Source organism: Coptis chinensis, chromosome 2, assembly GCF_015680905.1.
Source record: "Coptis chinensis isolate HL-2020 chromosome 2, ASM1568090v1, whole genome shotgun sequence".
NCBI classification, from domain to species: domain Eukaryota; kingdom Viridiplantae; phylum Streptophyta; class Magnoliopsida; order Ranunculales; family Ranunculaceae; genus Coptis; species Coptis chinensis.
In genome coordinates, this window is record NC_141457.1 from 113,262,075 (window position 1) to 113,388,962 (window position 126,888).

The 126,888-nt window shown below is 36.3% G+C and overlaps 15 protein-coding genes, 2 long non-coding RNA genes and 2 pseudogenes across 24 annotated transcripts; 14 read left to right on the forward strand and 5 right to left on the reverse strand.

Moving 5' to 3' along the window:
• The first annotated feature begins 8,233 nt into the window (after positions 1-8,233).
• LOC147520877 (endo-1,4-beta-xylanase 5-like) lies at positions 8,234-13,611 on the forward strand. Its single transcript, XM_086594343.1, has 7 exons — positions 8,234-8,288; positions 11,117-11,163; positions 11,254-11,476; positions 11,589-11,752; positions 12,023-12,121; positions 12,236-13,021; positions 13,137-13,611. Exons 1-7 carry the CDS (start codon positions 8,234-8,236, stop codon positions 13,488-13,490), a joined length of 1,728 nt encoding a protein of 575 aa, XP_086450469.1. The 3' UTR covers positions 13,491-13,611.
• Positions 13,612-14,086: 475 nt separating this feature from the next.
• Positions 14,087-14,609, forward strand: LOC147520878 (endo-1,4-beta-xylanase 4-like). The gene is made up of 2 exons (XM_086594344.1): positions 14,087-14,332; positions 14,445-14,609. Exons 1-2 carry the CDS (start codon positions 14,087-14,089, stop codon positions 14,607-14,609), a joined length of 411 nt encoding a protein of 136 aa, XP_086450470.1.
• A 9,893-nt stretch (positions 14,610-24,502) lies between these two features.
• LOC147520879 (polyubiquitin) lies at positions 24,503-28,174 on the forward strand. Its single transcript, XM_086592394.1, has 2 exons — positions 24,503-24,634; positions 25,400-28,174. The coding sequence occupies exons 1-2, from the start codon at positions 24,512-24,514 to the stop codon at positions 26,894-26,896; spliced, it is 1,620 nt and encodes a 539-aa protein (XP_086448520.1). The 5' UTR covers positions 24,503-24,511; the 3' UTR covers positions 26,897-28,174.
• LOC147520880 (polyubiquitin-like) lies at positions 26,996-28,174 on the forward strand. The gene has a single exon (XM_086592389.1). The coding sequence runs from the start codon at positions 26,996-26,998 to the stop codon at positions 27,911-27,913; it is 918 nt and encodes a 305-aa protein (XP_086448515.1). The 3' UTR covers positions 27,914-28,174.
• An 832-nt stretch (positions 28,175-29,006) lies between these two features.
• Positions 29,007-36,126, forward strand: LOC147520881 (polyubiquitin-like). 2 transcript variants are annotated; one of them, XM_086592387.1, is made up of 7 exons: positions 29,007-29,051; positions 29,159-29,248; positions 29,338-29,413; positions 29,510-29,871; positions 30,270-30,526; positions 30,617-30,905; positions 33,826-36,126. In XM_086592387.1, the coding sequence occupies exons 4-7, from the start codon at positions 29,521-29,523 to the stop codon at positions 35,881-35,883; spliced, it is 2,955 nt and encodes a 984-aa protein (XP_086448513.1). In that variant the 5' UTR covers positions 29,007-29,051; positions 29,159-29,248; positions 29,338-29,413; positions 29,510-29,520; the 3' UTR covers positions 35,884-36,126. The 2 variants fall into 2 exon arrangements, with proteins under 2 accessions (XP_086448513.1, XP_086448514.1); XM_086592388.1 differs by lacking the exons at positions 29,007-29,051; positions 29,159-29,248; positions 29,338-29,413; ... (1 more) ...; positions 30,270-30,526; positions 30,617-30,905 and adding an exon at positions 33,027-33,177.
• Positions 36,127-37,237: 1,111 nt separating this feature from the next.
• Positions 37,238-38,992, forward strand: LOC147520882 (endo-1,4-beta-xylanase 5-like). The gene is made up of 6 exons (XM_086594346.1): positions 37,238-37,321; positions 37,953-38,087; positions 38,170-38,232; positions 38,322-38,425; positions 38,507-38,727; positions 38,843-38,992. The coding sequence occupies exons 2-6, from the start codon at positions 37,963-37,965 to the stop codon at positions 38,990-38,992; spliced, it is 663 nt and encodes a 220-aa protein (XP_086450472.1). The 5' UTR covers positions 37,238-37,321; positions 37,953-37,962.
• Positions 38,993-39,657: 665 nt separating this feature from the next.
• Positions 39,658-41,516, forward strand: LOC147520883 (uncharacterized). The gene is made up of 2 exons (XR_015214468.1): positions 39,658-40,019; positions 40,132-41,516. It is a non-coding gene; the product is annotated as an uncharacterized LOC147520883 (long non-coding RNA).
• Positions 41,517-42,316: 800 nt separating this feature from the next.
• Positions 42,317-45,777, forward strand: LOC147520884 (polyubiquitin-like). The gene is made up of 2 exons (XM_086592390.1): positions 42,317-42,493; positions 43,549-45,777. The coding sequence occupies exon 2, from the start codon at positions 43,549-43,551 to the stop codon at positions 45,604-45,606; it is 2,058 nt and encodes a 685-aa protein (XP_086448516.1). The 5' UTR covers positions 42,317-42,493; the 3' UTR covers positions 45,607-45,777.
• A 2,990-nt stretch (positions 45,778-48,767) lies between these two features.
• Positions 48,768-54,694, forward strand: PUB49 (plant U-box 49). 3 transcript variants are annotated; one of them, XR_015212895.1, is made up of 12 exons: positions 48,771-48,994; positions 49,077-49,139; positions 49,229-49,332; positions 50,218-50,309; positions 50,417-50,506; positions 50,597-50,672; positions 50,769-51,130; positions 51,531-51,787; positions 51,879-52,167; positions 53,243-53,353; positions 53,454-53,709; positions 54,340-54,694. XR_015212895.1 is itself a non-coding variant. In XM_086592392.1 (11 exons), exons 1-11 carry the CDS (start codon positions 48,870-48,872, stop codon positions 53,655-53,657), a joined length of 1,773 nt encoding a protein of 590 aa, XP_086448518.1. In that variant the 5' UTR covers positions 48,771-48,869; the 3' UTR covers positions 53,658-54,258. The 3 variants fall into 3 exon arrangements, 2 of the variants coding, with proteins under 2 accessions (XP_086448519.1, XP_086448518.1); XM_086592392.1 differs by lacking the exon at positions 54,340-54,694 and having other exon boundaries at positions 53,454-54,258; XM_086592393.1 differs by lacking the exons at positions 53,243-53,353; positions 53,454-53,709; positions 54,340-54,694 and adding an exon at positions 52,865-53,009 and having other exon boundaries at positions 48,768-48,994.
• A 2,014-nt stretch (positions 54,695-56,708) lies between these two features.
• Positions 56,709-58,943, forward strand: SHR (GRAS family transcription factor). Its single transcript, XM_086592395.1, has one exon. It carries the CDS (start codon positions 57,067-57,069, stop codon positions 58,588-58,590), a length of 1,524 nt encoding a protein of 507 aa, XP_086448521.1. The 5' UTR covers positions 56,709-57,066; the 3' UTR covers positions 58,591-58,943.
• Positions 58,944-66,212: 7,269 nt separating this feature from the next.
• On the reverse strand, positions 66,213-70,864 carry LOC147520887 (uncharacterized; annotated as a pseudogene). Its single transcript, XR_015212896.1, has 3 exons — positions 70,495-70,864; positions 69,363-69,864; positions 66,213-67,272 (listed from the first exon to the last, which is right to left on the reverse strand). The product of XR_015212896.1 is annotated as an uncharacterized LOC147520887 (transcript).
• Positions 70,865-73,404: 2,540 nt separating this feature from the next.
• On the reverse strand, positions 73,405-78,013 carry LOC147520888 (uncharacterized). Of its 2 annotated transcripts, none has more exons than XM_086592396.1 (9): positions 77,301-78,013; positions 77,013-77,215; positions 75,348-75,623; positions 75,153-75,211; positions 74,945-74,981; positions 74,751-74,822; positions 74,319-74,469; positions 74,047-74,217; positions 73,405-73,931 (listed from the first exon to the last, which is right to left on the reverse strand). In XM_086592396.1, exons 1-9 carry the CDS (start codon positions 77,493-77,495, stop codon positions 73,575-73,577), a joined length of 1,521 nt encoding a protein of 506 aa, XP_086448522.1. In that variant the 5' UTR covers positions 77,496-78,013; the 3' UTR covers positions 73,405-73,574. The 2 variants fall into 2 exon arrangements, with proteins under 2 accessions (XP_086448522.1, XP_086448523.1); XM_086592397.1 differs by having other exon boundaries at positions 77,845-78,012.
• Positions 78,014-78,737: 724 nt separating this feature from the next.
• LOC147520889 (uncharacterized) lies at positions 78,738-84,923 on the forward strand. The gene is made up of 3 exons (XR_015212897.1): positions 78,738-78,947; positions 79,044-79,092; positions 84,900-84,923. It is a non-coding gene; the product is annotated as an uncharacterized LOC147520889 (long non-coding RNA).
• On the reverse strand, positions 79,902-80,521 carry LOC147520890 (dehydration-responsive element-binding protein 1A pseudogene; annotated as a pseudogene).
• A 12,161-nt stretch (positions 84,924-97,084) lies between the features above and the next one.
• LOC147520891 (ADP-ribosylation factor-like protein 8a) lies at positions 97,085-100,250 on the forward strand. Its single transcript, XM_086592402.1, has 6 exons — positions 97,085-97,311; positions 97,738-97,819; positions 97,915-97,947; positions 98,114-98,235; positions 99,505-99,666; positions 99,846-100,250. Exons 1-6 carry the CDS (start codon positions 97,274-97,276, stop codon positions 99,961-99,963), a joined length of 555 nt encoding a protein of 184 aa, XP_086448528.1. The 5' UTR covers positions 97,085-97,273; the 3' UTR covers positions 99,964-100,250.
• Positions 100,251-100,514: 264 nt separating this feature from the next.
• LOC147520892 (serine carboxypeptidase-like 7) lies at positions 100,515-104,369 on the reverse strand. Its single transcript, XM_086592399.1, has 14 exons — positions 103,986-104,369; positions 103,705-103,850; positions 103,341-103,417; positions 103,096-103,218; positions 102,615-102,717; positions 102,463-102,500; positions 102,161-102,262; positions 101,970-102,056; positions 101,683-101,865; positions 101,505-101,576; positions 101,304-101,425; positions 101,044-101,157; positions 100,913-100,958; positions 100,515-100,831 (listed from the first exon to the last, which is right to left on the reverse strand). The coding sequence occupies exons 1-14, from the start codon at positions 104,126-104,128 to the stop codon at positions 100,748-100,750; spliced, it is 1,440 nt and encodes a 479-aa protein (XP_086448525.1). The 5' UTR covers positions 104,129-104,369; the 3' UTR covers positions 100,515-100,747.
• A 1,042-nt stretch (positions 104,370-105,411) lies between these two features.
• LOC147520893 (large ribosomal subunit protein uL30y-like) lies at positions 105,412-107,276 on the reverse strand. Of its 2 annotated transcripts, none has more exons than XM_086592400.1 (7): positions 107,100-107,276; positions 106,789-106,976; positions 106,592-106,689; positions 106,273-106,330; positions 106,112-106,191; positions 105,883-105,985; positions 105,412-105,810 (listed from the first exon to the last, which is right to left on the reverse strand). In XM_086592400.1, exons 2-7 carry the CDS (start codon positions 106,972-106,974, stop codon positions 105,595-105,597), a joined length of 741 nt encoding a protein of 246 aa, XP_086448526.1. In that variant the 5' UTR covers positions 106,975-106,976; positions 107,100-107,276; the 3' UTR covers positions 105,412-105,594. The 2 variants fall into 2 exon arrangements, with proteins under 2 accessions (XP_086448526.1, XP_086448527.1); XM_086592401.1 differs by having other exon boundaries at positions 107,073-107,178.
• A 1,338-nt stretch (positions 107,277-108,614) lies between these two features.
• NPGR1 (no pollen germination related 1) lies at positions 108,615-112,391 on the forward strand. The gene is made up of 5 exons (XM_086592403.1): positions 108,615-109,379; positions 109,465-109,723; positions 110,289-111,496; positions 111,703-111,850; positions 111,948-112,391. The coding sequence occupies exons 1-5, from the start codon at positions 109,188-109,190 to the stop codon at positions 112,256-112,258; spliced, it is 2,118 nt and encodes a 705-aa protein (XP_086448529.1). The 5' UTR covers positions 108,615-109,187; the 3' UTR covers positions 112,259-112,391.
• Positions 112,392-113,375: 984 nt separating this feature from the next.
• On the forward strand, positions 113,376-115,890 carry LOC147520895 (small ribosomal subunit protein eS1y-like). Of its 2 annotated transcripts, XM_086594991.1 has the most exons (7): positions 113,376-113,517; positions 113,607-113,654; positions 113,741-113,846; positions 113,986-114,122; positions 114,201-114,387; positions 115,120-115,320; positions 115,463-115,890. In XM_086594991.1, exons 1-7 carry the CDS (start codon positions 113,507-113,509, stop codon positions 115,559-115,561), a joined length of 789 nt encoding a protein of 262 aa, XP_086451117.1. In that variant the 5' UTR covers positions 113,376-113,506; the 3' UTR covers positions 115,562-115,890. The 2 variants fall into 2 exon arrangements, with proteins under 2 accessions (XP_086451117.1, XP_086451116.1); XM_086594990.1 differs by having other exon boundaries at positions 113,986-114,387.
• The last annotated feature ends 10,998 nt before the right edge of the window (positions 115,891-126,888 follow it).

Consider the following 126,888-nt stretch of genomic DNA (forward strand, 5'->3'; position numbering starts at 1 on the left):
ATTATTTGCATTTTCATTTGTTAATTTTTGTAATGAAGAAGACTTTTGTTTAAGTTAAAATTTTTATTGGTTTTTTTATTATCCGCATATTTAAACTGTTTATGGGTTTTTGGGAGTTGAGAGTGCGTCACACCTTAGAGATCGAAGAGTCGGGAACAAATAATGTTTTTCCGAATTCTGTCGAAATTCGGGGTGTGACAACAACGGTTAGTAACGTATGCTACAACTATCACATTCAAGACCGAATCTTCAATTGCGCATCTCATTAAAACCTTCATTACTCGCCATCATGGCTCATTGAATGACTTCAAGTCCAAAACTTGACCTAACGCGGGAGAATAAGCGAGGGCAACTTGCCTATATAAAGAGAAAAGGAACTACGTCTGACTTGATTCAAATTGTACCCAAGCTCTTGATACGTAGGCAATTTGTATCTATCGCGAACTCAATCAAAATCATATCAAAACATCAATCTCCCTCGTTTAGTTATATCATAAAACTTATCCATCGAGCATTTACAGCTAGCAAACGATAAATTACTGAATGATAATGAGATATATTGATAGCCGTAGACAAAAACCTAGGTTTCAAATGTACTCTATTTCCTAAGACTGAAGAAATTACAATACTTTCCTGAAATTTTCAGCGCAATTGAAAAAAATCTAAGTCATCGTAGTATTTTGAAGATGCTTAATATGAAAGGATTTTTTATATATTTACTGACCATTAGTATAAAATTTCAAACGCAAATAAAGGTTTGATAGAGAAAATTAGAAGATCGTGTTATAAGAAAAATACAGGCATTGGCTTTAGTAATTAACTAGATTTTGGACCCGAGCATACGCTCGGGATCTATTAAATATTTTGTGTGCTGAAAATGCTTTACAAAATGTCTCTCACAAATTTTCAAATCAGAATATATTTTTATTGAAAATAAATCGAAATACGTTAATGACCAACGATTATGGTGCATAAGTACTTAGAAACTAAGGGATCAAATTGAGATAGCCTCTTCACTTTGTGGTTTAGGATATTAATCCGTAATTTTCAAATATAATTATCTTAAACTCGATATACCTTGTATAATAGTTTTCTTAGATTTATGGTGATTTAGCGGCAAATTTTCGAATCAAAATATATTTTTATTGAAAATAAACCGAAATACGTTAATGAGCAACGATTATGGTGCATAAGTACTTAGAAACTAAAGGATAAAATTGGGATAGCCTATTCACTTTGTGATTTAGGATATTAATCCATAATTTTCAAATAAAATTATCTTAAACTCGATCTAGCTTATATAATAGTCTTCTTAGATTTATGGTGATTTAGCAGCAAATTTTCGAATCAGAATATATTTTTATTGAAAATAAACCAAAATACGTTAATGAGCAGCGATTATTGTGTATAAGTACTTGGAAACTAAGGGATCAAATTGAGATAGCCTCTTCACTTTGTGGTTTAGAATATTAATCCATAAATTTCAAATGAAATTATCTTAAACTCGATCTAGCTTGTATAATAGTTTTATTAGTTTTATGGTGATTTAGCGGTAAATCATCACCGTTCGACTTACATACTAATGTGTACAAATCACTTAAACAGATTGATTGTTTACATATCCTCAAAGAATACACTACTCGCACTTGAAAAGATTTATCACATGAACGTGTCCTAAGAACGGGTGTCATTATATTAAATTATTCTAAAAAATATTAGCAACTATGCATATCTATAAGATATGAAAATTATAATAATTACTCATTTAAATTTCTTGCACCACTCTCTATAAAAATGAAGCACCAAACCTTGATAAAAGTCATTGACTTCTTTTTATTGTTAGGTTTAATAATAGAAATTTTATTGAAGTTTTGTGAGAATGCCCAATGTGGCGAAGATAATATTGAAGCTACTTGAATAGCAAGACATTTCCAATCATAATAAAATAATTATAATAAACACTATTTAAAATACAAAACTATTTGTCGAGACATTTATTCCCCTTACATATAATACAAATATGTTTTAGGATTATTAGTTCAATGCATTTGCATCAAGTTTATGATTTTCCATTAATTATTCTTTGAGATTAGTTTAATGTAGTACGTTGCATCCAGTTTCAATTTCTCATTAATTATTCTTTGAGGTTAGTTCAATGCAGTTGCATTAAGTTTCTGATTTCCAGTTAATTATTATTTGAGGTTAGTTTAGTGCAATTGCATCCACTTTATGATTTCCCGTTAGTTATTCATTAATGTTAATTCAATAGTACAGTTGCATCCAGTTTTCGATGTTTCGTTAATTCATCTTTGAGATTAGTTCATTGTATTTGCATCCAGGTTCCAATCTCTCATTAATTACTCTTTGAGGTTAGTTCAATACGCTGCATCCAGTTTTTGATTTCCCGTTAATTGTTTTTCTAGGTTAGTTCGATAGTTTACTATTTCTATACATTTTGCATACATGTAAGAGTCTGTTTTTATAAACTCACTTTCATTTTGGGTTCCTAATTACTCGTAATTACTCATGTGAGAAGGCTAAAAAAGTGGACATTTATGCTTTGAGGTTAGTGCGATGCAGTTAAATCTGACTTCCGATTTCTAGTTAACTATTTTTTGAGGTTATTTCAATGTATTTGCATCCAATTTCTTATTTCTCGTTAGTTAATCTCTGATTTTAGTTTAATGTAGTTGCATCCAGTTTTTGGTTTTCCGTTAATTATTATTTGAGGTTAGTTCAATGCAGTTGCATCCAATTTCCGATTTTATGTTAATTGTTCTTTGAGGTTAGTTCAATGCATTTGTATCAAGTTTCTGATTTCCAGTTAATTATTTTTTGAGGTTAGTTCAATGCAATTATATCAAATTTATAATTTCCTGTTAATTATTCATTTAGGTTACTTCAATGTAGTTTCATCTATTTTTCAATGTTTCGTTAATTAGTCTTTGAGATTAGTTCATTGCATTTGAAACCAGTTTCCGATTTCTCGTTAATAACACTTTAATGTTAGTTCAATACATCTGTATCTAGTTTATGATTATTTATGTTTTGAGGTTAGTTCGATACAATTATATCCGGTTTCTGATTTTCCATTAACTATTCTTTGAGGTTATTTCAATGTATTTGCATTTAGCTTCCGATTTCCCACCAATTATTATATGAGGTTAGTTCAATGTAGTTGCATTCGGTTTTTGATTTTCTGTTAATTATTTTTTGAGTTAAGTTCAATGCATTTGCATCCAGTTTTCGATTTCCCATTAATTATTATTTGAGGTTTGTTTGATGTATTTGCATACCGTTTTCGATTTTCCCTTAAATATTTTTCAAAGACTTACATCCAATTTCTAATTTCCTGTTAGTTATTCTATGTCGTTAGTTTAATGCAATTTTCATAAAGTTTCCGATTTCACGTTAATTACTCTTTGAACTAAGTTATGTATTTGAGTCCAGTTTCCAATTTCCTTATAATTATCCAATGTGGTGTGTAATACCAACTTCTATTGATCCATCTGTAATATCCTTGCGAACATGACATAAAAAGTAAATTATGCTTAATTTACTATGTGGGATCATCGAAGATTATCCAGTTCCCGATTTTCCGTTAATTATTCTTTAAATTATGCATGACTCACTATGTGGAGTCTTCAAAGATTATCTACGAACATGTGTTGTTATATTAATTATTCTGAAAAATATTAGTAAATATGCAGAACTATTATATATTAATATTATATTGATCACTCAACCAAATTTCTTATAACGTGAAAACCTCACTCTCTATAAAAAAAAAACTCGCCTTTGATAAAACCTTTCAACTTCATTTTGTTGTTTAATAATAGAAATTTGATTGAAGTTTTGTGATATTGCCTAATAAGGCGAAGTTCATATATATTGAAACTACTTGAATAGCAAGGAGTTCTCAATCATACGGAAAGAGATAAAATAAACACCATTTTAAATGTAAAACTATACTTATCAAGACATTCCCATAACATATAACCCAACTATGTTTTGAGGTTAGCTCAATGCATTTGCATCCAGTTTCTTATTTTCCGTTATTTATATTTTGAGGTTAGTTCAATGCAGTTGCATCCAATTTCCAATTCCCGTTATTTATTTTTTTAGATCAATTCAATGCAGTTGCATGTAGTTTCTGATTTCTTGTTAATTATTCTTTTCGGTTAGTTCAATACATTTGCATCCAATTTTCAATTTCATGTTAACTGTTCTTTGAGGTCAGTTCAATGCATTTGCATCCAGTTTCTGATTTCATGTTAACTGTTCTTTGAGGTCAGTTCAATGCATTTGCATCCAGTTTCTGATTTCTCGTTTATTATTTGATAAAGTTGCATTTGCATCTAGTTTTCGAATTCCCGTTAATTATTGTTTGAGCTTAGTTCAATGAGTTTGCATCCAGTTTACGATTTCCCGTTAATTATTTCTTGAGGTTTTGCATCCAGTTTATTTTTTGAGATTAGTTCAGTGCAGTTACATCCGGTTTCTGATTTTCTGTTAATTATTTTTTAAGATTAGTTCCACGCATTTGCATTATGTTTCCAATTTATAATTAATTTTCTTTGAGGTTAGTTCAATGCAGTTGCATCCAGTTTCCGATTTCCCGTTAATTTAATTTTTGAGGGTTAGCTCAATGCATTTGCATCCAGTTTTTTATTTTCCGACAATTATTTTTGTATGTTAGTTTGATATATTTGCATCCAAGTTTTTTACATTAATTATTATTTGAGGTTAGTTTAATTCAATTGTATTCATATTCCGATTTTCTATTAATTACTTTTTAAGATTAATTTAATGCTTGCATTTGCATCTAGTTTTCGATTTTTCGTTAAATATTATTTGAGGTTAGTTCAATGAATTTGCAACCAGTTTCTGATTTCCCGTTAATTATTTCTTGAGGTTTTGCATCTAGTGTATTTTTTTAGATTAGTTCAATGCAATTGCATCCGGTTTTCGATTTCCTGTTAATTATGTTTTAAGATTAGTTCCACTCATTTGCATTATGTTTCCAATTTATAATTAATTTTTCTTTGAGATTAGTTCAATGCAGTTGCATCCAGTTTCCGATTTCCCATTAATTTAATCTTTGAGGGTTAGCTCAATGCATTTGCATCCAGTTTCCGATTTTCCGACAATTTTTTTTTTATGTTAGTTTGATGTATTTGCATCCAAGTTTTGATTTTCCATTAATTATTCTTTGAGATTAGTTTAATGCAGTTGTATCCATATTCTGATTTTCTATTAATTAATAAGCAATACTTTATCCTATACACTAAAATTGTATGATTTGTAATAGGGAATTAGTTTATACAAATCACTTATTTTTTAGCAATTCTTTTTATTTGACTAAATATATCATAATTGGAACACTAAAAGTGTTTGATTTGTAATAGAAAATTACCTTTTACAAATCACCTATTTTTTAGTATTTTTTTTTATTTGATCAAATATAAGAATTGGAAATATATTCAACCTCTCAAAATATAAGAATTAGAAATACACTCAAACTCTCAAAAGAAATTCCATGTACCGATGTACGTGGGATTGTAGGCTATTAGAAAAGACTATATTTCATATTAGAGTGTCACATAGGATAGAGAAAAGGCTAACTCTCATATTAGAGTGTCACATAGGATAGAGAAAATCTTCCTTTAAAGGTCTCTGCTTTAGTATATAGATATTAGATTACTGTGTCATAAAATTGAGGGGGCCGAAATGCGTCGTTCTCGCCTCTTTCAGTTTTTGTGTTGGGAAAGTCAAACTTATGGGAAAAAAGATTGCCAACTGGTTATTTACACCGCTAATGAAAACACATCATTCGTCAATCACCCTGTTAATCTTTGCTCATCTTTTATTCATAGTGGCTAGTACATTACCTCAAGAATCGACATGATACGTACAATCAATGTATGAATGCATCAGTTGATATTCTTGTCACATCAGGGTATCAGGCTATGACCATCATCATCATCATCATCCCCCACCCCCACTAAAAAAAGAAATATATTATTGAAAAATAAATACTAAGAGCATTTCTCGGTAGTGTTAGTATCACTTCCAAATTTAAAAGCAAAATTCAAAAAAATTGGATGCAAATTTTGACAAACTCTAAGTGGTCACAAATATCGGACGCAAATCTGTACGTAGGGTCTACCACGTGTGTCATTGGTAATGTCGCACGCCGTTGGTACTGTCGTTCCAAATTAAAAAAAATTAAGAAAAAAAAACTCACCCGACATTCCCACTGTTGTCCCAAATTGAAAAAGTAAAATAAAAATAACCCACGTGACATTGACAATGGCGCGGTGTGCTAGTCAAAGTAAAAAAAAAAAAAAAAATGTGACATTAGGAGTGGCGCATGACATTACCACTGTCGCGCCGCATCCACATTCGAAATCCCAAATTTTGCTTCCAAAGATGCGGTTAGATAGGTGATGCGACCAAATTTACTTTCACCTAGAATTGGATTTCTGCAAAATTTCGATTTTGGAAGCAAATTTAGAGAAATTGGGAGGTGATACTACCACCTAGAGATGCTCTAAGAAAAGAAATATATGTCCAACACTCTAACCTATCAACATTTTATGCGTTATGGCCCGTATAGTAGCTTTAATTTGTTAGCAACTAGAAATTGCCCGTGACTTTGTCACGAAGCTTTTAAAAATAATTGTTCTCCTAATTGCACTTAATTGTTACGATATATGAAATTATAGACGAGGAACATTTTTTTTTTGGATAAGTATACATCTTTATTTTATTTTACCCAAATATTGAAGCTCAACTAACCACGATCAATAGAATTAGGCAAAGAGTTAATTTCCAACTTATGTTCTTTTAAGTATTAAAAATTGAATAATGCTCCTTGTCACCCTAACGTTATTATACTTACATGTTCTTATATTATCCTAACATTAACGTTCACATGACTCGATGTTTATGCTCCTTGTCACCCTATATGCCTAGTATACGTGCATATATATTCAGTTGTTATTTGTGACTATGCTTCATGTCATTTGAATCCATTTCATACCCTGCTCGGTTGAGAACTTGAGATACATTTGACTACCGTAATATCAAATATGTTTGTAGTTCAACCTTAAAATTAAAATTTTCACTTGGTAGTAATAGAAATAAAATAATATATATATATATATTAATGGAAAAATAAGGTAGATAAAGTTTCTTTTTGGTATTGAATGATTTTAATTAATATATAATTATAGTGTATGGTATTAAATGGCATGAATTGGCTCAAGTTATTGCTATGTACGGTTGCATAAACAAAAGGCAAGGTTTTAACACGTTATTTGAGGAGTTTTGTTTTTTTTGTATAAAAAAGAGGCAAGGTTTTAACATATTTGAGGAGTTTTTTTTTATTATTATTATTTCAGGTTTTCAGTCCTAATTAAATGTACTCCTATTTTGTAGGACATCAATTCCTAATTAAACAAATTCTTATTAAATTCTTTTTTAAGTGTTTAATTCCTTATTAAATTTCTTTAAAGCAATACAAATCTTGAGGCAACATAAGAAATCTCAGCCATCACATTGCTTTTGCAAGATTTAATCCAGACCACCACTTAGCACCAGTTGTGTTATGTTATATTGATTCACTTATCAAATTTTATAAAAGTTTCACTCAAATATTTGAATTTTCAAAATTCTAAAAAATTGAGCTCTAATTTTTCATGTGTATACGATTTACAAATGTGGATAACGAATAATTCAAGTACAAATACACAAATCCGGTATGTAAAGCAACAAATGTGGCATTACAAATTAACATAATAATAAATGAGGAAATAGATATATATGCGTATAATAGTCAATGAACGCTACTAAATTAGACTGTATATTGATTTGTAGCAAAACAATTAGAGAGTGTGTTGACTACATAATAAAGGGGTTGGTAAAAACTTCTGTTTACTCTTAATCAGATTGGGAAAATTCATTGTGTCAATTTAAGTCTAGGAATTAATTACTTGCAAGTTTATTATTAATCAGCTGTACGAAAAAAGGTAAAAAAATCTTTGATAATAAAGAGTACGTGAATCTGTTATGTCAAAGACTCAAAGTGTCTGAATTGAAGTTAATACACAGTCACTTCTTTCATATATATACAGTGGACTATTTCAAGATACAAACTTGCTCAAGCAACAAATTTGTTTTCACAGCTCGTCCACTAGCTAATTCTTTTTGTCTCTTCTTACTCTTGAGGATGAAAGTTGGTCATGCAACTTACATGCTTTTACTTCTTGGTCTTCTATTTGCAGGTATGTATATGTGCCAGTGTGCCACAATAGTATACTGATGAACTAATTAAGAGTCTAAGATTCTAAGACCTAACGCATAGGTTTCTATATGTTGCATTGTTAGCCCAAAGGATTTTTAATTTTTTAGCCTCTTTGAAAGAGTTCTATCACCTCTGAATCGCGCAAGTATCACCTCCATGATGGAAGACTCTTTTTTAGTTTGGTCTACCGGCCTAATAAGCAGTGACGTCGCAGTTTATATGTGTACCTGGCCGGTGGTCTGAAAACATCACCATTCCTCCATGGAGTTATAGGCTTATAGCAGCCTGTCTCTTAGAAACTATGCTCCAAGTCCATTATATTTTTGCAGCCCCATTGGGTTTTATAATATTTATAGGGATGTCTATCTTGTCTAAAACCAGTCCAAAACTGAAAAAAACCCGCACCAAAATTTGCTTGAATCCAAATCCAGACCGAAATACATAGGGTAGGATTTGGTCACACTTTCTAAACCCGAGTCCGACCCAATAATTTAGCCCTAAACCCGTTAAAAGGGCTAAAAAATCTAAAACCGAACCTAGACCGAAATCGAACCCCAAATCCAGTTTTAATTACATACTATTAATCTCATATAAAAAATGAGTTAGATAAATATTTGGATTATGATCTCATTCATGTTTATAATTATGAGTTATTTAATATATTGGATTATGGAAAAATTTATGTCGAAATTTCCAATTTTTTAAGTAATTGCATGTGATCATGTGTCTATAATTCTTTTTGAGTCCATCTATTTTTAAATCATATGAAAAAATTATGTCCTAGTATAGGTGATAATTAATTCCAAATTCATTAGAAATTTTATTTTGTTTGAAGGATTGGTGGATAGCCGAAGAATGAATAAAATGTGGATATATATTTCAAATAAAATTTATTATTGTCTTCTTTCTTTATTTATACCGGATTTTATCTTACCCGAAATCCGAACTCGAACCCGATGGGTACCCGAAATATAGGGTTAGAATAGAGTTTGGTCACACTTCTCAACAAAATACCCGACTTTAAACCCGACTAGTTGAAAACCGGTCTGGATTTGAGTAACCCAATATCCGTTCAAAACCCGAAAAATCGGGTTCAAGCGGTCGAATAACCGTTTGGACATATTTACTGGGCAACACTACTGAGTTTTGGACCCTCAACCACAAACATGCATGGAAAAGAGGTGCACACAGCACACCGTACCCTTGAAATGTCTCATCTTCACCAAAAGAGAAAATTGAATTATAATCGTAAAAGTGTGTTGCCCTAATACATTTGAGTTTGCTTCATCACATGGAATCCAGTCGGAAACACGTTACTCATCGGGGGCGGTTCTAGGTTAGAAAATAAGTGGTGGCCGCTTAGGGCCCATTGTCCAAAGGGCCCAATATATCCTAACCCACCTAATTCTAAGTCTATTATTGTTTTATTGTGAAAAAAAAACTCACTATTTGTTTTTCATTTATTTTAATCAATTAGATAAACGATTTTAAGAAAAATTGGAAATTAGAAAAATTGCATTAAACCTCTTCGTTTCCTAAGAGTTTTGCCTTCTTTAAATAAATGATTGATATAACTAATTAAAAATTTGTCACCCTATGACAATTTATCAAATTGAAGCCCGTTCAATATTATTTCTATAATTTTTTGCCTTATTTGGTTTTTTTTATATTGTTTAATTTGAAAATATAATTCTCTCTCTCTCTTGTGTAATTCTTTATTAAATAAATATATTGAAATTTCAAATTTGTGACATTGTTGTTTGGCCATGATCTTCTATAATGTTATAGGTGTAGGACATTTTTTATTAGTCCACTATTCCTCATGTATTTATGGTGTTTTGTCTTAGATCTCTCTATGTCAGGATCTCCCTAACAACACTCCTATGTTTCTACTTGATTTTTATATTTTGAAAATTTTTTATCAATAAAATTCAATTAAAAAAAAAAAGTCCATAAAGAGACTATTCAAGAAAGAATAAAGAAAATGTTAAGATCAATTGTGACAATAATTGTTATCTTTTAAATTTCTTTGTTATAAAAAAAAAAAAAATGTTTGAGGGGAGATTATTCAAAAAGAAAAATAAAAATGTCAATAATTTTATTTCTAAATTTTTGTTATAAAAAAAAATTTGTGGGGAACTATTCAAGAAGGAAAAAAAAAATGTTAGGATCAATTTTTTACAATAATTGTTATCTTCTAAATTTTTGTTATAACAAAAAATGTTTGTGGGGGGAGACTATTCAAGAAAGAATAAAAAGAAAATGTTAGGATCAATTTTGACAATAATTGTTATCTTTTAAATTTTTTGTTATAAAAAAAAAATGTTTGTGGGGAGACTATTCAAGAAAGAAAAAAAAATGTTATGATCAATTTTTACAATAATTGTTATCTTCTAAATTTTTTGTTATAAAAAAAATGTTTGTGGGGGAGACTATTCAAGAAAAAAAAAATGTTATGATCAATTTGTACAATAATTGTTATCTTTTAAATTTTTGTTAAATAAACCAAGATTTTTCATATGAAATAACGTAAACAAATTTCGATCTATAAGATGTAACAATTTTATTGGAACTTTGCTTAGGCCCCCGATTGCCTTGAGCCGCCCTACTCGTCTGTGAGCATTTTCATTTCAGGAAACAAGTGTAAATCCGATCCTCAGTTCCTCCTATTATGAAATTGGGCTTTGGGTTCGGACCTGGTCCGTTAATAACCATCCAACGTTTCTATTTGTAAGAAAGTATGGGCCAAACCATGGGCCCAGTTATGGATCAAACAGTCCTATTTCAACGTATATCCTTTTGTTACAGGTAATACAGTTGAGGCTTTATCATATGATTATTCAGCAACCATAGAGGCAAGCTTTCTTCAACCTCGTTTCTTGTTACTATTATACTCACAATGCCGAAAACAAAATCGTCTAAATTTGATTTGTCATTTTCTACAGTGCTTAGCAGAACCTTTAAAACCTCAATATGAAGGAGGTATCATAAATAATCCAGAATTCAATAATGGCTTGGTGGGCTGGTCTATATTTGGCCATGGGAAGATTGAAAAGAGGAACTCAAAAGAAGGCAACACTTTTGCCGTCGCTCATACTAGATACAATCCTTACGACAGTTTCTCGCAGAAGCTTTACATGCAGAAGGAAAAGATTTATACTTTATCTGGTAATTAGTATACGAATAAAATGAGGCAAGGCCTCATAGGACTTTTTTTTTTTTTTTTTTTTTTTTTTGAGGGCAGAGTTTTATGACCTGATAAAAACTATTCTTGTTTCAGCTTGGATTCAAGTAAGCGAGGGAAAAGAGCTAGTAAGTGTTAAAGTTAAAACAAGAAAGGGCTATAGAACTGCAGGTACAGTTTTCGCCGAGTCAGGCTGCTGGTCTATGCTTAAAGGGGGCCTTACGGTTGATTCCTCAGGTCCTGCTGAAATTTACTTTGAGGTACATCATAACTTTTATCCTGCAATTACATTAACATTTGTATTTTGAACTTCAACAAGTGCTTCCATGACTGTTGAGATAAACAAATTTGATTGTATGTCGTTAATGGATTAATTGGATTCATTTTCCTCATACTTTATTTTCACATAACCTCGTCTGTTTGTAAAATGGTTTCTCATTATTCAATAGCAAGTACTTATATAATTTTGCAAACCCTCTGAAGAAGCTTAGTTGTGATACTATTTTTGACACCTTGGTCTATTTATTTAGAGCAACAACACTCGTGTGGAGATATGGGCAGATAATGTCTCGTTACAGCCGTTCACCAAGGAGCAATGGAGATCACACCAAGATCAAAGTATCGAGAAGGTAAAACACATAGAAGCATACAAATATACAACAGAGTACTATGAATGCAACTATGAATACCCAATTAGTCTATATGACAACCTTATTGGTTTACTACGATAACATATCTTGCAGGCGCGTAAGGGAAAGGTTAAAATCCAAGTTGTCGACTCTCAAGGTAAAATTCTTGCTGGAGCAAAGGTCTCAATCAGACAAAACTCAGCAAGTTTCCCCTTTGGATCAGCCATAAATAAGGAAATCTTGACCAACCAAGCATATCAGAACTGGTTTACCTCCAGATTCACCGTGACCGTCTTTGTAAATGAGATGAAATGGTACAGTACTGAAAATACCCGTGGCAAGGATGACTATTCTGTTTCTGATGCAATGGTTAAGTTTGCCAAACAACATGACATTGCCGTTCGAGGCCATAACATCTTCTGGGATGATGAACGGTATCAGCCCTGGTGGGTCAAATCTCTTACAACAGATCAACTTAGACGAGCAGCTGAACACAGGGCCAACTCCGTCGTTATCAAGTACGCTGGGCAACTTATCCATTGGGACGTCGTTAACGAGAATCTACACTGGTCATTCTTGGAAGATAAACTCGGGAAGAATTTTTCAGCGGCTGTTTTTAAAAACACACACCGACTTGATCGGAAGGCAACCTTGTTCTTGAATGAATATAATACCATAGAGGAAAGTGGAGATGCAAAGGCAGCTCCGTCTGTGTATCTTCAGAAGTTGAGAGAAATTCAGTCTTACCAAGGAAATCCTGCACAAGTTATAGGGATTGGGCTTGAGGGTCATTTCAGAATTGCCAACATTCCCTACATGAGAGCTGGCATTGATACTCTTGCTGCAACTGGGATGCCTATATGGCTTACAGAAGTGTCCGTTGACCAAAGCCCAAACCAGGTACTATACTTTCTCTATCTATTTGACCAAAATCTAGTAGCTAGTGTATAATTGTATACTCTCTAGTATCTACATAATTTCTTTAATAACTTGGTCATTGTTTTGGCGTGAACAGGTGCAGTACTTAGAGGAGATCTTAAGAGAGGCACACTCTCATCCTGCAGTTCAGGGTATTGTTTTATGGACAGCATGGCATCCAGGTAAATGTTACAAGCTGTGTTTGACTGATAACAATTTCAGAAACCTCCCCGCAGGCGATGTCGTTGACAAGCTAATCCAAGAATGGAAAACGCATGGGGTGGGCATAACAGATAGCAATGGCATCTTTGAGACATCGCTCTTCCATGGGGATTACAACGTGACAATAAGTCATCCAATGACAAATTCATCCTCGGCTCAAAGCTTTAAAGTTGCAGCGGCAGAATCTTCACAGGAAACAACACTTCATGTCCAAATAAGTAACATATAAGTTGAATTATGCTTCAATCTTGTTTCATTAGCATTACATACTGAATGTACTAGTTTGAGATAAAGCAATGTATTGAAGATGCACCTCTTAAATATAACATTCAGGTTTTTGTATGGTTGTATATATCTGTTATACACACTTATACCTTCCCCAAGTCTCACAGGCATAAGTCAATTGTTCCACCTTGCATGGTCTAAAGATGCCGAATCAAGCAATCTGGCAATGACAATACGCAATTTTGCAGAAATTGGTGGGCCGTCTCTTCCACAAAGTAAGGATTGAACGATGGAATAACCCTCAGGTTGGCAATAACAATGACTACCATCAATTCCTGTACTGTTGCTCCTATTGAATATAGGCGAAACCATTATTTGTGGCCTTGTGGGTAAAAGACCTTGCATCCAAGAAACTAGAAGAAGCTGCAGCGCGAAGAATCAAATCAGTGGTTCTAAGATATAAAGGGGAAGTTATTGCGTGGGGTGTTGATAATGAGAATTTGCATTTCTCCTTCTTCGAGGAGAGAATTGGGCAAAATGCATCAGCGGTTTTCTTTTATAAAGCTCACGAATTAGATCCAGAAGCGATCACATTCATGAATGGCTACAAATACGATTGAATTTAGCTATGACATTTTAGCTAGCCCAGATAAATACATAGAGAAGATTAGGCAGATTCAAGCCTTCAAGGGGAATAAAGACATAACGGAAGGAATTGGACTGCAGTCGCACTTCAGTTCAGGTCCACCAAATCTTCCTTACATGAAAGCTTCATTGGATAAACTAGCTTCAACAGGCTTGCCTATATGGCTTGCAGAAGTCGATGTCGCCAAACACCCAAATCAGGTACTACACATTTTAGTATTAACTGTAGTTAATCTCCATAAAACGAACTATATATGTTTCATGGTTAAGGGATTTGATTGCTTGACCCGATTCTGTCCATTCACTGAAACAGCCGGTGGAATTTCACAGAATGTGTCTAACAGATTACGATTACAAAAACACACCGGTGGGAGATGTTGTCGATAAACTGATTGACGAGTGGAAAACTAGGATGGTTGTAGCTACAACAGACGCAGAAGGATATTTTGAAACTTCACTATACCTTGGGAGATTATGATGTAACTGACACAAATCCACTCACAAATTCTTCAGCAGCACTAGGCCTCAAAGTTTCGAAAGAGGGCGCGCTAGGAACAATCAATCTTTTAATTTCTGCATAATGTATCTGATAATGCAGTTTGATGATTACTAAACTTTTTCGCTTGGTGATATGAGACAAGAGTGTGATGATGTCATAACATCTTTTTAAGAGGAATTATAATGACATTAGCCTTGTAAGAATGGCATACGTACTCTTTTGCAAAACTCCATATAGGTTCTGAAGGATTATAGCTGCGTCTTGTTTATCGTGTGAAGAAAGGAGATCCAATCCTCTGCCTCCAGAGGTTACGGTTGCGTGTTTATGACCGACTATATATATGGCTCTGAACACTGATGAAAGGTGTTTGTGTGTTTGTTTTTGAAAAAGAACAATCCGATATACACCAATTACAAAACTGGCACTGAAAAGAGTCATCGCAGTTAGCTAGGTAACTCATTCCTACCAGATTCCAAACAATGCCTTAGAAAGAAGAACACTGCTAAGAAGAAACATAGCAATCGACAAAGATGTATTGAATAAAATTATATATACATCACTTCAGTTATAGTGAACGTCTGCACTGTCGTGAAAAAAGATGCAAGACTCATAATCACAGACCTAGTATTAGATACAACAGTATGTAAAACTCTTGAAAATCTCCTCTCTTGCAATGCCCATAGGGTCGAAGCACATAGCACCAATATGTCGAAAATCTTTCGCAAGATACCCATCTATGTAACACACAAGAATATCGTTCTCTTTGCAACTGAGGTCTTTATTTATACCTATAATACACTTCTCTTCTTCTTCTTCAAAACAAAGCTCTATGGTGATGTAAACCAAACTCAAACTGAATAAACAAGAAACTTAAAATATGTACAATGGAAAGTCTATGTCAACAGTTGATAAAAAAGTGATGTTTCTCAAATTAAATACAATAATTGAAGAATGCTGCTTCCATGATGCTTCCTTTTGTCCGGGAAGCATTTGCATCATTCATCCCAAATTTAATCACGGTAATAACTTTTTCCGAATGTGTGGTTGGTACATCATTTTCAAATGGTCAAGAAATGGTATGGATGTTACATGATATTTATAGCTGCTACAGGTGATGACACCAATGTGATATTATTCAAAGGACTAAGTAGTACCTAGTACTGTTGTAGAATATTTGCCTACATGATGATTTCATTGAAATGGGCGAGTAAGATTTATAAAGAGGACCGTTGCTCTCAATTATTGATCCCACGTGCGTAGGTATGCTCGTTGGCTCATAGTATGGGTGACTTCCGATCCGATAAAAGGCTTTCAGAAAAATTTCTAATTTTTTTCGGATGACAATATCCTTTCCAAATCCGATCAAATTATTTTTCGGATAACAATTTTTTTTCACAAAATATAGAAGTAAATCGAAAATTTGAATTATATAATCGGATTCTCTTAGAATAACCATTTTTTATCCGATTAATACATTCATTTAGTATCATTTTGAAATGTATTAATTTTAAAAAACAACTTAGACCTTTTAACTCGTTCATTTAGCAAACTTTTTCTTCATGATCCGTAAATAGGAATATGGGATAAATTGAGACATGTATGTACTAGAATGAAAATATTGATTTCTTGAAGTTGTGAGAGAGACAATGTTCTATTTCTCTAGAATTTTTATTTGGTTTGTAAACTATATGTAGTTTTAAAAATTCGAAAATTAATTGGAAATCGGATCGGATCGGATTTTGAAAACATATTCAATTCCAATCCAACTATTTTTCGGAAAAATTAGATATCAGAATTTCGGATATCAAAACACAAATATCATTGCCAAATTCGGAAAAAAATTAGATCAGGATTTGAAAAGATTGGGTTTTTGGAAAAAAGACACACCCCTTGTTCATAGCCTCGTACAATTTAGGGATTTTAGGCTACCTGAATCAGGGACCGAGTCGGATGTGGCTTGAGCTGGAGAAACGTATTGGACTAAAATTTGTTAAATTCCAAGCCCAACCCGAAGTTGAACCGCTCACCAAGTCAGACGGTGAGTCGGTCAAACCTAACCCGTGGAAACGTGGATTAGTTGGCAACCTCATTATAAAAGAGTCCTGTATTGGACGCCACTAAAATTAGATCGGGCAGCCTCCAGCCCAAACAAAAGCCCAATACACCCTCCCACCAAATCGCTAAACGGAAAACCTATCCTAACCGGGTCATCTCTTTTCACCCAAACCCTTCAAACCCTAACGAAAAACCCCCAAATTCAATTTCAATTGAGTGCAAACCTTCGAAAGTGCCCTGATTGAATTACCACAAATCTCTAACAATTCGAGTTTCTCACCGTTAAAAAACCCAAATTGAAAGTTGAAAGTTGTCATTGAAAACTAGATTCGAGTTTCTCAATTCGAAGTTTCTCACCTCTAAATTGAAAACTCCCAACAATTTTACCGGGTGATTCAATAGGCGGAATTGTGGTCAGCAATGGAGTATTGAATTTCCGAACATCTACAACATTTGATTGTCGGGCTTGTTTTGACTTGGTTCCCTAACTCTCCAAACCGCCATTGTTAGCCCTATGAGGTAACCCTTTTGAATTTTGATCACAACATTTTAGTGGTTTTTGAATTATCCGTTATTTGTTGAATTTCGTTGAGCTTGGTGTTTATTTGTTGCATTTCGTTCAAGCTTCAATTTGTTGTTGTTAAATTTAGTTTGTTGTTCAAAGAGTTAGGGAGGAGTTTTTTAGTGGAGGTGGGGAGATGGAGTTTGTTTGTTTAGGTGGGTTTAGGAATGTTAGAGGTGTGTATGGACCGAATGGGTTGAAGTTGGAGTTGGGCCGACGCAATATGATTTCAGTATTAGTTATGAGATTAAATGTGAGAGTGATGATCCTAAAAATGTTAAGATGGTACTTGAGAAGTTTTTGAATGAAAATGGCTCTTTGTTTTTGATATAATCATGTTTGTTTTTGTTTTAGGTTTCGTGTGTTTCTTTTTTAGATTAGTATGTTTGGAACTATCAAAAAATCTTGAGTTCTTAGTCTGTTAAGTTATTGGTATATATCTTGAGTTGTTCATGTTCATGTTCTTAGTTGAAAATGCACTTGTGAGTATGTATTATGTTGTGGGTGTGTATGCAAGTCATTTCATGAGTTCTAAGTATGTATTAGAAGTCATAATACATATCGTTTGAGTGTATTATGAGTTCTGAAAGTATGTATGCAAGTTGTTGGGTGTGTTTGGGATTTGGTGAGAGTTTTTAATGGTATTGATGCCTGATTTGGTGTCTTGGAGCTCATTAATTGAGTCTTATCTAACCATATTAGAATTTTAAATTTTTTAAGCAAGATTTGGAACTCTTGTTTTCAAAGAGACCCACGGTCAGCTCCCACTGGAAAGGTGTGGCAATCATTGAGGTATGTTAGTACTATTCAATTATACCTTCATGTATGCATTGGATTATACCTTCATGTATACTTCATTCCGAGCATTACCTGAGTTTCGGATATTCGTTGCTATCATTCATTTAACACTAGATCTAGATACACATTCAAATGCATTAAACTATTCAATGGTGAAGAAATTTTGAAAATATGCTAATACATGCGCTAGATTCATTGCACAAGTGAATTTGTTTCGAAAGCAATGTCAGCAGGCACATTCAACTAATTCTAGGTAAATTGCGATTTTGAAAGATTGAGTTCAGATACTCTATTTCTTTCTTGAGAGGAAATAATTGATTTTAAATGTTCATCACTAATTTGTGTTTGTGACGCTCTAATAAATATAAGTTTCACAAAATCGATCCATCCAAGGGAAAGGAGTAGTAGTGGAGTACTGGAGTATTCACAATAAAAATAGTCTATATAATTTTGGGTTTAGAGCATTGGATTGATTGAACAATATAAGTGCAAAACTTGGAGTATTATTTTGAACAATATAAGTGCAAAACAAGTTTAGATTTTGACTCTGATTTTGCAATAGCTCTGTCTTGTTATTTTTTCCCATTGTACTCGTTGGTGGTATAAGTTATTGAAGTATGGCCATCAGTTGCGTGGACTATTGAATCTTTTGTTTGTTTTAAATTTGTGGATATATGTAATAATTAATGGCGTGTCACCCGTGAAGTTTTCATTTCTTGCTATTTGATTGATTTTCTTTTCTTTTCATTATATAATTTATTTAGTTTTGTTGCCAAAATGAGTTCAACGTGGTTTCCATATTTGTCTAAACACATTAAAATATAAATTTCTTTCAATTATACGACTTAATGAATATTAGTTACTATAGGAAATTTTAAGTTGCACGCGAGACTACTGCGGCAAGACTACTATAGGAATGGGTTAGCATAAGGTGTTTTATGGTTTGGCTTAATTCAAGTGTCACTTGGTAAAGTGGCCAATACACCTCCTACTTGGTGTTTAAATAAGGCGGCTTATAGTTTTGATCATGATAGAAGATCAAGCTACTAGCTAGGTGTCTCAAGAAGAGAGTTAGAAATACACCTCCTACTTGAAGTTAACGGGGGGATCATCTCATTTTCGGTTCTATCCCCTGAGATAGAGAAGAATAGAGGTGCATGTGGGTGCTGGTAATCGGTGGCAAGGCTCATTGGTTCTCTTGCTCTTATTTAGTTTTTTGGTGGAAATGTTAACATATATATAATCAGGATAGAAGAAAGAACTAGGTAGAGACTTCACAACAATTCTTGCCTAGCAATCCTAGCATTCTAGTAAAAAATTATATACTAGCAATCCTAGCATTTTAGTTCCTGAAAGACCCTTTCATCTTGCCTTCAACAGCATAAAGCTTGTAACTAGCAATCCTTTTCTTTCTTTGTATCTCAGGATCATTGAAACTCCAATTTTTAGAAGATGACCCACCACCCTTACCTTTCTTAAACTTCATCTCTCTGTTATCCATCTGAACTTGTGGCATAGAAGATGCATAAGAAGTATTGTAACTTCTAAAACCATGCACACCGTGAGAAGTTTGTCTTTCTCCTATATAACTCTCTATCTGCATCTTATCATCACCACATGACTTGGATCTAAAATCTTCCATGACTATGTATTTATCTTGCAAGACTTGTTGGGACAAAAGAGAAAAGAGCAAGAAAATTAAAACTTGGGTTGGTTGGCTTTTTCCTGTAGGGTCAAACATACTCTTGTTTGTGAATTAGAAGGATTGGAAAACAAATGAAAGTGGTGCATATTTAATGATTCCTTGTATGGTTTTGTGCGGCATTTAGCATATTTTGATGACCGGTGGCTAAGTTAATCCGTGTCATTTTAGTTCTACCGCAATCTTTTGATTCAATAGCCCTAGCAATCTTAGCATTCTACCGCAACGGCTTAAACTTTCATAGTGCTCATCTTTCATACCTAGTATTTTCCTTTTTAGGGCACGATGTTATAAGAGAAGATACTTTTACCATTTTATGATTAGTGTTTCAGACATTCTCGCACTCACCTTTCATCGCTTTATGTTCTTGAGTCTTGACCAATGAGTAGTGACCTTGATCACATGCAGCTTTTTTTTAGTACTTGCTTAAGGTCCGGATACAGGGAACAAACCGCGCGTAAAACATTATAGGTGAGAAGCTCTTTCTTTGGTTATCAAACTTCTTCAATGTATGTTATCAAAGTGGTTTTTGGATGGTTTCCCCTATGCTTGACGAGGGACAAAGTCAAGTTCATTTTGTTGTAGAGAGAGTCCAGTTATTTTGTTGTAATACTTGATGTACATAAATGATGGTTCATACTGTAAACAAATCTTGTATATATATACATTTTCACCGCGTGTAAAAGTTAGGTTATATGTACATATGGTTGTTGGAAGAATGTCATTATTGATTTTCGTGTTATGCGAGGTTTAAGTATAATGAAACGTTGACCAAACAAAGGAAACTCTGCCCAAAATTCGATAGAATTTGGATAGAGTAACGCCTCATTCTATTTCTTCATATATACTTGGAGTTATCATAGCAAGCTTATAAGTATATTAGTTTTACGATTGGGATGATCTCCCTTTTATAGTGTTTTTCTTTGTACATTGTTTCTGTAAATATGGTTTATTTAAATATGGTTTACTAATACTTGTTTTATTTTTCTTTGTAGCGATGGGTCCTCGATCAAATAATGTGAATAATGTAGCGAAAACTACATTCAAGGGGGTGAAGAAAATGTTTGGTGGCGGTTCCTCTAGTGTTGACACAATTGGAGGAAAGAGACAAAGGGCAAAGGGATTAACGGCATCAGTGTGTAGATGGGACTATTTGGAAAAGGAGGTTCAGTTTGATGGATGTAATTTGTTTCAGTTTAGGGTTTGTAACTTTGTTAACTTTGAATGGATGGATATGATGTTTGAATGAATGTTTGATGTTTGAATGGATGAATGATGTTTGATGTTTGAATGGAATTTGATGAATATGAATGGATGAATTTGATGAATGGATGTTTGATGTTTGATGTTTGATGTTTGATGTTTGATGTTTGATGTTTGAATGGAATTAAGTGGAATTTGATGAATATAAAAGTGTTGTAAAAACGAAATGAACTTTCAATTTTTTTTTTGTCCAAACGACCCAACCGCATCGTTTGGTATCGACCTCGTCAGATCGTTTGGCCTTTATACCAAACGACTTCAGCAGATTGTTTGGCTTTAAGCCCAAACGACCCAGCCATGTCGTTTGGTATAAAGGCCAAACGACTTCGGCAGATCGTTTGGCTTTTATACCAAACAACTCAGCCACATCGTTTGGTATAAAGGCCAAACGACTTGACCATGTCGTTTTCCTTTAATCCCAAACGATGTAGCTGGGTCATTTGGTATAAAAGCCAAACGACTTCTTCTTCTTCATCTTCATGTTCCATTTAGAGAAACTTATGTATTCTAATATGTAGAGAAACTTAAGTATTCTATGTAAGGAGTAAGAATTTTGATGAAAAAATAAGCAAAGAGGAGTAATGAGTATTCAATATATATTTGAAATTTTGATATATTTCGAAGAATTGAGTGAAATATATTTGTAAGCCCTAAACTCTAAACCCCCCCCCCCCCCCAACTAGTTTATTATTCACAATTAAATAAAAAAAAACTAGAAAAAAACAAGTTTAGACATAAAACAAATTATTATTTTAGATTTGGATAATTGAGTGAAATATGTTTGAAATTAAAAAAAATTTATGTCAGTACAAAATTTGTAAACCCTAAACCCTAAACCTTAAACCCAAACCCCAAACCCCCAAACTAGTTTATGATTCAAAATTTGAAAAAGAAAATAAAAAATAATAAGTTTATAAATAAAACAAATTATTATTTTGAATAATTAAGTAAAATATGTAGGTACAAAATTTGTAAACAACCCTAAACCCTAAACCCCAAACCCCCAACCTAGTTTATGATTCACAATTTTAAAAATAAAATAAAAAATAACAAGTTTAGATATAAAACAAATTATTATTTCAAATAATTAAGTGAAATATGTTTGTACGAATTTTCTAAACCCTGAACCCTGAACTCCAAACCCCAAACTAGTTTATGATTCACAATTGAAAAAATATAATAATAGCAAGTTTAGATATAAAACAGATTATTATTTTAGATTTTAGCATGTTTGATTACATGTTTTAACTTGGTTATAAAGATAGGTGACTGATAAGAGCCCAAAACTGTAGTTTTAACCCCTTAATAATCATACGTTTTGCACTAATTACAATTATCACGAATAATAATTAAGAGTTGATACTGATTACGTGTTTTTATGTATTTTAGGCAGTAAAGTCGATTATGTGCAGAAATGTGCCACTTTGGCGAGATAAAGGAGCAAGGGTTGGTTGCTAAGAAGTTCTGTGATTAAAGGCCAAGATTCAAGGAGAAAAAGCCTTTTTAAAGCCCGGTCAAAAGCCTGAAAAGTCAAAGTCAACGCGGGTAAAAGACACAAAAAGTCAATGTAACTTCCGGCGTCCGTATCTTTTGACTCAGACCTCGGAATTGGACATATCTTATGTCAAAACGACCGGCTCGGAAAGAGATTTCCAATGGTCCAAGCTTTGACCCAATCAGAGGAGAAAAAGTGGACAAAACATCTGTCGAAGCCAACTGCAGCTGAAGAGCCCATTTTGGACTAAAGAAATTGGGTTTTGGGCCCGATTTTCCGGCCCAAAACATGGCTCCAAGCCCATGCACGATTTTTAGATCTGAAAGTATAAAAACAAAAGATTGACTCTTTGTTAAAGAAAATTAGGTTAGGTAGCAAAATCAATTAGGTTAGGTAGCAAAGAAATTAGGTTAGGTTAGAAGAAAGACTCCATTAGAATAGCTTAGAACTTAGTTTTTAGTTAATTTTTAATTAGTTTAGATTGAAATAACATTGTTTTAGATCTAGATCTAGTTTCACATTAATTAATTAGTTTATTTCTTGAGTATTGAATTATTGTTATTGCTTTTTCATTAAATTAATAAAGTTAGTTGTTTTTTATAATCTAGTTTCATTTTCCATTAAACATCTATTGCAATTCATTGATTTAGTATTTGTCACTATTAGTTTAATTCAATTCTTACACGAGTAGTTTCCTTTTGAATTCGAACAAGCAAAGTTCAAACCTTTATACCATGTCTTGTTTGATTTGCTTGGGAAATGGTAGTATAATGATATTAGAAATTTCACATCACACACTACTCTCATTGTTCACCATTGTTCATTGTGTCGAGTAGTTGAATTCTATTTAAGTCTTGAAGGTTTAAGAGTGGAACGAATCCTGACTCTCTGATATTACTTCATTATTGAGAGTAGGAATATTGATATAAACACGTATTTACGTAAATTGATTATTTGTGTTTACGCATAGATAGTTAGAATACGTTGTTATTACTTTTATCAGTGACTATGTCATAACAGATAAAGAGTGCAGAGTGCATGTTGTGTTGGTGTAATTGTGTTGTTTCTAACCCAATTTTTTAAATCGGATTTCAATTTTCCTTATTCAATTAGAATGTGTTGATAATTGATCATTACTAATTCAATTTTGCACATAATTGTTTAAATAAATTATTATAAACTTATGATCGATTAATTATTTGTATTATAAGAAAAGTGTTAGTGTTTATGTATAAGAAAAGTGTAATTGGTGTTTATGTCCAAACGACTTCACCATATCACCCCATATAAGTCCTAAACAACTTGCATGTGATATCAAATGATTAGCCAAATCTAAAATATACACACAAACGATATGGCCACGTCGTTTGAGTGCGTTTGAGTGTACACTCAAACGACATGTTCACGTCGTTTGAGTGTACACTCAAACTACGTGACCATATCGTTTGAGTGTATACTTAAACTACATGGACAAGTCGTTTGAGTGTTACTCACACTAACACTAAACTACGCGTGACCACGCCGTTTGAGTGTACACACATAAACGATATGGTCACATAGTTTGAGTGTACACCAAACGACGGACATGTCGCTTTGAGTGTACACTCAAACGATATAGTCAATGTAGTTTGAGAGTACACCCAAACGACGTGGACATGCCGTTTGGAGTGTACACTCAAACGATATGGTCAGCGTAGTTTGAGTGTTAGTGTGACTAACACTCAACGACTTGGCCACGTCGTTTTAGAGTACACTCAAACTACGTGACCACGCCGTTTCAGTGTACACTCAAACTACGTGGTCACGTAGTTTGAGTGTAAACAGAAACGGCCCGGAGGGTTCATTTTGATAATACCGGTTGAATTGGGGCTTGGGCTTGGGCTTGGGCTTGGGCTTGGGCTTGGGCTTGGGCGTGGGCTTGGGCTTGGGCTTTGATGGCAAACTTGTAATATGGCAAATTTGTAAATTTTTTTTTTTTTTTTTTAGGGGTTGCCAAATCCAATTTGATGAGTGCCCGATGGAATTGCCTTATAAAAAGCAAACCAACGCAACCTAATTTTCATTATTTCTTCTTCGCCAACCTAAAAACAATTCTTCTCTCTCCGTTCGCTCGTTCTTATCCTTTTAAGGTAAAATTAATTTCTTATAGTTTTTCGTTTTTTTTAATTAATATATGTTTCTAAGATTAGATCTGAATAGTGAACCATGTATATCGATTGATTACTTGTTTGTAAGGTTAGATATGATTACTCTACCATGTTGATTGATAGATTTTGGGCTGTTTTTTTTACATCAATCGTTTGAATAGTCAGATCTAAAACTATTGATGTTTTTTACATGTTTTTTTTTTAAATTTATTGATTTGTAGGTGTTTATATGTTGTTTCGGTGTTTGTTTTTTATGTTATTAGGTTTGATTTGTTTTCTCACGTTGAACTAGTAATTGTTATTGTGTTAGTCAAGATCAAAATCGACTTCAAGGCTTTTTATCCCCTTGTTTTTTATGATTGATGATATGTGTTTGATTCTTTTCATGGTTTTCTCAGTTGGTCTTACTTTATTGAACATTAACTCAATTGTATGCATGTTTTAATTCTGTACTACGCTATTTTGCAAAAAAGATTTACTCCTTCATGACCTTGTTGACAAATATGTGTTTTGATTTTTCTCTTCATGATGATCTAGTTGCTTCACAATTCAATGTTTAGTATTTTCAACAATATTAAGACAATAGTGTTATTTAATTTGCTTAAACCAATGTTATAAATACTGTATTCATGTTAGTGTGCTGTATGCTGTATTATTGATTTAATTGTCTTAGTTTAATAGATGTACTTTAAGATCTTGTTGTGGTTTGTTGTTGTGCATAATTTTAATCTCGTCTTCTAATAACAGATGCAGATATTTGTGAAGACTCTTACTGGAAAAACTATTACTCTTGAAGTTGAGAGCTCAGACACGATTGATAATGTCAAAGCCAAGATCCAGGATAAGGAAGGAATTCCTCCTGATCAGCAACGTTTGATCTTTGCCGGGAAGCAACTCGAAGATGGAAGGACCCTAGCAGACTATACCATTCAGAAGGAGTCCACCCTTCACTTGGTGCTTCGTTTGAGGGGAGGCATGCAAATTTTTGTCAAAACTCTCACTGGCAAGACCATCACCTTGGAGGTCGAGAGCTCGGACACCATTGATAACGTCAAGGCAAAGATCCAGGACAAGGAGGGTATCCCACCAGATCAGCAGAGGTTGATCTTTGCTGGGAAGCAACTTGAGGATGGTCGAACCCTTGCTGATTACAACATTCAGAAGGAGTCGACTCTTCATTTGGTTCTTCGCCTCCCGTGGGGTATGCAGATCTTTGTTAAGACACTCACTGGGAAAACAATCACTCTTGAGGTGGAGAGTTCTGATACTATTGATAATGTGAAAGCCAAGATACAGGATAAGGAGGGAATTCCTCCAGACCAGCAGAGGTTGATCTTTGCAGGTAAACAGCTTGAGGACGGTAGAACACTTGCTGATTACAACATTCAGAAAGAATCTACCTTGCATTTGGTCTTGCGTCTTCGGGGTGGTATGCAGATCTTTGTCAAGACCTTAACTGGAAAGACAATTACTTTGGAAGTTGAAAGCTCCGACACTATTGATAATGTCAAGGCTAAGATTCAAGACAAGGAAGGTATACCACCAGACCAGCAGAGGTTGATCTTTGCAGGAAAGCAGTTGGAAGATGGTAGGACTCTTGCTGACTACAATATCCAGAAAGAGTCGACCTTGCACTTGGTGTTACGTCTCCGTGGTGGTATGCAGATTTTTGTCAAGACCCTCACTGGTAAGACTATCACTTTGGAGGTTGAGAGCTCAGACACTATTGATAATGTGAAGGCAAAGATCCAAGATAAAGAAGGAATCCCGCCAGACCAGCAGAGGTTGATCTTTGCGGGAAAACAGTTGGAAGATGGTAGGACTCTTGCTGACTACAACATCCAGAAAGAGTCTACCTTGCACTTGGTCTTGCGTCTTCGGGGTGGTATGCAGATCTTTGTCAAGACCTTAACTGGAAAGACAATTACTTTGGAAGTTGAAAGCTCCGACACTATTGATAATGTCAAGGCTAAGATTCAAGACAAGGAAGGTATACCACCAGACCAGCAGAGGTTGATCTTTGCAGGAAAGCAGTTGGAAGATGGTAGGACTCTTGCTGACTACAATATCCAGAAAGAGTCTACCTTGCACTTGGTGTTGCGTCTCCGTGGTGGTATGCAGATTTTTGTCAAGACCCTCACTGGTAAGACTATCACTTTGGAGGTTGAGAGCTCAGACACTATTGATAATGTGAAGGCAAAGATCCAAGATAAAGAAGGAACCCGCCAGACCAGCAGAGGTTGATCTTTATGGGGAAAACAGTTGGAAGATGGTAGGACTCTTGCTGACTACAACATCCAGAAAGAGTCTACCTTGCACTTGGTCTTGCGTCTTCGGGGTGGTATGCAGATCTTTGTCAAGACCTTAACTGGAAAGACAATTACTTTGGAAGTTGAAAGCTCCGACACTATTGATAATGTCAAGGCTAAGATTCAAGACAAGGAAGGTATACCACCAGACCAGCAGAGGTTGATCTTTGCAGGAAAGCAGTTGGAAGGTGGTAGGACTCTTGCTGACTACAATATCCAGAAAGAGTCTACCTTGCACTTGGTGTTGCGTCTCCGTGGTGGTATGCAGATTTTTGTCAAGACCCTCACTGGTAAGACTATCACTTTGGAGGTTGAGAGCTCAGACACTATTGATAATGTGAAGGCAAAGATCCAAGATAAAGAAGGAATCCCGCCAGACCAGCAGAGGTTGATTTTTGCGGGAAAACAGTTGGAAGATGGTAGGACTCTTGCTGACTACAACATCCAGAAAGAGTCTACCTTGCACTTGGTGTTACGTCTCCGTGGTGGTATGCAGATCTTTGTGAAGACCCTCACAGGTAAGACTATCACTTTGGAGGTTGAGAGCTCAGACACCATAGACAATGTTAAGGCAAAGATCCAAGACAAAGAAGGCATCCCACCAGACCAGCAGAGGTTGATTTTTGCTGGGAAGCAGTTGGAAGATGGGAGGACTCTGGCAGATTACAACATCCAGAAGGAATCTACCTTGCACTTGGTCCTCCGTCTTCGTGGTGGTATGCAGATCTTTGTGAAGACCCTCACTGGGAAGACAATAATCTTAGAGGTGGAAAGCTCGGACACGATTGACAACGTGAAAGCTAAGATACAGGACAAGGAAGGGATTCCTCCATACCAGCAGCGACTCTTCTTTGCTGGTAAGCAGTTGGAGGATGGGCGTACTCTGGCTGATTACAACATTCAGAAGGAGTCAACCCTTCACCATGTCGTGCGTCTTCGTGGTGGTTTCTGAGGTAGTTTGATTGATGGTGTGAATTTTTATGTGTGGCCTGGGTTGGCGCCTTTTCATTGTGGTATTTGTGATGTTTTCTTTTATGTTTCTGCGACTCAAGTACTCGTAAACTTTTTTTGTGTTTAGTATATAAGCAAAATAACAAGTCATTGTGGTATTTGTGATGTTTTCTTTTATGTTTCTGCGATTCGAGTACTCTTAAACTTTGTTTGTGCTTAGTATATAAGCAAAATAACAAGTCTCTTTTTATTAGTATTATAATTGTGGCTTCCTGTTTCTATTTTTGCTTTGTTTTTTCTGTTTGCCGTTATTTTGACTGGATATCTCCCGACTGATTTGAAAACCAATTTGTTCAGATAGTAGCGTATTTCAACAATACTGTTGATTATCTTTCACTCATTAGCTACAACCCCGGGAAAAGGTTGGCAGTAATTCTAACTGCTTATTTCGTTGCCTTTTGTTTCACAAGTGGTACATGTGTTCAGGTAGCTTCTGATTAGACTTGCAATGGTTGGTACTTGGTAAATGTGTTCAGAGATGCAAATATAGAGGCAGCTGCAGTGGAATATTAAAAACATAATTGCTTCATTGAGTTACTAAATTCCTCTCTTTTACGTTCTTGTGTGGCTCGTCTTATTAGATTGTCAAAAAGGTAAATGTGAAAAAAATGTTCCTTCACAACTGATGTATTGGTGAAGGTAAAATATATGTCTACCTCCTTGACACCATTTAGATATTCCCACTTTTTTTAGTGAGCTAAAACTCAGAAACTTGTGTTATTGGGAAACATAATACAATTCTTTCACATGGTGCATTAAATTCTACTTTTGTAAACTTCATTTATGTGCATGTTATTCTAATATTGACTAGTTAGTAGGGTTTGTTTCAATTTTGCGTTCATTGAAAATAATGAAACTGATGTCAGATGGCATTTGCTAATGTTATAAGTTAAGCCTGTTGGTTTCAGAAGGAGATTATACATTGGTTTCAGAACTTCCGAATACTTACTGTTGTTGATAAGAAATTCTCTTTTACTTTTATGCTAGGAGAATTTCATTGCCCAGTTCTGAATAAAGCCTTCACAGAGTTTACACACATTGTTGCTGTAAAGACTACAGGGAATGTGTTCTGTTACGAGGTTTGTTACCCTTTTTTGTAGTTACCATTTGCATTCTCTGCTAAACTTTGTATTTTCTCTTGTTGTTGTTCACCCCTAAATTAGCACTATATTTTGTTTTTGTGAAGGCAATTAAAGAGCTGAATATAAAGACCAAAAACTGGAAGGAACTTCTCACAGATGAACCATTCACTAAGGAGGACCTGATAACAATTCAGGTATGTGCTAGTGTCCAAAGATTGCCTGTTGTTTTATGTAATTTACAGACGGAGTTCTTACTGTTTTTTTTTTTATTTTTTTTATGAAGAATCCAAATAGACTTGATAGCAAGGTCCTGGTGGAATTTGATCACGTTAGAAACAGACTGCAACTTGATGATGAAGGTAGCTTACCCTGTAGTTTATTCCATTTGCTTCAGTATGTTCTGATGTTTGTGCTTTCCTTGGTTGAATTTCGTGTTTGTTCTTTGTATTCCTCAGAATTAAGTAAAATGAGCTCAGATCCAGCTTATAACATAAATGTAATTGGGGATATTAAGGAAATGTTAAAGGAGCTTGGAACTGAGAAGGGGAAGCAAACAGCATTACATGGTGGTGGCGGTGAGAAAGCAATAAATGAAAGAGCTGCTGCACTTGCTGCAGTTCTATCTGCTAGATCTCGCATTAAAGAGGACTCTAAATCAAGTAAAAATGGACCCCAGGCATACAGTATTGTAGATGCTGCATCTGCTTCAGTTCATGGGAGAAGTGCTGCAGCTGCTAAAGCTACCTCAAGTGACAAAACTGCTGCTCGCATCACCATGCACATGGCAGGTGACCGCACGCCCGTTAATGCCAAAATGGTTAGTTTCTCTTCATAATAAACTTAACTAGCTTTCTGTGAAATTGAATTGAATGAATGGCTGAAAAAATTGATCTGAATTTTCTCACAAGTTACAATGTTTCTATTGATAAGTTGGATAACCTGTGTGCTAAAACTGAAGCTGAAATTGTTTATTATTGGAGTTTGACACATTTTTACTCAGAAATTTCTCAGATAATTGTATAATTATGAAAGAAAGGAACATTTCCAAGTGATGAGTTTGATATTTCAAGTTGTCTTAACCATCTTCATCTTTATCAATGACAATCATCTGTCTAGCATAACGATCGTCATCATGAAATTCTATAGAAGTGTTCTCTTTTCTCATGATACATATGAGAAATAAAAATCTGATTCTTTTGGTTTACCCGATTTCAGGTAAAAAGCCGATATACTACTGGTGCTGCTTCACGGTCCTTCACATCTACGTCTTATGTTCCTGTAACCACTAATGAGTATGAATATGTCAAAGTTGAGAAAAATCCTAAGAAGAAAGGGTATGTTCAGATGCACACAACTCATGGTGACTTGAATATTGAACTGCACTGTGACATAACACCCAGAGCATGTGAGAACTTTATCACACTATGTGAACGTGGCTACTACAATGGTATTGTTTTCCATCGAAATATTAGGTATTTATCACTGCAATTTTTTTTTTCATATATTTTTCATTATCTGTAATGATTCAAAAATCACAGTGCAGCATTGTCCATGTTATGTAGGAATTTTATGATTCAGGGTGGGGACCCGACTGGTACTGGAAGCGGGGGTGAGTCTATTTGGGGAATGCCTTTCAAAGATGAGTTGAACTCAAAATTAGTTCACTCAGGAAGAGGTGTTGTCAGTATGGCAAATAGTGGTCCTCACACAAATGGTTCCCAGTTCTTCATCCTGTACAAGTCAGCGAGTCATCTAAATTTCAAACACACTGTTTTTGGTGGAGTTGTAGGTGGCCTGACTACCCTAGCGGTGATGGAGAAAGTACCTGTTGATGACGATGACCGCCCTTTGGTAAGAAAATATCTTATCCTTGTTTTTTGATTAGATGAATTGGAATGAATTCAATTTAGAAACTTATTAAAGGCATTTGTTTTCACCTCTGGACATATTAACTGGGATTGAGCAATTTCGCACTATTTGCCAGATCAGTCAGAGCCTGATCACAGTGGTTGTTTTGTTTATGCGTGATGTATCATAACTCTAATCGTCATCGTTGTTGCTATTATTACTTATGCTATTGTTATTATGAGATTAGCTTTTGGTTGTTGCTCTGTACTTAAGTTTGTGTTTTGCATGAGTCGAAAATTCATGCTTATGTATCTGGTTTGTTTCTCAGTGATTAGCATCACTAAGAAGCTAGTATGTCCATTTTGAAAATTGGCCATTGGATGATGTTTAGTAATCTAGACAAAGTTGCCATTTACGTTATATTTTATTTTGTTTGATTAGTTTCGTCTAATGAACAGGTTTCACCTTTTTGGTGATTTTAGCTGCAATTGAGATCTCAAGATGGAGATCATGCTTTTAGGCATTTGAATAATAGACCAATCTATGACAAGTGACATGCTACTCATTGGAAAATATTTACATCTAAAAGGTTTTTGGTTCTGAACTACGAATGAATCGTGACTCTCTAATCTATTCCCATAGGCTCATCCCCACATCCGCGCCTTTAACTGTATGGCTTCGGAGTCTATCTTGGTCGGTTTTTCCTTTGAAGCAAAGTGGTTTTTCCGTTATTGGGTTTAACACATGTTTGGAGGAGTGATTATTAACGTAACTGAGTGAGGGGCCAATACATTTACAGGAGGTCAGAGTTGAGAGGTTTTGTTTTTGATTTTTGCACTGTTTTTTTCACGATAATAACTTTGTGGTTGGTACATCATTTTCAAATGGTCAAGAAATGGTATGGATGTTAGATGATATTTATAGCTGCTACAGGTGATGACACCAATGTGATATAATTCAAAGTACCTAGTACTGTTGTGGAATATTTACCTACCTGATGATTTCATTGAAATGGCAAGTAAGATTTATAAATAGGACCGTTGCTCTCAATTATTGATCCCACGTGCGTACGTAAGTTCGTTGGCTCATAGCCTCAACATGAGAGCAAGTCCAATAGGGGCTATATTGTGCTGCTAAAAATAAATATAGTACCTCAACCACAAAAATGGCATACCAATGGAGCTGCTAAAAGGGTCTTAAATTTGGAAGGAGTCAAAAACCCAGTCAAAGTTAAGACCTTTGCTAATAGCTGTTATAATAAGTTCGGGAGATGGACGACATAGTTTCTACCGTCTGTGTGTAAAATTTCGACGGACGGCATAAACTGTACCGTCCGTCCAAAAAATAATAGGCGGACGGCAGAAACTATGTCGTTTGTACAGTGCCGGTCCTGAAGACAGGTGGCTAGTTGGGGCTCCCAAACTTTCAGCCCAAAATAGGGCCCCCAGTCAGCCAGTCTGCCAAATTTACCCATATCCAACTATATCCCACTAGCCCGTTCCAAGTCTACCATCCAACTCAAAACCTGTTTCAAGTCTACTCGATATTTTCAATACATTTAGGCCCAAAATTGGTCCCTCTGCCACGTCAAGTCCCATTAACTCTCTAGTCTCTACTCTATGCTATATGTCTACATGTAATAAACCAAACCAATAACAATTTTGACGTGCCATTTAATTGTGATTATTTTTAATTTACAGTTACATTTATTTGTACTATACTCCAGTTTTCATGGTTGACTAAAAGTTACCTATAGTGCTTATTTTATACTTTCAAACCATAAATAAAGTTTTTTTTTTAAAAACCTCAGTGCAAAAACAACAACTAGATCATTTTCTCCATCAAATTGAGACGAGTTTTTTTTTTACATAGGCCCCCATCTCGGAACTCGCATAGGGCCCCTATAAACTTAGGGCCACCTATGCGTTCGTATCATTTAGCACTTCAAAACAGAAAACGCCATTCGATTGGTTTTTAAATTTTGGGAAGCTAAATTTGGCTGCAGCCCAATTTAACAGCTCTCTATTGGACTTGCTCTGAATCAGGGACCGAATCGGATGTGGATTGGGTTGGAGAAATTCCAAGTCCAACCCGAAGTTGAACCGCTCACCAAGTCAGACGGTGAGTCGGTCACACCTAACCTGTGGAAACGTGTATTAGTTGGCAACCCCTCATTATAAAAAGCAAACCAAAGCAGCCTAATTTTCATTATTTCTTTTTCGCCAACCTAAAAACAATTCTTCTCTCTCCGTTCGCTCGTTCTTATCCTTTTAAGGTAAAATTAATTTCTTATAGTTTTTCGTTTTTTTTAATTAATATATGGTTCTAAGATTAGATCTGAATAGTGAACCATGTATATCGATTGATTACTTGTTTGTAAGGTTAGATATGATTACTCTACCATGTTGATTGATAGATTTTGGGTTGTTTTTTACATCAATCGTTTGAATAGTCAGATCTAAAACAATTGATGTTTTTTTACATACTTTTTTGTTTTTGTTTTGTATGTTATTAGGTTTGATTTGTTTTCTTATGTTGAACTAGTAATTGTTAGTGTTAGTCAAGATCCAAATCGACTTCAAGGCTTTTTATCCCCTTGTTTTTTATGACTGATGATATGTGTTTGATTCTTTTCATGTTTTTTCTCAGTTGGTCTTACTTTATTGAACATTAACTCAATTGTATGCATGTTTTAATTGTTGATAGACATGTGTTGTGATTTTTCTCTTCATGATGATCTAGTTTAACAATTCAATGTTTAGTATTTTCGAATGCGGTCTTTTCAACAATATTAAGACAATAGTGTTATTTAATTTGCTTAAACCAATGTTGTATGCTGTATTATTTTAATAGATGTGTACTTTGAGATCTTGTTGTGGTTTCTTGCTGTGCATAGTTTTAATCTCTTGTCTTCTAATAACAGATGCAGATATTTGTGAAGACTCTTACTGGAAAAACTATTACTCTCGAAGTTGAGAGCTCAGACACGATTGATAATGTCAAAGCCAAGATCCAGGATAAGGAAGGAATTCCTCCTGATCAGCAGCGTTTGATCTTTGCCGGGAAGCAACTCGAGGATGGAAGGACCCTTGCAGACTATAACATTCAGAAGGAGTCCACCCTTCACTTGGTGCTTCGTTTGAGGGGAGGCATGCAAATTTTTGTAAAAACTCTCACTGGCAAGACCATCACCTTGGAGGTCGAGAGCTCGGACACCATTGATAACGTCAAGGCAAAGATCCAGGACAAGGAGGGTATCCCACCAGATCAGCAGAGGTTGATCTTTGCTGGGAAGCAACTTGAGGAAGGTCGAACCCTTGCTGATTACAACATTCAGAAGGAGTCGACTCTTCATTTGGTTCTTCGTCTCCGTGGGGGTATGCAGATCTTTGTTAAGACACTCACTGGGAAAACAATCACTCTTGAGGTGGAGAGTTCTGATACTATTGATAATGTGAAAGCCAAGATACAGGATAAGGAGGGAATTCCTCCAGACCAGCAGAGGTTGATCTTTGCAGGTAAACAGCTTGAGGACGGTAGAACACTTGCTGATTACAACATTCAGAAAGAATCTACCTTGCATTTGGTCTTGCGTCTTCGGGGTGGTATGCAGATCTTTGTCAAGACCTTAACTGGAAAGACAATTACTTTGGAAGTTGAAAGCTCCGACACTATTGATAATGTCAAGGCTAAGATTCAAGACAAGGAAGGTATACCACCAGACCAGCAGAGGTTGATCTTTGCAGGAAAGCAGTTGGAAGATGGTAGGACTCTTGCTGACTACAATATCCAGAAAGAGTCGACCTTGCACTTGGTGTTACGTCTCCGTGGTGGTATGCAGATTTTTGTCAAGACCCTCACTGGTAAGACTATCACTTTGGAGGTTGAGAGCTCAGACACTATTGATAATGTGAAGGCAAAGATCCAAGATAAAGAAGGAATCCCGCCAGACCAGCAGAGGTTGATCTTTGCAGGAAAACAGTTGGAAGATGGTAGGACTCTTGCTGATTACAACATCCAGAAAGAGTCTACCTTGCACTTGGTGTTGCGTCTCCGTGGTGGTATGCAGATCTTTGTTAAGACCCTCACAGGTAAGACTATCACTTTGGAGGTTGAGAGCTCAGACACTATTGATAATGTGAAGGCAAAGATCCAAGATAAAGAAGGAATCCCGCCAGACCAGCAGAGGTTGATCTTTGCGGGAAAACAGTTGGAAGATGGTAGGACTCTTGCTGACTACAATATCCAGAAAGAGTCGACCTTGCACTTGGTGTTACGTCTCCGTGGTGGTATGCAGATTTTTGTTAAGACCCTCACAGGTAAGACTATCACTTTGGAGGTTGAGAGCTCAGACACTATTGATAATGTGAAGGCAAAGATTCAAGATAAAGAAGGAATCCCGCCAGACCAGCAGAGGTTGATCTTTGCGGGAAAACAGTTGGAAGATGGTAGGACTCTTGCTGACTACAACATCCAGAAAGAGTCTACCTTGCACTTGGTGTTACGTCTCCGTGGTGGTATGCAGATCTTTGTCAAGACCCTCACAGGTAAGACTATCACTTTGGAGGTTGAGAGCTCAGACACCATAGACAATGTTAAGGCAAAGATCCAAGACAAAGAAGGCATCCCACCAGACCAGCAGAGGTTGATTTTCGCTGGGAAGCAGTTGGAAGATGGGAGGACTCTGGCAGATTACAACATCCAGAAGGAATCTACCTTGCACTTGGTCCTCCGTCTTCGTGGTGGTATGCAGATCTTTGTGAAGACCCTCACTGGGAAGACAATAACTTTAGAGGTGGAAAGCTCGGACACGATTGACAACGTGAAAGCTAAGATACAGGACAAGGAAGGGATTCCTCCAGACCAGCAGCGACTCATCTTTGCTGGTAAGCAGTTGGAGGATGGACGTACTCTGGCTGATTACAACATTCAGAAGGAGTCGACCCTTCACCTTGTCCTGCGTCTTCGTGGTGGTTTCTGAGGTAGGTTGATTAATGGTGTGAGCTTTTTTGTGTGGCCTGGGTTGGCGCCTCTTCATTGTGGTATTTGTGATGTTTTCTTTTATGTTTCTGCGACTCAAGTACTCTTGCTTAGTATATAAGCAAAATAACTAGTCATTGTGGTATTTGATGTTTTCTTCTATGTTTCTGCGATTCGAGTACTCTTAAACTTTGTTTGTGCTTAGTATATAAGCAAAATAACAAGTCTCTTTTTATTAGTATTATATTTGTGTCTTACTAGTTTCTATCGGTGCTATGTTTTTTCTGTTTGCTGTTATTTTTACTGGATATCTCCCGACTGATTTGAAAACCAATTTGTTCAGATAGTAGCGTATTTCAACAATACTGTTGATTTTCTTTCACTCGTTAGCTACAACCCCGAAATCATATGCAGTATACATACTGCCACACTGGGCACTGTCATATTTTAGTTTGAAACTTCGTTTGTTGAGAGATGTGCTGCTCTGCCAGTTTAGATTCTGTGTGTTCGAGTAGCTTCTGACTAGACTTGCAATGGTTGGTACTTGGTAGACTCTTATCTACTGGTTTCGCTGGTCAAAGGCGTTTGGTGCTAGGGCATTAGGCTACACATTATTACACAAGGCACCTTGAGGGCTAAGATATCTCAATTCTCGAATCTCAAGAGCTTTGGTACACAAAATGCATGTGTTATCCCGATTACTAACATTTGAGAAAGCAAGAACTTGTAGGATAGGATGGGTTAGTTTAGTAATTGAAGGCAAGGCTACTACAGCCAGCTATTTCAGTAAAAGCATGTCCTGCTTCGTAAAGCTGCAGCTGCGTTATTTGTAATAATAGATACAGCTTAAATCAGAGTACATCAAAATTTTGTAGTTTGCTCGTTGGAAAGCTCTGATTGAATCTGCATTAGTTACGCAGTAGTTAGTTTGGTACTGAAATTGGATAGTTGGATCACCTACTCAAGTAACAAGTAGTAGCAAGTAGATCCTGAAAATGAAAACGCACAAGTACGCTTTATACTTGCATTCAATGGTTGGAGTTAGAACCATTTGTTCCCGCTGATGTTTATGTTCTTGTAAAAAGGATCTACATTATTGTATGGTGTTGGACTGAATAATACTCCTACACATGAAAATGAGGAGTGGGATGAAAATTTGATAATTCCACGTGCTCTAAAAAACGGCCTAAGCGGCTGTCTAGGCGGTGCCTAGCCGTATTGTATTTCAACCTAATCGTAATACCCTAATCGGTTGATAAAACGGTGGACGGTTTAGAAGGTCCCGTTTGTTTTTTTGGCCCAATTTGTTACAAGCCAATTAAATTTAAAATCCCAATTTTTTACAAACCCAATTTAAATTTAGTTAAATTCAAATTCTGCTCTTCTTCTTGGTCAAGATCAGCTGCTCTCTTCTTCTACTAAGATCAGCAACCATTTCGGTATGTATTTCTTCTCTCCAATTCTGTTCTTTTTTTTTTCTTCTCTTAGCAATCCAGCAACCAAAATAAATTTATAACATGGATGTTTGTGGTAAAACAATCCTCACAACACGTAAACCATGGCGCGAACTAATAGATCCCACCTCATTCTCCTGCCCCTATGCTTTCAACGAAGCATTAGTTCGTCTCAAACATAATCTCAATTACTTCCGTGTCAATTACACTCTCATAGTATTACTTATCCTATTTATAAGTTTATTATGGCATCCTGTTTCCATGATTGTTGATGGAACATGGAAGTGCGCCACTATAATCTGTTCCAGAAGAAAATAATAATAATAATAATATATAAAACCGCCTATCCCCCCAGCCCATCTAGGCGCCGTCTAGAAGGCTTAGGCGCTCTCCTACCGTCCGACTACCGCCTAGTGTTTTTTAGAACATTGTTTTAAAAGCACGTGAGATTTATTCTACTGGTAGCATAAAGTCCAAGCCCGGTGGGTCAAAATAAAAAGAGATCCCAAGCCCACTTCCTTAAACACTCTCGAGATAATTTTTTTTTTTGTGAAGGAGGAAACAATTTATTTGATTGACTACAATTGAACGTAAACCAATCGAGGAGAAACTGTAGATTTGGAGATATGGGGAAGAAACAGCACAGCAAGGATCGAATGTTTTTAACCAAGACAGAATGGGCAACCGAATGGGGCGGTGCAAAATCCAAAGAGGTTGTCCCTTTCAAACGTCTTCCCTACTATTGCTGCTCGTAAGTAACCTTAACTTACAATTCATTAACAGTTTATTATAAACATGTTTCTAATTAATCTGACTCTGAAATTTCACACTAGGCTCACATTCACTCCGTTTCAAGACCCAGTTTGTACAATTGATGGCAGCGTTTTCGACATATTGTGAGTATTTCTATATGTTACAACTTACAATCAAGTGTATTATAAATTTATAATGTTTGTGTGTTATGTTGAATTAATTTGATTTGCAGGCATATAATGCCATATATAAAGAAATATGGGAAGCATCCTGTTACTGGAGTTCCACTTAAGCCACAAGATCTCATCCCGCTTACGTTTCACAAGAATTCTGATGGTTAGCCGTCTCTACTTACCTTGTTTTTTATATTTTTTCTTCGGAAGGCAACCTTGTTCTTGAATGAATATAATACCATAGAGGAAAGTGGAGATGCAAAGGCAGCGCCGTCTGTGTATCTTCAGAAGTTGAGAGAAATTCAGTCTTACCAAGGAAATCCTGCACAAGTTATAGGGATTGGGCTTGAGGGTCATTTCAGAATTGCCAACATTCCCTACATGAGAGCTGGCATTGATACTCTTGCTGCAACTGGGATGCCTATATGGCTTACAGAAGTGTCCGTTGACCAAAGCCCAAACCAGGTACTATACTTTCTCTATCTATTTGACCAAAATCTAGTAGCTAGTGTATAATTGTATACTCTCTAGTATCTACATAATTTCTTTAATAACTTGGTCATTGTTTTGGCGTGAACAGGTGCAGTACTTAGAGGAGATCTTAAGAGAGGCACACTCTCATCCTGCAGTTCAGGGTATTGTTTTATGGACAGCATGGCATCCAGGTAAATGTTACAAGCTGTGTTTGACTGATAACAATTTCAGAAACCTCCCGCAGGCGTGTCGTTGACAAGCTAATCCAAGAATGGAAAACGCATGGGGTGGGCATAACAGATAGCAATGGCATCTTTGAGACATCGCTCTTCCATGGGGATTACAACGTGACAATAAGTCATCCAATGACAAATTCATCCTCGGCTCAAAGCTTTAAAGTTGCAGCGGCAGAATCTTCACAGGAAACAACACTTCATGTCCAAATAAGTAACATATAAGTTGAATTATGCTTCAATCTTGTTTCATTAGCATTACATACTGAATGTACTAGTTTGAGATAAAGCAATGTATTGAAGATGCACCTCTTAAATATAACATTCAGGTTTTTGTATGGTTGTATATATCTGTTATACACACTTATACCTTCCCCAAGTCTCACAGGCATAAGTCAATTGTTCCACCTTGCATGGTCTAAAGATGCCGAATCAAGCAATCTGGCAATGACAATACGCAATTTTGCAGAAATTGGTGGGCCGTCTCTTCCACAAAGTAAGGATTGAACGATGGAATAACCCTCAGGTTGGCAATAACAATGACTACCATCAATTCCTGTACTGTTGCTCCTATTGAATATAAAACCATTATTTGTGGTTTTAAAAAAGACCTTGCATCCAAGAAACTAGAAGAAGCTGCAGCGCGAAGAATCAAATCAGTGGTTCTAAGATATAAAGGGATGTGGGGTGTTGATAATGAGAATTTGCATTTCTCCTTCTTCGAGGAGAGAATTGGGCAAAATGCATCAGCGGTTTTCTTTTATAAAGCTCACGAATTAGATCCAGAAGCGATCACATTCATGAATGGCTACAAATACGATTGAATTTAGCTATGACATTTTAGCTAGCCCAGATAAATACATAGAGAAGATTAGGCAGATTCAAGCCTTCAAGGGGAATAAAGACATAACGGAAGGAATTGGACTGCAGTCGCACTTCAGTTCAGGTCCACCAAATCTTCCTTACATGAAAGCTTCATTGGATAAACTAGCTTCAACAGGCTTGCCTATATGGCTTGCAGAAGTCGAAGTCGCCAAACACCCAAATCAGGTACTACACATTTTAGTATTAACTGTAGTTAATCTCCATAAAACGAACTATATATGTTTCATGGTTAAGGGATTTGATTGCTTGACCTGATTCTGTCCATTCACTGAAACAGCCGGTGGAATTTCACAGAATGTGTCTAACAGATTATGATTACAAAAACACACCGGTGGGAGATGTTGTCGATAAACTGATTGACGAGTGGAAAACTGGGATGGTTGTAGCTACAACAGACGCAAAAGGATATTTTGAAACTTCACTATACCTTGGGAGATTATGATGTAACTGATACAAATCCACTCACAAATTCTTCAGCAGCACTAGGCCTCAAAGTTTCGAAAGAGGGTGCGCTAGGAACAATCAATCTTTTAATTTCTGCATAATGTATCTGATAATGCAGTTTGATGATTACTAAACTTTTTCGCTTGGTGATATGAGACAAGAGTGTGATGATGTCATAACATCTTTTTAAGAGGAATTATAATGACATTAGCCTTGTAAGAATGGCAAACGTACTCCTTCGCAAAACTCCATATAGGTTCTGAAGGATTATAGCTGCGTCTTGTTTAACGTGTGAAGAAAGGAGATCCAATCCTCCGCCTCCAGAGGCTACGGTTGCGTGTTTATGACCGACTATATATATGGCTCTGAACGCTGATGAAAGGTGTTTGTGTGTTTGTTTTTGAAAAAGAACAATCCGATATCCACAATTCAATTACAAAACTGGCACTGAAAAGAGTCATCGTAGTTAGCTAGGTAACTCATTCCTACCAGATTCCAAACAATGCCTTAGAAAGAAGAACACTGCTAAGAAGAAACATAGTAATCGACAAAGATGTATTGAATAAAATTACATATACATCACTTCAGTTCTAGTGTACGTCTGCACTGTCGTCAAAAAAGATGTAAGACTCATAATCACAGACCTAGTACTAGATACAACAGTATGTAAAACTCCTGAAAATCTCCTCTCTTGCAATGCCCATAGGGTCGAAGCACATAGCACCAATATGTCGAAAATCTTTCGCAAGATACCCATATATGTAACGCACAAGAATATCGTTCTCTTTGCAAGTGAGGGCTTTATTTATAGCTATAATACACTTCTCTTCTTCTTCTTCAAAACAAAGCTCTATGGTGATGTAAACCAAATTCGAACCGAATAAACAAGAGACTTAAAATATGTACAATGGAAAGTATATGTCAACAGTTAACAGAAAAGTGATGTTTCTCAAATTACATACAATAATTGAAGAATGTTGCTTCCACGATGCTTCCTTTTGTCCGGGAAGCATTTGCATCATTCATCCCAAATTTAATCACGATAATAACTTTGTAGTTGGTACATCATTTTCAAATGGTCAAGAAATGGTATGGATGTTAGATGATATTTATAGCTACTACAGGAGTACAGGTGATGACACCAATGTGATATTATTCAAAGGACTAAGTAGTACCTAGTACTGTTGTGGAATATTTGCCTACATGATGATTTCATTGGAATGGGCGAGTAAGATTTATAAATAGGACCGTTGCTCTCAATTATTGATCCCACGTGCGTAGGCATGTTAGTTGGCTCATGGGTGATTTCGGATCGGATAAAGGGCTTTCGGACTGATGAAAATATAATTTCAAAATTAGATCTAATTATTTTTCGGATGACAATTTTTTTTTCAAATTCATAAAATTTAGAAAATCGATTTTTTTTTTAATTTTAGAATCTGCAAAATATGAAAGTAAATAAAAATTTGAATTATATATTCGGATTCTCTCATAATAACCGTTTTTTATCCAGTTAATATATTCATTTAGCAATCATTTTGAAATATATTAATTCCAAAAAACAATTTAGACCTTTTAACTCGTTCATTCAGCAAATTTTTTCTTCATGCACGTTAATGCATTAATTCAGTAAATAGGAATATGAGATAAATTGAGACATGTATGTACTATAATGAAAATATTGATTTCTTGAAATTGTGAGAGAGATAATATTCTATTTCTCTAGGATTTTTATTTGGTTTGTAAATTATATGTAGTTTTAATTTAGTAACTAGACTGGATATGTTAAAAATTCAAAAAATTAATAAGAAATCAAAAAAATTAGATATCAAAATTTCGGATATCAGAACACAAATATCATTACCAAATTAAAAAAAATATCATATGAGAACTTGAAAAAATTGGATTTTCGGAAAAAAGAGACACTCCTACCTGAATCAAGGACATAGTCGGATGTGGCTTCGGCTGGAGAAACGTATTGGACTAAAATTTGTTACATTCCAAGCCCAACCCGAAGTTGAACCGCTTACACAAGTCAGACGGTGAGTCGGTCACACCTAACCCGTGGAAACGTGGATTAGTAGGCAACCTCATTATAAAAAGCAAACCAAGGCCATCCTAATTTTCATTCTTTCTTTTTCGCCAACCTAAAAACAACTCTTCTCTCTCCGTTCGCTCGTTCTTATCCTTTTAAGGTAAAATTAATTTCTTATTGTTTTTCGTTTTTTTTAATTAATATATGTTTCTAATGTTAGATCTGGATAGATTTATTATAATCGATGTAAATTTTGGGCTGTTTTTTTACATCAATCGTTTGAATAGTCAGATCTAAAACTATTGATGTTTTTTTACATGTTTTTTTTTATTGATTTGTAGGTCTTTATATGTTTGTTTTTGTATGTTATTAGGTTTGATTTGTTTTCTTATGTTGAACTAGTAATTGTTATTGTGTTAGTCAAGATCAAAATCGACTTCAAGGCTTTTTATGATTGGTGATATGTGTTTGATTCTTTTCATGTTGATAGATTTATTATAATCGATGTAAATTTTGGGCTGTTTTTTTTACATCAATCGTTTGAATAGTCAGATCTAAAACTATTGATGTTTTTTTTTTATTGATTTGTAGTTCTTTATATGTTTGTTTTGTATGTTATTAGGTTTGAACTAGTAATTGTTATTGTTTTAGTCAAGATCAAAATCGACTTCAAGGCTTTTTATGATTGGTGATATGTGTTTGATTCTTTTCATGTTGATAGATTTATTATAATCGATGTAAATTTTGGGCTGTTTTTTTTACATCAATCGTTTGAATAGTCAGATCTAAAACTATTGATGTTTTTTTACATGTTTTTTTTATTGATTTGTAGGTCTTTATATGTTTGTTTTTGTATGTTATTAGGTTTGATTTGTTTTCTTATGTTGAACTAGTAATTGTTATTGTGTTAGTCAAGATCAAAATCGACTTCAAGGCTTTTTATGATTGGTGATATGTGTTTGAACATTAACTCAATTGTATGCATGTTTTAATTGTTGATAAACATGTGTTGTGATTTTTGTCTTCATGATGATCTAGTTGCTTCACAATGTTTAGTATTTTCGAATGCGGTTTTTTCAACAATATTAAGACAATAGTGTTATTTAATTTGCTTAAACCAATGTTGTATGCTGTATTATTTTAATAGATGTACTTTGAGATCTTGTTGTGGTTTCTTGATGTGCTTAGTTTTAATCTCTTGTTTTCTAATAACAGATGCAGATATTTGTGAAGACTCTTACTGGAAAAACTATTACTCTCGAAGTTGAGAGCTCAGACACGATCGATAATGTCAAAGCCAAGATCCAGGATAAGGAAGGAATTCCTCCTGATCAGCAGCGTTTGATCTTTGCCGGGAAGCAACTTGAGGATGGAAGGACCCTTGCAGACTATAACATTCAGAAGGAGTCCACCCTTCACTTGGTGCTTCGTTTGAGGGGAGGCATGCAAATTTTTGTCAAAACTCTCACTGGCAAGACCATCACCTTGGAGGTCGAGAGCTCGGACACCATTGATAACGTCAAAGCAAAGATCCAGGACAAGGAGGGTATCCCACCAGATCAGCAGAGGTTGATCTTTGCTGGGAAGCAACTTGAGGATGGTCGAACCCTTGCTGATTACAACATTCAGAAGGAGTCGACTCTTCATTTGGTTCTTCGTCTCCGTGGGGGTATGCAGATCTTTGTGAAGACACTCACTGGGAAAACAATCACTCTTGAGGTGGAGAGTTCTGATACTATTGATAATGTGAAAGCCAAGATACAGGATAAGGAGGGAATTCCTCCAGACCAGCAGAGGTTGATCTTTGCAGGTAAACAGCTTGAGGATGGTAGAACCCTTGCTGATTACAACATTCAGAAGGAGTCGACTCTTCATTTGGTTCTTCGTCTCCGTGGGGGTATGCAGATCTTTGTTAAGACACTCACTGGGAAAACAATCACTCTTGAGGTGGAGAGTTCTGATACTATTGATAATGTGAAAGCCAAGATACAGGATAAGGAGGGAATTCCTCCAGACCAGCAGAGGTTGATCTTTGCAGGTAAACAGCTTGAGGACGGTAGAACACTTGCTGATTACAACATTCAGAAAGAATCTACCTTGCATTTGGTCTTGCGTCTTCGGGGTGGTATGCAGATCTTTGTCAAGACCTTAACTGGAAAGACAATTACTTTGGAAGTTGAAAGCTCCGACACTATTGATAATGTCAAGGCTAAGATTCAAGACAAGGAAGGTATACCACCAGACCAGCAGAGGTTGATCTTTGCAGGAAAGCAGTTGGAAGATGGTAGGACTCTTGCTGACTACAATATCCAGAAAGAGTCTACCTTGCACCTGGTGTTGCGTCTCCGTGGTGGTATGCAGATTTTTGTCAAGACCCTCACTGGTAAGACTATCACTTTGGAGGTTGAGAGCTCAGACACTATTGATAATGTTAAGGCAAAGATCCAAGATAAAGAAGGAATCCCACCAGACCAGCAGAGGTTGATCTTTGCGGGAAAACAGTTGGAAGATGGTAGGACTCTTGCTGACTACAACATCCAGAAAGAGTCTACCTTGCACTTGGTGTTGCGTCTCCGTGGTGGTATGCAGATCTTTGTTAAGACGCTCACAGGTAAGACTATCACTTTGGAGGTTGAGAGCTCAGACACTATTGATAATGTGAAGGCAAAGATCCAAGATAAAGAAGGAATCCCGCCAGACCAGCAGAGGTTGATCTTTGCGGGAAAACAGTTGGAAGATGGTAGGACTCTTGCTGACTACAACATCCAGAAAGAGTCTACCTTGCACTTGGTGTTGCGTCTCCGTGGTGGTATGCAGATCTTTGTTAAGACCCTCACAGGTAAGACTATCACTTTGGAGGTTGAGAGCTCAGACACCATAGACAATGTTAAGGCAAAGATCCAAGACAAGGAAGGAATCCCGCCAGACCAGCAGAGGTTGATTTTCGCTGGGAAGCAGTTGGAAGATGGGAGGACTCTGGCAGATTACAACATCCAGAAGGAATCTACCTTGCACTTGGTTCTCCGTCTTCGTGGTGGTATGCAGATCTTTGTGAAGACCCTCACTGGGAAGACAATAACCTTAGAGGTGGAAAGCTCGGACACGATTGACAACGTGAAAGCTAAGATACAGGACAAGGAAGGGATTCCTCCAGACCAGCAGCGACTCATCTTTGCTGGTAAGCAGTTGGAGGATGGGCGTACTCTGGCTGATTACAACATTCAGAAGGAGTCGACCCTTCACCTTGTCCTGCGTCTTCGTGGTGGTTTCTGAGGTAGTTTGATTGATGGTGTGAGTTTTTATGTGTGGCCTGGGTTGGCGCCTTTTCATTGTGGTATTTGTGATGTTTTCTTTTATGTTTCTGCGACTAAAGTACTCTTAAACTTTGTTTGTGCTTAGTATATAAGCAAAATAACAAAAATAAAGTCATTGTGGTATTTGTGATGTTTTCTTTTATGTTTCTGCGATTCGAGTACTCTTAAACTTTGTTTGTGCTTAGTATATAAGCAAAATAACGTCTCTTTTTAGTAGTATTATATTTTTGTGGCTTCCTGGTTTCGTGCTTTGTTTTTGCTGTTTGCTGTTATTTTTACTGGATATCTCCCGACTGATTTGAAAACCAATTTGTTCAGATAGTAGCGTATTTCAACAATACCGTTGATTTTCTTTCACTCATTAGCTAAAACCCCGGGAAAAGGCGGCAGTAATTCTAACTGCTTATTTCGTTGCCTTTTGTTTCACAAGTGGTACATGTGTGGCTTGTTGAGTTTTCCTGCATGAGTTTTGATATTTGCTTAGGGAGGGACGAAATCATATGCAGTATACATACTGCCACACTGGGCACTGTCATAGTTTAGTTTGAAACTTTGTTTGTTGAGAGATGTGCTGCTCTGCCAGTTTAGATTCTGTGTGTTCGAGTAGCTTCTGACTAGACTTGCAATGGTTGGTACTTGGTAGACTCTTATCTACTGGTTTCGCTTGTCAAAGGCGTTTGGTGCTCTGGGGCATTAGGCTACACATTATTACACAAGGCACCTTGAGGGCTAAGATATCTCAATTCTCGAATCTCAAGAGCTTTGGTACACATTTGAGAAAGCAAGAACTTGTAGGATAGGATGGGTTAGTTTAGTAATTGAAGGCAAGGCTACTACAGCCAGCTATTTCAGTAAAAGCATGTCCTGCTTCGTAAAGCTGCAGCTGCGTTATTTGTAATAATAGATACAGCTTAAATCAGAGTACATCAAAATTTTGTAGTTTGCTCGTTGGAAAGCTCTGATTGAATCTGCATTAGTTACGCAGTAGTCAGTTTGGTACTGAAATTGGATAGTTGGATCACCTACTCAAGTAACAAGTAGTAACAAGTAGATCCTGAAAATGAAAACGCACAAGTACGCTTTATACTTGCATTCAAAATTTTGATAGGGAAAGAGGAATGGTTTTCGTGAACCATTTGTTCCCGCTGATGTTCATGTTCTTGTAAAAAGGATCTACATTATTGTATGGTGTTGGACTGAATAATACTCCTACACATGAAAATGAGGAGTGGGATGAAAATTTGATAATTCCACTCCGACAAACAGTGGCGGAGCCAGAAAATTGGGTGAGGGTGAGCCACAACTAGTCACTATAAAAAAAAACTAAAATAAAATAACACCCAATTTGTAGAATTTTTGTTTTCCCTTGCATATTTTTTAAAAGTAAAAAAAAAACACACAATTCGAATCCCATCACAAAAGATATGTAAATTTTGGAATTACAAAAGACTAGATTGCTTAATGAAATGATTTAGGAGAAAATAAATAAATACACGGACATTTAGCTTTGGAAAATTAAGAACTTGAGAAAAAAGTGCCTACAAATATATGCTTCTTACAAATATATATGCTTATGGAAACCACTTTAAAATTCCACAAATGAAAAAAAGCAATGAATTCTTTGGAATTGTAAGAAAAATAGTCCAAAAGGCATTAGGAAAAACATAAGCACTTAGGGCACAATAAAGAATATTGTACAATGTTTAGACATTTTTTTTTTGCTAAAAAGTAATTAATATTAATAGCAAAAAATAGTGTTACAGCTTACAAAGCTATTTCAGATTGGGAATATAATCCCCATGTTTCGCTTTGTCAAAAATCTAGTGGGTAAGCAAAATTTGGATTTTCAAGCTAGTTTGTTAAAACATGGTTTATGATCCCACCATTGTTTTAAAATATATGTTTAGACACTTGCTAGTACATTTTTTTTGTCGGACTTTAGCATTTATTTTAATTGTTTTCATTTTCATTCAATTCAAATTCCAATCAATCTGATTCAAAAGTAATAAATTCACTACAATTGACAATCAAAAAAATTTATTTGGTAATTAAAATTGTAATGGACTCGATAACCTTCGATAGATCAATTCATTACATACAAAATTGAATTATAATTAATAAAATTCATTAACAAAAAACTAAAAGAATAAGAGATTGGGGAATTAAGGTTTAGAAAACATACCAATAAATATACATATGAGTTATTGGGATAGGAGAGTTGAGAGTGTTATTATCTTTTTTTTCTCTTTCATCTCTTTGTTTTTTCCAAACAAAGAAAAACACTTCAAAAGTGTTGTTTCTCAAAATACATAAAATTAGAGATCATGAGCTTTCTCCGTGTAGTTAGGGGAAATAGATTTTTATTTTGGTCACTGAGGTTTTTAGTAACAAAATCTATTCATATATATGGTAGTTACTTTTTTGAGTATTATCCAAAAAAAAAAAAAAAAAAAAACTGAGTAATTCCACTCCTCCGACAAACAAACAGTGTTCTAAAAAACGGCCTAAGCGGCTGTCTAGGTGGTGCCTAGTCGTATTGTATGATAGTTCGTAATTCCGAACAAAATTTCGGAATTTCACCCGAAATTTTGGTTTTTTAAAAAACCAGAATTCCAAATATAGAGTTGAAATATCCGAAATTCCGAATGTGATAGGAGTCAAAATTTAATAAATTTTGGTTTTTGGATTTGTTGGAATTCTGAAATATCCAAGCCCACTTCCTTAAACCAAGGCTCAAAATATCGATATCGATAAATATATCGGTGTACCTAAAAACCGATATATATCGGATATATCGGAAATTTCAGATATATTCATTTTTTTCGTGACCAGTCCAAACTATTTAAAATATTGGAAATATCGGATATATCGAAAATATAATATCGGAAATATATTGGAAATATCGAATTTATATTAAAAAATGGTAAAAAAATCAAATGATATATATCATAAATATCGGATATATCGATTATCTAGACGATATAAAGTTTCATATCGGAAATTCCGATATATCTCGGGAAAAAAAGAATTCAATATTCGGTAGATATATATCGAAAATATCGATATCGATGTACCAATTTACCGAGATATATCCGCGATATTTTAGGCCTTGCCTTAAACACTCTCGAGATAATATTTTTTTTTTGTGAAGAAGAAGGAAACAATTTATTTGATTGACTACAATTGAACGTAAACCAATTGAGAAACTGTAGATTTGGAGATATGGGGAAGAAACAGCACAGCAAGGATCGAATGTTTTTAACCAAGACAGAATGGGCAACCGAATGGGGCGGTGCAAAATCCAAAGAGGTTGTCCCTTTCAAACGTCTTCCCTACTATTGCTGCTCGTAAGTAACCTTAACTTACAATTCATTAACAGTTTATTATAAACATGTTTCTAATTAATCTGACTCTGAAATTTCACACTAGGCTCACATTCACTCCGTTTCAAGACCCAGTTTGTACAATTGATGGCAGCGTTTTCGACATATTGTGAGTTTTTCTATATGTTACAACTTACAATCAAGTGTATTATAAATTTATAATGTTTGTGTGTTATGTTGAATTAATTTGATTTCCAGGCATATAATGCCGTATATAAAGAAATATGGGAAGCATCCTGTTACTGGAGTTCCACTTAAGCCACAAGATCTCATCCCGCTTACGTTTCACAAGAATTCTGATGGTTAGCCGTCTCGACTTCCCTTGTTTTTTTATATTTTTTCTTAGGAAGAAGACAATGCTTTGAACTAAAATGTGGTGTCTTTGAAATAACTAGGCAACTTAGTTCCAAGAATAAGCCCTAAAGATAAAAAGAACATTGAACGCGTGTGTGTCGGTGTCCCAATGCTTTGAACTAAAATAGGAATAATTAATTAATTTTTAATAATTATAAATTTATTAAATTAGATGGTAAATCAGAAATTTGAAAATTAAATACAATATGTGTCCGTGTGTGTTCGACATGGATAGTTCCAATCCGAATATTTTTTTCAAAATATGGCGTGTCCATGTAACCTAGATAAAAAGTAGTTGTTGCCAAGGGTAGGTCTTAGACAATAATCGTGGAGACAGAGCTGCAGTGGAATATTAAAAACATAATTGCCTCATTGAGTTATTAAATTCCCTCTTTTACGTTCTTGTGTGGCTCGTCTTATTAGATTGTCAAAAAGGAAAATGTGAAAAAAATGTTCCTTCGCGACTGATGTATTGGTGAAGGGTAAAATATATGTCTACCTCCTTCTTGACACCATTTAGATATTTTCACTTTTTTTGGTGAGCTAAAACTCAGAAACTTGTGTTATTGGGAAACATAATACAATTCTTTCACATGGTGCATTAAATTCTACTTTTGTAAACTTCATTTATGTGCATGTTATTCTAATATTGACTAGTTAGTAGGGTTTGTTTCAATTTTGCGTTCAGTGAAAATAATGAAACTGATGTCAGATGGCATTCACTAATGTTATAAGTTAAGCCTGTTGGTTTCAGAAGGAGATTATACATTGGTTTCAGAACTTCCGAATACTTACTGTTGTTGATAAGAAATTCTCTTTTACTTTTATGCTAGGAGAATTTCATTGCCCAGTTCTGAATAAAGCCTTCACAGAGTTTACACACATTGTTGCTGTAAAGACTACAGGGAATGTGTTCTGTTACGAGGTTTGTTACTCTTTTTTGTAGTTACCATTTGCATTCTCTGCCAAACTTTGTATTTTCTCTTGTTGTTGTTCACCCCTAAATTGGCACTATATTTTGTTTTTGTGAAGGCAATTAAAGAACTGAATATAAAGACCAAAAACTGGAAGGAACTTCTCACAGATGAACCATTCACTAAGGAGGACCTGATAACAATTCAGGTATGTGCTAGTGTCCAAAGATTGCCTGTTGTTTTATGTAATTTACAGACGGAGTTCTTACTGTTTTTTAATTTTTTTTTTTTTATGAAGAATCCAAATAGACTTGATAGCAAGGTCCTGGTGGAATTTGATCACGTTAGAAACAGACTGCAACTTGATGATGAAGGTAGCTTACCCTGTAGTTTATTCCATTTGCTTCAGTATGTTCTGATGTTTGTGCTTTCCTTGATTGAATTTTGTGTTTGTTCTTTGTATTCCTCAGAATTAAATAAAATGAGCTCAGATCCAGCTTATAACATAAATGTAATTGGGGATATTAAGGAAATGTTAAAGGAGCTTGGAACTGAGAAGGGGAAGCAAACAGCATTACATGGTGGTGGCGGTGAGAAAGCAATAAATGAAAGAGCTGCTGCACTTGCTGCAGTTCTATCTGCTAGATCTCGCATTAAAGAGGACTCTAAATCAAGTAAAAATGGACCCCAGGCATACAGTATTGTAGATGCTGCATCTGCTTCAGTTCATGGGAGAAGTGCTGCAGCTGCTAAAGCTACCTCAAGTGACAAAACTGCTGCTCGCATCGCCATGCATATGGCAGGTGACCGCACGCCCGTTAATGCCAAAATGGTTAGTTTCTCTTCATAATAAACTTAACTAGCTTTCTGTGAAATTGAATTGAATGAACGGCTGAAAAAATTGAACTGAATTTTCTCACAAGTTACAATGTTTTGATTGATAAGTTGGATAACCTGTGTGCTAAAACTGAAGCTGAAATTGTTTAATATTGGAGTTTGACACATTTTTACTCAGAAATTTCTCAGATAATTGTATAATTATGAAAGAAAGTGACATTTCCAAGTGATGAGTTTGATATTTCAAGTTTTGTCTTAACCATCTTCATCTTTATCAATGACAATCATCTGTCTAGCATAACGACCGTCATCATGAAATTCTATAGAAGTGTTCTCTTCTCTCATGATACGTATGAGAAATAAAAATCTGATTCTTTTGGTTTACCCGATTTCAGGTAAAAAGCCGATATACTACTGGTGCGGCTTCACGGTCCTTCACATCTACGTCTTATGATCCTGTAACCACTAATGAGTATGAATATGTCAAAGTTGAGAAAAATCCTAAGAAGAAAGGGTATGTTCAGATGCACACAACTCATGGTGACTTGAATATTGAACTGCACTGTGACATAACACCCAGAGCATGTGAGAACTTTATCACACTATGTGAACGTGGCTACTACAATGGTATTGTTTTCCATCGAAATATTAGGTATTTATCACTGCAATTATTTTTTTTCATATATTTTTCATTATCTTTAATGATTCAAAAATCACAGTGCAGCATTGTCCATGTTATGTAGGAATTTTATGATTCAGGGTGGGGACCCAACTGGTACTGGAAGCGGGGGTGAGTCTATTTGGGGAAAGCCTTTCAAAGATGAGTTGAACTCAAAATTAGTTCACTCAGGAAGAGGTGTTGTCAGTATGGCAAATAGTGGTCCTCACACAAATGGTTCCCAGTTCTTCATCCTGTACAAGTCAGCGAATCATCTAAATTTCAAACACACTGTTTTTGGTGGAGTTGTAGGTGGCCTGACTACCCTAGCGGTGATGGAGAAAGTACCTGTTGATGACGATGACCGCCCTTTGGTAAGAAAATATCTTATCCTTGTTTTTTTATTAGATGAATAGGAATGAATTCAATTTAGAAACTTATTAAAGGCATTTTTTTTCACCTTTGGACATATTAACTGGGATTGAGCAATTTCGCACTATTTGCAGATCAGTCAGAGCCTGATCACAGTGGTTGTATTGTTTATGCGTGATGTATCATAACTCTAACCGTCATCGTTGCTGCTATTATTACTTATGCTATTGTTAAATATTCATTTCACCACTCCACTCTAGCTTTTTGGGGACCTCTAAATAACCCCGCTTGCCTATCAAAAAAAAAAGATTAGCTTTTGGTTGTTGCTCTGTACTTAAGTTTGTGTTTTGAATGAGTCGAAAATTCATGCTTATGTATCTGGTTTGTTTCTTAGTGATTAGCTTCACTAGGAAGCTAGTGAGTCCATTTTGAAAATTGGCCATTGGATGATGTTTAGTAATCTAGACAAAGTTGCCATTTACGTTATTGTTTTATTAGTTTCGTCTAATGAACAGGTTTCACCTTTTTGGTGATTTTAGCTGCAATTTAGATCTCAAGATGGAGGTCATGCTTTTAGGCATTTGAATAATAGACCAATCTATGACAAATGACATGCTACTCATTGGAAAATATTTACATCTAAAAGGTTTTTGGTTCTGAACTACGAATGAATCGTGACTCTCTAATCTATTCCCGTAGGCTCATCCCCACATCCGCGCCTTTAACTGTATGGCTTCAGAGTCTATCTTGGTTTGTATTTTTGAATTTTCCGATTGGGTTTAGCACATGTTTGGAGGAAATTCAACTGAGTGAGGGGCCAATACATTTACAGGAGGTCAGAGTTGAGAGGTTTTGTTTTTGATTTTTGCACTGTTTTTTTCTGTTTCTTTACTATGTGGTTTCGTTCTCAAGCCTTTTGAGCAGTTTTTATCAAGTTCTTGTTTTCCTCTTTCTGTTTTGGTTTTCTCAGCCTTTTGTGTTTATCAAGTTCTGTTTTGATTGCCTTATTTGTTCTTTCATTGTTTTGTTCTAAGGATACACTTTTAGCCTAACATATTATCGCTGTGCACTTTGCAGGAAGAAATAAAAATTACTAGTGTCACAGTATTTGTGAATCCCTACGCAGAACCTGATGAAGAAGAGGAAGATAGCAACAAAAATGAACAGAGTACTGTTGATGAAGAAAATGTGAGTTTTATACTCTCCTTGAATACCAGTATGACAGTATCAACGTATTGTAGGTATTCACTCAAGTAATTGATTGATGTAATTTTCTGTTGCATTTCAGGACAAGATGGGTTCATGGTATAGCAACCCTGGGACAGGAGCGACAGATTCTGCAGCTGTTGGTAGAGGTGTAGGCAAGTATTTGACAGCAAGGAGCACCCCAACTGCAGCTCTTACTGACAGCGGTTTGGAAGGAAATGGTATTCCCAAGAAAAGAAAAGTAGGTGGTTCAGGAGTAGAGTATAAGAACTTCTCTGCCTGGTAGAGACTCTTGAAGGGTTTTACCATTATACCAATGGATGAAGTGCTTGTAAGAGGTGAGCCAGGTCACTGCTGTATATTCAGATTATACAAAATTAGTTGATGAGGCACCAATGGCTAGTACTTGACGTCTTGCCATTTCTACACGCTTGTCTTGGTCATTTTTTATTAAAAACTATGAGCATCAGATGTTCCTAGACAGTTTTCCCTTTATGACTGTCCAGCTGCGCAATGGATTGAAGTTGATATAGGGTTGGTTTGATGTGATCAGAAAGTTTGGATTAGATCAAGATTGAGGAATCTGTGGTCTAATGTTTTTGATTAATTCCATGAATCGGATGATTGCAAACTTTTGCATCTTCCTTCCTGTTTCTCCGCAAGATAAATTAAACGGGGGAAAAATGCTTAATTAAATATCTGTTTGATTTTGTGTCTTGTCATGGTGGACAACGCCACAACGGAAGTATGATCGGAAGCCAGTATGATATGTTCATTTCTCTGCAACTACAAGAGTGCTTGGAAAAATTTATGTAGGTTTACAAGAGTGTAAAATTTGTATCCTCTTCCAACTCTGTCTACTCCGTATTTTTAACCTCTTCTAACTCTATCTACTCTTTGTATGTGTGTTTTGCATATATTTATTGGTTTCTTCCTCTGAAGCCAAACAAACTCATCTAATTTTGCAGGAAGTAGGGATATCTCTATTGATCCTGTTACGCGTAAGTGACCTTGCAATGGGTAAGCCGTTATGTACATAGCCTAAGCAATTGAAGCAAGACATTGAGCGTTCAGGACTGTTTCCATGAGCCTTCCATCACGCTCCTCAGGTTGTACTCGTGGTCCTTATAGTCCCCATCTGAAAACGGCCTCAGTAAGACAGTAAGGTTAAAAAATCAACAACCTTGAGATCTACTCCTTTCACGTGGTAAGAAGTTATCTAGCCCATCATTTTGAAAAGAACCCGGAAGATGATGAGGTATGTAAAATATGTAGTAGGATCTGTGTAAATTATAAGTTTTATCAAACAAGTCCGTTAAAATATTTTATTTTGCATGAACAAGCGACAAGAATAGTCTCCTGACTTCGAGAGCATTCTATGATCATACATACACCCTAATCTGTTCAGAGTGGGAGTTATTCCCAAGCGACTGACCATGAACAGTCTCCTGTCGCCTAAGCACTTTACTATACCTACTTGGTAGTCTTCTACGAATATTTTTTACCTTCCACTCTGCAGACGCTGTTAGGGGCAAATTCTCCTAAGAGGTGAACATTCGCAACTCTTGAGATTAGCGCTCCATCAACATTGTGAATAAACCTCAGTAAACATCGTTTTACAACCCCAAAGCATACTACCGGCTCACATTGCACCTCGGAGTGCAATTCTGTCCTTGCACCTATTGCAACCGATTCTCATTTGAGATTTAAATTTGTCATTACAGTTTCCACGTTATAGCATATTTCAATTGCAATGTCATCATGTTGAATATTGTGGCAATAATCAAATGCACCCACTCTCTATTTGGCATAATTCGTGTTTAAGACACATTCTTCCTATAATTTTATACGAATACTATTATCATTGTCACTTAACAATCATATCTCATAAGGAGTAGTGCTTTTTTCTGTTGTTTATGTATGCGTTCTGAATATTCTGAGACGCACGCTGAACATCTCAAGTTCTCAACGTAATTTTTCAATTTACATTGTTCGTATTGTTTATTCGAACTCCAGCTAGGTCTGAAAATTCTAACCCAAGAAATAATCTTAATATTCTACATGGTATAGGCAATGACATTTCATCTATAATCAATTTAATAACACAGTTAGACCCACTGACCCACAGAACCTTTGTACTTCCTGTTTTTTGAATAGTTATTAAAGATTTAGTTGCTTAACAAATAATGTTTAAAGTTGCAACTTCGAAATAAAGAAAGACAATATGATTACGTTTGATGGTTCACCTACATATTATTGGAGGAACTCATAAACTTGCAAAGGGGTCAAGACAACACAAGACAAAGAAGCCGTCCCCTAAATGTTTTGGAAATGAAAATGCCCTTGGAGAAGACATTTATTTGTTGTTGGGGGTCTTTGGATTGAAAGATGGACAAAGACTGCTGTCCACCTTGATGACACTCAGAAGGAACAATTGGCAATACCCAATTCTTTTTTTTTTGAAAAGGACAAAGCAATGAAAGCAACCAAATTTTGAAATTTCCTCAATGATTGAAAAAGAATGATACCAAGAACAAGAAGCCTAGGTACTTCACAGTTCACACACAAAACACATACATCTAATCTAATAGCAACAATCTCTCTCCAGATGATATTAATGTGAAAACTCCCATATTTCACCGCCAACAAACACAAGTACGTAATAGTGTAATACTAGAGCAATATAAATGGTATTCAGAGAAATTGTCAAATAAGACTCCTAACTGCCGCACCACTGCAGCGGTCCACTTGTAATTACCTTTAGGAATTCAACTGCCATTGGAACTGACACACCCATCCAATGTGGATTGTGTTTAAAATGAACATATTTTTACATGAGAATGTGATTCTGAGTGGTGCGGAGACGGGAGAGTGGAATGAAGCTAAGACCCTAGAAGAGAGGACCTAGTTTTCAAGTAGTGGACTGGAGTTTTGATTGGTGCAGTGTGTGCTGTATGAGTGTGATTATATGATGGTGGGAAAAGCAAAGAGAGCAGCCTTGATTTTGGAGGAAAATAACAGAATATTATAAAGTTACAACTTACAACCATGATTATATTTTTATTCATGAAAAGAGATTATGTAGGCATATAAAAGGAAAAAGTGAATAATTTTGACAGAGTTTGGAGAGGTATTGAGAGACAAAGGAATGTGAAGTTGATATTGGGGTGGTGGTGGGTTTGATGATGATGATGCACGCCTGCAGCTTTCTCTCCAAATCCAATTGGCACGCCTGCTCCCACTCAATTTTTATTCTCTCTTTCTGTCCTCTCAATTAAAATTGTAAAGCACTACTTCCCTTCACTTGATTTCATTCTTGTTTTCTTTGTCAGTTTTTTTTTTTTTTATCCAATTACCAGGCACATCATGTTATTATAAAAATTAGCATAAAGAACTACTTCAGTTGATCTTCTCAAAAGAACTCAGAAGGAATAACTAAGAAAGGAAATCTACTCATCGATTACACCAAAAGTAAAGAAACTATTAGATTCCTTTCCCTCCATATCTTCAAAAGTTGCAAAAAAAAAAAAGCCAACTTCCTTTTGATAAAATTTTCTTATAAACTATTACCATCACAGTTAAAAACACGAAAGACCCACCCTTTCTCTTATTCTATCTCCTCTATATTACAAAACACCAAAAGCTTCATACACAAAGTTCTCTACAGGGTTTCTTTGATGTGGGTCTTTGGTTAAATGGATACTTTGTTTAGGTTAGTTAGTCTTCAATCATCAGATCAATCTTTCAATACTAGTAGAACTTCTAGTAGTTCTAGATCTTCTAAACATAACCATAACCATCACTACCACCATTACCAACAAGAAGAAGAATGTAGCAACTTTTTCATGGATGAAGATGACTTCTCTTCTTCTTCTTCTAAACACTACTACCCTTATCAGCAACAACAACAACAACCTTCAGTTACACACACCCCTACACCTACAAACACTACTAACACTTCTACTACTTCAACTCATGCCTTTGAACCACCTGAATTCACTTCTTTCTCTCCAGCTCCTGATCTCAATCTTGAATTTATCTCCTCGACAACATCTTCCACTAAGTGGGCATCTGATCTTCTTCTCGAAACAGCTCGAGCTATCGCCGACAAGAACAGTTCTCGTGTTCAACAACTCATGTGGATGCTTAATGAACTTAGCTCTCCTTACGGCGATACTGATCAAAAACTCGCTTCTTATTTCCTCCAAGCATTGTTTAGCCGCATAACCGACTCTGGAGAGCGTTGTTATCGAACTTTAACGTCCGCAACTGAGAAGAATTGCTCATTTGAACTGACAAGGAAGATGGTACTGAAATTCCAAGAAGTTAGCCCTTGGACGACTTTTGGTCACGTTGCTTCAAATGGTGCAATACTGGAAGCGTTTGATGGTGAGTCCAAATTACATATAATTGATATTAGCAATACGTATTGCACCCAATGGCCTACTTTGCTTGAAGCATTGGCAACCCGAACAGATGAAACACCACACCTTAGACTCACTACCGTGGTGACCAACAAAGCAGGTGGGCCGACTAGTGGTGTAACTGCAGTGCACAAGGTAATGAAAGAGATTGGGAATAGGATGGAGAAATTCGCTAGACTCATGGGCGTACCATTTAAGTTTAATGTAATACATCACGTTGGTGATCTATCGGAACTTAACTTATCGGATTTGGATATTAAAGACGATGAAGCACTTGCTGTTAATTGCATCAATACATTACATTCCGTTGGAGTAACTGGGAATCGTCGCGATGTTGTGTTATCCGCATTTCATAGATTACAACCAAAGATCGTGACCGTTGTCGAAGAAGAAGCTGATCTTGATGTTGGCGTTGATGGTTTTGAGTTTGTCAAAGGTTTTCAAGAATGTTTGAAATGGTTCAGGGTCTATTTTGAGTCCTTGGATGAAAGTTTTCCACGTACAAGCAACGAACGTTTGATGCTTGAACGAGCTGCTGGGAAAGCACTCGTTGACCTTGTTGCTTGTCAACCCAGTGAGTCTAATGAGCGGAGAGAATCAGCGACTCGGTGGGTGAACCGGTTGCGAACAGCTGAGTTCAGCTCTGTTGTTTATAGTGATGACGTGGCGGATGACGTGCGTGCTCTTTTGAGGAGGTATAAGGAAGGCTGGTCTATGATTCCGTGCTCCGACGCTGGAATTTTTTTGGCGTGGAAGGATCAACCGGTTGTATGGGCTTGTGCGTGGAAGCCTTGATTCCATTCACTTGTGTTGCATGGGTTGATTGTTTTGCAATTTGGATAGGGAAAGTTTTAAAATGAAAGATTGGAGTCATGCAATCACTTACTTGAATTGGATACAATTGAAGAAATACATGATTGTCATTGGTTTTTCACATTGTTATGTTATATTGTTAGCTCAAAATATGTACTGGTTCAAAGTTCAAACAGATCACTACTGAACGTATAAACTGGGTAGGTTAGGGGGTCTCTCAAATAGTATATATATTATGGTCTGCAGTCTGCACTTGGTTGTTTTGAATCTTGATCGTTTGATTGAGCCTATAAACATTATCAGAAGGACCACTGGCTTTTCTTTGGTCCTACAAATGATGTGTTTAATTAATTTATCCGGCCAATTTCTGAGCTTCTCCACAAATCTCTACAGAATCCATAACAAATAGACTTGGTTGTATTAATCGTGTACTCAACTGTCAAATTATAATTTGAAGGGTAGACAAAGAAAAATCAATATATATTTCAAATTCATTAGAGTTAATTAAGACTAAAAGTTCAATGGGGGGGGTTGGAGTGTTCGGTTAGAAAGTGATATCAGCTTATAAACATAATGAAATAGAGATTCAAATGGTTTGATTAGGTGCTGAATAAATATTTAATGGTGTCATCTTAGAAATAGCTATCGAATCTAAGGACGGCCAGAAAGTGGGTTTTGCGGATGGGGAATCCAACAAAAAGAGGTTTAGTCACTAGTGTGGGGGGTATCAGGAATGGTTAAGTGGCCTGCACGCTATGTATTCATGGGTCTTACCATTTTGTATATCTGTTTTCCAAAAGTTTTTGAGACTTTAGGAACACTTTTACAAAAGGCCCCCACCACTACATTACCACTATCAGTTCCACCACCTTCTTTCTTGCTTTCTCTATCAGATCAAGAACAGGTTATCGTGGGTTTTGGCTGAGAATTGATGCTGCTTTTGGCCCACATTTACACGTAGTGGGGAGCTTCTTTTTAGGGTTCAACACCCTTATGTGTTTTGATGAGACTTGAACACCCCTCCCCCCCTAAAAAAAATCTCTTCTCTCACTTTGTGTTCTTTAGGGCATCGGGGTACACCTCCACATAGGTGCCACCTAGGTGCCATTAGGATTTTACACTTCTAATTGTATACTATTGTAGAGTCCATAAATATCCACTCTCTATCCTCTCTAATGGAAAAGTGTAAAAAAAAAATAGATTTTAAACTCGGAAGTGACGTCTCTCTTTAATTTAAACTGGGACGTCACTTTGTCACTTAAAGTGACGTCCGAGTTAAAAAATTACTTTAGAATTAGAGGGACGGCGTTCTCCGAAAGCGTCCGAAAATTATTTCACTCAGACGTCAGTTTGAGTGTCGTCCGGGTTTTTATTAACTAACCCTTGACCCCAAAAAAAACTCATTTTTTAACTAATTATTCACAACTCTTATTTGAAATTATTATTTGTCACACAAAATGAAAAAAAACAAAATTGAATGTGCTAGTGCAAATCTCTAGACCCATTAGTGTTGTTATGTACTAATGTCCAGATTTTTATGAATAATTTCAACAATTCTTGTGCATCTAAATTTCTTATTTTCTAATTATCTTAGGTGTTCTAGATATGATTAGGTTTTACTAATGTCACACAGAGTAATGCAATTGTTCAGAGAGGGACTCTGTTTTTGGTTGAAAGGGGTCAGAACTATATACAGAGATTATTCCAAGTTCTTCGAGGAATTATATACGTACTGAAATTATTTTTACCGGATTGCGAGGTCATAAATAGTAATTTGGAACTTCAATCATCATCTCTAGAATTACAAATCAATCATTAGGTCCAAGATAGTGTCTCGATCAACTTTGTCCATAGTGTTTAACTTTGGCTACGACAAGTCATAGACATTTATCATCTGACTAATGCATTTTAGATTTAAAGAGGCGGAACATGAGCCAAGACTAAAAAACATATTCGAAAAACCTTTTTAATTTGATCTTCCAACCTTCTTCCTTGCCTTCCATAAATCAAAGGACTAAGAATTGACCAATAACAAGCTAATCCAAGACTATATAAAACATATTGAAGCATATATATAGAATTCTCAAAAGAATTAGGTTGGGTTTAGTTGGGTTTTTTTTTTTCTCTTTTCTGTTTGGGTTTTTGGTATAGAGTGAAGTGTATTTTTTTCTTTTTTAGAAAGTGAGGGTGAGCCCGGGTGTACTCTGGGACCCCCTTGGCTCCGCCACTGGCGAGAGGGGAAATTCCTCACCCTCTCTATTAGCTAATACATTATTACCTACGGTATAACACTCCCATTGGAGAGAGTTTTTTTATATTTGGGGTGTAAAATTTCCACTCTATACGATTTACACCCCCCATTGGAAATGCCCTTAGGAGACTTGGCCCTCCACTTCTTTTTATATCTTTTGATGTTTTTTGTCAGGAATTTGTACTCTTAAGCCTAAATATTATGTCTTAATATAATTATAGTACTTATCGTCATACTTTAATATAAATATCTGCTGGTTGCAAGTCTTTTTAAGGAACGCAGTGAATCACATTTAACTCTTTTCACTTTAGTTAATCCAAATTTAGTACAATTAAAAGGTTTAACAACCTTGGGTCTAAGTTGTTAGAATCGACACAACTTGCACATGTACATTTAACTTTTGCCATTTTGTAAATTACACCAAAGACATTAGTTATAAACAAGATCATTTGAGATTTAGTGAGGGATCAAGTTTTTTTGTAATTGTTGTTAGTGGCGTCGTCAATTCATATTAGGTGGGTAAAGCCGTAAAGGATAAAACTTGGAATAAGTTTCCAAAGAGTGAGCAAGGATTTTAAGTGGGTTTGGTAACATTCTTCTGGTCGATCTTCGCCATTTGACAATAGATTGCATGCCATGTCACATTGGTCACTGATGAGATCTTCTGATAAATTAGTGGGATAGTGAGTTGTTTTCACCAAAAATTTTCTTGCCCGCCACTCAGAGATAGTCCCTATCAAACAAATACGAAGCAACAAAGTAGCTGATTTCCTAGCAAGGAAGTGCTATTACTCGTATTCTGTATGTATAACTTATCCTTTTGTCGTAACGACAAACGAGGTTGACATATATGCACGTCAAGTGTCGACGTGTACTTCAGGATTTCAGATCCTGGATCTTCTATTTTTCATCTGGTAGGAATCTAGCTAGCCCAAGCATAATAGTAACTTGAATAAACGAGAAAAGACATCTGAGTTTGATAGACTTGCACATACATATGATTTTTGGCATGTTCCCTTCTAAAATTTGTCCATAAATTATAGTGGAAGAATTAAATTTAGTGTTAGTACCATCAAACAAGTCACTTGGATCCCACTAGACACAATCAAGATAAATTGCGACGGTTCGGCTTTTGGAAACCCAAGCAATGGTGGACTCGGTTTAATTTTCCAAGACGAATTCTCAAATCTTAAAGGAGGCTACACTTAAGGAGACATAGTTATAAACTATGAAGCGAAAGTAAAAGCAGTTGAGTTAGCTATTGTTAAATTCTATGTTAGTGGTGATGTTAGGAGAGTTGTAACATTGATATATTAGAGAAACCAATAATAAGAATAGAGAAGACTAGAGATTGATTAGGATTGGAGTTTAGAGTCTGAGAGAGAGTTTGTTATCTATCCAGAGTTACATACTTACACTAACATAAAATATGATAATAACAACTACTAGATATGGATGTCTACATTTATAGAAACATGAGACTTTCCATATTGGACATATACTAATACTAACATATTCTAATACTCTCTCTCAAACTGTAATTTGCATAGTTTGCATAATTACAGCTTGAAGGGGAGTATTAGAATATGTTAATATTAAGATATGTCCAATATATGAAAGTCCCATGTTTCTATAAGTGGACATCCATATTGACATATACTAATACATATTCTAATATATATTCTAATATTCCCCTTTTGTTGTTGTAGTTTGCATAGTTTTAATATTTTATATGTATATATATATCCCCATAATGATGTCCATACTTATAAAACATGGGACTTTCCATTTGACATATACTAATACTAATATATTCTAATATCTCCTCTCAAACCGTAATTACTAAACTATACAAATTACAACTTGGATTATAAAAAAAATAAAAAGATAATAATATTGTTCTTCTTTTTGCATAGAACTGCCTTTAGTTGAAGAACTTCGAACAACTATTGAGGCGTTCGAGGAAACCGTCGGTGTAAGCAATGGCCTAACTTGAATCTTGAAGGTGTACCACGGTCCTGGCCCAAATCATAACACCGGTTTAATTAGTGGCATGCTGCTTGGCTACTACTTACTCCATTCGCTGTTATGGCGGTCATAATATAAAATGAAAACAATAACACTGACTTGATGTGCGCTTCTTGGCTGCTACTATCAATGCCACTATTAATGTTAACAAAATATTATTAATCATTAAGAATTGGCTAAACATTTGGTTAGAAACTGATTCCAAATCAATCGGCTAACTTTTAACAATGATGCCATTCTATAGAACCTGAAACCAAGATGGATTAGAGCCACTTCCAAACTATACCAATGGAAGCTATCATATAACTGGAGGGAGGCGAATTTCAATGTAGACTCTGCCGCTAAACATGGTCCTACTCTAAACCAAGACAAGTATGTATAGAGCGAATGTAGACAATCATTTGTTCCTAGACTAGAAAACCCATACCAGATCTATTATAGATTTGTTTAAAACCCGATTTTTTTTTTCTGTGTCCATGATGTAAATCAGCTTGTCTTACCTGTACTCTATTTATATATTTAATATAATTCACATTTTTCCTAAAAAATAATAATACTAGGTGATTGCTCTTGATCAAAAAGAGCTTATTAGTGTATATTTTGTTAATGGTAGAACTTGTGCAAGTATTAGTTGACTGTACTTGTAAAAGTGATAATGCTGAAAAAAAAAAAATTATATTGTCTGATGTAGTGCCCCTCAATTGTGTCGCCCCTCGACAATACATCGTTGCTATTTACCAGTATATTGGAATATTTTCGGCCCTTGTATAGAGTAACGATTTTAACTCTCAGAGTCTCAGGACACACTGCACAGCAAGTCAGCAACACTGTTCCAGGAAGCCATGGGGTCACTCTGGTGTACGTAATTGTGGTCAAGATTCCGGTTTGGTACTCTGAATTTTATTCTTGCACGGACCATCCAATCAATCAAGGCCTATTACGAATATGCTGCTTGAAAGCGCAAACCGATGACCTGATGAACTAATTGTCCCTGAAAGGCTGAAACTACTCTGAAGATGACATATTTCCTTTGGACGAACGTTACAGAAATATCTTGATTTCCGTAGTTCGGATTAAGGTAAGCTCTGTTAACATAGGTTACTGCGAACCACAATGCAGGATGGGTCATGGGTGGCAGTGTGAAACAATTCTTTTGGACCCAATATCTTATCCATGTTGCTAGAGGTTATTGCCTTTCTTTAATACTGACGCATACACCATGGTTTGAATTATCAAATACACCGTGGAAGCATCTCTGGTCAACTCGATACGATGATACCCCAAATAAAAAGGAAAAAAAATAAAACGATGCAATGACATACGCTCATTGCATTAAAACTACTACTGACTTTGCCACTTTACCATTTTAAAAGATTTTAGTTGAAATATCCAGAATACCGCGAGATATATATATATATATATATATATGAGCGCGCAAAATATTTTGGACCTGCACATTAATTTTGTTATCCGCCAAGCGTATCTAATCGAAGAAATCGAATGTGAGGTTTGAGTGTTGGGAAGGTATTCTCAAATATTCAGTGTATACACTCGGGCAAGTTACCCGCTACGGAGTTTATGAATTCAGCGAAGGGCAGAACCCCCAATATTATGACTAGGCCTAAATTCGCAAATATAGAAAAAGCCCAACTAAAAGTAAAAGTTAGCCCATTAGTTTTGGACACTTGCCCTTTTTTTTTTTCGTTGGCAACAAACCTCCGTAGTAAGTGTGGAATTTGAGCTGAGGGCTCGAGCTCACTCGTTTAACTATATGAGCCGAGCTCGAGCTCAAATTAAAACTCGTGTAACAAATGAGCTTGATGAAGCTCGGCTCGTTTAGCTCAAATAGCATATTTATAGTGTAAAATAACCGAGCGGTTTGGGCTTGGCTTGTTTAAGCTCGGCTCGAGCACGCTCGTTTAACTACATGAGTCAAGCTCAAGCTCAAGCTCAATTCAAAGCTCATATAATTAGTGAGCCGAACTTGAGCATGGTAAAGCTCAGCTTGTTTAGCTCGAATTCTACCCTTACAGAGGGGAAGAGATCCGTACCAATTTATTAAAATTGATAAGAGAAAATTGGGGTTACCCTCACAAACATATAAATGCATTTCCTAGGACACTATATGAGTTGGGCACTTGGGCGTCTTTATTTTTCAAGTAATTGGGCTAATTTTCCAAACCTTTTTGCCCCAAGTCAACTTTGAATTTTAATTACAGATTTAAAGAAAAAACAGCTTATGTTAACAATGTAAATTTATATTTTCATATGTAAATTTAAATTTTTCTATGTACATATGTAAAATACTATGTAATGAAAAAATATAAATTTACATAGGTAAAGAATACCATGTCAGCCCGGTTTGTCATTGAGCCGAAATTATTAGTGAAAATTGCTAATGTTAGCCTACTTTTCTTTAAAGTCGTAATTAAAATTTAGGGTGGACTTGAGGTGAAATTATTATTGGACTTTGTCCTTGGGCTGTAATCCTTGCTTACTTTTACCACTTTAAGACCCAACTACTGGGATTTTGATCTTCTAAGGGAAGAAAAGTGAATTCGAGCTAGGGGTTTCGGATCGGATAAAGGGCTTTCGGAAAAATTTCCAATTTTTTTTCAGATGCTAATATCATTTCCAAATCGGATCGAATTATTATTTTTTGGATGACAATTTTTTTTCCGAATTCGAAAAGTTTGAAAAATCATAAATTTTTTGGAAATTTCGGAATCTGCAAAATATAGAAATAAATCGGAAATTTGAATTATATAATCGGATTCTCTTTTAAAATAACCATTTTTATCCAGTTAATACATTCATTTAGCAATCATTTTGAAATGTATTAATCCAATAAATAACTTAGACTTTTTAACACGTTCATTCAGCAAATTTTTTCTTCATGTTAATGCATTAATTCAGTAAATAAGAATATAAGATAAATTGAGACATGTACATGACAATATTGATTTCTTAAAGTTGTGAGAGAGATAATATTATACTTTTCTAGGGTTTTTATTTAGTTTGTAAATTATATGTAGTTTTAATTTAGTAACTATATGAAATAGACCGTTATATGTTAAAAATTTAGAAATTAATCGGAAATCGGATCGGATTTTGAAAGCACATCCAATTCCAATCCAATTATTTTTCGAAAAATCGGATATTGGAATTTCAGATATCGGAACTCAAATATCATTGCCAAATTCGAAAAAATATCGGATCAGAATTCGAAAAATAAAAAAGAGACCCCTAATTAAAATTTGGGTTTTCGGAAAAAAAAAAGACACCCCTAATTCCCCTAATTCGAGCCAAAGACACAATGAAGCCATGAAGGTGCAACACCAAGACGCTATATACAACATTTATTGCGTGGGGAAGGAAGAATGTTACATTCCACAAGCCAATGGCAGTAAGGGAAACAAAAACAAAAAGTAATTAGAGAGAGAACGTAGAAGCGGGGAAAGAATAATCAGAGCTTTATGTATTATGGTACAAGGGACAAAAATGCAAGTAAAAGAAATTCAATATGAATTTCAATCACTTCATCCGTTCCACCCATTTGGTAGTTTCCATCTTTTATGCCAGAAGATGGATACTCGAGGCCACAGTGGGAACCCAAAATTGTAGTCCAAAGGCTTATCAGCAGCTCCCTTTACAGTCATGGGCAACCACACATATCTTGAGTCGTTCAGTGCCGCTGGGTTCCATCGGTCTGCCATGAAGATATAGAGTCCATGAAGCATTGGCAGTGGAAGAACGTATGTGCTCTGAGCAAAAAATGTGGTGTCTCTTGAAACTTTGTTTCCTCCTATGCAAGGGTTCCCCATTGTCTCCCATGGACCCATGACTGACTCAGCTGCATGAGCATGTGCCTCGTTTGGTGACCAGCCTGTGCAACCAGATGTGATCATGTAATAGGTCCTCTCGTACTTGAACAATGCAGGTGCTTCCCTATGTTGCCCTACCAGTACTCTATTCATAACACGGGTGACATCAAGATAGTCATCTGTTAGTGGGCCAATATGAAGCTCACTATTATCATCTGAAGAATATATCAAGTAAGCCACACCATCATCGTCCTTAAAAATGGTCATGTCCCTGCTGTCAAACCCATGGGGTTGTTTGCTGTAGAGGTAGTCGAATGGTCCAATGGGATAGTCGCTGACAGCAACACCAACAGAGGCTTTGGTGTAATTGGTATCATCAATGTGCATCCACATTACATATTTCCCTGTTTTGTCATTGTATATCACCTTTGGCCTTTCAAGAACATTCAGTTTATAGAGGTCATGGGTCAAATCAGTCTCCTCTCCCGCCAGGACAACACCCTCATTCTTCCATGTCCACAAATCCTTTGACGAGTAGCAACTTACCCCAATTATGTCAACCTGAGAGCAAATAAGATACAAGCTAGTTAGAGTACATCTCATCAGACTCCAACTTAATGGAGGTGATGGAAGGGTTTTAAGTTTTAACAGTAATTTGAAACGTTAGGCACTGCAAATCAAACATGCAACAACCAAAAGCATTTTTTAACAATAGTTAACACGTAAAATTGTTAACAGTCCCTGGGTCAGAAGGTATTTATTACCAGAAAGTTTCTTCTTATATGCTCCAAAATAAGTATAAATATAACTGGAACTCTGGAAGGAAACACTATCAACAGAACCTTTGTTTCTTCACTTAAATTTCAGAATATACATCCTTTGTTACTGTGTACCGAAATGAACTTGCTTTGTATTTGCTCACACTTGAGTGAAGTTTCTCTTCCAGTCAGTTCATCATTGCCCCCACCCCCGGAGCTAATATGACAAGAGAGGAGAAGGACAGAACCATGGACACTGCACAGGATATATACTAAGGAAACTGGATCCATTTGCAAGATGTCACAGCCTCACATGCTGTGATCCTAAAGACCCTTGGTCTTCGAGAAAGCCACTAGAAAAGCCTGAAGAGAATTATTTTTCTCATTTTGTTTGACTTATTAGACAAACAGTGATCCAGAGCCCCTACTCAGAGTCAAGACTATGACAAGATAAGCTTTTTTTTTTTTTGATTGGCAAGCCTGTTTTAAATGAGATCAGTAACTCTTTGACATGACAAGATAAGCTGGTCAGACCAATGATCCTTTGAACTGAAAACCCGCTATTTCTGTTCTTTCCTAAAAACCAAGGGATAGTTATCTGGACAGGTTGGAATAGCCATCTTTTCCATGTATGTAGCAATGGACATTTCCATATATTGCCACCACATTAATATCACTGTACGTGTGAAATTTTTAGAGGTGTGTGATCTACCAAACAGCAAAGGTCAGGAGCAAATCTTCCATCTCCTAGTTGGTATGGGACGTCAAAGGCAGAAGAACCTTTCTACTGTGCAAATCGACATCTCTTAACACAATTAAGCAGAGCTTTACTGACGAGAATTCGCCCCTCCTTAAATCATTAGACCTTTTGACAGTAAGGCTGACCTCTCTCTCTCTCTCTCGGTTTGGCAATCGGTGCTGAGGACCTAAAACGTGCCGAGTAGCCACTCATTATACTAGAGGACAGTACAACAAAGATACATATTTCCAAATCAGCTTCCTGCCCCTCACCATTCTCATTTTAGTTATCAACTCTCATATGGGCAATTTCTAGACTAACAAAGACATTGAAATTCTTGTTCTTCATTTGAAGGTTCTTTAGTTGTTTATTCAAGAAGATGGAGAGATAATCTTCCTCGAATGATGTTTTCACTCTATTATAGTTATATACTTATATACAAATAAAATTTGACTCAAAGCTTTATTAATAATTACTACTCCAATTACACAAGTTTTTTTCCACACTCCAGTCACAATTTTCTTCAGCACCTTGCAAAAAAGCTTTATAGGCCAGTACAGGGTATTATAGTTATCCAATCTAAGAAAAACTTCGTGCTTGTTGCCAACAAGAACTGATTCAAGAATATGTTTCGGGTTTTCCATAGTTACCTACTTCCACATGAGGACACAAACACCTGAAGGGCCTTGAAAATGATCTGAGCACAGGCGCTGAAGGTGATCCTAGGGGCCTAGGCACCCATAGGTGCAAGCCTACAAGGCCTTTGACAGGAAGCACTTAGGTTGAGCCTAGAGCCTAGGTGACAGGCCTAGGCAAACCTTTGACTGCAAGCAGGAAGTTTTCATTATCTCTGATGTTCTGATACCTTTATTTTCAACTCAGTTACAGAAAGATGGGTCAATCCCCTAGAAAATAACGTAAAATGGTATGTGGTAGACATGTAGAGGAGATCGAAGGAACATACATCGTACAAAAAGAATCACATGTGAAAGAAACAACAAAGCATATGTACAAATCAGTTAAAGGCCTTCAGCAACCACGAAAATAAATAAACACATATAAGCAAGCTGACAAGTATGATCAAGAAGACAAAAACTAGTATAGAAACACAAACTTGCAAAAAAATTAAATAAATAAATACAATTGCAAATTACCCGTGCAGCTCCTTTTTTGTGAGCATGGTATGTGGGACCATTCTTGTTTTCTCCGTACCAGTAGTACATCCCCAGTTTCTCAACATACAAAATCCCTCCCCATGTGCCTGAATAGGGTTTCCATCCGTGTCCAACCACATACTTCCAGGATAGAAATGCAAGCTATCATTCCCTGCTTCCATCATTGGGTCTATAGCGGTTCCCTGATCAGGAAAGAACAAGTGCCTGAACTGGGAATTCTCGTCAAGGAACTCCTCAATCAGTGTGGTGGGTCGCTTTGGTCTCCGCTTTGCAGCACGAGGGGAGCGTTTGCCCCTGGGTGGAGGTATCTGAAAACCCTCGTCCTGAGTCTCTTCAAGTTCACGAGTTAGCTGGAAGTGATTCAAATGGAACTCTCTGCTCCCTTCCAACTTATCACCGTGACTAATGAGGGAGTAAAGATGGAGTAACAGGACACATCCCACCAAACCCCATACAACAAAAGACAGTGAACATCTGCTTCCTGCATTGCAACCGAAAGGAGTTGATTTCCTGTATTTGTTCTTCATCCTCATTTTTTCTTCCTTTAAAATTTTCTCCAAGATAATTCTTCAGTTAATAAATGCAACCTATATGGACCGGGTCCAATCAAATGAAAGTTAAATTATATGCACACACACCTAAAAGTTTTTAAACAAAATGTCGGAATTCTTCTACAAATCAAAAGTGGGGAAAGGAAATTGAAACATATAGACAGTTTACCATATGAAAATGTAACAGTCAAATGAAATCTTCCCCATACTTGTTATAGACTTCTATCGCCAGAAACACCACCACTTAGTACTATAGAACTCTATGCAAAGCTAGTAAAATTTAAACCAAAACCATCTTAGCAACACAAGGGGGCCAATGATATTGTCTTTTAGCATACCTACCAAAAAACAAAAAAAAACTACTAAAAGATATTATCACTTTGTACACAGTAGTAGAGAAAACAATCACCACTAATTTCAAGAAACAAAAAAAATCAATCCAAGCTGGTTATCAGTAACAAAATATACACAGGCCCATTCCAATCAAAAACTGGCATGCAAAAAAAAAATGCAGAGTAGATATTGAAACAGCATAAAGAATTAAACTTGAAGTAGTTTACCAGATAAGATTCTAATCAACATTGCTCTTAGCACCATTTCCTTGTGATATATAGACTATGTAAAACTTGTTTGTAAAGTTCCCCAAAGCTGTGGTTTGTTGAAAAAAAGTGTTTCAAAGCAGGAGAAAATATGTAAGTTTGGGTTTTTACTTTTTGGTTGGATCTATGACTTAGTGGGCTGAGGTGACTTAGAAAAAAAGCTTGCCTCTGCTCTACTGTGACTTCTTGAGTGTGATGTTTTATACTTTTATGTACTTGAGAAAATAAGAAAGATGAGTTACTCTTTTTTTCTTATAAATGATTTTGGTGAAAAGAATTTGATAAATTTCTCATTTCTACGCAATGTTTTTGTTTTTTTTAACAGTGTACACGATTTTGTTTGGTCGTATTCAAGTACAATTAATCATGGAGAAAGATTAAAAGAACTTAGCTGTTTAGATATTTTGTATTAATTATGGGACCAAATGGATTTTTAATGCAAAAGTTACAGAATTTACTAATTCGGAATTTGGTTTATTTGGAATTTTGAACCTCATTTAATTAGAGCATCTTTAGGTGGTGGTAATATACTCTTTAAATTTAAAGAAGAAATTTAGAGAAACTGATCGCAAATTTTGACTAACTCTAATGGGTCACAAATATCGACCGCAAATAAGATTGTAGACTCTACCACACGCCCCATTGGTATTGATGAGCACGAGTACTATTGTTGCGCGATATTACCACTGTCGGTCCCAAATTGGAAAAAAAACTCACGCGACATTTCCACTGTCGCACCAAATTGAAAAAGTAGAAAAAAAAAAACTCGCGCGACATTAGTAGTGGTGCGTGACAGTACCAATAGCGCGTGGTGCTTTGGTGAAAGTTAAAAAAAAAAAAATTGGGGCGACATTTGCAATATCGCTCTGCATCCGCATTCAAATTACCAAATTTGCGAACAAAAATACGAACGAACAGGTGATGCGACCAAATTTGAGGCCACCTAGAGTTAGAATTCCAGAAAATTTTGAAATATATTTTCAAATTTAAAGATTTTGACCGGTTATACTACCACCTAGAAATACTCTTATTTTTCATATTACTATATTAGGCGTGTTTGACGAAACAGTGGAACGGAAGATTCTAGTCCGACTCCTTCAACGGACTCCTCCCTAACAATATAATATGGAGTTAGTACACAGTTAGGATTCTTTTAAAAGCAGTTACCGTAATGTGAATTGGTTTGAGAGGAAAATGTTGATAAGATAATCAAATCCATTACCAAACTAATAGTAAGTGCATTACGTCGCCCAACAAATATTATGGTTTGGATCAATAATCGGTGGCGTTGACTGCCCCAATTGAAAATTAAGGATTTGGTGCTCTGGATTATATTAACTCTTCAGCCAGCATAAAGTTATGCACCTGCAACATTTTCTTAACAATCATATCTAAAAGAACTTAATTTCACAAAAGGAATCAAATTATATAGTAGGATATGTGAATTGGCCAACCACTATTAACCGCGAAATATATACTTTTGCTTATACTACTGGCATTTGATATTGTAGTTATCAAATCAAACTTGATCGATTATGTATTGGAAACATATATTTCCTGATTCTCTTTTTATTTGTTTGAATAAAATTATTTGCTTAATGGATTGAAAGTAAGTTTGTTTTTTTCTTGTGAATTACACAAATGTGCCACATTTTGTCTTAGATTAATTATCTATCCACAAAACTTCCTACTGAAATAATTAATAAATTACCAAAATTTTCTTAGTTAAGAGTCCTTGTCAACTTTATAGTTTGTTGACCTGATCGCTGTTAGAATAAATAGTAGTCGATTTCAAAGAGACAAAGACTACATAGGCCGAGGGAAGCTGCAAAGATGTGTACTTTTATCTTTTTTTACTTTTTCTTTCCAGTTCGTCTACCTCGAGGATATTTTTATAGGGACGAGATTGTTGGATGTGTGATCCAAAAGTCCGTGTTTTGATTTTCAAACCGTTGGATCACACATCCAACGGTCTCAGAACCTTCATCCCTATGAAGATATTCACGTGGTAGTCCAGGCCTTTTTTTTTTTTTTTTCTTTTTAATGAATCATTATTTCAGTGTATGATTAAGGAAAACGATTTTATTAGCCTACGGATCCTTGGACGCCTGACCTTTGAAGCCTTGAACAGTTCCTAACCCTGTGGATTTTCCGGATTGAGCGTACTAATTCAAAATACTAGAGGCAGCGCGTGCGTATGTGCATTCTATATCACACGCATCTCTAAATCATCTTATACTCATTTTATCGCAAGACGAACTTTGTCATAGATTTTATTTTTCATCAATTATGGACCATTAATAATTGGTTGACACTTGACAGTAACTAATTAGTATAAATGGGAGGGACAAGTGATGACAATCAATTAATCAATGATCTCTAACGAGCAACATAGCTATGATTTCCACATGCTTGGTTTTGATTCCACATCAAAATCATGCTGAGTCCTTGTGTACGTATGGAAGTCGAAGCTAGCAATTAAAGCATCCAGAAACAAATTACAGTATTCTATGAAATCTATGCTCAGACAGAAAAGGAAAAGTCACTCACATCATGACGTGATTTGCCCATTTCCAAAAATATTGTGGATACCCCTCCCCCCCCCAAATGGCTAGACATAATTAAAAGAGAGAGAGAGAGAGACTAATAATGGGGGGTCATCCACTCATCCCTAACTAATCCACCTAAAAAACAAGTTTATTGTTTCACAGGAGAGTTTTTGTGTGCAAGAACAAAACCATATATGGCTTCTTTGAGCAGGACAATAGGAGCTTGACAGCTAGTGGTGGATGCAATGCTTGAAGCCCAAGTGCGCAACAGGAAATACTTGTATGGAGTATGTACACGATCAATCGACTATAGGCCTTGGTATACGTGATTCAACGTGGAACAGAATTCAATAACTAATATTTACAGATCGTCTTTCTTGCTATTGACAAAGTATCTTTGTTGTACATTAGTATCTTACGACCACTGGCTACATTCTAAGACCACCAGAGGGACTATTAACAATATACACCACTCCTTATTTTCTATATTTCCTAAACTCTTGGTATTACAGAGCACCTACAAAAGCTTCTGCCATTGTTTTGGTATACTTTTGCTAGCCATGCCAGTTCTAAAATCACCATAATAGTTGAAAGAGATATTATTGACAACCATGAAAATTTGAATGAAATCCTAAACGGCCTACATTGATGCAAAAGGACATCAGATATGGTTTCTTTCACCAATGAGCACCTTGTGAGGTTCTCTACATCCGGGAGAATGTTAACCACCTCTTGGATTGTTTGAGTGTAAGCAGTAGCCATGTCATAAGACGCCTCAGATATGAACTTCCTACCAACACTACATGATGCGGTCGAATTATCTTTGTAGCATGTGAACCTCTGAAGCACCTGAATACAAGAACCACATTGATAGTATGAACTAATTGGCCTGCTTTAATTTCACTGTGCCTGTTAAGTTTAAGTTTCCATGTACAAGGAATAACAGGACTTCCATTATACTTACATCTGGTATGTTGCTGATCGGAATTGCATCCTCAGGACAGCTACCTGGATAGTAGCTGTAATTTGGTGCGTTAGAGAAAGGATTACAAATCTTAGAGAATCCACCTAAAGCGTTTTCCCCTTGTTCATCTAATCTCAGAATTCCACCCAAGTTTGCAATTTTTGAGTTCACCTGTAACCAAAAGAGCAAAGAAGAAAAATAGACGAAAACGAGTTAGGTACGTATATCGGATAAAGCTAAGTTATCGAGTTCGGTTATATTATGAGCGGCACCTTGTTAATGAACTTATAGATTGTAGATCCAATTTCACTCATAATTTGGTCTGCATACATTGGGTCCACACACGGTAGCACGTTGCTCAGGCTATTGTTACCAGGATTTTGCTGAAATTCCTCAAAAGCTGAACAAGTATCTTTGGCGAAGCTGCAAAGCAGATATTAGTTTCGTTTTTTTATTTTTTATCATGGTGCACAAGAGATTACTCGTACAAACGTATAAAAGGTACTTAAAACATATTTTGCTTTTCTTCCTCTCCTCCCTCCACTTCAATTTATGGAGCGGACTCAGCAAACTCTTTTCAATTGAATTTATAAGTTTATTAAAGCCTGCATGTTATTGGATCATATGTTTTGTACGGAGAAAAGATTTTCTCAAACAGCCAAAAACATTGCTAGTCAAGACTCAACAGGGGCGAAAAAACTTACGTGTGGATGAAGAAATGGACGCCTGTCAGAATCCAACAAAGAGCTGTTAAAATCCAACAAAGGAAGATTATCCTGAAAAAAAGAGAGGAAGTAGGGACAAGAGAAAAAGATAGGTGGATCGAAGACCATACACATATTACTAACTCTAAAAAGGAATTTCAATATCTGCCTTATAAGTTGATGAACTAGCTTACATTAAGAATCCAGGCCACCAATGTAGCAACAGCAGAACTGTATTCAAATATGATTTGCAGTTTTTAGTTTTGGCAATTAAGTACAGTACACAATTTCTTCATGTTTTCCTTATAAGTGAGAATCGACTATGACTTCAAAAGCTAATTTCTATATAGGGGGTGTTAAGTGAGTTCTAGATTGTCTATCTAAATCACAAGGAAACCTCACCTACAGCGGCAACTATGAGAACCAAGTTAACGGATACAATTCCAGCAGTCGCTCCATACCTGAAAATAAAAGTAAGTCTAAACGGCTTAACCAAAAAGGAGTGAAGAAAGAATGGAGTACAACCTATTGTGTATTAGTAAACATGACCTAAACGAGCAATAATGTAATGAGCAAGAAGAGAGGATTAGTACTTGCCAAATTTTATTTGCACTGTCTATGGTGTGTTTGTGCCTGTAAACCATCCGTTGAATCACTTTTGATTCATTTCTGAGTTTTCCTGAAGCCAACCTCAATTGGGTACATGCTGCCTTATTGTATGGATATAAAAGACGGCGCAGCTTGTACATGGCTCTTGTCACTCTTCTGATTGTTCGACGAGTATCTATTGCTAGTCTGAAAATGGTATGTTCCAACTTCTTTATTTTCAACAGGGACTTGTGATTTTCCACAAGGACCACACCAGAAGCAACTCTGTCAATATTCACCATTTTTTTTTCCAGAATAATTAGAATGAGATACTATATATGTAATCAGGCTTTTTCTCTTAACGGACATCTCTACACTATATGATAGCCGGATCTTTAGGAGGAAAATTTCTCAACCAAACTGTGTATTTGTAATCTCTCTATTTTATGATTTTAGAACCACCTCCCTTAATTATTCTAATCAGCTCCCTCTTTTTTAAACAATTTACCAAAAACTCTCTCACTTTATTGAAATTAGAATTAGTTTCATATTATTTAAAATAATTTAGAAAATCTCATTCACGTCACTCAAATTATATTCAACCCCTCCTAATGTTTTTATATTATTTTTTAGATTATAATTAGAATTCAAAAAATCATACTATCATAGAGATGTTAGAGCGACAGGTTTAAAGATTTGAAAAAACACCGATGCGTAGCACGGTTCGCATACTCGTGTTATATAGTGTCTTGAGAAGCTTATATAGTGTCGTCCGATCCGTTAAACAAGTGTAAATTAAAAAGCTGTTCAATTAAAACACTATATAAACTGCCCACGGACATAACCGTTATGTCCGTTTAAGAGAAAACCTGTATATGTAATAGGCTGATCTAATAAGAATATAAAAATCTTCATATTGAAACCAAACCCCCTTCCATTCACACGAGATATCTCAAGGACAACTATCCAAAACTTAATAAGACATTGGCAGTTGCGTCAACAAAAAAGATTATAAGAATGTATATATTTAGAATATATAGGCCCAAAGAGTAGGGATGTAAAAAATACCGGGATCCATGGAGACCCGACCCTAATTAAGTATATAGTGTATGTAATTTCTATATATTATGCATATTTGTAAAACTTTTACAATAGTAAAAATCAAACTTAATACCTCATTCTTGAAACTATAATCATCTTTCTATTAGGCTAATTCCAAATTCATAAAGTGTATATAATTATAGGCGAAAAATAGTTTATTTAGGTGAGTATAAAATTATAAATAAGGAGTTTTTTTTTTTTTTAAGTTGGTTAATGGGGAGTGCGGCGGGTATGCCGCATGGGAATCCCCGGCTGCTTCTCAAGTGGGGATGGGGCGGGTATGGGAAACGAAAATGAAATCGGGAATGGGGGTGGGGAAGGCAAACCCACCCCCAACCCGCCATTTACATCCCTACCAACGAGTATAAAGAAGTATCAAATTAATCAACAGCTCACCATATCCATCTCTCATCATTTTTCATGTAAAACAACAAGTTTTCTAAACCTCAGCTAATTTATTAGAATAGAGAAATGGTGCTAGTTTTTTATTAATGAATAGGTGTCTGCATTTATAAGGACGAATGTACCAATAACGAAGCATATGCAATATGAACTAGAGCTAAAGTAGCTTACATTGCGAGAAAGGTGCAAAGCACCACCACCACTAACGGAATGAAACGATAAAAATCAGAAGGCCGTCTGATTACAATTGCAGAAGAAGGAGAAGAAGTAGTGCAGCTCAAATTCCTCACAAGTATGTAAACGCCAAGTCCCAAACCACCGAGAATCCAAATACAAGCCATTGCATATCCATGAACACCAGTAAATGCAGCAGACTACAAAATCAAACAAGAACAAGTCCGATTAATACAAGCAATTCAACGAAAAGTATTCATTATTTTCATTAAAAACAATACGTACACTCCAGTAATGGATGTCAGTAATGTTGTAACTTCCATGGTAGGACTTAAAGTGATGAGAAAATGGATCAGGTCTATTGTAAATATGTTTGTAGGGAACAGGTGAACCATGTACAAGATAATGAGAAGAAGAAGACAGAGAGAGAAGAAGTATAAAAGAAATGAGAAATAAATTCCCCTTTGAAGAAATGGGCATGATGATGATCTTGGACGTTTTTCTAAAAGGGAACGTTTACCAAGTGTTGCCATTAGGGAAGTAACAAAAAGAGACACAGGGCATTCTTGTGACTTACTGAGTAAGTTAAGGATAGCTTTTGGCTTTGGTTTAGTGTTTATTCGCTTTTCTCGCTCGTAAGGAAAGAGAGAAAGAGATCATTCACATACACGCGCGAAATATTTGGTTCAAGCCATTGACCAGTGATCAACCTTGTTTTCTTCTGATTTAGTAGTCAGTACCAATTGCTAATATTACGTTTTTACCCCCAACTCTATGTTGGTCGTATAACTGTCGAAATTTTGCAACACACAAGATTTGGGGACTTTACTCGTAGAACGCTTTCTTGATCGACTAGAAGAAAATTTTGGGGATGAATTATGCGAAGAGAGGATTTAGTACAACTTGGGTTCAACTGCAGATTCTGCTCCTAATAAAAGACTTGTGACTTTATGAACATAATATCTATCGAGAATTGAGGATTGGAGCGTCGACTTCATCGAGGTTTGAAAATATAGAGACTTTAGTGTGTAATATCTAAAGACTTTATTCTTGTGACTTGTATTGTTTGAAAAGATAGTATGCAATCAGATATGTCATCCTTCCAAACCCCAAAAATATTGCACGTATATACTGCTAACTTGTTTCATATGTTTGAATTGAGACTATTGAGAGTTATACCGGATTTGATTTATATATAAACCGACTTTAATAGCTAGTACTTTAATATGTTTTAGGCTTGGCTATTGTAATTGGTTCAAACTTAGTTGTTATTAGAGTGAAGAGTACGTGTCTCTTGAGTTAGAGCATGTGTCATGGTGTCTCCTATTTCGACCTTTTTTTTGTGAAATCTATGTCCAATTTTTTAGTTGAAACTTGAAACTGAGAATGAAGTTATTACTTCATTTCTCTTTGGATTAATTTGAAGTTATTATATTCTTTTTGAATTTAAATTCCTTTTACGTTCTTCAACAGTTCTTATTCGTTCTCGATAGTGTTATTGTAGGTATTTATTTGATATATTTGTTTTTAAATACATTTTTTAGTGCAATCACTACTAAAAAATAGACATTTCGGGACGGATCCAAAATAGATATGCCGACGGATCCAGTCCATACTTCTATTTCTGATGCACAATATCCGTCGGCAAAAAAGCCCAGGCCCGTCACAGCCAACTTTTGCATATTCCAAATCGGCGACGGTTTTGTTGGGGATCTCATCCGCAACAAAATTGAACCCTAAAATCCCAAATTTCTTCTCGGTGGCTCTATTGTTATTTAGGCAAAAACAAATTTCAGTAAACCGTCGGCTTATATTTAGGCGCCAAGGTGAAATCTCCCCCCAAAAGTTTTGTACTGAAAGAAAAGAAATTTTTTTAAGACGGTGGTTCCTTACGTTTTTCAAGACGGCGGTTCCTTTGTGGGCTTGAAGACGGTACTTTTCAAAGCTTCAATCTCAAACACAAAATTTCTTTTTTGTTTGTAATTTGGTTTTACCATTCTAATATTCCGCAACTTATTTTCTGTGTAGTTTTGAGTGATTATTCAATTGACTAGGACCTTCTCTCTCTGCAATTGTGGTAATCTTCTCACCTCTTAATTTGGTTTAGTATAATAAAATCGATTATTTGTTTTAATTTATTGCTTCAGTTATAATCTATGTTCTTGATTTTAGTGGTTTCTTTCCATTGACCAAATATATGTTTAAAGTTTTGCAATAGAACCTTTCATGGAAGAAACAGAAGATTTAACTCTCCTTTCACAGCCACCACAGTCCATTTTCACCTTAATCTCCACTGTCTGTCGATGAAAAAAAAGGCCTTAGTAATAACTTTCTGCAAAAACAAAGAGTAAACCATATAGAAGGAAAGAGAGTTGCTATAAGATCGAGCAAAAGTGTTCCAATTCTTTGTCCATTACTAACAAAGCAAACACTATCAACTGTACCAAATCAAGGTGTGTAAAAACTCATCACCTGAACCTGATATCGATATTTGATATATTAAGCTAATGATATCCTCAACTCTATTGAATGCTATCTCTTTTCCTCCTGTTCTCTTGCAAGTTACAACTTGGGCAGATTATGAGAAGAATGCATGCTTCAATACTGTGAAATGATTTTGGGATCATATGATATAATATAAGTTTACAGACAATTTTCACTCATGCATAATAAATTTGTACATATACAACTGTAGATAGTAACTGTACCCCTAAAAAAAGAAGGGGGCAACATCAAGCCATCAAGACAAAACAACAAAATCACAGCCTATCCCAAATATTTTGGAATCGGCATATCCCAACATTTTAACTCTATCCTAATCCATTCCCATGTTACTATTTTTCTTTTTTTTTTCCTTCTAAAAGCCATGGTACTTTGCAACCCAATACTTTTTTTTTTTGTTTTGGGTAAACCCAATACTAGTACAATCATCAAATAGAGAAACTCCATAATGACACTTCACTATTATTTCCCATATCTTCCCAATTAAACTCATCTCCAACACTTGGAGGCGGAGATAGTAGCAAACCTTCTGCCATATCAGCTAACAACCCATGCGTTCCATACTCTGTTTCATCATCCATGTAAACCACATTGTCCTTCTCCTCGGCGGGCGTCGCGTTTTCATTTCCATCGTAGATTCTTGAAATGCTTGGCTTCTTCTGGTGGCCTTCCTTATATCTTTTCGGCGTCGTGGATTCCGGTATGGGTAGTCTCCAAACTGAATCAGCAAAATTAAGACAAGCTGACCTTCCTCTTAATGCTAATACAACAACATCATGTGCACGAGCAGCCATTTCAGCTGTTTCATATGTTCCTAACCATATTCTCGACTTCTTATTAGGTTCCGCGAACTTCACATACCCATTTATCATTGTTCCTTCTTCTAACTCCTCTCGTAAACTAGGTGTAATGGCGTCTCGCGAAACTTCTTCTTCCCCTCCTTCTTCTTTTAGGCCTATCGATGCTAGTATTACCTCTTCATCTGAATTAGAGCGGTAACGGCGTTAGAAATAGTGTCATTGATAGTAATTATTGCCTACGTTTTAGTAAATAAACTTGCGAGAATAAAATATATTTTCTTGTTACAAATAAGCTAGTCTCGTGATTTTCGTCTATATAAATTGATTTTTAGCAACTGGTTCATATGATTTTCTTGTGATTGTTCATGGAATTTTTAATATATTTGAGGTGCTTAGCATTGCATTGTAGATGGCTTAACATTTTAATGGCTGAACTCTTAATGAGTCTTTTTGCATACCTTTCTTAATTAAAGTTACCCTTTCCTTCAAATTATGCTTTCCAATTCTGCATACCCTTATTTTCCTGCAGCAAATGATTTATTTGATGCCTAATTATCTGATTTGGTTGATGTTTCTTACATACTAGTTTTTCTTTGTTATATATAGTGGTATGGATGCTTTAAACTTCATCGATAGATAAGAGTTGGATTTCCTTAAAATATCGGATAAAAGCGTTTTATAGGCGGTTTAGAGAAATTTGTGGAGTTCACGAAGATACACCATCGTAATAAAAAGGTCATACCACGTCCATGTGGCAAATGCCTAAACCAAGGCCCGACCAAGACCCATGATGGCGTCAAAGTAGATTGTTTTAGGCATGGCTTTGTGAAAACATATAATGTGTGGTTAGGTGCATGGTGAAGTAGCACAAAATCGATTATGTTGAACAAGGATCGGGTTTTAAGTGATAATGCATATAATGAAGCGGACATGGCTAATGCCCTTAACAACGTGGTGGGGAACTTGGTGGTGATAATTTGGACACGCTAATGGGAGAACATAATGAACAAAATGACTTATTTGAAAATGACTTATTTGAAGATGTTAAGTTTAGTTCTAATTTGCGTAAAGGCGATGAGTGAATTGTATCTTTGGAAATAAGGACTTCACCGTTCTTAGATTTGTAGTGAAATTATTTAATTTGAAGATCACACATGGGTGGGTGACCAAAGTTTTTCTTGCATTGCTTCAACTATTCCAGTTGGTACTTCCAAGTGGGAATAACACACCAAAAATATGTATCATGCGGATAAGATAATCAAAGATTTAGGATTGAAGTATGATAAAATTGATCGTCTTGCGAAATGATTGTATGTTATCTTGGGGTGACTACAAATCTAAGGTTTCTTGTCATATTTGTAGGGTCTCGAGGTTTAAAACTTTAAGCATTGAGGAAAGAAAGAAAGGGGTCAAGTCCAGTCTTTGCGAAGATCTTAAGATATTTTCCACTAGCGGATAGGTTAAAGAGATTATATAGAGTGGATTGGGTAGCAAAGGCTATCGTTGGCATTCAAGCTGGAAAGTCCCTCCGGGCACTTTGGGGCATCCATTGACTCACGGGAATGGAAGCTAATTGATACACAATACCCAGTTTTTGTTTGCCGAACCTCGAAATGTCCGTTTGGGGCTAGCAACCGATGGCTTCAATCCTTTTGGATCATTAAGCTCATTGCATAGTTAAGTGGCTTTGTGATGTGTGTGACTTACAACCTTCCACCTTGGTTGTGCATGAAACCCCATTCACCATACTCACAACACTTATCGAAGGTCCAAAACACAGCCGTAAAGATATTCATGTGTTTTGCAACCATTGGTCAAGGAGTTGAATGACTTGTGGCATGAAGGAGTAATGGTAAAAAGATGCATCAAAAGGAGGCGTATTTAAAATGCGGGCTGTTTTGATGTGGACAATACATGACCTTCCGGCTTATGGAAATATCTCCGGTTGTAAGACTAAAGGAAAACTTGGTTGTCCAAACTTGTGGTCCAAAGGCGCTTTTTTGGCCCATGATGGAGGTAAGCATGTGTACATGAGAAAGCGACGTTGGTTGCCTTTGTTAGATGAAGCCGAAAATGATACAAGAGAAAGCACCTATGATAAAACTCAAGAGCTAGAGGAGCCACCGAAAGGCTAAGCTGGGATCGAGGTTGATACTATGACAATGAACTTAAAAGCAAAAAGTTGGGAAAGGCAAAACGAAACACAATATTCTTGAGTCGCGATGATAACCGAAAATGAAGGTGAATCATGTTTTACCAATAGGTCGGGATTCTTTGGATTGGATTATTGGAAGTACATTCCAGGTCCTCATAACTTTGATGTCATGCATATTGAGAAGAATTTTTGTGAAATCTTGATTGCAATGATGCTTAATTGAAAAAGAAGACCAAGGATAATGACAAGGCACGCAAAAAGACTTGAAGCTTTTGAAAATTAAAAGGAGGTATTGGTTATCCCTGTGAATGGTAAAAGCGTTATGAAGCCGGAATTTTTGGCTTAACAAAGTGGAGAAGAAATGCTTTCTTGATACATTCATAATCGAGTGTGCCCGTTGGTTTTAGTAGTAATTGGTCTAATATTGTCAAAGGCCGATTCAATGGATTTAAAGGGATTGAAGTCACATGACTATCACATCTTGATCAAAGACTTGCTCCCGGTAGCGATTCAACATGCCTATAGAGATGGCGTGAAAAGGAAGCTTCGATCCATCATCAAAAAGCATTTGTACTTTTTGGTGCTTTATGTGCTAGAACAATAGATGTCGAAACACTCAATGTACTTTCGAAAGAAATATGATTAAGACATTGTGCTTTTCGAGAGACATTGCCCTCCATCACTTTTGTTATCATGATGCATTTGCCCATTCACCTTGCTTTCGGAGGCTCGTGAATGTGGTCTGTTTGGAGCAAGATGGATGTATACATTTGAAAGGTATTAGTTTTGTAATTATTATCTTGCAAATTCTATTTCCTATTAATGTTATTCCTATAATGTGTGTCTTGTCGTTTAAAGGATGATGAAGACTTATAAGGGATCCGTCTCAAACAAAGCACGTCCCGAGGGCTGTATTGCAGAGCGCTACTTGAAAGAAGAGACCCTTATTCATTGTGCAGGCTATAAAGGAGGGGGTGGTATTCTAGAGAAACTTGATAGGATGGTTGAAAATGAAGCTCCACTTGTACCTGATTTGTTTGATAAGATTCATGATCATACTATCAAGGAGGTTGGGCCAATTGGTGTGGGTCATGGATATGGGTTAGAAGGTGTTGAGTATGAGCAGCACGTAATTGGGTATTAAAAAGCCATGCTAAATATGATTATTGGCGGGGAGTAAGTATACCTTGACATAATTGTTTGGAATTGCATACTAGTTTAATCAAATGCAATTTCTTTCTAACATGTTAAATAATGTGTAGGAAGTACACCAAATTTCTTGAGGACCGGAGAAGAACCGGAGGAAAGAGGCGAGCCGATTAAGGATACACAGTGTGTGATAATTTCACATCATGGTTAAAAACAGAGTTGAGTACATAGAGTCAAATGATGTCCAATTCAAAGATATTGTGAGAGGACCTACGGGTTTTTGCAACAACATACACAAAGTATTGTGTAAATGGTTTTCTCTTTGTCACCAAGGATCATGAGCGAGCCGAAGGAACCAAAATAAGCGGTGTTAGCACAAGATGCATGACTACTTTTTTCTAGTGCTAAGGACAAAAATCCAGTTGAAGACTATATCGAATACTATAGTGTTCTTGGAAAATTGTCGATTCTGATGTCGAGGGGTACAAGCTGTTTTTGTTCAAGTGTGATTGGGTAAAATGCTCCCAAAGCTGGTGTGAAAATGGATCTAGAAGCAAACCTCAAATTGGTGAACTTGTCTAACCTAATGAGTTCAGACCGCATGGCTGATGAACCGTTTATTTTCGCGGAGCGTCTTTGCACTGAGTTTTTATTCGAGCGATCCAATGGATCCTGATTGGCATGTAGTCATAGAGGTTCCAAAAAAGTTGTATTCTGATCATGATGAAGTGTGTCTGCTATCAGATGATAGACCGATAAATATTAATATTGATATAGGAGGGCCTTCCAATGTGGAAACTATGGAGGATGATTTGGTACCTAATGACCCAGAAGATGTGTTTGTGGTTGTTGAGAGTAGGAGAAATAAAAAGAGAAAGAGATCTAATAGACCCTAGACCATGACTTGGTTGTTGTCTTTTTTATTTTATTTTTTGACTGTTTTGTTTCCATGCTATATATTTTGTTGGTTGCAATGACTTGTGTATTTCTTTACTTGGTTATTGCATTATATAAAATTAAACTATTTGGTTATGTCCTTATGTCATTGGTTATACTCTTTTGTTTGTTAATCTATATGTGATGCTTACTATAATTGATTGTGAAGTGTCACCTTGGGACTAGAAAATCAGCACAAGTATAGGATTAATAACTTCTTTGCTCCCCTATGTTATGTTCTTAGAATCTTTTAATTTGGATGTATGCTCTCTTTGAAATGTCAAACTTTTTTTCTTTATTTTCTTTTGCTCTTTGCTTCATGAAATTCCACATTTTATTTAGTGAACATGGACTCTCACTACTCACTGGTGGTTCAAACTCCTTTGGATGATGATCACTCAATGAAGACATGGGTAATGAATTTCATTTTAACATTTAAGATTTCTTTTAATAATTATGATATGGTCCACGCTTAATGGTGGCATGTTGTTTGGTAGTCGCGGTGATGATGCCACAAACATTCGGGTTCATCCACATCTGCAACTTCTAAAAAAGAGGCCCTTCAATTGGCATTGAAGAAATTGAGGGTCAACCACGTCCGAAACTCGTAATGCAAACTAACCGAAAAGGCCAACCAGTCACACCCATAGAAAATGTTAGTGAATTTGGCACAAGATTGGGATACATTGCTCGTCGAGACATTCCAATATGCTATGATGATTGGCGACATATTAATAAGGCTATCAAAGACAAAGTTATTAAGACTTTGGGGCCGTAATTTGTGTTTGAATATGAGAAGACGATAGATACTGACTACACACGGCAGAAACTGAATGAAGCATGGAGGAACTACAAGCACAAGTTGTACGAAACTTTTGTCGAAGATGAAGATCCCTCCTTGGTGAAAGAAGTTGCGCCGCGTAATATTCCCTTGGAGGATTGGCACAAATTTGTTGATTATTGCAATACAGATAAGTTTAAGGTATGTGTCAATGTTTTAATAGATAGTGCTTCATGTTAGTTTGATTTGACATTGCTTTAAATATGTAGGCCATGAGTGAAAGGAACAAAATGAATCGCGAGCAACAGATTATGCCTTCATCTCTTGGCAGAACTTCAATTGCTATAGCTTCGGAACAAGCTAGCTTTGGAGAAAGGTATTCTGAATCGAGAGATTACAAGGGCAGACTCCTATATGCTTATTCATAAACCAAAGGAAACTGTTCATAAAGCCGGGGAAGTATTGGTTAGTGTTTTAGTATGTATTTAGCTTATATACACATCTTTAGTTTAAAATGAATGACTTTAATCTTATTTTTGTAATATTAACAGAATTGATTAAGAATCACATCTCGAGCATCGAGTTACAATATGATTTGTCCGAAGAGGCGCAATTTACTCTGGTATAGTTGTTTTAATATCATGATAAATATTTATTTTTGTTTTTGTACATGTTATAAATTGCTCAATGAAAACAGGTGGTTGGGCCAGATAAAAGAGGTCGTTACCGAGGTCTAGGTGCTGGGGGTTTGTAAAACTGTACTGCGAAAGGGAGACTCTTTGATGAAAAAGAATGATGGCTTGATGGAGGCAAATAGTCTCCTTGAGAGGAGGATGGAGACTATGGAAGCGAATATGGATGCTAAAATGTCGAGGCACATGGAAGAGGTTAGAGGCATGTTTATGAGCCAAAGGGAGCTTTCAACGACAATGTTCCATCGCCACATTCTGTGCCCAGTCATCATAGTACGCTCGGTAACTATCATGTTGCTTTTCTTTTTTAGTTAATAGCTTTCTAGAGTCTTAGTTAGTTAATAACTTTCTCTGTTTATAGACAATATCATTGCCCTTCTCTTTCCTTGTCTTTCTATAGCTTTGTTCTTTACTCTTTCCATTTTGTTTCACATGATAAAAGGTAGCTCCTTCTGTTCCTTTTGCCAACACTGAAATTCTGTCAACACTGAAATCGTAATTCTTGAATTGAAACTTCACTGCTTTGTAATAAAACAAAAGTCTATCGAGAAAACCATAATCTACAAGGATCATTAGGGAACTTCTTGAGGAGAAGCAGAAAGTCTCAATTGCTCTAAGTGCAATTTCCCTAGTTTTCAGTTGGCAGCTCATTTTCTTGTTTTTGTGAGTTGGGTTTAGGGTTTAGACCTTGTTTTCCAGGGCATCCAAAACAGGTCTGATCTGCTCAAGGGGAAGGATTCCATGGACAGATATAACAAGACTCAGTGCTACCATGGGGATGCCCCAAGCCCCCTGTGCTCTACGGAAAAACCTGCAAAAACCATAGAACTCCATTGGACCAGGCTTTCAGTCGACTCCCCATGCTTCTCTCTACTTCCTGTTGACCTAGTCGCAAAAACATTGTTATGGGCCGAGGTGGCATAGCCGTCGCTAAGAGATACGCATTGGTCTTGGCATGTGTGTGTAATGCGGGTGCTTTCATTGGTCTATCCTTACTTAGGGAAGAACTTCATTACCGCGAATTGGATTGATCTTTTAAACAGAAAGCAGAAGATTGGTCCTTCACTGAGGGCACAACAACTGATATATCTGTTGGCAGGGCTTCTCAGGAGACTCACGATAACGCTCCCACACTCCTTAACTTCATGCCCCGGTTGATGCGAGAAGGGGTTGGCGGTGGCATGTCTGTCTCCTTCCCATTACTTTCTCTCAGTCTTTCCCTACATGTCCACGAGCAAGTATGCCCTGACCGCCGACTTTGGCTGTTAATGAAGGCAGATGATCCCATCTATCAGCCGAGAAGCTAGTCTTGTTGGTCCTTCAAAACACGCCCCCTGGGCGACTCTTAAGTGGGTAGGACTGGTCTACCAAAAAGGGATCGGCTGAAATCCATAGGAGTATGAAGAGGCGAGAGCAGCTTTCCTTAGCAATTCAATTGAGAGATTGATTGGCTTCAATACTTTCTTTCTAGTTGAAGAAAGAAAGAACCCAGAAGCGAATACCCCCTACAAGGCATACATCCTGCACCGGCCGATAATGTGCAGCTATTTTTGTTGCGAGCTACCCTTTCCTTATGGATTTTTCTACTTGATGAATTCTCCTATATAAGAGTAGTAGCCTATCGTGGAGTTCGATAGGCCACTTTACAGAGTGCCATTAAGTCAGGAGTTCTTTTTCCTTTCATTTGAGTTATCTAATTTGCTAGAGTCCAACTCTCAATTATCTGAGTCTTCCATTTGGTGCACTAGATTTCCCATATAGGAGAGCTGAAACAACTAAGGATTTATAGATTATAGAAAGTATTGGTAGTGCGCTTCCCCGTGCCTTTTGACTCCCAGTCCTTGCACCTGCGAAATCAAGGAAGTTCTGGTTGACAGCTTTCACTCTATGCAGTTAGTCTTAGAGTTAGAGCAGCTAGCTAAGGAAATGATTGAACTGGTTCTAGTTTAGCTCAAGTGACTAAGTCGTAATCTTTCCATGTGTAGTGTACTAGATCTTAACTTAGTGAGTCATAGCTTGGATGAATAGAGAGTTCCATCATATCTCATTTTGTACTCGTTTAAGCCGAACTATAGACCTTGCTATGGTTGAATTCACTCCTAGGCCAACAAAGAGAGCATTTTACGCCTATCTGATGTAGGAGGAGGTAAGCGTTGATCCCTTCTGATCTACGACCATCCTCAAGCAAGCCGTGACAAAAAACCTGGTGTTGCGACTAAATCTTAGACGCAGAAGCTGAATCCTAGAATCCCAGACGCAGAAGCTGAATCCTAGAATCCGCATCCACCTAACCTATTATGTCGAGCTTCAAACCTCAACACTAATAGTGAACTAAATCTTAGTAAGATCGACCTCAGCAGAATAAGGAGTGGTGATACTGAAGTCATAGAACGAAATGAATAGTCGACCTAGGAATTGCATGTCTGAACCATGCGCTTTAAATGTATCAGCGCTTGACTATAATCACACATGAAGATCTTTTATCGCGCGATTTGGATTTATAAAATACTATCTTGGAGGCAATATCATACGTCCACCCACCAACAGCTGAGGCTCTTCTTTCTGTTGACCGCAGAAAGTCTCCTTACGTAACTATCAAAATAGAACCACTAAGGAGAGTCAAATGCAAAGGGCTATTCTCATCTTCATCCGTTATAAGTCAGTAAATTACTTATGAGTCAGAAGCCATTGACTAACAAAGTCTTGTGCTCGGTTTAGAATTTAGACCATTCAAAGTGTGGACTGTGGAGCCTAGTAAAAGTCAACAAAAAGGCAAAGGAGAAAACGATAGTTGAGCACATAAATGTGTGGCTGTAGTTGTAATTGCCTGCCAACTTTGCAAGGTCCTGTTTATTGCAGCGGGGTTGTTTGATCTCATTCTCACCACTTTAGACTCCTGAAAGTTGAGACAGAAGAAACAATGGCAAGCGGTAGCTGCAAAAATGGAACCATGGATAGTCTCGAAATACTCAGCTCCCTTGCTTGTCATTGGCTTATACATAGAAGCAGGATCTTCGGTATGTTTGTTCTTTATGCTTTATGACATTGTGTCTTGAATTAAGTAGTAGGAAGAGATGGTTTCCATGCATGTTATTTTCTCTCCATTCAGTTCTGCTGACTCTGCTTTCAGTAGCAGCAAAAAATCCCTTTAGATCTCACAACATCATTGCCCAGCCCAGAAGACCAATTAGCCTAACTTAGTTAAATTTTTGTCCTGGAAGTTCTGATTATGATTGGTCAATGTGGGCAGTAGTTAAGCTAGCCATATTTTTACTGTTATAGTTGGAAGTGTAGCAACTGGATTTAGGTGGCTAACCTTATTTGATAAGATGAACATGTAAGAAACTAGAGTAAGTATTGTTCTCTGCTGGGTCAGCAGAGTACAGGAAATCATTTGGCTCAAAGAAAAGCAATGATGAACATTAATTAGTCGAAGCATTTCTAAGTATCTGTCTTTGTGTTTGTTTGTTGTGTCTGTTCGTGTGTGCAAGTGTCTGTGTGCCCGCATTAATGGTGGAGTCTAAGAGGACTGACGTGCACTTTGTTTTTTTTAGTGTTATCTATGTTACATCATATTTTCTATGGATACAAGCAACTTTTTAGTAAATATTCTGGTTCAATTTGTGTTTGAATATCTTGCTGCCACTGATTTCTTTGTGAGAGGCTTTTGGGCCTACGAACATTTATGTGCGCATTTACACACATTGATTGAGTTAGGAAATGGGTTTGTAGGGGTGCATAGAACATGCAGTACGTTGGTCCTTATTGTTATTTGTTGATGTACTTCTAGGTATATACTATTTAAGTAGTCCTGTGGCGTGTTATATAGAAGTAATTTTTCAAATGTTGATTAGAGTATTATGAGCTTCATCAACTTGATAACTTGAGGTGTGGGGTGGGTGGGTGGTCTAGCTAGTGGTCTAGTTTAATATGTCTTTGCGTGTATGTATTGTTTTAACGTGAAATCTTTATTAATTAAAATGTTTTCTTTTCAGCTGGAAAATGCCTACTATATTGGCAAAGACTGTGAGTTCTTGCGTGGAGGTTGGCGCTTGAACTTGTTGCTAGAGGCGTTGTGCAAGACATCGACCCTAACACGAGTATGGTGAAAGGACTTTAGAAGAAGGGAACTTCAAAGTTTATGTTCAGGTCGTGCGTAGGCCTGATGCTATCCTGCCTTTCCCTCACAATGCATGGCAAAGAACACTTGGTCAAGTTGTGCAAGGAGCTGTCATCTGGCCTAAAGAGTTCTTGGTGTTTGCATCTCGCAGTTCATCTTCTTGAAGTGTTTATTCAACTTCTCTTTTGTCTAAAACTAGTAGTTAGTGATCTTTTATTTTGACTTCTTTTTTGCCACATTTTAAGAAATTAAATTGACGTGGTGGAGGATGTGAACTCGATAGGTACTTAAGTGATCGCACGAATATGGTTTTATTTGCTAGACTGAATTCGATCTCTTTTAAGTTCAGGACGTGAACTTATTTTGTAAGAAGAGAATTGAATTGAACATCTTTTTTATGTTCTGAACACAAGTTATATATATATATATATATGTTGATACCCATGAGTTCATGCTAGACAGTTGTGTATGGATTCAAATGTAGGATTTTGGTAAACATGGATTGAATTAGCAAAATATGAGTATTTTAAAAAAAAATTAAAAAATAAAAATCCGACGGACAAAATTCGTAGCCCAAGTACCATACAACGACAGATAAAATCCCACACCAAACCCACCTACAATGACGGATATAATCCCACACAAAACCGTCGCCAAAGGTCACCTACAGTGACGGATACAATCCCACACAAAACCGTCGCCAAAGGTCACCTACAGTGACGGATACAATCCCACACAAAACCGTCGCCAAAGGTCACCTACAGTGACGGATACAATCCCACACAAAACCGTCGCCAAAGGTCACCTACAGTGACGGATACAATCCCACACATAACCGTCGCCAAAGGGCACCTACAACGACGGATCCAATCCCACACATAACCGTCGGCATAGATAATCTATACCGACGGACTCTGCTGACGGATTTTGTCCATAACTAAAGCAATGGCGACAGAGGAAATTAGGACGGCTTACGGACGGTTTTGATCCGTCGGGGTAGGTCTACAACGACGGTTTTTGTCCGTCGTCAAATGTCGATTATTTTGTAGTGAATGAGTAAATCCGTTATAGAGAATTGATAATTGATTAAATATGTAGTAATGTATAGTATATTGTTGCATTGTTTATTGTTTCTTTGGAAATATACTACTTCGTTGACCATCCCACCTCAGTACCTCTTTAACATGTCCAGTATTTTAGTTCATAGTAATGTGATATAGATAACGGTTTGGTTGTTGAATTGTTTAAGTAACACTGATGATATGGGATGTTCTGAGAAGCCCATTCCTTTTTTTTTTTGATATTTTTAAACTAATAGGCCAAATAAGTTGTTTATGTTCTAGAAAAAGAATTTTTTTTTCTCCAATCTTTATTGTACTTGGTCGTGTGTAATTGTGTATCATTGTATTAGTGTATATCATTGTATATTTGCATGTATGTTGCTTTGAGTAATCAGTATACATGCTCCAATTTCTACATCCAAAATAAGGCCAAATCATTAATGAGGTTTTATTCTCACATTTTAATGATTCAACTACATTGTCTGGTTAATTTAGATATATATCTCAATCCCTATCTAGATGTTGTTCTTAAAACTGTCACATACAATTGCTCATGTGTGAAAACTATAATAGATTCCATAAATTTCCAACCTGAATTTCCTAGTACTTTGGAAAGCAGTGGAGGGTCTTTATGATATTGGCAAGTCTCGTGCTATTGGTATTAGAATTTTTTTGTTAAAAAAGTTGGGATCGGAGAGCTTTTGGAAGTTTCAAGTATCCTTGCTGCTGTCAATCAGGTGGAATGCCACCCATCTTGGCAATAGTCTCAATTGCGTGCCTTTTGCCAAATGAACGGAGTACACCTATCCGTGAGTTATAAGTTTTAAGAAACTTAAGTTTTTGACTTTAATATTATACCCCTCTTTGTAGAGTTTTTTTCCATATCTCATAGCCTTCACTTTGTAGGGATATTAACCATTAGGTTCCCCTAGTTCAACATGGCTAAAGAGTATTGTGCGTAAGTATGTAAGATTAAGTATGGTGTCAGATAAATTGTTGAAAACTCCTGCACAAATTGCTCTAAGTTGGGGACTCCAAATGGGTAACAGTGTGTTGCCTAAAAGGCATGGATGATGGAGAATCTTTACTGCTTTAATTGGTCGATTCCTAAGGACTCTTTTGTGAAGTTCTCTGCAATTGAACATGCAATAACTGTTCTCTTGTAATACTTTCTAGAATTGTAGGTAGATTTTGTTCTTTGCGTGCTTGGACTACACTTAATCAATCATTGCATGTTGTCCACTTATACATCTGAAGCCATTTATTATTTCTTATTATTCAGAAAATTGGATCCCAACATATTAGTTATTCACTTGTGCTTATTGACTTATCTTCTATTTGTTTGGTTGTGCTTTTGGTGGTGTTGTGCATAAAATTAATCTATAATTTCTAGACATCAAAATTATGTATGTCGTAGTATGTATATAATACTATTTATGTCTTGATGTGGTGGTCAGACACTATATATTAACTTTGTTTTTTGTACTAAATTTGGGAGAGACGTATTAAAATAGTACGTCTTGTTAAATGGCTGATGTTGATATTAAATTTCAACATTGAAGAAAAATCTATACGTACATAATTTGGGGGGTAAGGACATCTCCAATGGGGGGTGTAAAATTCCACCTAGGCTCCACATAGGTGTAATTAGGATTTTACACCTCTAATTGTATACTATTGTATAGCCTATAAATATCTACACTCTATACTCTCCAATGGTGAAGTGTAAAAAAAATTAGATTTTAAACTGGGTGACGTCCCTCTTTAATTTAAATTGGGACGTCACTTTAAGTGACTTCCCAATTAAATTACTTTAGAATTAGAAAGGGGTGTTACTTAAATTAACGTCCGAATTTTGTTTTGTTCAAACGTTGGTTAAAGTGTCGCCCGAACTATTTATCAACTGATAGCGAGATGGATAATTCCACACCTCCTCTATCAACTAATACTCTATTATCTACGATATACCACCTCTATTGGAAAGAGTTTTTTTTTATATTTGGAGTGTAAATTTTACACTCTATATGGTTTACACCCTCCATTGGAGATGTCCTAATAAGACTATGTTTCCTATTTTTTAGGAAATAATTGATATATTATTTATACATGCAGAATTTGTGTGGTAATTTCTTTTCTATTTATGAGAAAATAATTGCTAGTTAAACATAATTATGTTTGTGGAATTTGTGCGGACTAATTTGAATTGCACTTAAGTTGGGAGAGTTGTGCTAAAATTAAACATAATTATATTGCGGAATTTATGGGGACTAATTTGAATTGCACTTAAATTGGAAGAGTTGTACTAAAATAGGAAACCATGTGGTAGAGTTATATTAATCGTACTCTTTTGGAAAAGTGGAAATTGAATCAAACTCTCTAAAGAGTCCACATGGCATGGTAAAAAACATTGTAGAAAGCCACGTAGGAGAGAAAAAAAATTATCTCTCGTATTAGAGTGCCACCTAGGAGAGAAAAATCTCTCTGAGAGGTCTCTGCTTTAGTATATAGACAAGGTTTTAGACCCGGCCATATGGCCGGAATAATTTCTAAAATTCACATCTCTTAAATTTTTGTGAGGAATTCAATAACTGATAATTATTAACATAAGTTTTTAGAGTTGATTTAGCAATGTTTTCTTATTGGAGTTATATAAAATTTCTTTGTCAGATGTTGATTAACTTAGTAGAGTTAGGGGTGCCAACGGGTCGATTTTGGGTCGGGTTTTAACGGTTTCGGTTTGAATTTTACTATTTGCGGTTCTATCAGTTTTGGTTCTCAACGGTTTTAGTATGAGAATTATAGAACCCAACCCAAAACCATCAAAACCCACGGTTTTTTTTTATCGATTTCGGTTCTAATTCGGGTATTTATTATTTATTATGATTATTAAACAATTTCAATCATTTAAACACTAAAACTTGTTTTTATTTTTATTTTTATTTTTTTCTTTTCCTACATGATAATATTTTATGTATAATTAGTAATATATCAACAATCATATTTACATCAATCTATGAACATATATCAATCATACACGTTAAAATATTTACCATTCATGCATGTGATAATTTCAAGTTTTCATATAAAAATTAAAATAATCAAATATCTAATCCCAAAAATTTGATTTTTTTTACGTGTATACACATATATTTGTTTCCTCTCGATCGTGTACATGTGCAATCACATATATTTGTTATCTTGATATATTTTACGTGCATACACATATATTTGTACACTCGTATTCACTCACTTTAATATAGAGAGAGGTGATAGTATATAGTAGATGTGTTGGCACTTGGCAAGTTCTAACAATCGTACAACATCTAAAGTTGGTGTCCTTGTGGTGCTCCGACGTCCTTTGCTATTACAATAGGATAGTTTGTAGGCTCTACCCGTAAATGATCCAGTTTTTAGGCTCTAGCTATTACAATAGTTCTTCTTTGGTAACTAGCTATTACAATAGTTTCTAGTCTAGCACTCTAGCTTACGAATAATATAAGGCTAAACACTGAGGACATCTCCATTGGAGGGTGTAAACCATATAGAGTGTAAAGTTTACACTCCAAGTGTCAAAAAACTTTTTCCAATGGGGGTGGTATACAGTAGGTGGACTATTAGTTGATAAAGGTGGTGAGGAATTCCCCATCTCGCTATCAGTTGATAAATAGCTCGGACGACACTTTAACCAACGTCCGAACAAAAAAAAATTCAGACATTACTTTAAGTCACGTCACTTTTTAGTTATAAAGTTACTAGTATATAGCCCGTGCCCACGATACTATTTCAAATTAGGCCCAAACGAACCCAACCAACCGAATGATAAAATCCCAACCCACAAAACAACCATTGTTGACCAGTATCAATAAATGATGATCCAGTTTTTTTTCAAATTAACATTATATTGTATACAACACATATCCTATAAGACTTTGGATCTGCCATATCACAACTTGTGAAATACAATGGTAGCTGCTCCGGATAGGACCTTGCGCCCCACACCAAGCCTTTTTATTAGATAGATAATTTGTAATTTTCTAAAGTGACATCCCTACTTTAAATTAAAGATAAACGACACTTTAAGTGGCGTCAAGTTTTTTTTATATTTTTTTCATTGGAGAGTATAGAATGGATATTTATAGGTTATACAATAGTATGCAATTAGAGTTGAAAAATCCTAATTTTACACCTTCCATTGGAGATGCTCTAATTACGAGTATTCTTTCTGCCATGTGACAATTGTCTAATACTCTAATCCACGTAGTAATAAGGACAAAAAGCAAGTACTGTATTCCCTAAGAATTTGGCAAGAATAATACATACTGTTACTGTATATGAGAGGCTGAGAAGATCGAGTCTCATTTGCACGTAAGCTTAGAAAATAAATTAATAAATAAATAAAACTTGGTGCTTTTAATTAAGGCAAATGCACCATTCCTAATTGACTGAATTATATTAATTGATGATAAGATTTTGAGAAAGGCTATTTGGTAATCACAGTTCATAAACTCACAAAGGTAAAATTTGTGAGGCGGCCGACCTTAATTAAGAATTAGGATTACATAAGTGAGACAATGTGGTTGGTGAATCAAAAGGATTGGATGTCATGTGTTTGGTTTATTCACTCCAACTAGTGGAACCTCCATTATTTTATCCTTCCATAATATAAAATCTCGACACCTCTCCATAAAGACACACTTGTATCCCAGTATATGAAATTAACATCCCTATCTTAGCAGCTGCCATCTGGCCCACCAATGATTATTTATCAGTTATCACTACTGGCCTGCCACTGATGAATAATATTAATTTTCCAAAAGATAATCATCATTTATAATAACATCAAATAGCACCCATTAAAATTGTTCACCTCATAGTCAAACTAGCTAGTTTACACTTTACACCACCAATAATCTTAAAAAAAATTCTAGTCGTTAGAAGCTGACGATCAGGTTGCTTGTCCAAAAAGACCATAGCCAGCAAACATGGTCAGTTGGGCTCATTTTTGCTACAATATTTGTATACTTAGTTTGTTTATGGACTAATCAGAAAACGCGAAGTGTACATTCAAATATAAAAACAAAAACGGATATCTGTTCTCAATTAATATTCTTCCTCTTTTGCCCTCTTTTTCCACCTCCACCTCCACCTCCACCTCAAAACCCGACTATTATCTACCACCACTTATTTTCTCTTTCTATCTCCAATCATCAAAACAAACCCATTTATTAGTTTACACCAACTTTAACATACCAAAACCCTCAAATAATGGTTAGTCTAACTTGATGACAACCCAATTATCAATTGGTTCTTCCAATTATCAAAAGTTGGTTCTTAAAAGTGGAATTAAAAAGATTTTTCTTATTTTCTTGTCAATTTGAATATAAGATTTTTCTTATTATCTTGTCAATTTGAATATGGGTATGTTTGAAGTTTCGAATTTTTCTAATATTCGATTTAGAGATAGGTGTGTCTAGAACAACTTATATATTTTTGTATCGACAGAAAAAGAAGAGGTGGTGGTGATGGGAGGCACTGGAGGTGGAAAACAAAGACAAATAATTTCAAAACTCAAATTTTTTCGATTAAAATTCTGGAAATTGAAAAATAACTAGTTTTTTTTTCTAGAACAGAGCGGTGGATAGCAAGGGTAAAATGGAGAATTTATTATTGCATAACAGTACCAGTTTTCTGCAAACACGTGTCATGTTTTGGTTGGGCTGGAAGCAAACTAGACATTCCAAACATTAGCAGCAAAAATGAATCCACGGTCAGTTTGGTAATAAAGTTGAAAATCAAGGATATATGTAAGATTCGCTGGCAAATTTGATTATTTTTCCTTATTTAAAGACGAGAAAGTAAGTAGAAAATAAAAAAGATATTCGAGACGGAAGCTCAATCATTGGGAGAGAAACACACACAAAAAAAAAAAAAAAAAAAAAAAAAAAAGCAAAACGAGACGAAAGCAATTCGCAGATCGCTCTCTCTCTCTCTAAATATATATATATATATATCCTTCTTGCCCAATCCTCAAACCCTAGTCTCTCTCTCTTTCTCCTATTCAAATGGGTTTATGGGAAGCTTTTCTCAATTGGCTTCGAAGGTAAAATAAAAAAAAAAAAGAACACTTTTTTAATTATTTTATGCAGCTTTTGATTTAACTATGTATTTAATATCAACTTTAGCATTGTTTTTTCTCTTCTTTTTATATCTATACTGTGATGTTTGCTGTAATTAGCTCTGGTACTTATGACACTTTGAATTGTGGAATCCTCAGTCTATCTTTGTTTATCCTTGAATTGAAGCAGAGTCTGGTAATGTGTTTGAGGAGACATTGAACACATGTATTATTATCACTCGCCTTATATGGATGAATTGATTTTAACTCTTGTAATGTGTTGGTACAATTGCATAAAAGCCACTGCATTCGTCGTCGACGAGGCTATATTGGAGTTATTGTGGACAAGTGTATGACTTGTGTTGTGTTACTTGTGCCTATTATATACTGATTTGTATTTATTTCTTGCAGTCTCTTCTTCAAGCAAGAGATGGAGCTTTCTTTAATAGGACTACAGAATGCTGGGAAAACGTCTCTTGTAAATGTAGTTGCTGTAAGTAATCTATTCTGTGAAACTTTCTGTTGTAAAATTCAGAAACGTTTTTTTTTTTTTTTTTTCACCACTAATAATATGCCGTTTCTTTGTAGACTGGTGGATACAGTGAAGATATGATTCCTACGGTGCGTAATTTCTTGATGCTCTGTTGATAGATTGCTTATATTGAAGTTGGCATTTTGTGTATCATTCATTAATCTGACAGCTTTTAGAGTTAGTTTTAGCTACTTTATCTTCTTTAATCTCATTATTAATATATTTTCCTGTATCTGAATAATTTGCATCCTACAGGTGGGGTTCAATATGAGGAAGGTAACAAAAGGGAATGTAACAATCAAGTTGTGGGATCTTGGAGGTCAACCAAGGTTTCGCAGTATGTGGGAGAGATACTGTCGTGCTGTTTCTGCTATTGTGTATGCACTTGACCCCTATCTCTGATTTTGTTTTCCTGTTATTACGGGCACCATTATAATAGTGGATCTTGCCAAAACCTTTTTTAGTGTAGACTTTCCCAAAATCCCTGCACTGTATTTAGGATGTCTTAATCGCATGCAAATGTCTGGCCACCACTCTATTGTATGTATTTCATGATTAATTTTAAGCTCTGATGCATGGATTACATCCAAATGGAAGCCACACCCGTGTTGAGCTCTTCATTTGTTTAAGAGAATGTGCTTGTCAAGTACGCTTCTCATATGCTGCACTACCCTTTTTGAGTGTATATTATGAAATTAGACTACTAAAGGAAACTCTGAAGTAATGTTTTTGTACAATGAAAATCTGGCATGGTTATATAACTGGTGGGCTATCCATATGCCTTATCACAGATTTGGTTGGAAAGTTGTGTGTAAAGAGATGTGCAAATAATCAGTGGGGGTATAGGCGTCCTACCTAGTAGGATTGTTACTGTACTTTACTTTTTACTTATGGAAACTTCTATTTCTTGTGTGCTATTCTGCAGCTGTATGGCACACATTATTCCAAGTTTCGAATATATTATAATTGGCGATAATTTAAGGGTACTCTTTATTTTCTTATGGTAAATGCCATATGTATAGTGTGTTGAAATTCATAACTTAGCAGGAGTTGAATGAGTTACTCTTTTGGTGATGTTTTAAGAATACGAAGATTCCCCTATTCCACTTGACCTCGATTTCAATTACTTAATGTGAGAAGAATTTGTTTGTTTCGTAATTGCTCGAGAATACCATAAGTTTTATAATAACCGTAATTACTACCATTATTTACTATTTGATTACGTGTGCAGAAGCTAGTTATAGAGTTTTCGGTACATATCTTCTGGAAGGAATGAAGTATAGTTAGTTGAATAGTAAAAAAACAAAAGTTTTTGTAGACATGTGTCAGGCCTATTATTAATGTACAAAATCCACATTAACGTGTAGAATAATATGTTCCCAAGCTTTACATTGCTCAAGGCGGCCTCACAATATGTCAAACCTATTCTCGCATGTGACTTTTAACATTAATTTGATTGTGAACACGATGAGCTGGTTTAGTATGATGTTCAACACTGTGTAAGGCTAGTTTGATTTTTTGAGTAGATTTATATTGGACTAACATGAAAACTGCATAGCTAGCCTAGCTACATTTAGTTCTGTGATTTGTATTAGGTTGATATATAATTATTTGATTCTTGTTGATTATCTCATTTTTTATTGCAGTTATGTTGTTGATGCTGCTGATCGTGAGAATTTGTCCATCTCCAAAAGTGAACTTCATGACCTCTTGAATAAGCCATCTCTAAGTGGCATCCCTTTACTGGTCCTGGGTAACAAGATTGACAAGCCAGAAGCTTTGTCTAAGCAAGCTTTAACTGATCAAATGTAAGTGAAGATATTACTGGAACTCTACTCACAACATGTGTGTTTCTGTGCGTGTGGGTTTTTTGTGTGTGTGTGTGGGTTTTGTGTGTGTGTGTGTGGGAGCGGGGGGTTGCCTTTTCGCAAGAAAATAATAAATGTAGAAACATTTGCAATATTAAGTAAGAGCTTGTCTTGTGCAGGGAGCTGAAGTCGATAACTGATAGAGAAGTTTGTTGCTTCATGATTTCGTGCAAAAACTCGACCAACATTGATTCGGTTATTGATTGGCTTGTAAAGCATTCAAAGTCAAAGAACTGAGGAGATGAATACTCATAAAATGGGTAGTTGCTATGGTCTTAAACTTAAACGCTACATATGGGAGGTTTTGGTGGTGAGATTGCTCCTTTGGTTTAGGATTCTGATTGTCTGACCAGTGTCGTTCTTCTGCTTGGCCCTTTTCATATTGATACCTTATTATTCTTCCTTCTGACCTTCTGGTTGAGGGGACTTGTGGCATTTCATGGTACTTCAACTATATTTTTATGTATTTATACTGATTGTTGTGAATAGTATTTATGTCAATGCATCTGGAGAGCTTGGAATGACTTTGTGCTTATGTTCCTTATGGGCTATGACTTGCATCATATCTGAAATATGACGACCTCTGTAACGTGAAAGTGGAAGAAGCGAATCAAAAGATTCTGTGGGAATTCGATAAATGCAAAGTGGGAGTAAGTGGCTTAAAAGAGAGTGACTAGCGCGTTATTTTACAGCCATTAGTGTTACTCTCGCTTGAAGACAGACAGGAACGTGTCAATTTTGGGGTTCTCATTCACACCCATCATGGTCCAAAACATTAATTTACGTTGTTTGCATAAGAAACTGTGATTTTGTAATATTGCTTCTACAAGTTGCTTATTTGGTTTCCAAATTCAAATAAGAAACAAAAAGTGGCAAACACCAAGAATTCATAGGCCAATAAAAATATACCAAATAAAAAGGAGTTCATAAAAACGAGAGTTATCCTGCACGGTCGTGGTGAGGACGGGCAACAGTCACGATGATTTTGTTAATAGTGCACTTACAACAAGTTCTGTCTCAACTACAGAGGATTGTGAGATAACCACCTAGCTATCATGGCAAGACATTCCTCAGGATTGTATTCTGGACCCGTGTGTCCCCCTCCCTGGAGAAGCAAATACAGAATATCGGATTGCATAATATATCATATCATTACTAGACTTAAGAAGGAGTGGTACATTCTTACCTTGACAGTTGCAAATGTCATGCGGTTAGAGTATGTCCTCGTATACCTGCTAGCATAAGAATATATCGCTTAGCTATCAGATTTTGCAGAGAAGACTAAGGTTGTTGAAACTTGTCAGTCAAAAAACTTACCCTGCAACTTGGCCACTGACTAACCACGGTCGCCAGTCGTCTATAATAGAGTGGTTGAGGGATTTAATCCAGGCTTGCGTACCCAAGTGATTTATAGACTTGTCATGGTCTCCACTGCAAGGAAAAGTAAAATTAGTAATTGAAGCACTTCAATGGAAAATGGAACCCACCAACTTACCAATACAAATTTATAAGAATATAGAATGAACTTGCTGACCCTTAAACCTTTAGCATATAAAGGGAAGGTGAGATATACCAACCTGTATATCAAAGCACGATAACCTCTAGCGCTGAGATTCTGATGATAAATTATACTACTTTGAACATCTCTTTCCAAAGGTAACTTCCCAAATTTGCACCTTACCCATGTGTTTATTGATCCCTGAATGTCATCACAGAATACCGAACTGATGTTAATTATATCCCATCTTGCTCTTTGAATAGTTGTGCAACAATCATACCTTTCTGATGTGGAGAGCATTGCGAACACTATCGTCATTTGCCCAGTAGACCAGGGACACATAATTAAAATCCTACATAGTGAAGTTCAATGATTAATTAGGTGTTGCTGAAAACTTCTTAGCATGGGAAGAGTATGAACTAACATACTTACACGCAAGTTTAGAGAAAGGAACTTACCCTGCACTCAGACTCGAGGGAAAGCAAAGCTGGAAGTTTCTTTCCAAGAAATCTTCGATCTCCTTGTATCCTTCTTTCCAAAGGTAACTCTATAGTGCAGTTGTTGGGATCTGAAATGCAGTTTGGCTCCGTAGTATAGCACCTTGGCTCCAAAATTTGGTTGTTGTTCACCCTTTGAATCAACTGTTAAATGCAAAAGAAATTTTGATTTTACATGTCTTTGACAGTTCCAAGAGGACTTAAAACTTAGAAGCCCAAGGAAGACAGAAAAATCCTCACACTCCCACCTCTAAAGCAACTTCCAGATTCTTGACACATTCGACGTTCCTAGGATCTACATTTACATACTCTCCTTTGCAAGTCCTTTTCGTCAACTGCAAAACAATAAAAATAAATATCACATGCGCCTCAAGAAGAGCAAGCTATACAAAGAAGAAATTCCAAAAATTGGAATGCATATTGTAGTGAATAAAATTACCTCATAGAGTTCATCTGTTATAAGTGCCATCCTATGGGAGAACGGAATCTTTGAATTACCATCGAAATGCACATCTGTCATTGGGTTCCCTAATAGATATCCCTGGGGCATTACCATTGACCAATATGTTCAAGTTTAAACTGAAAATAACATGTTTTATACACCGCTTCTTATGCAAAGTGACCACTGACTTGATTTCTTTGAATGAGAGAAAGAAGAATAAACAACACAATGTCAAGACGCAAAGTGAACTCTTAAAATTACACAACAGGTTGCTTCAGATATCACTTCAGAGTATGTACCTTCAGATTGATGCGTGGTTTGTGCTGAGCTGAAATACCTGCCACACCATCATGAACAACACATTAAATTGAGTGACGTGAATTTCATTAAATTGAGCTGGAAAAGAAAATTGAAATTTAAAGCTGGATGATCCAAATAAACAAAAACTCACCGTCTGCTATTTCCTTGGCAATGATTGGAATAGTAATGCCACAATAAGAATCACCGCCAAGGTAAAATGGATTATTGTTGAACTCTGGGTGATCAGCCAACCACTAGCCAAAGATCATTCCAATTAGTTGAAATCAACATAGATAAAACACTTGGACAGGAAGTTATGAATCATGATAGATCATGGATGTCTTGCATGATGAACTGAAAATATTGTGTCAATGAGCCAGGTGCGGTAAAAATCTTATCTCATACTGAGGAAGGGGGTATTTGGTATGTCCTGTTAAAACTTAAAACTGCTCAAAAGGCTATTGTAATCTATTGACCAGTGATGTGAGCATACTGCTGCCCATGTGAACTGTGTGGTTTGCAATTTTTACAGTTCTATATCTTTTTCTTTTCCGGTCCATTCTCAAACTCTAAAGCGACGAATATATTTATATGGCTTTCATGAGCTAAGTGTATTTGAAGGGCTTCCCCACCTTTCTTAAGAAGGTATAAGTTTGTCTAGATGATTCTGTGTCACTGATGTTCCATCCCAGCAAACTACTCGAGTACGAGAATCCAGTACCAACAGGTGCATCTAGAAAGATAATGCTGGAAACCTGGAAGTTCATTGTCACCATATAAATAGCAGAGCCTTCAAAAGCGATCACCTTCACAGATGGCTTTACAAGAATCATATTAGCGATAGAGAAATGACTTAAAATGCTTCATTCAATCATACCTTTGTCCAAGAGTATGGATTTAACACAAATGAAGGCAAGCCGCTCCCACTGTAGTTATTGTTGATCCTTAATGGACCTACATGGAACCAAAGGATTATGGGACTGTAGTATCCACCTCTTTTACAAGTACATCTGCCAATGCTCAAGTATCCAAAAACTCATAGGGTGTTTGCTTTGACACTTAATTGTTGATTGCTACAACGGTTAAATAGTCAACAGAAACACAGGGCAACGAGATTGAAGATCTGCTGAAGAGAAACCCCCTTCCCCAGATTACATTGTAACCTTGTTTCTTTTCTACTCTTCGATTCTGGTTTGATAGAATGTGATTAATGAAAAAACAAATGAAAAAACATGGATCACCTGTTTCCAAAACAAGTCCACTGAAAGCTGAGCAACCAGGGCCTCCAGTGAGCCAAAGCATAAGAGGGTCCTCTTTGGGGTTCCTTTCTGACTCGACGAAGTAATAGAATAGTTCCACACCCTTTGACTCGTCTACATTAACGTATCTGAATTTGTTCACCAATTAAAAATGTGCACATATAATTTAAGCATGTGTTTCATTTGCTTTAGCATTTTTTGCTATGTAATCATGTTGTTTGCACAAGGCATAAATATGAGATAGTAAGTAATTAGGAACCCACCCGGTTTCAAGCTGGAACGGGAGCAGACCTTGATAACCTGGTAGAGTTCTTACTTTTGAGCGGGAAAGTGCTACCACTTCAAAAGAAGAGCATTCCAGTAGAAGCAGCACAAGTAGAAGAATAAAATGCATTGAAACTAACATAAAGCAAAGCGGTTCAAGGGACTGTTGTAGGAAAATAGGATGGGCTTCTTTACTAGTTATGCTATCGAAGAAGAAGAGAGCAAATTTGATAAGAATAGCAGAAGTCCGCCAACAGTAATGTTATAACGTGGTTATCTGTAAATTGCGTGAGAGTATGGTACACTCTTGTGCTACGGCACCGGTCCGGTTCCATGAAAGTCTTTGAAGCCGTGTCACCCGTTACTACAAAATCTCTAATGAAAATGATTTTGTGTCACAGTCTCTATTGAAAATGATCTCTTGAGTACAGATTTAATGTTAAGGATAGCAGTGGTCCCCTTGGGATGTACTTTGAAGGAAGCAACCTCGTATAGAACTTCTCTGAATTTTTGGGCTGGTCGCATTGTTTTGGATGTACTTCAAAGTTCAAATGGTCTTGTTTTTTATTTCTTCAGCGTTTCTTTGAATGCGAGTTGTTAAACTCTGAAAACAATTTGCTTTCTATCAAAATGACCTGGCTATTAACCTAACACAAGACCGTTTGAAGTACATCCAAAACAAGAATACTACACGAGGTTCTTATCATTAGTATCGTAACTAATAACTATAACCTAACACAAGAATAAATTAAACTTATTACCAAAAAAACACTGTGATAGTACCTACTAATAACTATAAACTTACGGAACTACAAAACTTAATAAATTCTAGCTGTATTTCAAAGCCATGTACTTGCTCAAGAACAAATAAATGGATCAAACTCTAAATTAGATTGATGCCAAACTTTATTGTGCCATGCGAATATTGAACAGTTACACAACACCAACGTTGGCTCCCCCCCCCCCAACGGGGTTTTTGAACTATATATTATATTTCTTTGAACTATCCACAACACAAATGCTTCAACTCCAAACCAGCACTCCTTTCAAAACAAAATAGTTAAAACCAACGTAATGTTAAACTAAAACAAGTCATATAACAAATAGAAATACACTACATTCCATCGGATTTTTATTTTTTGAGATAGAGTATAGGTAAAATATTCTAGTGCCACTTCAATATAATATTGTTAATGAGGCATAATAAGTATAGAATTCAACAACTTCATAATAAACTAATCACTTGCGCAGGCGACTGCGTACAGGTGTACTGGTAAAACTTGGTGTGCAATAGCTGAAATTGAATTCACTCTACACTAATATCAACAACAAGATTTCTAAAAATTTCTGATTTGACCTTAAAAAAAGATCATGAAGTGGCTATAATAGGAACCCAGAACTGGTAGACAGGTGAGAACAACAAAATTCCAACAAACAAAAAATAGGTTTAATGCAGAACCAGCTAAATCAAAATCCAAAATCCACCGCAAACTGAAAACTGAAACCATATAGTCATAGCTCTGATAATATGAGCAATCAAAATCCAACATAGTCTCCAAAATGAAAAATGAAACCATAGTTATAGCTCTGATAATATGAGCTCCCTATCTAGTTCATCCGCCTTATGAGCTCATTGATGTAATCTTCCCTATTTCCAGCATCTCCACCTTCAACATAGTGGTTTCTTTTCTTCTTCATGCCACCTGATGGAGCACTCAACTGGAATGGCCACAAGAAGTTGTTTGCTTCCCTGAAATGAGGTCCTACATTCATGATCTCATGAATCAAATCTTCAACGCAGATTATCCCATACTTTCCAAGACCCTGCCAGAAAATGAAGTCAGAAGGCAAGCAAAGAAATCACTCGAGGAAATAAAAAAAACCTAAAATGCATACCTGTTCCACGATAGAGTTATCAGTCAAACCGATGCGCTGCTTGTTCAGCTTTCCATAACCCCTCTTATAAATCAGTTCCCTCACGCTTTTCAGATTAGGATATCTGTAATTCAGGGAATAAGTTAAAGGAGCACTAAACACTTGAAGGATCATTTTCCGTGAACTTTGAGAACGACCATTACGTCGACTTTATAAAAAACAATTGTCAGGAGATAGATTAAAAGTTTACCCAAATGTAACATAAGGTTCAACCCTACGCAGCATATTAACAGTTGCCTTGTTAACTTTAAGGAAGACGCCATTGAATATCTGCAAAAAAGATACCACTTTATGCTTAACACATGCCTGATCAAGAGAAATTTGGAATATCAGAATCTCAATTGTCTTTACCTGTCTCAAACGGAGGAGCTGCAAAATGCTTTTAGTCTTTGGGTCCATCGCATTGATACTATGGAGAAACATCAGAGCGCATATCAATAAGAAACAAATAAGCAAAATCCCAGTAACTACACTAAAGGGGGGTGTATCTCAGATTTCACACTTGCAAAGATATATGCGGCTGGGCTCAAAAGGTCTACCCGGCAATTTTGGACCTTCTCAATTCCCTGGGGGTGCTTGGATTCTAACAAGTTTTTTGTCTAACCTAACATTACATTAACATTTATGTCAAACTTTACTATTCGATCTTGATGCAGCAATCAAGACTTACCCACGAATACGGATGATGAATAGCAATTTGGCCTCTGGGGGTACATAAAACCCTCCTTTCAGCTTGGCCTCTCTCTTCAATGTCACAACTTCTCTCTCCTGAATAGACATAAAGACATAGCCATTACAAGATTCATTAGTAGTCATATAACACCATACATACACAAAAGATATGGATACCAGTAAATAAATTCACACCTTGTCCGCGTATTCCTTTGCATATTGCTCAGCCCTCTTGAAGATGAGCTTTCTATTCTCAGAATTCTTCTTCTTCTGAGTTTCCAAAGCTTGCTTCTTTGCCAATGCCCATTCCTCATTTCTCTTCCTCTTTTTCAAGAAAGACTCCGGAACAATAGCCACTCCCTTTATATCTTCTTCACCCATCTCTGCACAAACCAAAATTGTGAAAAATGATTACTCAGAGTCAATGAAACCAAATGATTATTCTCCTAACATAATATCAATAAACAAACGAATTGTACAGATTAAAGAACGTTTTTTTTTTGTACCTGGCCTACAGTTTTTCTCAAACAGGAACTATTGTAAAAGCAGTAGTAGTAGTAGTAGTAGTGGTGGTGTTTATAGGGCAAACTGAGTTCTGATTGGGCTGGGTGTTATTTAGGGCACAAGGAGGTACTGGGCTCATTCTTGGGCATTTTGACATTGTTGCTTTGGGTGTCAATGGATAATTCGGCCTTCAGATCCTCAACCTGGCCCGACCGGGCTCTCAAAAGCTGGCTCTCATGCCTATTAGGGGCGGGCTAGAGCTTAGGTCATTAGGCCCTTATTAGCCTTCACTTGGCCCTCATAATTTTTGTTGTTGTTTTACAAAATAAATTGTATATATGTTTTAAAATTTAAAATTATCTAGGTTATATCAATTTTTTTAAAACTTTCTACAATTATTATTCAATAAGAAATAGCTAAGAACATAACATATATATTTTTATGATTAAATGAAATAGAGATATATAAGTGATTTTATATTAAGTTAAAATTAACATACAATTCTAAAATATATGTAACATAGTTCAATATTGAAAGTGTAAGACTCTTATCTCTTCTACCATCTCTATATCTCATTTTCTAAATATATAAAAATAAGTTTTATATTCTTAGTTGAAATTGATATATATAATAAAAAATATAATAAAAAATTTAAAACTACTAAAAAAAATTAAGTAAATTAGTAGTGTATAATTTGATTGGGCTCAAGGAGGTACTTGGGCTCATTTGGCCCTCAAAATTGTTGCTTTGGGGAATGGATAAGGGGGTGATATTTATATCCCCGACTCTATTCCCCGACCCCGAGCCTTGCCCTCAGTCACAATCACCTATTAGGGCTTTTATGATTTGGTCATTAGGCCCTCATTAGCTTTCACTGGACTCATGGGCTTAATTGAAAACGGATTAAATTAAAATGATGTTTTCATAATTTAATTATCTTAGGTTATATCAACTTTTTCGATCACATCAATTATTAAGGAGTTTAAGATTTGAAATTTTCAACAATAATATTTTTAAATATTAAATCCAATAAAAGCTAATATGTTAAAAAAACAAATGTGTTTTAAAAACAATTATAAATTATAATATATTTAATATTTAAAAATTAAGACTCTTATATTTTACATTTAAAATTTTATTTTATAAATATATATAACATTTTATATTTTTATTTTTAAATTTTATTATAATGAAAAATTTAATAAAATTTCAAACTACTAAAAAAATTAAGTAAATTTTATAATTATAATTTAATTGGGGCTAATACGGCAATTATAAGTCCTACCTTCAAAAATTTTGACTGAGGGATGGAACCGCTTGGATTCAAAATCATGAGTGAATTATTCATTTTATTCGCCAGACATGGCCTTTTTAACACCCCTAAATGGACTCATGGACTTAATTGAAAACGGATTAAAGAATTAAAAATGATGAGCAGAATCTATGACCAAAACTGCAATTCTGCTACCCCACCTGTTCCGTTTTGACATCTCCCCATTTAATCAGACAAAGGAAGCATATAAAAATTCATATAAAACCCAAGTTTATGTAGTTCAGTTTCACAGGAAATGAGAACGTTAGTTGGTTGAAATGAAAGCACAAGACTTGACTAGTTGCTTTCATGGACAAGATGGAAGCGACCCATCATGTTTTTTTTAAAACTCACTGCTTTAACTACTACCTTGTCTTGTCTTTTCCATCCCCACTATTTTTCTCTTCCAACACCTTTTTGTCTTTTAGTTTACTCTTTACTCTCTCTCCAATGAATACTATGGAATCATCATTTTTAATTCTATTTTGTCTTTGGATTCTTTTTCTTAAATCTTTCTTGTTTGCTACTTTGGATTGCACTCTTTAGATCTCCAGCATTGTTTTTTAGCTGTTGAGTAATGTGATAGCTCTCAAAGGCTTCATCTTTGACATAGTTTTCACTCATTGTTTCTCAAAATGGTGTTTTCTAGTCCTAGTATAGTACATTTCCGTGGATGTGAATCTGAAACTGGGGTTTAAGGGATACTTTAGTTTTTTCAGGTGTTTTATTGTAGGGGTTAACTTAAGAAGAGTGTAAACTGAGATTTTGGAGTGGAACAATGTTGTGTGCTTGTTCTGGAGAGAAGTATAAGTTTGAAGAGGTTACTCAGTCGCCAGAATCATTGGCTACACGGGATTTTTCAGCCAGTGGTCTCTCATCTAGAACTGGAGATTGGGAGTCGAGGTTCGAAGATAGCCAGGTCGAAGACGTCGAATCTACGCTTAAAGAAGCTCTCTCTTTAAATTATGAGGTTGGTACTGGATTATTGCACTTATTGTTGTTTAATATTGCCGTAGTATTGATATTGAGTCAATGTGATGTGTTTCGAGTTGTAGGAAGCCAGGGCTTTGTTGGGAAGGTTGGAATATCAGAAGGGAAATATCGATGGGGCTCTTCAGGTGTTTCATGGTATCAACATTCGGAGTTTAATGCCGAGGATGACGAAGGCTATTGTAGAAAGAACTCGGCAAAGGAAATGGCGCTCTAAAGGCCATAACCCGCAGAATGATGTAATGTCAATGCACTCTGTGAGTCTACTTCTTGAAGCGATCTTTCTCAAAGCAAAGTCACTGGAGGCTCTTGGATGCCTAATAGGTGCTTGATTTTTCTTAGTGGCAGTTCATGTTTGATTATTTCTATTATCTGGATATACACAGTTTACATGAAAAAAGATCTTTAAGTTCACATTGTTTAGTGCTCTTAACATTCAATTAGTGCCGCTCGGTATAACAATCACAATATATTTTTACATATCCTAAGAGTATGTAAAACATATATGTATTACAAAGATACCAGAAATATATGGAGGCCAGAGATTCATCTAATCTTGCAGCTAAAAAGTTGATAAATGTTGAAATATGACCTCCATAGCCTGTGATTTTGTCGTGCACTCGTGCCAGTACCTGACAAGACTTCCCAAAACATCATCATTAATGAACTTGGCGAGAAATTTTCCCTAAATAACCTTAATGCATCTTCAGTAGATAAGATCAATTGTGTGTGATGCAACTAAAGAAAGACAGAGAAACGATAAAAATGCTGCATGAAGTATATTACCATAATAAATTAACTTAGGCCATCTACAGTCCACTTTATGAATGCCTTGCTTCTTTATTTCAGACTGCTTATGTTGCATTGATATTGACTCTGACACTATCAGATGCTGCAAAGGAATGCAGAGTTATTATTGACACAGTTGAAGCTGCACTGCCTAATGGTCTCCTAGATAGTTTTGCCGAGGACTGCAAGTTGCAGGAGATACTTCACAAATCTCTAGAGTTGCTCCCAAGTCTGTGGAAGCAAGCCGGCTTTCTTGATGAAGCTATTGCTGCCTATCGGCTAGCTTTAAGCAAGCCCTGGAATCTACATTCCCAGAAGTTGGCCACCATCCAGAAAGATTTGGCTGGAATTTTGATTCATGGAGGGGTGGAAGTAAGTTTTCCACCTCAGTTGCGGATATGGGGACCAACTACCCCTAAGGATAACATGGAAGAAGCGATCTTATTGTTGTTTATACTGATGAGGAAGATCACATTTGAGGAAATACGCTGGGATCCTGAAATCATGGACCATCTTACCTTTGCACTCTCTGTATCTGGGCAATTTGAATTTCTAGCTGAACACGTCGAACAGGTCCTTCCAGGGATTTATAACCGAGCTGAAAGGTGGTATTTTCTCGCTCTTTGTTACAGTGCTACTGGTCAGGATGAGGTTGCTTTGAACCTTCTACAAAAGGCTTTGGGCCTTTCTGAGTCAAGGCGTGAACCTCACCTTCCTTCACTTCTACTGGGAGCAAAGCTATGTTCCAAAGATCCAGAGCATGCGGCTGAAGGGATAAATTTTTCCCGCAGAGCAATTGATATCACAACCCATCGTTACAAACATCTTAAGGGCCAGGCTTATAAATTCCTTGGTGTCTGCTGTGGAAATGCTTCACGTGTTTCTGGTTCAGATACTCAAAGGGTTCTCTTTCAGAGTGAATCCTTGAAATCTCTAACCAATGCTTCCATGATGGAGAGAGATGACCCAGAAATAATATTCAACCTTGGACTGGAGAATGCTGTTCAGCGGAACCTGAATGCAGCTTTGAGATATGTAAGAACATATTTAAAGCTGATGGGAGGAAGCTCTTTAAATGGTTGGAAGTTGTTATCACTAGTCCTATCTGCAGAGGAACGGTTTGAAGATGCTGAAACTATAGTTGATCTTGCTTTAGATGAGGCAGGAATAAGGGATGAGTTAGAACTTTTGAGGTTGAAAGCAGTGCTTCAAATTGCTCAAGAACAGCCCAAGAATGCAATAGAGACGTTCAGAGTACTGCTTTCGCTGATTCAGACGCATAAGGAGATAGGACCTAAAAACCCTGAGGTTCGAAATATATTTTCTTATAAACTGGTGAATATATCACTTATCCGGTCTAAATTCTCAATAGGAAAGAAAAGAAAGCAAGTTAAAGTACATTCCACAAAATCTAGGGACTAATATGATTTCTTTTTAGGTGACCAGTGTGTGATTAGTTGAAGTATTTCTGTTATTTTTTTCATGTTCTCATGAGAGTCTTAATATAAATACAGGTACAATCGAAATCCGATTTAGAAATGAAGGCCTGGCGAGATTTGAGTAACGTTTACACAAGACTTGGATCATGGTCTGATGCTGGAATATGTGTTGAGAAAGCCAAGTCAATTAGACACTGCTCTGCTGATAGTTGGCATCAAACAGGTCTTTTTTCTCTCATTATTCTACAAATTTTTCGTTAACTTGTTTCCTACAATTTGTTATTATCCAAATTTGTCATGTATCCAAAATTTTACTGCAGGGTTGCTATTCGTAGCTCAGACATTATACAAAAAAGCACTCGTGGCTTTCTCCATTTCACTGTCGATAGAACCAGATCATGCACCTAGCATGGTTTCAACAGCTGCTATACTGAGGAAGTTTGGCAAAAACTCACTTCCAATTGCAAAAAGTTTCTTAATGAATGCTGTGAGATTACAACCAACAAATGATGAAGCATGGCTGAACCTCGGGTTGATCTCAAAAATGGAAGGCTCTATAGAGCAAGCCGCAGAATTCTTCCAAGCAGCATACGAGCTCAAGCAATCTGCTCCTGTTCTGAATTATTTGTGAACATTATATGAAGGCACTGAACGGTAGAACAGTCCACAACAAATGTGATGGCAATGAGAATGCACATCCTTTATGTACGTGATCATTTTGTAAACCAACTCTTGATATTGAAAATCGTCATTGATTTTACCCATCTATGTTCTTCATACTGTGAAACTAGAAGTATCCAAATATTCTGAGGGCTAGGAAATTGTCAATGCAAGGACGAATTAATTCTCAAACAATTTCCATTTCACGTAAGTTACGACCACTTTAAAATATGGCCCAGTGGACAAAGGGCATATTGTAGTTTTTGTCGATATAGGGAGGTATTATCTGAGAAAAATCAAATCTTCTCTTCTCTTTTATTTTTTTTTCACCCAAATACCTTTCTCCTTCACCCATATCTCTCTCTCTCCCCCGCATCACCCAACTCTCTCATTCCCTTCAAACTCACTCCCCCACAATGTCATGCGGATACTTAGTTTAGAAATGTGGAAAAATAAAATAATCCATTTTTTTGGTTGGTTTATGTAAAACCAACTTGGTTGGTTTAAATCAATCATTCATCATTTGTCTCTTCTTTTTGTCCCTCTCTATCCTTCTCCATCTCCACTCCTCCATCTTCCTCTCCCACTCCGCTCACCCCCACTGTCAAATGAGCAGTTATACTAGTCAAATGAGGCAACATTCTGGTCCGAAGGGGGGTATGTGGACAAAAAGTAATTTGATTGGTTTATGTCTGTCTGTCCTCATTTTTCATCTCTTTCTTTTGTCTCTTTCTCTCCCACTCTCCCACTCTCAATCTCTCTCTCTCTATTAGTCAAGTGAGCAAAGTAAATGTTCTAAACCGATAGGAGTATATGGCCCAAAAAGTCATTTGGTTGGTTCTGTCTGTTTTTCTCATTTTTTCTTTTTGTCTCTCTCTCTACTAGTCAAGTGAGCGGAGTGAATGTTCTAAACTGATAGGTCCAAAAAATATTTTGGTTGGTTTCTGTCTGTCCTCAATTTCCCTCTTCCTTTCCCTTTTTCTTTTTCAACCAAATCTAAATCTCTCTCTCTCTTCTCCATCTTCACTCACGCCCCACTGCCGTTATCTACTCTTATTGACTACTAAAAAAAAAAGTGAAAAATGGACGCGGGAATTGTGTGTTGTGTAGGGTAGGCCCATGATAAAGAGATTCGTGGCCCCACCCAAAGTATGGCCCATTAGGTTTTCCTCAGTATATAGTATCATTCGGAGGCACAGAGGAGAGAGTGTCAGCAAAAATGGCAGTCGGGTGAGCGTTTCTTCATTCGTTATGTTTCTCCCTTTTCTCATTTTGGTTTTTTTTTCGTTTATAAAACTCATTTTGTTTTGGTTTTTCAGGAAGAACAAGAGGATTTCCAAGGGGAAAAAGGGCGGGAAGAAGAAGGCGTAAGTATTTATTTTATTCGATTTGTTTCTATCGTTGTAATAAAAAGTAAATGCTGACTGATTGTTATTTTTTTATTTTATTGTAGTACGGATCCTTTTACTAAGAAAGATTGGTACAGTATCAAAGCTCCATCTGTTTTCACTGTTCGTGATGTTGGCAAAACTCTTGTTTCCAGGACTCAGGGTACCAAGGTTTGTCATTCAATCTCATTATGTTGAATCACACACACATGCACATTTTTCTGCTGATCTTTTTTGTTTGAAGTTTATGAATAGTACAGTGGTTTATCAAAAATAATTTGTTGAAACATATTTTTATATTCTTTTCTAGATTGCATCCGATGGCCTTAAGCACAGAGTGTTCGAAGTTTCATTAGCTGACCTTCAGAATGATGAAGACCAGGCCTACAGAAAGATTCGTTTACGTGCAGAGGATGTTCAAGGCCGAGCTGTTCTTACAAACTTCTGGGTGTGTACGTTGGAATTTTTGTTTCACGGTTGCGTTTTTTCAATTTTTTGGTTCTTATTGTGTTTTACTTCATGCATGGGCATGGATCTTACGACTGACAAGCTTAGGTCACTTGTTCGCAAGTGGCAATCTTTGATTGAGGCTCATGTTGATGTCAAGACAACAGACAATTACACTCTCCGGATGTTCTGTATTGGTTTTACCAGGCGACGCCCAAATCAGGTTAAGCGTACTAGTTATGCCCAGACTAGCCAGATCAAACAGGTAAACTGTTCTTTGCATTTTGATTATTTGTGTGTATTAGCTTAAGTATTGGTGTTTCTGGATATTTTTGTCAGCAAGATACCTTTTCAAAAACACAAGTCCTTTATAAAAATCATGTGAAATGTAGCAAACTACCCAGTGTGTATAGAATGATGCATTATGTGAAAATAGAATATATTACACCCCACGCTGTGTGCTCCAGAGAAGGTTGGTTTTATGTGTTAGGCTGCAGCACTTTGTTGAGTTATTTGACATTTTATAGGTTTTTTACATCATAATATGAGACAGTGGATGTGTTACCTTACCTTTGTTATATTTTGTACGTAATCTGCCTAAACTGATTTTCATCTTGACATGATTTTACTTTTCTTTTACATCGTTTAAGACACGAGGTTTAGGGTATATATCCAACTTGTTGGTTTTCGTAAATTTGACAATCCATTTTGAAGTCTCCTCGAGTCATACTGTGGTCATGCTGCAGGAATCCTTGCAACGCAAGTGTACACACAGCTGTCAGCCCAGTTTTTTAATGTGTTCTTCGTATCCAATTTAGAAGGCTGAATTGCTGAATCATTAAGCAGCAAGGCTTTATTGTTTAATTCTTGCCTAGATTTTATTATTTCGTAAACTTTTTTATTTTCTGGCAATGATTGTTTTCAACTTTATTTTTCCTTGCTCCATTCTTTTAATATTGGCTTCATTCTAAGCTGGCCTCAATCTTCTACTTCTCAGATTCGTCAGAAAATGAGGGAGATAATGAACAAGCATGCTGCATCTTGTGACCTCAAGGAGTTAGTGCAAAAGTTCATTCCAGGGAGTATTGGGAAAGATATAGAGAATGCCACCAGAGGCATCTTTCCACTTCAGAATATTTTCATTCGCAAAGTGAAGATCTTAAAAGCTCCCAAATTTGACCTTGGGAAGCTAATGGAGGTAAAAGTCTTGTTTAATTTTTTTCTTTTTTTGGTTAGGTTTATTTTCTTTTATTCATTTGATTGTGCTTTATTGAGACAAAAACAAAAATAAGTATGTGAATCTTGGAGAAATTTATTCATATTGACCTTTAATATAACAGCTACATGGCGATTACTCTACTGAGGATGTTGGGATAAAGGTGGACAGGCCAACAGAGGATGCACCCATGGAAGCTTCTACTGAAGTTGTTGGGGTTTGAATTCGTGCTGATGAGCTACATCTTCTCTAATAATTTTATTCTAAGCCTTCAACTCTGGCACGATGGCTTTTTATAGGTCCCCACTTGCATTGCCAGAATTTTTTTTAGGATCAATACTAGCAACGCTAGTCCATTATATTGGTTTCTTTGAAATTGAAATGTCTTCTCGATAATGAAGTAGAACCAAAACTAGCATTTATAGCTTATTATGCGGGTTTCCTAAGTTGATCAAATTTTGGTGTACGATATCTCTTATTTGATTCCCATTGAATTGGAAGTTTGGAAACAAGTTTTACTATAAGTTTTATTTAAGTACTTTGTTTTTTTTATTTGGCTAAGTTATTCACATTTTTTAGTATAAATTATATTTCTTTTATATGTTTTGGAAAAAAAAAAATTTATTCAAAGAGTATATACTATATACTACAAAAAAAAAAAAAACCAAATAAAAAATAAAAAACAACAACAACATTTTCTTTTATTCAAAGAGTATAAATAAATAAATAAATAAATAAATAAATAAATAAAAAAAAAAAAAAAAAAAAAAAAAAAACATTTTCTTTTATTCGAAGAGCATATACTACAAAAAAAACCAAAAAACCAAAAATTTTTTTATTCGAAGAGTATATACTACAAAAAAAAAAAAAAAAAAAAAAAAAAAAAACCCCAACATTTTATTTTATTCAAAGAATATATATACTAAAAAAAAAATAAAAAAAAGACCTTGGTATCTAGATGATGGGACTCTGATTGGAGATACAGAACATATGGCGACGGCTTTGGGTATGATTCAGGAAGAAAAACCTTCTTACGGGTTAGTTCTTAATGTAGCTAAAACTGAGATATTTTGGCCATCATTGGATCCACGTCGCTCCACTCCTGGTCTCTTTCCTTCAGATTTGTCCCGTCCTCAGCAGGGAGTCAGGTTGGTTAGAGGTGCGGTCAGCACTGATCCATCCTTTGTCATGGGCCTTGCTCGCAAGCGTATTGAAAATGTTATGACTTTGATGGACCGTTTATCTATATTAGATGATCCATAGTGTGAGTTAGCTCTCTTATATGTTTGTGCTGGGCTCTCTAAGTTGGTATTTGTGATTCGTACTTGTCCACCATCCCTTTTTAGAGAGGCAGCTAAGACTTTTGATCGGCATCTCCGCAGTGTTCTCCAGGGTATTGTGGTTTCTGATGGTCCTAACTTCGGTGATTTGCAGTGGCGTTTATTGACACTCCCATTACGTCTTGGTGGGTTAGGTATTTATTGTGCCACTGATGTCTCTACTTTTACTTTTGTGGCCTCCCGTTGTCAGACTTCTGAGCTTCAGAACCACATTCTTAGGAGTTGTGGGCCAGTGCCTTTGGATGAGATTCTTGATGTTGCTAGCAGTGCATTAAGTCTTTGTCTACCCGATTTTGACCTCAGTTCTATGGTTGGGAATGCTACCGTCCCCTTAAAACCACAAAAAATTTGGCGGAAGCGTTCTATAGTAAGATTGTTCTTTGGTCTTGAGAGGGAGTTTGTGCTATCCCTTTCGTCGAAGCGCTTATTGGATGCTTGCGGTCGAGAACACGCTAAGGATTTTCTACTTGCTATTCCGATGGAGGGACTTGGGCAAATGTATGTCGCCGGTGGAGTATCGTTCTATTCTCCTGCACCGCCTCATGATTCCTTTGTACTTTCGATGGTGGTCTATGCCCCGCTTGCAAAAATAGTAGACTAGATGCTTTCGGGGACCATGCAAAGCACATTGTAGGCATTTTCCGTGGTTTCAAATACCAACATGATCATGTCAGAGATATTTTATGTGATGCATTTTGGAGACCTGGGGTATAAGTGAAGAAGGAGGCTCCTGTGAATTTTCTCACTGATCCGAATGAGGGAAGATCTACACTTCGGCCTGCGGATGTGTTGATATACAGTTGGTCTAAGGGGAGACATGCATGTGTTGATGTAACATTGTAACTGGAGCCTCTCCATTGGTAGGGCTTGGGAATGGAGTCTTTGAGGTGGGAGAAGCAGTTAAGAGAGCAGAGACAGAGAAGATGGAGAAGCATGAGGAAGTTTGCACGGCTAACCGGCATTGTTTCATTCCGTTTAGTTTTGACACTTTCGGTTTCTTTGAACAACAGTCTGTTGAGCTTCTCAAGAGACTTCAGAAAGTCATGGACAGTAACGTTATGATAGCTAGTTCTAACGAATTTGTTTTTAGAAGAATATGATTTGCTATTCATAAAGGACTTGCGGCGTAAGCTTGTTGCACGCTTGTCCTAATTATTTGTAAAAATCCTTATCAGTATAAATAAAATTTTCACTTTAAAAAAAAAAAAAAAATAGATGGTGGTTTTTGCCCTGTATGCAAGAAGAGTAGATTAGATGTTTTTGGGGACCATGGAACACATTGTAGACATTTTCCTGGGTTTAAATACCGGCATGATTATGTTAGAGACATTTTGTGTGATGCATTTTGGAGGGCTGGGGTACAAGTAAAGAAAGAAGCTCCTGATAACTTTCTCCCTGATCCGAATAAGGGCAGATCGACAGTTCGGCCTGTGGATGTCTTGATTTACAGTTGGTCTGAGGGAAATCATGTACGTGCGTCTTGCTGATGTAACTGAGTCTCTCCGTTGGTAGGGTTAGGGAATGGGGACTTTGAGGTGGGAGAAACAGCTAAGAGAGTAGCAACAGGAAAGATGGAGAAGCATGAGGAAGTTTGTAGGGCTAACCAGCATTGTTTCATGCCGTTCAGTTTTGACACTTTCAGTTTCTTGGAACAACATTCTGTTGAGCTCCTCAATAGACTTCAGAAAATTATGGACATTAACGTCATGACAGCTGGTTCTAACGAGTTTGTTTTTAGAAGGATATGATTTGCTATTCAGAAAGGACTTAGCGGCGCAGCTTTTTGCACGTTTGTCCTAATTATTTGTAAAATTTGTTATCAATAAAATTTCCACTTTAAAAAAAAATAAATACAACATTTTCTTTTATATATATATAAAAAAAAAAACCAACATTTTCTTTTATTCAAGTTTCATGAACTTCCCCATTTCATGAACTTTTAAGAGAGTATACCATTCGGAGCAACCTTAAAGCTATTTGGCTTATTTCAAAACCCTAGCTTAGTTGTGTGGGTTTTTTTCCTTTAGGTTTTGATGTGTGGGTTTTGCAGTAATATATATAATATCATTGTTTCAGCGAAGCTTCAATTTTAATGGCCCAACGTGCATTGTATTTGATGAGGCAATTTATGAACTTGAGCAACGTGTCTTCTTTGCTTTATTTGATAAATTTCCCCTTTGTATGCTTGCTTGTTCAAGTGAATCTCAACTAAAGGCTTACTGATTGTGTCTCCTATCAATTTCACAACCTTTGACTCAGTACAGCTTGATTATGTTGGTATTTCACTCTTTTCAGTGCTTCTCAGCTTTCTTGTACTGCTTCATATGAAACTTCACTGAATTAGATTCCAAGTAAACGTTAAACCAGGATTGCTTGCTTGCTCTATTTTGCACCCACTAATTCTGATTGGTGAAACTCATCACCAAGCATATATAAATGACTCAATTCATCAGTACACTGGCGGGGAAGGTTTATTCTTTCGATATAATGCAGGTTTTGATGGCGTTGAGATCCGCAGGGCAAATGGCTACCTACTTGATCAGTTCATGAAAGAACATGTCAATGATCGAACACGTTAATGCGATTTTTCTTTACAATAGCTATGAACGATGACTATGAGATTTTTGATACGTAAATAGGATCAATGGCTACCAAAATGAATGATTTTTTACTTCAACATAAACAAAGTGGAAAAAAGGCACAACGTTTTTCTTTGTTTTTTTACTAAAGAAATTTTTGGGCAATGAAGAATAAAGAAAATGGTTTTTCTTTTCTAAGAAAAACAAAAATGTCATTTTTGTCCGTCCTTTTTCTTTTATTTGGTTGTTTTTTTTAAAACATATCTAGACATTAGATTTTGTTTAATCTGACGGTTGGCTGGGTATGCTAAGATAGTATGTTAAAATAGTATGTCGAGATAGTCGGCCCTATATATATATATAAATATACAACAATATATATAACAACATTTTCTTTTATTCGAAAACCATATTAAAACAAAAAAAAAAAACAACATTTTCTTTTATTCAAGAGTATTATATACTAAAAAAAAAAAAACATTTTCTTTTATTCGAAGAGTATATACTACCCAAAAAAACACCTTTTCTGGTGCACTGAAATCGGCTCTCTGGGATATTACAACTGATCCTAGTTCTGTTATGCCTTGGGTTCGTCTCCTCCTGTTGTCGCGTTGCACTCTGCAAGTTTTTCGACCACAGAATCGTCAGGAACGTCGTTCTGGCACTAGGAAAAACTTTCAGCAAAAACAAATTCTCCATGCTTTGACGACATGGAATGAGCCTGGCGGGATGTTTCGTCTCTTAGAGTCTGTAATAAAGCATCCTTCAATCCAGCCAACTAGGAAATCTGCCTCCACTCAGAATGTGTGTCCCTGCTTACAGAAAGTTGTTGATGGACATTTTACTGCAGCGGTTAAAGTGTAATCATCATCAGGAGTTGCCTCTAATACTGCGGAGACTATATGTGCATTAGAAGAGAAACACCCAATGCGACAACCACATGTAAGACCGACTGTTCCTTTTGCTGAGCCCCCTTTAGTGGTAGAGAGAGACACCCTATTGTCATGTATTAGGTCATTTCCGAAAGGTAATTCTTGTGGTCGTGATGGTCTTCGAGCTCAGCATTTGTTGGATGCCATGAGTGGTGCTGCAGCAGCTATATCGTCTGTTTTGCTAGATGCATTGACCCTGTGGTGAATCTTTGGTTCTGGGGGCGATGTCCACAACCATTAAGCGAATTCATTGTGAGTGCTCCGCTTACTCCACTTCTCAAGTCGGATAATAGTATTTGTCCTATAGCTGTGGGGATGGTTTGACGTCGTCTAGTCTCCAAGATTGCAATGAAAGGAGTTTTCCAAGATGTGGTAGGATACTTACATGATTTTCAGTATGGGTTGGTGTTTCTGGTAGAGCAAAAGCGATTTTGCATGTTGTCAACTGCATAGTGTATGCTAACAATGACAGTACCTCTCTTTTGATGCTGCTTGTAGATTTTCAGAATGCTTTTAACATGGTTGATCGGACCTCCATGTTGAGAGAGGTTCGTATCTGTTGCCCAGCTATTGCCTCTTGGGTTGAGTACTTGTATTGTCACCCTGCGAGGTTATATATGGGAGATGGCTACATATTGTCTGCTACTAGGTCCAATAAGGCGGCCCTTTGGGTCTCATTCTATTTGCACTGGTGTTGCATCTCCTGATTCTGCGGATCCAGTCCAGTTGTCAGTTGTTGCTATAGATTTGGTATCTAGATGATGGGACTCTGATCGGAGATACAAAATAGGTGGCGACATCTTTGGGTATGATTCAGGAAAAAGGACCTTCTTACGGGATGGTTCTTAATGTGGCTAAAACTGAGATATTTTGGCCATCACTAGATCCACGTCGCTCCACTCCTGGTCTCTTTCCTTCAGATTTGTCTCGTCCTCAGCAAGGAGTCAGGTTGCTTGGAGATGCAGTTAGCAGTGATTCATCCTTTGTCATAAGCCTTGCTTGCAAGCGTGTTGAAAAGGTTGTGACTTTGATGGACCGTTTAGCTATATTGGAATATCCATAGTGTGAGTTAACTCTCTTACGTGCTTGTGTTGGGCTCTCTAAGTTGGTCTTTGCGATTCGTATTTGTCCACCATCCTTTTTTAGAGAGGTAGCTAAGACTTTTGATTGACATCTCTGCAATGTTCTCCAGAGTATTATGGTTTCTGATGGCCCTAACTTCGGTGATTTGCAATGGTGTTTATCGACACTCCCATTATGTCTGGGTGGGTTAGGTATTTATTGTGCCACTGATGTCTCTACTTTTGCATTTGTGACCTCCCGTTGTCAGACTTCTGAGCTTCATAACCACATTCTTAGGAGTTGTAGGCCAGTGCCTTTGGATGAGATTCTTGATGTTGCTAGGAATGCATTAAGTCTTTGTCTACCAAATTTTGACCTCAGTTCTATGGCTGTGAATGCTACCGTCCCCTCAAAACCACAAAAAAATTTGGCGGAAGCGTTCTATGGTAAGATTGTTGTTGGTCTTGAGAGGGAGTTTGTGTTATTTGCTCGTCAGAAAGCAGTCATTGGATGCTTGTAGTCAGAACACGCAAATGATTTTCTACTTGCTATTCTGATGGAAGGACTTTGACAGCGTATGTCGCTAGTGGAGTATTGTTCTATTCTCCGGTACCGTCTCATGATTTCTTTGTACTTTGATGGTGGTATATGCCCTATTTGCAAAAAGAGTATACTAGATTCTTTCGGAGACCATGCAGCACATTATAGACATTTTCCAGGTTTCAAATACTGACATTATCATGTCAAAGATATTTTATGTTATGCATTTTGGAGGGTTGGGGTACAAGTGAAGAAGGAGGCTCCCGTGAATTTTCTCACTGATCCGAATGAGGGAAGATCTACACATCGGCCTGCGGATGTATTGATATACAGTTGGTCTGAGGGGAGACATGCATGTATTGATGTAACTGGCGCCTCTTCGTTGGTAGGGCTTGAGAATGGAGTCTTTAAGGTGGGAGAAGCAACTAAGAGAGTAGCGACAGGGGAAATGGAGAAACATGAGGAAGCTTGCACGGCTAACCAGCATTGTTTCATTCCGTTTAGTTTCGACACTTCGGTTTCTTGGAACAACAGTCTGTTGAGCTTCTCAAGAGACTTTAGAAAGTTATGAACAATAATATTATGACAGTTGGTTCTATCCAGTTTGTTTTTAGAAGAATATGATTTGCTATTCAGAAAAGGACTTGCGGCGCAGCTAGTTACATGCTTGTCCTAATTATTTCTAAAATTCCTCATCAGTATCAATAAAATTTCCACTTAAAAAAAAAAAAAAAAAAAAAACAAACATTTTCTTTTATTCGAAGAGTATATACTACCAAAAAAAAAAATGTCTACAAATTCTCACATAGCGTCTACACATTTGAAAATATTTGTATGCACTAAGATTAAACCACAAACAACATAATAAACACCTCATAGACAGCTAAGAGAGCAGCAACAAGAAAGATGAAGAAGCATGAGGAAGTTTGTAGGGCTAACCAGCATTGTTTCATTCCGTTCAGTTTTGACACTTTCAGTTTCTTGGAACAACATTCTGTTGAGCTCCTCAAGAGACTTCAGAAAATTATGGACATTAACGTCATGACAGCTGGTTCTAACGAGTTTGTTTTTAGAAGGATATGATTTGCTATTCAGAAAGGACTTGCGGCGCAGCTTTTTGCACATTTGTCCTAATTATTTGTAAAATTCGTTACCATTATCAATAAAATTTTCATTTAAAAAAAAATACAACATTTTCTTTTAATCGAAGAGTATTATATATAAAAAAAACCGAAGTTTCATGAACTTCGCTCGACTTCGAGTATACCATTCGGAGCAACCTTAAAGCTATTTGGCTTATTTCAAAACCCTAGCTTAGTTGTGTGGGTTTTTTTCCTTTAGGTTTTGATGTGTGGGTTTTGCAGTAATATATATAATATCATTGTTTCAGCGAAGCTTCAATTTTAATGGCCCAACGTGCATTGTATTTGAGGCAATCTATGAACTTGAGCAACGTGTCTTCTTTGCTTGATTTGATAAATTTCCCCTTTGTATGCTTGCTTGTTCAAGTGAATCTCAACCAAAGGCTTGCTGATTGTCTCTCCTATCAATTTCACAACCTCTGACTCAGTACGGCTTGATTATGTTGGTATTTCACTCTTTCCAGTGCTTCTCAGCTTTCTTGTACTGCTTCATATGAAACTTCACTGAATTAGATTCCAAGTAAACGTTAAACCAAGATTGCTTGCTCTATTTTGCACCCACTAATTCTCACTGGTGAAACTCATCACCAAGTATATATAAATGATTCAATTCATCAGTACACTGGCGGGGAAGGTTTATTCTTTCGATATAATGCAGGTTTTGATGGCGTTGAGATCCGCGGGGAAAATGGCTACCTACTTGATCAGTTCATGAAAGAACATGTCAATGATCAAGCAGGTTAATGCGCTTTTTCTTTACAATAGCTATGAACGATGACTATGAGATTTTTGATACGTAAACAGGATCAATGGCTACCAAAATGAATGATTTTTTACTTCAACATAAACAAAGTGGAAAAAAGGCACAACGTTTTTCTTTGTTTTTTTACTAAAGAAATTTTTGGGCAATGAAGAATAAAGAAAATGGTTTTTCTTTTCTTTTCTTTTCTAAGAAAAACAAAAATGTCATTTTTGTCCGTCCTTTTTCTTTTATTTAGTTGTTTTTTTTAAAACATATCTAGACATTAGATTTTGTTTAATCTGACGGTTGGCTGGGTATGCTAAGATAGTATGTTAAAATAGTATGTCGACATAGTCGGCCATATATATATATATAAACCAACAACAACAACAACAACAACAACATTTTCTTTTATTCGAAAAGTATATTAAACAAAAAAAAAAACCTAACATTTTCTTTTATTCGAAGAGTATTATATACTACAAAATTTAAAAACAAAAAAAAAAACAACATTTTCTTTTATTCGAAGAGTATATACTACCAAAAAAAAAACTTTTCTGGTGCACTGAAATCGGCTCTCTATAATATTACAATTGATCCTAGTTCAGTTATGCCTTGGGTTCGTCTCCTCCTGTTGTCGCGTTGCACTCTGCAAGTTTTTCGACCATAGAATCGTCAGGAACGTCGTTCTAGCACTAGGAAAAACTTTCAGCAAAAACAAATTCTCTATGCTTTGACGACATAGAATGAGCCTGGCGGGATGTTTCATCTCTTAGAGTCTGTAATAAAGCCTCCTTCAATCCAGCCAACTAGGAATCTGCCTCCACTCAGAATGTGTGTCGCTGCTTACAGAAAGTTGTTGATGGACATTTTGCTGCAGCGGTTAAAGTGTAATCATCATCAGGAGTTGCCTCTAATACTGCGGAGACTATATGTGCATTAGGGGAGAAGCACCCAATGCGACAACCACATGTGAGACCGACTGTTCCTTTTGTTGTGCCCCCTTTAGTGGTAGAGAGAGACACCCTATTGTCATGTATTAGGTCATTTCTAAAAGGTACTTCTTGTGGTCGTGATGGTCTTCGAGATCAGCATTTGTTGGATGCCATGAGTGGTGCTGCAGCAGCTATATCTTCTGATTTGCTAGATGCATTGACCCTGTGGTGAATCTTTGGTTACAGGGACGATGTCCACAACCATTAGCGGAATTCATTGCGAGTGCTCCGCTTACTCCACTTCTCAAGTCGGATAATAGTATTTGTCCTATAGCTGTGGGGATGGTTTGACGTCGTCTAGTCTCCAAGATTGTAATGAAAGGAGTTTCCCAAGATGTGGTAGGATACTTACAGGATTTTCAATATAGGTTGGTGTTTCTGGTAAAGCAAAAGCGATTTTGCATGCTGTCAACTACATAATGTATGCTAACAATGATAGTACCTCTCTTTCGATGCTGCTTATAGATTTTCAGAGTACTTTTAACATGGTTGATCGGACCACCATGTTGAGAGAGGTTCGTATCTGTTGCCCAGCTATTGCCCCTTGGGTTGAGTACTTGTATTGTCACCCTGCGAGGTTATATATAGGGGATGACTATATATTGTCTGCTACTAGGTCCAACAAGGCGACCCTTTGGGTCCCCTTCTATTTGCACTGGTGTTGCATCCCCTGATTCTGCGGATCCAGTCCAGTTGTCAATTGTTGCTACAGATTTGGTATCTAGATGATTCAGGAAAAAGGACCTTCTTACGGGCTGGTTCTTAATGTGGCTAAAACTGAGATATTTTGGCGATCACTGGATCCACGTTGCTCCACTCCTGGTCTTTTTCCTTCAGATTTGTCTTGTCCTCAGCAAGGAGTCAGGTTGCTTGGAGGTGCAGTCAGCAGTGATTCATCCTTTGTCATGGGCCTTGCTTGCAAGCGTGTTGAAAAGGTTGTGACTTTGATGGACCGTTTAGCTATATTGGAATATCCATAGTGTGAGTTAGCTCTCTTACGTGCTTGTGTTGGGCTCTCTAAGTTGGTCTTTGCGATTTGTATTTGTTCACCATCCTTTTTTAGAGAGGCAGCTAAAACTTTTGATTGGCATCTCTGCAATGTTCTCCAGAGTATTGTGGTTTCTGATGGCCCTAACTTCGGTGATTTGTAGTGGTGTTTATCGACACTCCCATTATGTCTGGGTGGGTTAGGTATTTATTGGGTCACTGATGTCTCTACTTTTGTGTTTGCGGCCTCCCGTTGTCAGACTTCTGAGCTTCATAACCACATTCTTAGGAGTTGTAGGCCAGTGCCTTTGGATGAGATTCTTGATGTTACTAGCAGTGCATTAAGTCTTTGTCTACCCAATTTTGACCTCAGTTCTATGGTCATTGAATCTTTACCGCCCCTCAAAACCACAAAAGTTTTGGCGGGCGTTCTATGGTAAGATTGTTGTTGGTCTTGAGAAGGAGTTTGTGTTATCTGCTCGTCAGAAAGCAGTCATTGGATGCTTGTAGTCAGAACACGCAAATGATTTTCTACTTGCTATTCTGATGGAGGGATTTTGACAGCGTATGTCGCTGGTGGAGTATTGTTCTATTCTCCGGTACCGTCTCATGATTTCTTTGTACTCTGATGGTGGTATATGCCCTGTTTGCAAAAAGAGTAGACTAGATTCTTTCGGAGACCATGCAACACATTGTAGACATTTTTCAGGTTTCAAATCGACATTATCATGTCAAAGATATTTTATGTTATGCATTTTGAGAGGGTCAGTACAAGTGAAGAAGGAGGCTCCCCGAATTTTCTCACTAATCCGAATGAGGGAAGATCTACACATCGCCTGCGGATGTATTGATATACTGTCCGATTGCATGTGTTGAGGGAGTCTTTAAGGTGGGAATGAAGTCTTTTAACTAAGAAGCGGCGAGCGAGAAGATGGAGAAGCATGAGGAAACTTGCAAACCTAACCAAAGATTGTTTCATTCCGTTTAGTTTCGACCGCGTCGGTTTCTTTTGAACAACATGATCATTGAGCTTCTAAAGAGACTTTAAAAGTTATGAACAATAATGTTATAACAAATTGGTTCTATCCAGGTTTGTTTTAGAAGAATATGATTTGCTATTCAGAAAAGACTTGCGACACAGCTTGTTACATGCTTGTCCTAATTATTTATAAAATTCCTCATCAGTATCAATAAAATTTCCACTTAAAAAAAACAAAAATAAAAAAAACAA

What these genes read in the sequence shown, in the direction of transcription:
- LOC147520877 (XM_086594343.1), top strand. Translation starts at nt 8,234, where the DNA reads ATGAAAGTTGGTCATGCAACTTACATGCTTTTACTTCTTGGTCTTCTA. An exon ending in ATTATTCAGCAACCATAGAG is followed by an intron (nt 11,164 to 11,253) that starts GCAAGCTTTCTT and finishes CATTTTCTACAG; the next exon opens with TGCTTAGCAGAACCTTTAAA. An exon ending in CTGCTGAAATTTACTTTGAG is followed by an intron (nt 11,753 to 12,022) that starts GTACATCATAAC and finishes CTATTTATTTAG; the next exon opens with AGCAACAACACTCGTGTGGA.
- LOC147520878 (XM_086594344.1), top strand. Translation starts at nt 14,087, where the DNA reads ATGGCTACAAATACGATTGAATTTAGCTATGACATTTTAGCTAGCCCA. An exon ending in TCGCCAAACACCCAAATCAG is followed by an intron (nt 14,333 to 14,444) that starts GTACTACACATT and finishes TCACTGAAACAG; the next exon opens with CCGGTGGAATTTCACAGAAT.
- LOC147520879 (XM_086592394.1), top strand. Translation starts at nt 24,512, where the DNA reads ATGAGTGCCCGATGGAATTGCCTTATAAAAAGCAAACCAACGCAACCT. An exon ending in CTCGTTCTTATCCTTTTAAG is followed by an intron (nt 24,635 to 25,399) that starts GTAAAATTAATT and finishes TTCTAATAACAG; the next exon opens with ATGCAGATATTTGTGAAGAC.
- LOC147520880 (XM_086592389.1), top strand. Translation starts at nt 26,996, where the DNA reads ATGCAGATCTTTGTCAAGACCTTAACTGGAAAGACAATTACTTTGGAA.
- LOC147520881 (XM_086592387.1), top strand. Translation starts at nt 29,521, where the DNA reads ATGAGCTCAGATCCAGCTTATAACATAAATGTAATTGGGGATATTAAG. An exon ending in CGCCCGTTAATGCCAAAATG is followed by an intron (nt 29,872 to 30,269) that starts GTTAGTTTCTCT and finishes ACCCGATTTCAG; the next exon opens with GTAAAAAGCCGATATACTAC. An exon ending in GTTTTCCATCGAAATATTAG is followed by an intron (nt 30,527 to 30,616) that starts GTATTTATCACT and finishes CATGTTATGTAG; the next exon opens with GAATTTTATGATTCAGGGTG.
- LOC147520882 (XM_086594346.1), top strand. Translation starts at nt 37,963, where the DNA reads ATGGGGAAGAAACAGCACAGCAAGGATCGAATGTTTTTAACCAAGACA. An exon ending in CTTCCCTACTATTGCTGCTC is followed by an intron (nt 38,088 to 38,169) that starts GTAAGTAACCTT and finishes ATTTCACACTAG; the next exon opens with GCTCACATTCACTCCGTTTC. An exon ending in GGCAGCGTTTTCGACATATT is followed by an intron (nt 38,233 to 38,321) that starts GTGAGTATTTCT and finishes TTTGATTTGCAG; the next exon opens with GCATATAATGCCATATATAA.
- LOC147520884 (XM_086592390.1), top strand. Translation starts at nt 43,549, where the DNA reads ATGCAGATATTTGTGAAGACTCTTACTGGAAAAACTATTACTCTCGAA.
- PUB49 (XM_086592392.1), top strand. Translation starts at nt 48,870, where the DNA reads ATGGGGAAGAAACAGCACAGCAAGGATCGAATGTTTTTAACCAAGACA. An exon ending in GGCAGCGTTTTCGACATATT is followed by an intron (nt 49,140 to 49,228) that starts GTGAGTTTTTCT and finishes TTTGATTTCCAG; the next exon opens with GCATATAATGCCGTATATAA. An exon ending in ACTGCAACTTGATGATGAAG is followed by an intron (nt 50,673 to 50,768) that starts GTAGCTTACCCT and finishes TGTATTCCTCAG; the next exon opens with AATTAAATAAAATGAGCTCA.
- SHR (XM_086592395.1), top strand. Translation starts at nt 57,067, where the DNA reads ATGGATACTTTGTTTAGGTTAGTTAGTCTTCAATCATCAGATCAATCT.
- LOC147520888 (XM_086592396.1), bottom strand. Translation starts at nt 77,495, where the DNA reads ATGCCCATTTCTTCAAAGGGGAATTTATTTCTCATTTCTTTTATACTT. An exon ending in CTTTGCACCTTTCTCGCAAT is followed by an intron (nt 75,624 to 77,012) that starts GTAAGCTACTTT and finishes GAATATTGACAG; the next exon opens with AGTTGCTTCTGGTGTGGTCC. An exon ending in GTCCATTTCTTCATCCACAC is followed by an intron (nt 74,470 to 74,750) that starts GTAAGTTTTTTC and finishes TCTGCTTTGCAG; the next exon opens with CTTCGCCAAAGATACTTGTT.
- LOC147520891 (XM_086592402.1), top strand. Translation starts at nt 97,274, where the DNA reads ATGGGTTTATGGGAAGCTTTTCTCAATTGGCTTCGAAG. An exon ending in GTGAAGATATGATTCCTACG is followed by an intron (nt 97,948 to 98,113) that starts GTGCGTAATTTC and finishes TGCATCCTACAG; the next exon opens with GTGGGGTTCAATATGAGGAA. An exon ending in CAAGCTTTAACTGATCAAAT is followed by an intron (nt 99,667 to 99,845) that starts GTAAGTGAAGAT and finishes TGTCTTGTGCAG; the next exon opens with GGAGCTGAAGTCGATAACTG.
- LOC147520892 (XM_086592399.1), bottom strand. Translation starts at nt 104,128, where the DNA reads ATGTTAGTTTCAATGCATTTTATTCTTCTACTTGTGCTGCTTCTACTG. An exon ending in ATGCTCTCCACATCAGAAAG is followed by an intron (nt 101,426 to 101,504) that starts GTATGATTGTTG and finishes GATGACATTCAG; the next exon opens with GGATCAATAAACACATGGGT. An exon ending in GTCAGTGGCCAAGTTGCAGG is followed by an intron (nt 100,959 to 101,043) that starts GTAAGTTTTTTG and finishes TTATGCTAGCAG; the next exon opens with GTATACGAGGACATACTCTA.
- LOC147520893 (XM_086592400.1), bottom strand. Translation starts at nt 106,974, where the DNA reads ATGGGTGAAGAAGATATAAAGGGAGTGGCTATTGTTCCGGAGTCTTTC. An exon ending in CAAAGGAATACGCGGACAAG is followed by an intron (nt 106,690 to 106,788) that starts GTGTGAATTTAT and finishes ATGTCTATTCAG; the next exon opens with GAGAGAGAAGTTGTGACATT. An exon ending in ATAACTCTATCGTGGAACAG is followed by an intron (nt 105,811 to 105,882) that starts GTATGCATTTTA and finishes ATTTTCTGGCAG; the next exon opens with GGTCTTGGAAAGTATGGGAT.
- NPGR1 (XM_086592403.1), top strand. Translation starts at nt 109,188, where the DNA reads ATGTTGTGTGCTTGTTCTGGAGAGAAGTATAAGTTTGAAGAGGTTACT. An exon ending in CTCTCTCTTTAAATTATGAG is followed by an intron (nt 109,380 to 109,464) that starts GTTGGTACTGGA and finishes TTCGAGTTGTAG; the next exon opens with GAAGCCAGGGCTTTGTTGGG. An exon ending in GGCTCTTGGATGCCTAATAG is followed by an intron (nt 109,724 to 110,288) that starts GTGCTTGATTTT and finishes TGACACTATCAG; the next exon opens with ATGCTGCAAAGGAATGCAGA.
- LOC147520895 (XM_086594990.1), top strand. An exon ending in AAGGGCGGGAAGAAGAAGGC is followed by an intron (nt 113,655 to 113,740) that starts GTAAGTATTTAT and finishes ATTTTATTGTAG; the next exon opens with TACGGATCCTTTTACTAAGA. An exon ending in CCAGGACTCAGGGTACCAAG is followed by an intron (nt 113,847 to 113,985) that starts GTTTGTCATTCA and finishes ATTCTTTTCTAG; the next exon opens with ATTGCATCCGATGGCCTTAA.